Source organism: Hemiscyllium ocellatum, chromosome 26 (genome assembly GCF_020745735.1).
Source record: "Hemiscyllium ocellatum isolate sHemOce1 chromosome 26, sHemOce1.pat.X.cur, whole genome shotgun sequence".
Lineage (NCBI taxonomy): Eukaryota > Metazoa > Chordata > Chondrichthyes > Orectolobiformes > Hemiscylliidae > Hemiscyllium > Hemiscyllium ocellatum.
This window is the reverse complement of record NC_083426.1, coordinates 14,339,409-14,483,587: the sequence shown is the minus strand read 5'-3', so window position 1 is coordinate 14,483,587 and position 144,179 is coordinate 14,339,409. Positions and strand designations below refer to the sequence as shown.

Here is a 144,179-nt window from a genome sequence, read left to right as displayed (position 1 = left end):
TTATGACATTGACATACACGATACAAACTTTAAAAAGACAATATGGAAAGTGATGGGAAAAGGACAGTAAGAATTGAATATGCAAGACTCTGAAAATATTTTTTTAAAAATAGTAATATATTTTGCAAATAGGTCAGGAATAGATTAGTGGAGAGGATTATTAAAGGATTGTCTAGGATATGTAACAGTATTTTATTTAACTTTTACACAGGAAAAGGATATTGAGGCGGAAGTAAACCATCAATAGAGTAAAATGAGTAAAACTTACACCTGACACTTCCAAAGAAGAAATAATGCCTGTGCTCCAAGTTATATTCAAAGCTTTAGTAAGACTGAGTGTGTGCCAGAGAACTGAAGGCTGATCAATGTAACACCTGCTTTCATGACAGATAATTACAGGCCAGTCAGTTTAATAACTGGGGGAGTAGACCTTTTGGAATCTTTATTTGAAATTACTAAATATCGGGAGAAAGGGGAAATAATCTGAAGCAGCTAATAAGGTTTTCTGAAAGGCACATTGTATTTGCTAAATCAACTAGATTTTCTGAGGAGGTTTTGAAGTGAATGATATTTATTCTTTGGAGTTACAGGTCTGGTAGATAGAGGAAACGTAACGGATACTGTGTACGTGGACATGAAGCAATGTCAAAGCTCGAGGACCAGGAGAATGAAGGGGAATAGGGCTGAGCAGGAGGCTAGAAAATTTGATTAGAAACTACATAAGATCAAGAAAGGAATTAAGAGTAGAGAGTAGTTGGAAGTGGTTAATAAAGTCCATGAAGTTATTTTTTTTCTGAGAATATCAGCTTGCTTTGATTTACAAAATGAGTCAAACCAATTAGTTTAAATCTGAATCACAGTTTGAATACCTTAAGTGTTATTATGTGAAACATCATAAAATCTGCAAGTGATGTGTGGCAATGCCAAAGGCAAGTGTACTGAAAAAATATTGACATATTTACTTTAACATACAACAACAGTTGAATGTTTTAAAGCAGTTTATGTAACAATAAATACAGCTGTAGTAAAGGGCACAATGAAAACAGAAGGTTAACCACTCCCATTGAGAAAAGGGCAAACCAAATTCTCAGTCATGGCTCTTTCAAAATTTCACTTAAGGAAAATATTCCTGCCTGAGACTTTAAAATTTCCAACTATTCCACATTGTCATAGAAGCAAATAATATGACAATTAATATATAAGTAATTGAGGGAAGAGCATAAAAACGACAATTCCAACTTACCTCTATATGGTCTGTTGGATCTGTAACATACACCTGGTTGGCAATTGTGTATTACCTCTGGCCTAGAGAATTAAGTCAATCGAGCATTTAGCAATTGGCTCTGTATCCACAGCATCCCACTTAGTCAGGTCCAAGAAGCAACAGAAATAAAATCACAAAAATTAATTATTAATCAAATAACAGCATGCATAGATGTTTATAGGTACTCACACTCCAACCATTTATAGCACAGTGCCAAAGGTTTTGATATAAAAGCAATCACTCAATAAAGGGGCTTAAGATGTGGCAATTTTACACACATCTCCATTGGGGTGGAGCTGAGTCATAAACACAGTAGACCTGACTGAATAGAGTTGCCAACTCTGTTCAAACTTAATTTTAGTGTCCGAGAATATTCATTGGCGTGGTATGTTCAAAATTTAATGCTCCAGTGCCAATGTAACTGCTGTGAAATATGCCATGTCATTGTGTTTCAATGATGGCCACCTTAATGTGAACAGGAAGTAATGAAGAAATTCTTAAGTCCTGCAACATCAGTTAAGAAAAAAATACAGTTCATGTTTCAAGAGCAATTGTTTGAGCTAGTAAAATAATTACATAGCTTACTTGGAAGGACTACTTAATTTGCGACTCAATGAAACTCTGTAAATACTTTAAATGTTTTTAGTAACGACTGTGCTTGCCAGTTTTCGTATCATCCATGTTTTACTCACATAACTTTGAATTTCATGTATTCTACAGATGGGTCAATCATGATGTAACTGTCGTGATTGTAATGAGGTCAGCCAGATGGCCCTCATAGAGTCATACAGCATGGAAATAGACCCTTCAGTCCACCCAGTCTATGCTGAACGTTATCCCAGACTAAACTAGTCCCACCCGCCTGCTGCTGGGCCCATATCCCTACAAACCATTCCTATTCAGGTACTTAGCAAAGTGACTTTTAAAACTTGTAATTGTGCCCACAACTACCGCTTCCAGACGTGAACTACTCCATATATTATTCTTGTCTTTTTAAAGTGTCTCTCTTCTCACCTTAAAAATGTGCTCCTTTGCCTTCAAATCCCCCATCCTAGGGAAAAGACACCTACAATTAACCATGTCTATACCCCTCATAATTTTATAAGGTCACCTCTCAACACTTCTAGAAGTTATGGTAGTGTTAATCTGTTCCAGTCAGGGAGCCCTGGCTGACAGATATAAACAGCAGAAAGTGACATTCCTAATGAAGAGCTGATGCCCGAAATATCGATTCTCCTGCTCCTCAGATGAGAGCTAGCTGTGAGGAAGCTGGATCAGTGTCAAGGTCATTCGTATAAATAAAGGGTGACTAAGTGACAGGATACTACCTTCTGTAGAGATTTCAGAAATCAATTTACACAACAGATTCCTGCTCCTATGTGCAATGTTTCCAATTTGACTTTGCAAATTGAAGAAAATTGCAAAAAGATAACAGATAGCTTCCATAAACAGGAAACCTTGTTATACTGAAGCATGCAGAAGCACATTTTCACAAGCTGATACATAGCAACTTTTCACACATTTTTTCCACTTTGAAGTTTATTGGGGCATAAAACGATGGTAGGAAGTGGGGGTCAGGGAGTTCAAACTGGGAGATAGTGAATCAGCAGTCCCATTTCCAGGTCTGCAAATTTTCTTTTCTATTGGAGCCTTGAGTTACTGCTTAAGATAAATTCATACCCATTGCATTTTGGCTTTTTTTTCATCAAGTTTCCAGATGTCGACACCACTTATGTCTTTCAAATGAGATGTTAAACCTCTTCTAGCTCAAGTGAATGTAAACAGTTCTATAGGACTTTTTCAGAACTCTCCCTGCTGTCCCAGCCAAAATTTTTCTCTTAACTGGTTTCAGCAAGCCAAAATTGATTGGTCATCATTGGTCAAGGGAGCTTGTCATGCTAAGTGGGTTATCATATTTACAACATTAAAGTTGAAAGAGGAAAAAAGTTCATAAAAATGTTTGAACATTGGAGTATTTGCCATTCCCATATTGTATATTTTTTTCATTGTGAGACAAAGCAGCTAACCAGCAAGAAACAGAGAGTGGGGATAAATGGATAATGTTCAGACAGACCAATAGAAACTAGTGGAATGCCACAGGGACCAGTCCTAGGGTCTCGATTATCTACAGTGTACATTAATGACTTGGGCAAAGAATGTCTTGAAATATTTGGCAGATAGACTATACTATAGAAGCATGTGATGTTGTCCAATTTGCAAGGAAGAACAGAAAAGCAAATCATTATTCAAAGGAAAAGAGGTTGCAGAATGCTGCAGTCTAGAGTGATCTAAATGTCCTTTTAACACAAATTACAAAAGGTTAGCAAGCAGGTACAGCAGGTATGTAGGAAGACAAATGGGCTGTTGGCCTTTATTGCAAGGTGTCTGGGTTAAAGAAGTATTGAAGTTTTGCCTTAACTGTATAAGCTGTTGGTGAGATTTTATATAGAGTGTTTCACACAGTTGTGATCTCTTTAATAATTAAGAAAGAATATGCTGCATTTACGACATTTTATTAAAGGTTCTCTCAGCCAATCCCTGGGATGGAGAGGTTATCTTAAAGGAAAAAGTTACTAAAATTTACAAGAATGAATATGGTCTTATTGAAACATTAGATTTGGGAGACATGACATGGTAAATACTGAGCTGATGTCCCCCCTTATGGGCTTGTGTAAAACTAGGCAGTACAGTATCAGAATAAGGAAACAAGTGGCAAAAGTCTTCTCTAATTCAGGCATTCATCTTTCTAATTCCCTGGAGGCTGAATTAGGATTTCAGGATTAGGGAGCACATCTTTAAGATGAGAGCAGAAAGATTTGAAAAAGACGTAAGGGGCATAATTTTTACTCAAGAGGATAATTCGCTTCCTGAGAAAGTGGAGGATGTGGGCACAGTTAAAACATTAAAAAAAAATTTGGATAAGTACATGTAATAGGATATGTTTGGAGGGATATGAGCCAGGAGAAGGCAGGTGGGACTAATTTAGTTTGAGATTATGTTCAGCATGGTTTGACCAAAGGAGCTGTTTCCATGCTGTATGACTCTATGACTTGATATTGAAGCCTGCGTTAAACAGGTTTACAAGGGAGAGTCATTGTTGGCAGGAAGGAGTGTGGATTTAAGTCCACAATCAGATCAGCTCCGTACGTATTGAATGATAGAATGAGGAGCCGAATGGCCAATGACTGTTCTTATTTCTGATATGTTTATGAGGTAGATTCTAAGCTTTGTATATTTATATATTATAAATTTAAATGATATTTTATACATTATAAATTTATGTTTATATAATTTTGTATGAAAGAAAATAGGCTTTTCCTCTGAAGATTACAGGGGAGGCAACAGTTTTGTGATATTATTATTGGACTGCTAATCGAGAGACCCAGGTCCCAGATTTGGTATATTTTCCTTTATTGGTCAGAGTATTGAGTACAGGAGTTGGGAGGTCATGTTGCGGCTGTACAGGACATTGGTTAGGCCACTGTTGGAATATTGCATGCAATTTTGGTCTCCTTCCTATCGAAAAGATGTTGTGAAACTTGAAAGGTTCAGAAAAGATTTGCAAGGATGTTGCCAGGATTGGAGGATTTGAGCTATAGGGAGAGGCTGAACAGGCTGGAGCTATTTTCCCTGGAGCCTCAGAGGCTGAGGGGTGACCTTATAGAGGTTTACAAAATTATGAGGGGCATGGATAGGATAAATAGGCAAAGTCTTTTCCCTGGAGTCAGGGAGTCCAAAACTAGAGGGCTTGTGTTTGGGGTGAGAGGGGAAAGATATAAAAGAGACCTACGGGGCAACTTTTTCACGCAGAGGGTGATACGTGTATGGAATGAGCTGCCAGAGGAAGTGGTGGAGGCTGGTACAATTGCAACACTTAAGAGGCATTTGGATGGGTATATGAATAGGAAGGGTTTGGAGGGATATGGGCTGGGTGCTGGCAGATGGGACTACTGGGATTGGGTTGGGATATCTGGTCGGCATGGACGATTTGGACAGAAGGGTCTGTTTCCATGCTGTACATCTTTATGACTCTATGACTCTAAATCTAGAAATCTGGATTTAAGAGTCTAATGATGACCTGACATTGTGAGAAAAGCTGTAGAAATGCAAATATTATTTTTTTTTATCAACTATGAAAGTGAGTACACAGGCTGCTCACTGACCTCGCTGAATGTCACTTAAGCTGGAAACACTGAAAATTGTCTCCTGAATCTCATCCATATCTCCATGGAAAGAAAGCATTTGATGCTTGAAATTTATCTGTAGCAAAAAAATGTTGCAACCTGAGAGCTGAGTTTTCGCCATGACAGACCTTTTTTCCATTGAAGTTCACAGAATGATAGTTTAAACTCTTTTTGGAGGTTTATTTCTTTATTCCACTGCTGCTTTTACTGTGTTGAAATTAAGAACCTTGACAATATTTTCAAAGCCACTGAAGATGAAAACGGGTCTGATGAAGAATCAGCTGCTGATTTGCTACCAGCGTGTTTTGTGCAGTAGACACAAACTAACATCACTCCCAAGGTCTTTAATAAAAACACTTCTAGTTTTACCTCAGACCTTTGCTAATGGATAATGAACATTTGCATTGAACAACCAGCAAAAAGTACTTGACAAATTGGAAATGAAGGAACTTCAATAGAGTTATGGATATCGTTATCCATACGCTAAAAAAGACCATAAGCATTTTTTAAAAATTATGCATTCATAGCATGAGATCATAACTGTCTAGTCACTGCCTGGAGGGTAATTAAGAGTCAACCACTTTACTGTGGGCCCAGAGTCACCTGTAGTTCAGACCAGGTGAGGGTGTCACTTTCCTTCTCGAAAGGGGATTACTGAACGAGATGGGTTTTTCCTGACAATCAACAATGGTTTCATAGTCATCATCAGACTCTTAATTCCAGATCTTCATTGAATTCAAATTATACTATCTGTCAAAGTGGGATTCAAACCCAGGTCCCAGGAAAAGTACTTGCGTCTCTGGATTAACAGTCAAGTGACAATACCATTGAGCTGTCACCTCCCACCTCATTGTCTGTCAAAGTTAGACAAGTGCTTACTAGCTTGAGGTGGACTATCTACAGCAAGCATGGGAGAAGGTGGGAAGGCAGGCCTCCATGAATTAACAGTAACACAGCTGTCATAGGCATTGTATCCACACTGTTAACATCAGGCAGAATAATACTCCAATTATCCAGCAAACTGAGTGCGCTGACTCCCCATTCACAACGCTTGGCTCCCAAACTTCAGAGATACTGAGAAAGTGCCGGGCTGCTCAAGGTCTCCATCAGGACAAGGTACAGGAATGCTAAGAAATTTGAAGAGAACAGCAATTCATATTGCATCGGAAAAGGGTGTTGATTCATAGGTAATTTAACTCTGACTATTAACCCTGGTTATTTAAAGAAAAGCATGGAGGAGAATTGTTCCCTGTTGTGTTCTCTATGGCGATTTGTCAACTAAATTTTTCAAGAGTTTAGCAATATCCAGAAATAATAAATTTATAGAATTGCTATATTTAAAATCCTTACATTTTTAATTTTGACTTTGATCATCCTTTGATAAATCAATTTTGTCTATTTAATATCCATTTGTAACTTTACCTTTTAATGCTACAGTTGGTACAAATGTTTTAGGTATTAATAGCTGGCTTTTTGATCACAGTCATCATTGCCATGCTATTTCCTCTGGGGGTGTTTAGATATTCCAAATGATTCAGTCCATTTAACAGACAGTGGTCCTGTACATTTCATATAGCATCTCAATATGACTTCCAAAATGTGATGCATCTCTAGGCATCTGTCTGTGTTCAGATATGCATGTTAAGATTATCTTAAGTACTTGAAAATGTAATTTAAGCACCTCTACAATAACTTTGGATATTGGCAAGTAACATAATCTGACCAAGGAGAACACCAGGCTCCTGGCATATTTTATCAATTGATACTCCCACCTAGTTGTTTTGTAAATTTGTGCCAAATATCCCAGCAACAGAGCTACTTTTAAAAACGTGAAGTGCTATGAGAGAAGCAGAGTTAATGTTTCCAGTCCGATATGATGTTTTCGGAACTGAGCTTCTTCAAAACTCCACCTTTTCTCTCCAGCAGTGTTGCATGGTTATTTCACAATATATCCAATCAATTTATTGTGATTTCAGAAAATATAAAGGAGAAATTAATTGATGCCAGCAAGTTGCACCATCAGCAGACTTTGGCCTTTACTCCAGACCCACGCACATATTCAGATGAAAGAGCAACTTCTCGGCAATGACACTGCAGAATCGGGCAGACCGGTTCAGGGTCAGTAGAAAGTCAGAAGTAGTGACATTCCCGACAAGCAGCTCACATGAAGCAAGCTGTGCTTAGCGTGCACAGCAGCTGGTACTAGCAAACTGTAGTTGTGCTGCATATGATTCTATGATCTCTTGCACGGTCTAACACCTCTCTGCCTTATGCCTTCATAGGGAGGGTAATCTAGAGTGACAAAAATGGCTATGTTCCTCAATAAGACTTCCTTACATACTGCCATCACTTCTTTGCCTCTCAGGTCAATGTATTGTGTCAATTCATCTCATTAAGTTCTGTCTCAATATTCATCACCACTGAGCTTTCCCAGACTGGCTCCCAGGCAAATCAAGTTTGAAATATGCTTCAAGCATATTAGTCACTGTGAAGACTAAAGTAAATTTGTCTCCATTTGTTAATTCTCATCTTTAAATAGTCACACACTTGAAATTTACCTGACTAATTCTCTGCACTGCTGATCATTTCAGTGCTTACCATGTGAGTCTTGATAACCTTCCCAATGCTGTTCCAAACAAGTTCCATCACATCCAGAACTTCTCTTCAACTCACTTCTCAAAGCTGTCCTCTCCAAGCTTCATGGCCCTGCAACCCTTAACATATTGATTTCGAAATCCCTAAAGTTGCACACCGTTGTATCTCTTCGGCATGAGTAAAAAGTCTATCAGCTGTATGGGTCTGTATTCTGGAATTCACTTATAATGCTTTATTTCATGTCTTTTCACCTTAAATGACCCTGTAGAACATAGCTCCCTGAGCTAACCACCAGTTGTATTCACTTACTCTTCAAGGTAAAAATAAGTGGTGCTGGAAGAGCACAGCAGTTCAGGCAGCATCCAAGGAGCAGTGAAATTGACGTTTCGGGCAAAAGCCCTTCATCAGGAATAAAGGCAGTGAGCCTGAAGTGTGGAGAGATAAGCTTGGGGAGGTTGGGGGTGGGGTGAGAGTTGCATGGAGTACAATGGGTGAGTGAGGGAGGGGATGAAGGTGATAGGTCAGGGAGGACAGGATGGAGTGGATAGGTGGAAAAGGAGCTAGGCAGGTCTGACAAGTCCGGACAAGTCATGAGGACAGTGCTGAGCTGGAAGTTTGAAATTAGGATGAGGTGGGGGAAGGGGAAATGAGGAAGCTGTTGAAGTCCACATTGATGCCCTAGGGTTGAAGTGTTCTGAGGCGGAAGATGAGGCATTCTTCCTCCAGGCGTCTGGTGGTGAGGGACCGGCGGTGAAGGAGGCCCAGGACCTCCATGTCCTCGGCAGAGTGGGAGGGGGAGTTGAAATGTTGGGCCACGGGGCGGTGTGGTTGATTGGTGCGGGTGTCCCAGAGATGTTCCCTAAAGTCCTCTGCTTGGAGGCGCCCAGGCTCCCCAATGTAGAGGAGACCACATCAGGATCAACAGATACAATAAATGATATTAGTGGATGTGCAGGTAAAACTTTGATGGATGTGGAAATCTCCTTTAGGGCCTTGGATAGAGGTGAGGGAGGAGGTGTGGGCACAGGTTTTACAGTTCCTGTGGTGGCAGGGGAAAGTGCCAAGATGGGAGGGTGGGTCGTAGTGGGGCGTGGACCTGACCAAGTAGTCACGGAGGGAACGGTCTTAGCGGAAGGTGGAAAGGGGTGGGGAGGGAAATATATCCCTGGTGGTGGGGTCTTTTTGGAGGTGGCGGAAATGTCGGTGGATGATTTGGTTTATGCAAAGGTTTGTAGGGTGGAAGGTGAGCACCAGGGGCGTTCTGTTCTTGTTACGGTTGGAGGGGTGGGGTCTGAGGGCAGAGGTGCGGGATGTAGACGAGATGCGTTGGAGGGCATCTTTAACCACGTGGGAAGGGAAATTGCAGTCTCTAAAGAAGGAGGCCATCTGGTGTGTTCTATGGTGGAACTGGTCCTCCTGGGAGCAGATACGGCGGAGGCGGAGTAATTGGGAATACGGGATGGCATTTTTGCAGGAGGTAGGGTGGGAAGAGGTGTAATCCAGGTAGCTGTGGGAGTCGGTGGGTTTGTAAAAAATGTCAGTGTGGAGTCGGTTATCATTAATGGAGATGGAGAGGTCCAGGAAGGGGAGGGAAGTGTCAGAGATGATCAGGTAAATTTAAGGTCAGGGTGGAATGTGTTGGTGAAGCTGATGAATTGCTCAACCTCCTCGCGGGAGCATGAGGTGACGCCAATGCAGTCATCAATGTAGCGGAGGAAGAGGTGGGGAGTGGTGCCGGTGTAATTACGAAAGATCAACTGTTCTACGTAGCCAACAAAGAGGCAGGCATAGCTGGGGCGCGTACGTGTGCCCATGGCTACCCCTTTGGTCTGGAGGAAGTGGGAGGATTGAAATGAGAAATTGTTAAGGGTGAGGACCAGTTCGGCCAAACAAATGAGAGTGTCGGCGGAAGGGTACTATTGTGGATGTCTGGAGAGGAAAAAAAGGAGGGCTTGGAGCCCCTGGTCATGGCGGATAGAGGTGTAGAGGGATTGGACAGTGTCGAGGTAGGTAGAGATGAATTCAGTGGGGCAGGAGCATGCTGAGACAATGGGTCGGCCAGTCCGGGAACCCCCACTGCCCGGTTCTACCTCCTTCCCAAGATCCACAAGCCTGACCACCCTGGCCGACCTATTGTCTCAGCATGCTCCTGCCCCACTGAACTCATCTATACCTACCTCAATACTGTCCTATCTCCCCTAGTCCAGGAACTCCCCACATACGTTCAAGACACCACCCACACCCTCCACCTCCTCCAAGACCTGCGTTTCCCTGGCCCCCAACGCCTCATTTTCACCATGGATATCCAATTGCTGCACTTTGGATGCTGCCTGAACTGTTGTGCTCTTCCAGCACCACTGATCCAGAATCACTTATTCTTCAGCCAGTTTATTTGCAATATCTGAATTCAAAGCATGTTGTACGCAATTATTGGTGAATTTCTGACAATATGGCAATGCCATTACAAGAAAGAGTTTGGTCAGAGCACCATCACAATTCTTTTTTGTTCATTTATGGAGTGTTGACTTCATGGGATTTCCAGCTTGGAAAAGAGACACTTGAAGGGAAACCTCATCAAAGTAAAGACATGCTAAACAGTACATATAAAAATAAATTTCAGTTATTACTTCAAAATAATCTCAACGAGCGGGACAAAGATTTGAAATGAACATCAATGAAAAGTAATTTTGAAACTTGTCGCAGGAAATATGTTTTGACTCTCTGTTTGTGAAATAATCTTCAGTTGAAGTAACAAATTGAAAATTGTCAAAGTTTATAAGTTGAGCTTTTATAGGCAAATGGCTTTTTCCTTATCTACTGCCTCTGAGGAAGAACGCCTTATCTTCTGCCTCAGGACCTCTAACCCCAGGGCATCAATGTGGACTTCACCAGTTTCCTCATTTCCTCTTCCCCCCCCCACTACCTTATCCCAGTTCCAACCTACAAGCTCAGCACTGCCCTCATGACCTGTCCCATCTGTCAATTTTCCTTCTCACCTATCCGCTCCACCCTCCTCTCTGATCTATCACCTTTACCCCCACCTCCATCCAACCATTGCACTCTGAGCTACCTTTTCCCCAGCCCCACCCCTCTCCCATTTGTATCTGCACACTGGAGGCTCCAAGCTTCATTCCTGATGAAGGGTCCTGGTCAAAAACGTCAATTCTCCTGCTCCTCGGATGCTGCCTGACCTGCTGTGCTTTTCCAGCAACACACTGTCAACTCTGGTCTCCAGCATCAGCAGACTGTCTACTAGCTTTTTCCATATACTTGAGTTCTCTTTTCTTTAACTCATTTTTCTAATCAGCCTGTTTAAAGATGTTATTACACATGCCTGGAGCAGGTAGGAATTGAACCTCTCAATCCACAGGTAGGGACTCTGACTTTGTACCACAAGATCCCATTGAATTAGCCTCTTAGAATTTCACTAAGCTCAAGTGGCACTTTAGGCATTAAATGGCACGCACTTCAGTTGTTGTTTTCATAATTCAAGATGAAGGATTCTCTAATAGTTACTCCTAATTCTCCTTGACTACATTCAACAAAATCCCCTCCCAGTCGTCATTCCATGGATTCATGTACTTTTCCCAGGTACCATGAATACCAACTGGAGAGCTGTGAAGATTAATAATCCAAAGAATGATGGAGAATACAATTCAGAATTAGAATTAGAATGAAATTTATTGTAGTGTGTACTCAAGCACAGGAGCACAATGAAGAGTTTGCAATGTCGTCCCTCATGGCGCCATATTAGGTACAATGTACCTAAGTACAAATCTTAGATACAAAATAGAGAAATTTTAAAGAAGTTACATTATCTTAAATATAAGTTAGAAAATAAGAAACAAAGTTCAATGGATAAACATTACAGTCAGATAAGCAAATCAAATTTAATGCTCGATACTGGACTGGCTTCTCGTAACTTTTTTAAATATTTTCTGAAATCTTTTCACCTGTAGTCACTGTGCAATGGAAATATTGAATTATTATCATTATTTCCAACATTTTTTTATTCATTATTCAAAATAAAAGAAATGAGATTATTATTGTGGAGACTGGAATGAGATTTAAACGATTAACTTTAACCTTTAGTTTATTTGGCATTGACAACCAGGTCTGCCAAGGTAAAAAGAGAGGTTCAGTCCATTTAAATGTCAGTCAAGACACAGTAGTGTTTTGATTTGTTTTCTATTGATGTGGCATTCAAGATCAATTAAATGAAACATCCAAAACAATATGTGGCTCAGTAAAAACTTTTCAAGACTATTATGCAAAGAGAACTGCGTTCTTTCCCAAATATGTAAACAGCTAATTCAGCCACTGGCTGCTATGCGTGCTGGAAGTTGTAGGATGGACAATGAAGATGTCTACACACTAAATATTGGGGTCATGGAGTTCTATTGATGGTCAAAATATTGTCTAAAAGGAACATTCCTTGTGTCACTTTTGTCAACAGTTTAAGATGCCAAAATACTTTTGACCTCGATGCCAACATATTTTAAAATAAATAGCTATGAAGCATCAAGCATTCATTTTATCTAAATAATCCTACACTGGAATAGTCTTTGTGGAGATTTTTCTCCCCTATTACAATTTAATTAAAGACTAACCTCCGTGGCCAAACAAAAGGCTTGTGTTTTTGTAGGTAAGCCAATTGTTGTAATGTCCCTTGCTCATGCTGACAGTGCAGTTTACTACATTCCATTCCTTTTTGTATAGGGCAGTGTGGATTGCCACACGACAACAACATTATCATTTATGCTGCACTTCCAATGAGGCAAAATGCCCAAAGATGCTTTACAGGAATTTTCGTAAAACTCGACACCACGCCACGTAATGGCATATTAAAGCAGTTGACTCAGAGTTTGAACTACAATGATGGATATAATGAGTCTTTCAGAGGTGTAAAGAAAGGTAGACTGAAATGCTTCGGCTGGAATTCTAGAACTGAGCTGGGTGCTGGCAGGTGGTACTCAATTGGGTTGGGATATCAGTTCAGCATGGATGGGTTGGACCGAAGGGTCTGTTTCCGTGCTGTACATCTCTATGATTCTATGACTCTATGTTATTATACACATCTGAAGCAGGTGGGAATTGAACCTCTCAATCCAGTGGTAGGGGCTCTGACTTTGCACCGCAAGATCTCATTGAATTAGTCTCTTAGAATTTCACTAAGCTCAAGTGGCATGTTAGGCATTAAATGGCACACACTTCAGTTGTTGTTTTCCATAAATCAAGACTTAGGATTCTCTAATAGTTACTCCTAATTCTCCTGGAATGCATTCAACAAAATCCCCTCAGCAACTGAAAGCACAGCCACTAATGTTGGAGAAAATACAATCAGGAATGGACAAAAGAGTAGAATTGGATGAACACTGACACCTGAGAGAGTTGGGAAATGGTGGGGTTTGTATGATCTCAGATTAAAGGGGTGTCAGTTTAAGGCAGAAATAAGGAGGTATTTCTTCTCTCAGAGGATTCTGAGTCTCTAGAACTCCGAGCCTAGGGTGTTATGCAGGGCAGAGACCTTGTGTATACTTAAGGCTGAGATAGATAGATTCTTGATGAGAAGGGGAATCAAGGGTTAGAGGGAGAACACAAAGATGGATTTGAGGAATGATCCTACTGAGTAGCAGAGCAGGCTTGAGGAGTAGGACGGCCTACTCCAGTTCCTATTTCTAATGGTCTAATAACTTGCTGATCATCTCAGAGAGAAAATTTACCTGGAGTTATTATGACTGATTTCACTTCAGATGCTCAAGATTATCTCTGACCATCTAAGAGAGGCTGCAGCATCTATTTTGAGAGATTTTGGATATTAGATGACTGAAATTTAATTGGACAAATTGCAGGAAAATTTGTTTACCTCTAGCTTCTAGGTGAGATCATTGCACAACGCCAGGTAGGCTATAAGCTATGTGAAGGAAGTCTTCCCCCATTTCTCACCCCAACTCTTTTCAAGTCTTAATTAATAAAGCAATTAAGACCAAGCCATCAAGCCATGAAATGGGAGACAGAACTAAAGTATGGCACTAACCTTTCAGATGAGAATGCAACAGGAGACACAACTTAACAAATACCAGTCATCAAGTTGCTTGAGAACTTATGTTAGCTTTTGAAATTACCATGTGTAAAGCAATGCTTTATGTACTTGTATTTTTACAGACCAGAAGCATGTTCTGTACAAGCTGATATGGTTTCATGTGTTGGCAATGGATTTATATTTGCCTGTTTGTCAAGTTTCCATCAATTATGGGTGCATAATCTGGTGAGCACCCCACTGCAATAGCACCCCTGCTGGCCAAGGAAGAAATGGCCCAAACCACTGGCACTCGGAGACCGGACACCTGGTCAGCCTCACGCCAGAGAGGACATGTGATGTTCGCATTCAGAGAGTTCCTCCACATGCACAGAGAGGAACAACAGCACCCAACAGATAAGTGGGAACTAATCATCCCTAAGTGTCCAGAGCTTCTGGAATGCAGTTGTGTTGTGCAAACCTAGCTGCAACATGTATGCAGTGGACTGGCTGCCCATGTAAGTTGTTTGGCAGCTGCCAGGGACAGTTGGGTCTGGAGCCATCACACTCCGCTAAATATGCGCACTCGACTGCACATCATCTCCCCAGCCATCAGTACTCACGGTCTGAAGTGGGCACTGAGGTGTCTCAGTGGTTAGCAAAATAGCTCAGCAAATAAAGTAACATTTTGACTGTTTCCAGCTTCAGTCATACAAACTTACAAATCTAATAACATCACCCAGCTAATGGCAGTCCCATCAACTTATACATTGCTCAAGGTCATGGGCCTAAATTATGGGGAAGTTTGTGACAGAACTGTGCAGGAAGTCTCATGAGGGCTAGCTTGACATTGAGAGCATCTCGCAGCATCTTGTATACAACTGTCTGAGATCCTTGTTAGATAGCAAGGAGCATGAGCACCTTATTGACGGCCCAACACACCTCATTGATTTGTAGCTTCCTATCACACCAAACAAACTAGATGCAGAGAATTCTTGGCATGGAAGTCAGAGTGGGTACTGTGAAGCACTTCCATGTTGATCAGCATCAAAAAATGTCTCAAGGGCACAATTCGCAGGCACTAACTGCATGTGCCCCTTGTCCAGAGACATTGACATCCAAGATTTGTCAACACACCCCCATCCCCAGATCATCTCATCTGGGGCTGTCCAATTATCTTTCAAGGAGGGATGAGCCACAACCAGTTGTCAGATTCAGAGAAAACTAAGGAAAGGAAGACTGTTGGACAGGTGAGCAAATGGGACCACTGCTGTGAGAAGGCGATTTGGGAACTTATTCCTGGGGGATGGTGATGTAAGCTCACGGAATGAGGGAGATTCTAATTTGAGAGGGGGGATATGAAGAAACATGAATGAGAATCCCATAGAAACCTATCTAATTCTATCAGGACTATCAGTTTAGATGAAGGAAGGATGTTCCCAATGGTGGGGGAGTCCAGAACCAGGGGTCATAGATTAACGATAAGGAGTAAAACGTGTTGGATCAAGATGAGGAGAAATTTCTTCACCCACAGAGTGGTGAGGCTGTGAAATTCACAACCACAGAAAGTGATGGGAGGCCAAAACATAATGTGTTTTCCAAGATGAATGTAGTATAGCTCTTGTGGCAAAAGAGAGCAAGGCATAATGGGGGAGGGTGGGATTAAAGTATTGAGCTCAACAATCAGCCATGACCATACTGAATGATGGAGCAGGCCCAAGCGGTCGAATGGCCTACTCCTACTCCTATCCTCCATGTTTCCATGCAATGGGTTAATACAGTTCATCCATGGTCAGGAACACTCTGGCCTTTAGACACCTCTCAAGTCTGTTAATGCTACAAACTAGGATGACAAGGCTAGCGACAATGTTACTATTAACAATTTCACTTCTTGATGTGAAATAGAATGATTTGAGAAGACTCACCATCACCTTCTCAGAACAATCTGTATTAGGAAATAACGAATAACGTGATATGGCTGAGATATGACATAGGTAGGACAATAAATTGGTTGGATTGTCTTATTGACAACTTAGAAGAAGCTAACAGCTAAGCAAATCAAAAGCCCGAGATGCTTCTAAGAGGACAATTATTAATGTTAAAATAATTTGCACCCACTTTCTCGGGGCCCTGGATGCCCATCAGGCTTTTATAAATGGGACAGCTCAGATATATAGTGGAATGTCTGCGAGATAGCTTCCTGTATTAGATTAGATTAGATTGCTTACAGTGTGGAAACAGGCCCTTTGACCCAACAAGTCCACACCGACCCGCCGAATAGCAACCACCCAAACCCATTCCCCTACATTTACTCCTTCACCTGACATTATGGGCAATTTAGCATGGCCAATTCACCTAACCTGCACATTTTTGGACTGAGGGAGGAAACCAGAGCACCTGGAGGAAACCCACGCAGACACTGGGAGAATGTGCAAACTCCACACAGACAGTTGCCTGAGGTGGGAATTGAACCCAGGTTTCTGGCACTTGTGAGGCAGCAGTGCTAAGTGCCACCTTGATTGCAATTAGGATCGAAGGCAGAATGGAAGGTACTGCCAACCCATGTCTAGTTCCATCAGGTAACTCTGACACCCCTTCCTTGCATGATCTTCTTTTTTCCTTGTCTTCCATCATATTCAGTGATGCGTAATACTGAAATACATACGCATAACTTGCTGATGAATAATCACAAGTGCAGCTATAAGGAATCGGAGAATCATTTGAGGCAGATGAGAACCCAGTTAACTTCCAAAAACCATTTGAAATGGCCAAATAATATTGGTGGAATACAAATTTTACCCTGCGTTGCCAACACAACTAAAGCAGAAGCAAAATCAGAGATGAGGGGGTGGCCAAAGGTGGAGGGATTAATTGGTGGTGGTGGGGCTGAAGAGAAGGTAGCTGGGAATGCGATAGGTAGATGAAGCTGGTAGGGGCTGGGGATGATGATGATAGGTCAGAGAGGAGGTTGGAGCAGATAGGTGGGAAAGATGATTGGCAGGTAACACAGTTCAAGAGGGTGGTGCTGAGTTGGAAGGTTGGATCTGGGATAAGGTAGGGGAAGGGGAAATGAGGAAACTGTCAAAATCAACATTGATCCCGTGTGGTTGGGGAGACAGGACACCACCTTGTGGAATGTTTCAGAGAACATCTCCAGGACACCTGCACCAAACAACCCCACTGTCCTGTGGCTGAACACGTCAACTCTCCTCCCGCTCCACTAAGGGCATACAAGTCCTGGGCCAACCCCACCACCAAACTCTAGCCATCTGACACCTGAAGGAAGAATACCTCATCTTCCGCCTTGGGACCCTCCAACAACACAGCATCAATGTCGATTTCACCAGTTTCCCCATTTCCTCTTCCCCCACCTTATCCCACATCTAACCTGCCAACAAAGCACCACCCTCTTGAACTGTCCTACCAACCATCTTCCTTCCCATCTATCTGCTCCATCCATCTCTCCGATATATAACCATCAACCCCAACCTTCATCTACCTCTTGCATTGCCAGCTACCTTCCCCTCAGCCCCATATCAACTTCCTGCCCCCCCCCCCTCCCATTTATCTCTCAGCCCCCTTGGGCTACCCCTCATTGATGAAGAGCATACACTCAAACTGTCAACTCTCCTGCTCCTCAGATGCTGCCTCACCAGCTGTGCTTTTCCAGCACCACACTTTTCGACTCTAGCATCTGCAGTCCTCACTTTTCCCCAGAAGCAAAATCAGCCCAACATAACTACAGTGCAAGAATTCAAGGTTCCTCTTTAAACTATTTAATTTTGATTTGATGAATAAGTTCATCAAGCCCATGCCTCCAGCATGGTTCTCAAATGCTCCACTGAGCAGAGAATGGATCACAAAATAATCAGCTTACAAGATTCATGACAATCCTGATTTTCTGAATTACGTGAGAGAGTACCATACAAGAAGGTGACCAAGTCAGAGAATTGTCACATTTCTGTGACAATAATTTCTCAGACTTCATCTTAACTTCTTTCCACTTCTAAGATGAACATCCTCAAAGAACGAAAAACGAAAGTCCACCAGTTTATTTGAAAATACATCATCCTCTCACACTAACAGCATGGATATTTCTGCGACAAACATCATTCCACATCCCTTCTTGCAAGGAACCCTGTTATTTGTCTTCCACATGGGCTATAGTGTGCATACTGTCAAACGATTTTATCCATGACAAAATGCTATTGTGGTTGGAGAAATTTAAATTTTGAATAAGGTATATGAAAAATTTAAATTCCATAACCCTCATGAATCAAATATTGAGTATTAGGTGTTATCACCCATCTGCTTTATGTAGAAATGTGTAGTCTACACACATCTGAATGAACTTAATCAAACTTTACCATTGACAAGTCAGAGTCAAAGAGGACATACAGTGTTACATGCAGCCTTACAGCAATAGGTTAGGTTCCAGGAAGTGTCTTTACCTAGACAGTGGTAAGCCTATGGAATTCTCCACCACAGAAAGCAGTGAAGAATGGAATATTGAATGTTTGCAAGGGCTAAAGGTATCAAAGGGTATGGGGAGAAAGCAGGAAAAGATTACTAAACTAGATGATCATCCAAGATCATATTTAATGGTGGACCTGGCTTGAAGAGCTAAATGGACTATTCCTCCATCCATTTTCTATGTGACTTAATGTCAATGTGACCTAGCTCCTTCAGCACATGCTCAGTTGCTATCTTGGCATTATGCTGTGATTAATACTTTACAATGGCTTACAGGACTCCATTTATTCAATTAATAACACACATATAGCACTGCGTTATTTTCAGATATTAGTTCATCCCTCTCTAATTGGAGGGGAAACTTTCCCTCAGTTAAGAGTTTAGCGCGCTGTTGAGAATCTAAACATTTCAGTCAGAGAGACTTCTTGCTGCCATTCAATGCACCTCATTATTGTGTCAGTTGTGTGAGAATGTCAGTTGCCCCAGTGGGGAACACTTGGACCTCTGCTGTGAGATTCCCTTCTTCAAATCTCCAAGATTTAAATTGCAGTTCCTAAAGGGACAGTTATGTTATCAGTCTCTATAAGGTGGTTAGGCATATACTTGTTGATCTTTGTTCTATTCCAGCTCCTTCAGTTTTTTTAAAAATCCAATCATGGCTTGAGATGCTGACTAGGCCAGAATTCATTGCCCATCCATAATTGCCCAGACAGTGGTTCGGAGTTAACCACATTGCTGTCTGGAGTCACATGTAGGTAAAGATGACAGTTTCCTTCCCTAAAGGAGATTAGTCAGCTAGGTGGATTTTTCCAACAATTGACAATGTATTCAAGGTCATCATCAGACTCTTAATTCCAGATTTGTTACTGAATTCAAATTCCATCCTCTGCTATGACTGAATTTGAACCCAGGCCCCAGAACATTATCTAGGTCTCTGGATTAACAGTCTACTGATAACACTGTTAGGCCATCGAATTGAAGCGCTGTAAAGCAATCTTCATCTCTCAAAGTTTGATCCCTGGCTGTAAAAAGTCTCAAGTGAGCACACAGATGATCAATATTTCAGCTGCCAGTTCTACAGCTCATCTGTTTCTGAACATTAGAAAAAAAAGAGATTGAGGGGGGACCTGACTGAGGTCTACAAAATCATGAAGGGTATGAAGGAGTATCGCTCCGAAAGCTAGTGTGTTTCCAATTAAACCTGTTGGACCATAACCTGATGAAGGGTATAGACAGGATAGATAGAGATAAACATTTTCCCAGGGTGAAAGATTCAATAACGAGAGCTCACACTTTCAAGGTGAGAGGTAAAAAATTAAAGGAGGATACATGCGGCAAGTACTTTACACAAAGAGTGGTGGGTGCCTGGAATACATTGCCAACAGAGGTAGTAGAGGCAGGCACAGTAATTCATTAAAGATGCATCTGGACAGATGCATGAGTAGGTGGGGAGCAGAGGGATACAGATGCTTCGGAATTGGGTGACAAGTTTAGACAGTGGATTTGGATTAGTCCAGGCTTGGAGGGCTGAAGGGCCTGTTCCTGGTCTGTAAATTTTCTTTGTTCTTTATAACTGTTGGCCTGATCCAAGAAGACATAAGCATATTCTTTTCCTTGAATAGTTTCTCATTAACTGTATGCAGTTACTGAATTTCCTCTAGGCGATCTATTTATGAGGTTTGAAACTTTTCTTAAATTCACTAAGCTTGTGTTGATGCTCTCTCTGCGTGATTATAAAGTTACATTGCCTATTCCACCCTATCTGTATCTCCAATATGCATGTCTTTACATTGGAAATGTGAGATCATTGTCTTGCATGATTGAAGGTCCCTTTATAACTCTGTAATCTGAGATGTCACTGAAGGCATAGACACTTGATTAATAGTATAAATACTCAAAGCTCCATTAGCTTTCCTAGTTGATTAAATTAGCCTAAGATACAGTTTTTTCTGGCATTCCAAATGGGGAGGAACGTTAAATCTAACTGTGGTTGAAATGTGCTGCTGTCGTATCATTACCTCTTCTTTACCTTCTTCAGAATGGATACAAGACCTTCAGGATCAGACAATCCCTACAGTGTGGAAGGAGTCCATTTCACTCTTACCTTAATATTTCGTGTGCCCCAAAGTTGAACAGAGGACAGTCTAAAAACTCTTTTTTCTTAATCATGGTTTGGGTTCTGAAAGAATCAATACAGCCTCCCCTATATCGAATTTTAAACTCATTTTCTTATCATTTTCCATAATCTGCAAACCAAGTTTGTCCAATAGGTTTGTGCCACCAGAGGAGTCAAAGCTTTGCAGTCAGACTGCTCTAATCCATAGTTAAACAGTACCTCTTTGTCCTCAACTGCTAGGATACCTACACACTTCTGTGGTTGATGTTTAATTCCCTGTGTTGCTGCACAGCTGTGCCATGCACACACAACCCTCTATAAAATTAGTTGGGTTAGATTTCTGTCAGTGACTCTCCTTTGTGGAGTGGTCAATGCCCTGTTTCTTTGTACGGTTGCCATTTGCAGATTTTATGAATGTTCGTTTCATTCCCATTCCTTTAAGTATCTTTGGTTTTCTCATTGCAACTGTTGATTTCTTTTCTGTCTCTTGTAGATTGTATTTCTCTCTTTCTCTGTTGTGAACCTTGTTCAATCCTTTTCCGGTTTTATGTGGTCTTTGTCTAACTTGGTGCCTACATAGACCTTGAAGACCATTGTTCACTGATCCAAGCCACAGCTGAGCTTCTCATTGAGTATTCCCCCACTTCAGGGTCGTATGACTGGACTGGGCCTTGGGACTGTATTGTTGATGTGTTTTACTCTTTCCTCTTACTGCTGCTTGCCTTTGGTTCTGTGGGTCTGGTCACTATTTGCAACCATTTGTCATCTGACTGAACCTTAATAACCTTTATTATCCTAATTTTTTACTAGGTGTAATAATAGAGGAAATGACATCACAGTTTGAAGGCATGGTTTCCAGTTCCATATGATCTGATGCCACTGCAATATCCATCCTCTCACACTTGTTATGTAGCTATTCTTTCAGTAAAGATATAATTATTTAGTCCTCAATTTTAATGTTTAGATTTGATTGACTCCAAGGTAGGTACAGATTAAAATATTCGAGTAAAAAATGAGGTCTGCAGTTGCTGGAGATCACAGCTGAAAATGTGTTGCTGGTCAAAGCACAGCAGGCCAGGCAGCATCTCAGGAATAGGGAATTCGACGTTTCGAGCATAAGCCCTTCATCAGGAATAAGAGAGAGTAGCCAAGCAGGCTAAGATAAAAGGTAGGGAGGAGGGACTTGGGGGAGCAACTCCTTGCACAATTAATAGCTCAATCTTATCCAGCATAACCAGGAATCCAATACGCCAGGCGATGTGAAGGGAGAGCCTGTCAGTTGTTTATTTCCTCCCCTCACCAGTTCCACCCCTTTTAAATCTCCTCAGTATGTTATAAAGTGATATTTTAATTAGTCTAATATGGTGTTGTTTCATTTGCAATAAGTTTCTGAAGAAGAGCCATGCGCCTGCATAGTGGAAAGAGAAAAAAAAACTACATCTTTATTTATTATATTGATATTCTTTCAAAAAGAGTTTTCTGACTTCAGTCTCTGTGTGTTAGTAAACAACTATTGTTAGAACTAAATTCCTCCAAGGCGATAGGAATAATTAATAAAGCATATGCAATGCATACACCATCAAGACTATTCATGGAGTCATAATCATACAGAAAGGAAACTGACCCTTCAGTTCAACTTGACTGCGTGACCATTGGGCCATGTAACATTTCTAATTGCATTTACAATTTGTGCTGTTGTCATTTTGTGATCTGTAAAATTCTCACACAGTCAAGTTGGACTGAGGGGTCTGTTTCAGTGTTGTATGACTATGACTCCATGATGATGTGTGAAAGCTTATGTTTTGTTAATTCCTGAAATGTCACATTGCAGTCAAAGCTGACATTACTTAGATTTAGATTACTTACAGTGTGGAAACAGGCCCTTTGGCCCAACAAGTCCACACCGACCCTCCACCCACCCAGACCCCTTCCCCTATATTTACCCCTTCACCTCACACTATGGGCAATTTAGCATGGCCAATTCACCTAACCTGCACATTTTTGGATTGTGGAAGGAAACTGGAGCAAACCCATGCAGACACGGGGAGAATGTGCAAACTCCACACAGAGAGTCGCCTGAGGAGGGAATTGAATCCAGGTCTCTTGGCACTGTGAGGCAGCAGTGCTAATCACTATGCCACCGTGCTGCTCACCATGCCACCCACATCTAATGATCATTCCTGTTAACCCATGAAAAATTTTGTGATCAGCCTCCTAATTTAGTTTTATAATGGTTTTGTTTGATTGTAGGGCTTGCCAGCTGTTTCAGAGAACAATTAAGGGTTGACCACATTGACATGACCCATGTAGACCAGAGCAGAGAATACAGAATGCTTCTTTGACTTTGGAGCATTAGCAAACCCATCGGCATTCCAACAACTTCATGACTCCCAAGATTCATGGCATGATGTATCTATTCAGTCAATATATGCTTTGCCAATTGCGTACATTCATTTGAAGCCAATCAAATTTAACAGCTGAAAGTAGGTGGCTGATAGCGTCTTATTCACAATACTTGATTAATGAAGGGAATGAGATAACAGTTTTTCTTATATTTTGTTCAAAGTTCAATATTCATCCAAGCATTGCAGAATTTTTATGAGGCACCTAAAGTCAGATTAAATATAGTTTATTGATATGTTGATAGATTTCTGACCTATGAACTTGGCATTTCTCTTTAATTATTTTAATTATTTTGAATCAAGTTAGCACTCAGGTGATTTGCGTCTTTGCACAGCTGGAGACATAGGAAAGTGCAAAGTGAATTTGTCCACCTCTTACTTGAAGATCGGCAAAGTGAAGAGAAGGAAATTCCAGATGGTGGACTGGAGCCTACTTCATGACATTCTAGAGAACAACGCACTGGAGTGGAAGAGTCACTATCATCAAGGTGAATCCCTCCTTAGCAAGCCAAACAGAGTATGAATGGTTTTTGAATGGTTTTCTTAGATTTAAATAATGGGAATGTCTTTTTTGCATAACTGGCAATACCTTATAGTATAATGTGTTATGGTACCTAACCACACAGCAAATATGATGGCGTTACTGAATTAGTAATTCTTACTCAAATGGTCTTATGTGTGACACCAGTCCCTCAACAATTTGGTTGGCTCTTAATCACTCTCTGAAACTGCCTAGTAGTTACATTTAAGAACAGGCATTAAATGTTGCTTTGCCAGCAACACACAGTCTCCAAGAATGAATGATTTAAAAATGATCACAAAATAGAATACTGTAACATTCCAAAGTAGTACAATTGTTTTCCTAAAACTATATTGTCTGTAAATGTACAAGTTCCTTATTGCGATGTTCAGCATGTTTACATACTCTAAACCACTTTCTTAAACAAACTATCAAGAAAACTAAATTGTCTGAAGTAGATAATGAATACAAAGTAGGTAACATTCTTCACAATCTTAAAATAGTTTAAGATTCCCTAAAAGGTTTTTTTAGGTGCAACTATCAAAGACTTTACTGAATTCATTCCAAAGAAGGTTACTTAGAAATAAATGTGTTTCTATTTCTTTTTCCTTTCTACCTACTGGTCATGTAATTGTTTTGTCCTTTTTGTTGCAGTCCAATACAGACTGTCATTTAAATAAGATCAGCAAATCATTTTCAAACGACAGTATAAGCAACACACTGTCACTGCACTTGATGAGTCATTTCTCTATTTAAGCAGTAATCACCAGTCTGTTCAGAACTTTATGCTGAGAGGTAATGCACACAAGTTTGTAACACCTGAGGGAACAGATATAATCCAGCACCACCTGTCAGTCTGAGGTAAGCAATACCCTGTAATTTTTAAATAAATGATTGAACTTATTTTTCATTTGCTAAATGTGGATAGTTTTTACTGTATTTTATATTGTTCAGGCTTAACTTTATCAACGATTAAGACATTTTGAAGTTTGGTCAATAATTAGAGCCAACTGAAACTCATTTTAAGAACTACGTTTCACATCAATTTTGGGTTTTGGTGATAAAATATGAATAACCTTTGCAGCATTATATTTGTGTATCAGGTAATAATTATTATTATTCATAATAATTGGATACCCATGGCTTTTATTTATTGGGTATTTTGTTCATGTTGTCATTAAAATATTTGCACATATAGTATTTTAAATGTTGAATTTTTTTCACATTTAGAAATGCCTACAAGTTTAGGTAGGTGGCATGTTAGCTCTATGTGTATCATTAATGCACCAATGTGTACTGTAAATTATACCATACAATGAGTTCATGATATTGGCTGTGTTGCTGGATGGGGATGTTGAGACAATAAAATGTTCCCATTCAAGCTGAGAAACCTAAAATTAACAGTCACATTGACACAATTGCTTTCAAACAAATGAAAGAACTGCAAGTGCTGTAAATCAGAGACAAAAATTGAAATTGCTGGAAAAGCTCAGCAGGTCTGGCAGCACCTGTAGAGAGAAATCAAAGTTAAAGTTTCGGTCAAGTCATTCAATGTTAACTCTGATTTGTCTCCACACATGCTTTTCCAGCAACTTGTGTTTTTGTCTCTGCTGTCAAGTAACTCATGACATCTAGTGCAAGGACAGCAATGATACATTACTGGGGCAAAGTCACCCAGCATGACGCTTGTTCTTGAATGCAGCAAGTGACAAGTCAATCTAATGTGAACATATTTTTAAAAATTCTACAAGGATTGGAGTGGGAATTGCCCTGACGAAAGAATTTTTGAAAAGGAAGGAATCAGAAGATGACAATCTTTCACACAGTATTTGCAATTGTATGTTCCAACATAATTTATGAAGTCATATGTTGCCTTCATTTACTAATTAAGAAGGGTCAAGAAATACCTTTGTTTGGTGGTTGTTGCTTCTTTAAGCATGCAAATGGAAAGAAAGATACCCTTTGAGCTTTGAAATTTCTTTCATTCTTAAGGTTTTAGGTAGATTTTGTCCTCAAGGAAATGAGACGTTACAGCTACCACAAATTGAGGCATTTATTCGACTTTTGTCCCCCAGTATCTGCATTAACTACTCTCATGTGAAGTTAATGCAACTGGATACACTGTAAACCTGTTTCTTCTCCTTTCCCACATCATACCTTAACCCCAATTTCAGCAGAGTGCCCTCTACTGAAATTTTTCTCTCTTCAGTGTCTTACAGCCTCTCTGATGAAGATTGCCACTTATAGAAGTTTACAAGAAGCTTTAGTCCTGTCAAGTCACATCCAATTGGACCATGTGTAATACATGCCAAGTTTAGGGAATGTTGGATTCTTATGAAGAAGACACTCGCAAAAGAGTAGTGTACTTCCCCAGTGAGCCTTCAAACTTATCAGTCAGCTTCTAGGTGGGGATTTTTGAAATACCTGGAACAGTCTTGTGGTACTTCTATGCTCTTTATTGATTCAATGTTACTTAAACTTACATCCAGAATCCTGGAAATTCCTCACTTACAATAAAACAGTAACAGTGCTCTTAAACCTTACCTTCTGCTCAATCAAGTCACAATGAGAATTCTATCCCACACCTACAATTTTCTTCCTTCAGTCCTCCTCCCTTGGAGATGATAACATATATGGCAGAGTTCCTGGGTTCTTATTAATCCTTCGATGCTAGTAGCTATTCTTCATATGAGACTGAATAGTGAGTCAGCGTTTGTTAGCTATTTGTCCATAATCACGTTTGGTTACCTTCAAGAACCAATAACTCAGTAGAGGGAGAAAATTTTCATTAGAGGGCACTTTTCTGGAAATTGGGATTAAGTAGCATGTTGGAAAGGAGAAGGTACAGGTTTACAGTGTACCCAGTAATTAGTAGAGAGAATGGCCAAAATTTCTCAATCTTATTCCAGGGCTATTGAAATAGTCAAGACTCTCCATTAGAAATCTGTTGCAATTCTTTCCCCAACAACTTATATTAACCCACCCCTATTGTATTCCTAACCACTTCACTTTCCCAGTTTTCCAATGATTATCCTTTGTCCCTTTCCCTTTGAACTATCTTTAACTCAACGTCTTCCTTTCTCATTGCTCTGCTTTCACTCACTTTACATTTAACGATTAATCCATTCCTGGCTATTGGCACTTAGATAGCTCCCAAAGAACCCAAGAGTTTCCTCTCTTTATTCCTTTCTCCCATCTCCTTCTATTTAGTTTTGTTTCCCACAATTAATTTTATCTCCATTAAAAACCTATTGGGTTGGATGTCACAGTTGAACTAATGATACAACACATCTAACTGCCCATACTGCCAACTGTTGGACCAGAGGAAGAGACGGATTAGAGTTGGGCTGTGTAACCCAGGAGGTTCCCAATTCCCAAGGCGAACTGGGCAAAAGCCTGCCATCAGCTCCAGGTCCATGATCAAAACTTTAAAATATGGCTTAAACATAAAGTATCCCTCCTGATCAGCCCACACATTCCCCATCACCATCCATGCCACACTATTTCCCACTATCCATCCTAATGTTACATCATACTACCCTGCACCAATCTCAGATCCAAAGCCTGATCACTATCCTATTTCCTCTACACACACTCATAACCCCTGTGCCACAAGCCTGATTGTATTCTCAAGGATAAATAGCTAACAAATGCTGATTCACTATTTAGCCTTGTGTGATGAATAGTTCCTAGCATGAGTTCATTTGCCCATCCCCATTGCCCTTTATATTCCCTATGCCACACTATGCCCATTTACCTATTCCCCATAGCCCCTGTTATGAGAATGTATCACCCAATATCCCCATCTCTAAGCCTTTTGTAGTCCCTATGCTAGATCATACCACCCTACTTACCACTCTTTGCCCATTCATCTCTGTGCTATTGTACCAAATATCCACCATAACATTACCTTAGGAGGTGTGCCACCAGTGGCTGGTGCTTATGTCACTCTTGAAAAATAAAACCGAAATTCATAACCAAAAATGAGTCAATACATTGAAAGCCTTTGGCAAATCCCTTATGTAAACAAACCTTTAAGTGCTTAATCTCCAATGTTAACAAACATTTCCATTTGATAAGCAGTTGGAGCTTTCTATCAAAATGCTTACTGAGATGCACCCCATTGTGAAAGTTATACTTTGGGAAATCAATCATACAATAAAAATTCTGCTATGACTTTAATTTAATAGACCAGATCCAACAGATTTCCTTACTTAGAATTAGATTAGATTACTTACAGTGTGGAAACAGGCCCTTCGGCCCAACAAGTCCACACCGACCCGCCACCCACCCATAACCCCACACTTACCCCTTACCTTACACTACAGGCAATTTAGCATGGCCAATTCACCTGACCCACACATCTTTGAACTGTGGGAGGAAACCAGAGCACCCGGAGGAAACCCACGCAGACATGGGGAGAACGTGCAAACTCCACACAGTCAGTCGCCTGAGGTGGGAATTGAACCCAGGTCCCTGGCGCTGTGAGGCAGCAGTGCTAACCACTGTGCCACCGTGCCATACTTCTCCAAAAGGAAGAAATAAAAACAAAACGTTCCTCCAGCCCTCACACCCCACTCACTCCTCCTCATCCCAACACTCTCCAAATGCCTAGTAAAACACCATCTACCCTTCTTCCATGGCCCCTTTACTATGAAACCAAATTTATGCTTTCTTTCATCCATCACCATTTGATCCCTTATTTTCCATGCCAATACATGGTGTAGCCATTTGTACCCATGGACATAAGAGAAAAAATATGGTTCTATTACTTCAAGTTCCATAATGCAGACTACACTCTTTTTGACACATAAACTAATTTTGACATTTGTTGAAATTCTTGACAAGTTATGACATACCTTGAAAGATCAATGTCTGTTGACACACATTGACACTTGTTTACATTCTTGGCAAGTCAACATTTGTTGACACTTCTAGATCCTTGACAGTTTTTGACAGGTCTTGACAAGTTGGATTGTTCCAAAGGGTTTATGCATCTTTTGTACAAATCCTATTGATAATTAAGAGTGCCAGAGGGCACCTAATTATCCCAAAAGGACCCAATCCCATTCCTGAAATGTCCTGGCACCATATCTTTAGGATTATCTCAGGTCTTCAAAGGGGTACCTTGGCTATCCAAAAGAATTGCACTGAGAAAGTATCTGCTCTATGTAGTCTAATCTCCACACTCTGCATTCCAGATACCAGACACTAAAAAACTCCCCCATTTTAGTGGAGACAGCTGGTTACTTAAATGCCAACAGCGTCTGACAGCCATACCTTTGTGAACTACAGACAGTTTTCAGAAACTTGGCCTTCTTCATGTGATTAAACCAGAATGGAAAAATATACTGCCAACGTGATTATTTTGGAAATTAGGAATATCATTTGCTGCTAAAAAGATTGGGTGAAAAACATGTAGAAAAAAACTCAGGAGTGATTGTGGAATGCCAGTTTCCAGATTACACAATGAGAATGACAAGGTTAAATTGGCAAAATCTATTATAAATATGAACATAGAAATGTATAAAGATTAGGAATGACGTGAGAACAGGAAATGAAGTTATACAGAGACGTGTAATTTCAATCAAGACTGAACCATAAAGCTTCTCTGGTAATACTTCTACAGCATTCCTATTGGAGAAATCAGCCAAGCCATGATGGGTTAGAAAATAAAAGTCAATGTGCACTGACTAGCAGGTATTCTTCTGTATTATTCATTTTAACTTGTTCAGTCTTTTAATTGTCACTGACAATTCAAAATGTCTAGGCTGAGTGGGAAAATAATAAAATTTTACTTTGGTCTCAATGTGAAAATATGAGTATTTTTGATAATTGTGTATCATGATGTTTTTACACCCATGAAGAACTGCGTCAAGTGTTTGGATATTTTTCCAGTTGGATTGTGAGACTGTTGCAGCTTCAATTTTTTTAAAAATAATGTTTAGTTAAACATAGGTATTAAGGGAATATGGGTTAAGGGCAGATGTGGAGTTAGACCATAGATTGGCCGTGATCTCTCTGAATGACGGAACAAGTTCAAGGACTAAATGGCCTACTCCAGTTCCTATGTTCCTAAATGTGGATCAGGAACCCAGGAGTGGCTATGGCAGACTTCATTTGCAAACTTCCCCTGAGTAGCTAATTAAGGAGCTGCCTTCAGGACACCTGTTTGGTTAAGGAAGGCAAAGTAGACAAGCAGGAGGCTGGAAGAACACAGCAAGCCAGGCTGCATCAGGAGGTGGAGAAGTTGATGTTTTGGGTGTAACCCTTCTTCAGGACTGGGGGTGAGTCTAGGGGAAGCTGCAGATAAAGGGGGGGGTGGGGGCAGGATGGTTAAGAGGGGATAGGAGAAGGCAGGTAGAGGTTATGACCTGGTTGGTCAATAGGAGGAATGAATCTGGTTGATGGCAGGGAGCTGTAGCAGAAAGGGGGAGGGGCTGGGAAGGGAGTCAATGGATGGAGAGGGAAGTTATTGGAGAATGGAGAACTCAATGTTCAGTCCTCCAGACCAAAGGGGTACCCAGGTGGAAGATAAGGTATTGTTCCTCCAATAGGCACTGTGGTTTGTTTTGGCAATGGAGGAGGCCAAAGATGGTCATGTCGGAAAGGGAGTGATTGGGGGAATTGAAATGGACAGTGCCTTGGAGGTTTGGTAGGTTCCACTGGCTGAGGAAGGCAGGCAGACCAAGAACGTAAAAGGCTCAGGTGACATCTGGATGCCAGTCTACCAGGAGGGGTGGGGAATACTGAAAAAGGCAGAAGCCCATGAGTGCTAGACTCGCACTTGGTCCTGAGTGTAGGCCGTCTACACTCACAGAATAGCCTGTGACAGTATGGGTGGCCACTTGCAATTGTGTGATGGAAACGTGCTGTCAATAGCCCCTTGACTCATGGCAGATAGTCACTTTAAATTAAATGATCACCTTCAGCAGAGCACCCAAACACGGTCAGGAACATTCCTGAATTGACAGCATCTCTCCCCAATTGGGCTAATAATGGGCATAACTGGCTACATGCCATTGCTAGGTATGAAATGTCTGTATCACTTTTTCCTCCTCTGACAAGATTACTCCTAGGCAGAGATGTGTACGGTAAATAGCTGAGCCAAAGCAAACTTTTCTGAGTTATCTCTCAGTTTTCCACTGAATGCACCTCCACAGGACTGGGAAAACACATGCCAAAGAATGAATCACTCCAGCAATACAGATTAAGTGATTTCTCGAAGGTTTACTAGGTTCCATGAACAGGCAGATGACGTGTGCGGGTATGGAGGTTGAGTACTGAGTTCATTGAGATATTATATCTGTGCAAGTGGAATCAATGGAATAACAAGATCTTGAGCACATTGTGGCCCTCCACATAAAACAAAAGTATGCAAGAGAGTTTGCAAACATTTAAAATGTTTATAGCACAGTCTGGATTTTATGCGACTCCTTGGGGATTTTTTTTGCCAGTTGATGAGGTCTGAGGGCACCTAAAATAGAGAAACAGCCCAGCCCACACTCATTCCTGATGAAGGGCTTTTGCCCGAAACGTCAATTTTCCTGCTCCTCGGATGCTGCCTGACCTGCTGTGCTTTTCCAGCACCACTCTAATCTAGACTCTGATTTCGAGCATCTGCAATCCTCGCTTTTGCCTCACCTCCTTCCCACCCACTGTGCAGTTAGTTGGCAATAAACTGGATGGACATGTGCTAAAATCAGCAACATACCCGACAGAATCAAGGCTGACAGGGAGAAGGCAGGAAAGTGGGCATTAGAAATGTCGAATCAGCCATGATCCTATTCAATGGTGGAACAGGCTCAAAGGGGTTGTGTACTCTACTGGGTGGCATGGTGGCTTAGTGGTTAGCACTGCTGCCTCACAGTACTAGGGACCTGGGTTCAATTCTTACCTTGGGTGACTGTCTGTGTGGAGTCTGCAAATTCTCGCTGTATCTGTGTGGGTTTCTTCCCACAATCTAAAGATGTGCAGGCCAAGTGAATTGGCCATACTAAATTGTCCATCATGTTAGGTGCATTAGTCAGTGGTAAATATAGGATAGGGAAATGGGTCTGGGTATGTTAATCTTCAGAGTGTCAATATGGACTAGTTGGGCTGAAGGGCCTGTTTCCATAGTGTAGGGAATCTAATACTGCTTGCAGTCTTATTATATTTAAATAGACAATTTAATGTCAATCAGGCTTGTTAACAGATATTGACCTGAATAATACACTGTTTACTTCATGATTTGGTCAGTCTGAGCAGTTGGGCCAGAGCAGACAGTCAGTTTTTAAAAGAGCTGGAAGATGGTGACCTTCGTTCCTCCCTAACCACCTGCTCTCCAAGATCTATCCCACATCTCCATTCCTAAGGAGAACAAACCATCCATACCTAATACCCCTCAACGTACCCCTCTGGGATTCCTTTGAACATTCTTTGTGGAACTAGGCAACATCCATTACTGAGCATGCCACACTGCCAGGGTTACCCAGCAGCTCCACAGGGTGGGTCTTTCCCCCAAAGAGAGGCAGAAGGCCCCTCTTCACCAATTGCCCCACCCATCTTGTTGAAATTAGTGGGCAACTTTATGATATACTTCACAGAGGCGTTAACACAATTATTTTGAATGGATTAATGCTGGCATTAAAACAGCAGACCAGGAAGTGATTTTGAATATATCATGCATTTATTTGAGTAAAATTAAGGTCTAGCTTTGATGTTTTGAATGTCTATCCTTTAAACAGAACCATCCAAAAAAAAGCAATTAATTTATATTTTTTAACGAGCAACTCTTTAAAGAATAACAATAAACTGCAAAGAAAAAGATTGTTCCATACTGTGGCGAAAGTGAGGACTGCATTCCTGATGAAGGGCTCTTGCCAGAAATGTCGATTCTCTTGCTCCTTGGATGCTGCCTGACCTGCTGTGTTTTTCCAGCACCACACTCTCGATTCTTGTTCCATGCAGTGTATACCTTTCCACCATCATTTATAGAGACTTGCGAATATTGACTCCATTAATGAGTTCATTGATGATTGTAAGTGATTGTCAGCTTCCTTCTGGGGTCCCGAATTCACCATCATATTAACTTAAGTGAATCTGAGTCAATGTTCTTGGAAGCGTGCAACAGGAATTAAAGACAATAAATAATGCAAATATTAACAAGCAGTGCTGCCAGGGGAATTCCAAGAGCATATGTCCCTACACAGGTGTGAATTCCAGCTCTTTGATTGACCAAATACGATTATTATGTAGTTGGGTGTAACCTGTTGGCCCTAAGCTTTCCACCTTGTTTAAAATGAACTATTTCCCACCATGATGTACAAACTGTGACTCAGTTTCATGCTTACCATTGAATTGCAATCTTCTGCACTCAAGTCTCTCACAAGGGCTGCAGCATAAAAACGAATTTGTGCATTGCTGAGGGAGTGTTGGAAGTGAGTGAGAAGTTGACTTGAGGCCCAAGCTGTCTGCTTAGTGAATATAAAAGTCCCACGGCACTGCTTTGAAGAAAAGAACAAGAGACATTGCTCGCTTCCTTGCCAATATTTGTCCCTCAGTCAACAAAGAAAGGAAACAGATTATCCAGTTCTGACCACATTGCTGTTTGTGGGAGTTTGCTGTACATAGCTGCTGCATTACAATAATGATGACACTTACAAAGCATTTCATTGTAAAGCACTTTAAGATGTTCAATGGCTGTGAAAAACTCTATGTAAATGTAAGTCTCTTCTGTTCTCTTGCCAAGCATTCCTCTGCACAAGTCTGTCCATGTGACTCCTCAGGTGGGTAAGATCAATGAAGCTGAATGTTCTGGTCACATTTTTTCATCTTCCTCATATGCTGTCTTTCAGTTCTTCATTCCAATTGCTCCATGTTGCATAATTGGATTCCTCTGGTTTGGTGAGAGGTTAGAACACTTCCTTAGATGCTTATATTTCCCCAGCTCGAAGGAGACCTTAAGCACCAAAACCTTAACTATGGGGAAGGAAAACAGAGTTAACATTTCAAATGACCCAGAACTGATTTCTGAAGAAGCGTGATATTGGTTTTGGATATGTTAACTCTGTTTTCTTTCCACAGATGCTGCCAAACCTGCTGCGCTTCTCCAGCAATTTCTGATTTTGAGTGTTTCAGATCACCAGCACACCATGTTGTTTGTGTTATAAAACCTTAACTATCACTGCTGTCAGACCAAGCTTACGGCAAATGTGATATAGAAAACATCTTCATTACAAAATATATGTAGGGGTTTGGAATATAACTCCAGTGACAAATTCACCAGTTAAGCTACTGTGAATATTTTATTCTAAGTGACAGACCAGGAAGAACAAAACGTCAGCCCTGATTATTTTATTAGCTTGAAAAGATACTTGGATGCAAATACAGTTAATTTAAAAGACATTTGGATAAGTGCATGAATCGGAAGGGTTTGGAGAGATAGGGGCCAAATGCAGGCAGGTAGGACTAGTTTAGTATGGGAACGTGGTCAGTGTGGACTGGTTGAACCAAAGACACTATTCCCATGCTTTATGACTCTATGAGTTTTTGACTCTATGAAACACCTGTCAGCCTTCCTCTAGTTAGCTGCATCAAAAAACTCCCAGGTAGAATGCATACTAAATGTGTCCAATTTCAGAACCAATCACTAATAGAGATATTCTACCTCACTCAGTAAGCCATATCCAAAGCACATACAGCAAGGGGGAGAGGAAGGTAATTAATACCATGGCTTGGATTTTGCAGAAAGTGTGACATAACTGTGCTCACTTTTTATCTTGAACATCGCTGTCCACAAAGGTCTATGCAGCTGTATGGCACAGATTGCACCTTTCTAATATTAATTTCGTTTTGGTATCAACTGGTGCCCAACAATATCGATGTCTAAGTGAGAAGGGTTACGCGGGCAATTATACTGAAGATCCATCTCAGACAGCGTACCTATTTTTATTGTAAGAAAACAAAATAAAACTTGTGGCACTTATATGGGTAGAAGCTGAAATAACTTTTTTTAAATTGATTATTTTGAAATGTCTGCAGCATCTGTCTTGTGGAATAGAGAAATTTGAATTTCAAATGTATAGAAATAAATTTTCAGGGCTAGAGATACTGTTTGGGAGTAATTAAAACTTAATGTACTTTTACAAATCCAGTTACAACAAATTCAATAAGACATACTTTTATTAATTTTAGCAATGATACTACAGGGTAAAAATGTGTCAATTCAGTAATCTCTAGTTGGTTTGGATCTTTGAGAATTTCGATAATACATTCCGTGGAGGAGTAGAGAAATCCCTGACAGTAGCATTTGCAATTCCACAGCTAACTGTTTATATGCAGATGATGCTGTCAGTGTCCTGGCTAATAACAATGTGTACAGCGTCTGTGTCGTCACAACTGCATAGTTAGGAGTGATATTAATTGGAACCCTCATTGGGGAGTTTTCTGGATACTTGATTAAAAATAAGATGAAGCATTGCTGAACAAGTGTAAGTATTACCAGGAAAACTATGATTTTCAAATTGATTATTAAGGACTCATATGAATGCTCAATACCTTGACTTGCTCTAAAGATTCATTCAATGAAGGAAATTGATTTGTTTTTTAATTAGTGATGGAAGTGGAGGGGAAGGAGGAATTGAAGATTTTAAGTCTCCTTGTTTTTGCATTTACAACCAATTAAAAATGTCTCTCAATCGTAGAACATCAATAGAACTTTTCACTTTGAAGTCAGATGACAACAAACAGAGACTGGGCAGCCTATAATCTTTTAAATGTTGATTGGCATCTTCCACACCTTGTGTAAGCTCATGCCATCAGAGTGAAGCTGTGAATACTAGGCTGGAGGGGCAACAATGCATTCTTTTCCTTACACACTTTCAAAACATTCTGAATAGAAGTTATCACTAGACACCATTAAGAAAGTATTAAAAGAAGAGCATCTTAATTATGTGTTCTTGTGCAAAAAAGAGCCAAGAGTAGTAATTTTAGGTCGATCACAGGCATTTTTGAGTCTGACAATTGTGATAAATGCTTTAAGGTTTTACTTACTCAGTACTCCACTCAATTTCCCACTGACTTCAAAGGAGGTTAAAATTGGGAGAGACACATAATGGGCAGCTGAATAGTTCAAATTACCTCCATTTGAACATGTTACAGAGGTAGCCCGACGATTCCCATTAAAGATGCTGAGGGTGAATTTCTTTATTGCTATTCACCACTCAGCCCACACTAGTGTAGACATTTCAGAAACATTCAGACCACTGTCATGGCACTGCGGACAAACCCTGACCCCTCCCCCAGTATAGGATTATAAAATGGAAGGAGGCTATATGGTCTATTGTGCTCAGACTGAGAAAGCAGGATAAACATAAGTGAAGATTTTCTATAAAATGAACAGAAAGTAGTGGATAAACTCTACAGGTGTAACACCATCTATGGAGAGTGAAATAATGTCCATTATAACTTTTGTTCAGAGTTTAAGACTTCCTGTCCTGAGCAAGTCTAGAAAGTTAGGGAAGAATGGATGCGTACCATATTTCAGTATAACATTTCCCAAAAGCCTCTTAAATAATGAACTTGTCAAAACCATGCAATTTATTTTTGTTCAGATGAGAGGGATTTTTTTCTCCCACTTGCCATTGTAGAGCAGACAGGGAATTTCTCCTACTCTTCCTGCCTGCATTTGTTGGAAGGTTTTATAATTTGGTAAGCATCCTGTTTGGCCACATTACAAACACCCCTTCCATGGCCACCGAGGTTTAAGATGAGAAGGGAAAGATTGAAAAGGGACTAAAAGGGCAACTTTTTTACGCAGACAGTGGTGCGTGTATACACTGTGCTGCCAGAGGAGATGATGGGGCTGGTACAATAGTAACATTTAAAAGGCATCTGGGTGGGTATATGAATAGGAAGGATTTAGAGGAATATGGGCCAAATGCTGGTAAATGGGATTAGATTAGTTTAAGATATCATGTCGGCATGGATGAGTTGGCTTGAAGGGTATGTTACCGTGCTGTACAACTCTATGACTCTATGAGTCTAAATCCTGGTGCTTCTGGCTCTGAGGTAGGAATATTACCCATTGCTTCACAAGACCTCTGTTCACGCAACTCATTGCTGAGTAAAATAGAGGACAATTTACTTAAGGGAGAGAATTTGTGTATGGAAAGTTTATTTGTTTCTATCTACAGTTCACCTTTTTGCCAAATCTCATTGTGGATGTGATTTGTTGTAAATCTCAGTATTCATATGAGATTCATTGTAGTTTCAATGGCTTCAATAAAGAGTTTTCCCTCTGCATTTATGTCTTTGTTGAGATAGCAGACAACATTAGTTCATATAAGCACATGAATGGATTCATTCCTAATATCGCACAGCATAATACCACCAGTCCTACTTATTAAAACAGGATAAATGAGCAGACGGAGTAAACTCTAGCTGTGGCACGGCCTGGATAAGTAGGTGCTTAGGGGAGGGATGTGGAGAGATAAAAACAAGAATGCCCCCAAACCTGTTTTCTAGCTGTTCAGGGTGCAAATGAAAACTGGGGGAGAATTAAGCTCTGAAAGCCCAAGTACTTCCTAACCATAATTTTGCAAGAGAAAATTGGTAGCAATTCAACATTTGTGTAAAGATTGTGGAATTTATAAAGATAGTATTAGACTGATAATAGTCTACTAGTAATAGCAGTTTCACCTCTGACAGTCCTCTAATGTTTCTGCTGCAGATAATACAGTTTCAAAGCTCTCGACTAATATTTACCTCCGCAAAGGTGCTTCAGGTAATTAGGTAGTTGAGTGCTACGTCATCTCTGGCTTGCTGCTACCTTAATGCCTGTGTTTATAAAATAGAGTGCAGACAGATATCCAGCCTCAGTAAAGGTGGGACTGCTTACAATTCAGACAGCAGCCCACTGAAGGGATAAGTGGGGTTTGGAAGTCCATGGAAATATTACCACCTCATCCTAAACTATAAACCAGGTAGGACCCTTTTGCTAATTGCTTTCCTTTGCCTCAATTGTCCACTCCTCTTCTTTTTCTCATTCTTCAACCTGCTCCTTTTTTTTGCTTCTTGGTGAGAATGTGGATTGCTGTACACCCCACTTTAAACAAGTGAAGATGTTTTCCAACTTTAACTCTATGCTTTCAGGAGTCTGGTTGAACCTCTGCTTGTTTTAGGATTTGTGGACTACTTTTGGCATGCCTTCTCCCCCACAGAGTGTGTAGCTGTGCTGATTAATGCAAGGGGCGATTAACAGGCTCTGTTGTTTTGTTCGCTTTGACACAGCAAAGGCTACATTCCCACTTTGTCCAGGAGTGTTTGAAAGATCGGGGGAGGGGATGGTGGAGGGGGAAGGCAATTCATCAGAGCTGTGTTTCAGAGTCGCAAAAAGCTCGCAATGCAGACCACTAAAATACACCAATCTGTAGGCGTAAAGCACAGATTCTCCCCACCCTTAAGGATACCAGCTGTATACTTTAAATTCCACACACAGTAAGATCTGCATGTTAGAAAACTCAGAAACATGATTCACTTGTTACCTTGTTGATTCACAAAATGTTTCTGCAATTAAACTACACCGATTTTGTTCGTTCTTTTGAGAATGATGAAAACATATTCCATTTTTCTCCTGGTTACTGACTAGAGCGCAATGTTAACTAAATCTTAGGATAGTCTTGGAGACATTTTAATCAGTAGTTGAAGTAGGCGGACAACTTATTAAATGAGACAAAAACTAGCATAGTATTTTACTCTTTGTGACTGAGAGTTTTATTTTGTACTAATATATATTTGTCTTTTTATTGATTGAATGTTGATATAGCAAATTATTTTTCTGTTGTAATTGTGAATAGCATGTCAAAGTATATGAGAAGGCCATTTGGCCCATTTTGCTTATGCTGGCTGTCTCAATCATCTCGTGTCCTTGCTTTCAGCCGTTGGCCCTGATAACATTTCCTTTTAAATTATTTATTTGATTCGCTTTTGAAAATTAACATTGAATCTGTTTCCATCACCATGTCAGATACTGCATTTGTTATTCAGATGATTTCCTGGCAGCAAACATTACTATTTGAATTGTATATTCAGAACATTTGTTCACCAAGGTTAATGTACATTTTAATCTGAATATCCCTATGCTGTAGTAGTTCAAGGTTGTTGTGTTGTTCAGACATTTGCTGCAGTTCTCCTTCATTCTTTCCTTATGAAATTGACATTTTACAGACTGATTTTGTTTGAAATGTTAATAAATGTATAACCTACCCACTTTTAAAGAAGCATTTCACCCATTGGCCATTAAATCAAAGGGCGTAAGATCATCATCAACAAAGTTAAAAATCACACAACACCAGGTTATAGTCCAACAGGTTAATTTGGAAGCACTAGCTAGTACATCCAAATAAACCTGTTGGACTATAACCTGGTGTTGTGTGATTTTTAACTTAGCCCACCCCAATCCAACACCTCCTCCACATCATGATCATCAACAAAAGATATGCTAGGTGGCTTGTCTCATAGACAGATATTGGTAAGGATGTGAAACAATATTGAAAGTAGAATCCACCATTTCCCAAGTCAATAAATGCTAAATGAAAAAGGATGGATCATTCAAACAGTTTTTGGGAAGGATGGTAACAGGCAGAATGTCACACAGTGAGTGGCTCTTTCTTAAAAAAGTCTTTATACAACACCAATTGGTCAAGTGGCTTCTCTCTGTGTGGCAAAATTATAAGGTGTTTTTTGATCTGGCGGTTTTAGTGGGTGGCTGGAACAGCTGGATATTCACTGGATAGTGCCATCTTGTTGGCATTCAGGCAATGGGCAGTTACTGGAACACAGACTTGTTAGCATAATGGCATCAGGCACAACAGCAAAGAAAATTATATTCCTATAAAGGGTCTTTAATGCAATAACACATCTCAAAGTGTTTCACCGTAGCCTTAAAAACAAATAGAGTCACAGAGTCATATGGACCCTTTGGTCCAACTTGTCCATGCTGACCAAGTTTCCCAAACTAAACTAGTTCTATTTGCCCCTATCCTTCCAAACCTTTCCTCTTCTTCTGGCAGCCCATTCCACATAGAAACCACTGATAGTGATTTAAATCCTGGTCAAACAGTTAGAATCCTTACAGTGCAGAGAAAGGCCATTCAGCCCATTGAGTCTATACTGACAGCCCAAAGAGTAACCTCCCACCACCTACTCTATCCAGGGAACACTGCATTTCTAACAGCCAATTCACTTAACCTGCATATCTTTGGAGTGTGGAAGGAAACTGAAGCACCTGGAGGAATGTCCAAGCTCCACACAGATGGTTGCCCAAGGGTGGAATCAAACCCTGACCCCCCCCCCCTTCCTGCCCCCCGCGGTATGAGGCAGCATTGCTAGCTGCTGAGCCACTGTGCTGTACTTAGATCTTAAAGGAGGAAATTGAGGAAGAGCGACAGAGAGATGTGGGGAGGAGAGTTCATAATTTAAGGCTTTGACATCTGAAGGTGCCCCCACCAATCTAATCAGTCACCAATTATGCTAACTCTTTAACATAGAAAATTAGCTAAGATTGATGGGTTGTGCAAACTTCTTAGCATTGAGTTGATGAGCAGTAGCCACAAAACCAGTGCCCCTGGACTGCTCGTCAGCTCTATTATACTGAGGCTTCTCAAGAAGACAACAGCAAAAGGAGAGCTCCTGTTCCCTGCATTCTCGGCATACTACTGTTCTATTTCAGTTAGACTGAAGCCACCTCAGCATCTCCCTGCTCTGATTCCACATTGTCCTATGCCATATCCTTCTTCTTTATTGATTCAAGGGCAATTAAGTTGTTTCTGAGTTCTTACCTGCTCCCTCAAGTCTGCAGTCAAGGATTGAGTGAATTGGTGCTCCCAATAATTACCTATGCTCAGTGTCACTCTCCCGATGGCATGGGTAAAAGTGGATAATGTTGTGCCTCAAATCTGTCTGTAAGAGGTATTAATGGCAGAATAACAGTTGTACAAACACCAAGTAGCAGAATAAGTAGAAACAAGAGAAAAACTAATGAACCAGCAAAGAAAAATTGAATTAAATTGGGGCAGCAGTTGTTAAACCCAATACTGAGTCCCAGGAGACTGGAGGATGTGAAGTGCCTTAATATATTTATCTTTTATAACAACACATATGTGTATGATTTACATATGCATGTGCACAGTGTGGTGCACTTGCATTTACTGGAAGCTGCATATATTAGTCCACTAGTCTCTTGTTCTTTGCAGAGAAAGGAACATGAGCCTTCTTCAGCTGAACGAAATAGGTGACAGCCATTCGCTGGTTCATTACTCATGGCAATACCTTGACTAATCAGAGTCAACCTATCTGGTTTAACTTAAACAAACCAAACAATTAACTGATTTGGAGATGCCGGTGTTGGACTGGGGTGTACAAAGTTAAAAATCGCACAACACCAGGTCATAGTCCAACAGGTTTAATTGGAAGCACACTAGCTTTCGGAGCGACGCTCCTTCATCAGGTGATTGAAGTTACATCACACTGCAAATTCTTGCTATAAATTCTGTGTTACGATCAAACCCTCCACAATCACCTGATGAAGGAGCGTCGCTCCGAAAGCTAGTGTGCTTCCAATTAAACCTGTTGGACTATAACCTGGTGTTGTGTGATTTTTAACCAAGCAATTAACTGGCACTCATAAAAATGTAGCTACTCCTTACATTGGCTTGCTGGTGAATTTTCCAGATATTACAAGATGAAAAACTGGAAGAACTATGGATGCTGGAAATCAGAAACATACACAGAAAGTATACAGTCATTTGGTAGTACAAAACAGACTACCTGGAAAATTCACCAGCAAGCCAATGTAAGGAGTAGCTACATTTTTATGCTGCATCAGAAGGGAATACTCACTGGTTAGCATCTTTGGAGAGAAAGGGGTGTTAATATTTCAGGTTGAGTGATCCTTCTTCTGAAGAGTAATTCTGAAAGGTTCCTGCATCTAAAGTATTAACTCTGATTTCTCTTACAGATGCTGCCAGAATCTGCTGAGCTTTTCCAGAATTGTCTGTTTTTGGTTCAACAAAATGTGCTTTTTCTTCTCAGCAGTGGTCTGTTTTGTACGACCAAATGACTATATATGTTTATACATTAATATGAATATTAACATTAATAAAATAGCTCAATTCACAGGTGCAATACAAAGAAAGAAATTGCCACTGAGCAAGTTAAGAGACCATAGAATAATTACAACAGGCCATTTGGTCCACTGAGTTCATGTCTGCAAGAGCAATTTAGCTCATCCCATTCCTCACCATTTCCCTGCAACCCTCCAAATATTCAGGTTCTTATCCAATTCCCATTTGAAAACCATAATGAATTACTTCCATCACCCTTTCAGGCAGCATATTCCACATTATAATCAATAATGACATCAGAACTGTTTTCTCTTGGTCTCTTTAGTTCTTTTGCCCATCAGTTTCGAACCTCTACTTCTTAACTCTTCTGTCAATGGGAAACGATTTTCTGCTGACATGTGGTAGATGCTTTATGACATTGCACATGCCTTAAATCTCTCTCAAACTTTTCTTAAAAGAGGACCACCCCAGCTTAATTTTCTCAGTTTATCCATACAGCTCATGTCTGTGTTCTTGATGAATCTTGCCTGATCTTACCTAATGCCTCCATGTCTTTTGTAAAGTGCCTAGAATAGGACAGAAGTTTGCAGTTGAGAATATGTTTTATAAAGGAGGTTTTAAGTTTGATAATCAAAAGATTGGTCAGAGTGTTAAATTTACAGAATGTCTTACAGTAAGAAGGAGAGGCAGACAGATGGCGAGTTTTACAACCTGAACTCCAAAGATTAGGATTTGGGCAAATGAATGTATAACTGCTGATGAGTCCACCATTAAGATCAAGAATGCTCAGGCCAAATGCAAAGGTTGTGTGGCTGAAGGAGATCGCAGAGATAGGGAGAGAGTGAGGCCATGGGAGGGATTGGTGTAAACAATGAGCACTTTAAATTGGAGGCAGGTGAATGAGGTAATGTATCCTCTCTGATCCTCCAACAATGCTTAAAACCAAAAAACTCTGGCAGTTATGTCAACCATCACCAGGTGATATCTGAGAGTAACCTGTGAATGGCTATTCCAGTGGTTATTCCATTTCACAGCCGCATAACTGAGAGCAGCCATTCGGTAACATGTGAGACAGATCCTGCATTGCCCCATTATTGCAATGGCATGTTGTTGATGGTGTTTCCATCAACACTTCTGCAAACAATTACAGCTAACACGGGTGCATACAAACTAAACCATCTAACGAGCTCTCATACCACCTTTATTGTCTCTCCATCTACTTCCCTTATTCTTTGTTTCGATGAGCCAATGGGCTGAGAAGTGACAGATGGAGTTTAATTCAGATAAATGTGAGGTGCTGCATTTTGGGAAAGCAAATCTTAGCAAGACTTACACACTTAATGGTAATGTCTTAGGGAGTGTTGCTGAATAAAGAGACCTTGGAGTGCAGGTTCATAGCTCCTTGAATGTGGAATCGCAGGTAGATAAGATAGTGAAGAAGGTGCTTGGTATGCTTTCCTTTATGATTAGATTAGATTAGATTCCCTACAGTGTGGAAACAGGCCCTACGACCCAATTAGTCCACACCGACCCTCCGAAGAGTAATCCACGCAGACACATTTCCCTCTGACTAGTGCACCTAACACTATGGGCAATTTAGCATGGCCAATTCACCTGACGTGCGCCATCTTTGGAATGTGGGAGGAAACCTGAGCACCTGGAGGAAACCCTCACAGATACAGGGAGAACGTCCGAACTCCACACATACAGTTGACCGAAGCTGGAATCGAACCTGGGACACTAGTGCTGTAAGGCAGCAGTGCTAACCATCGAGCCACTGGGCTGCCCCGGCACAGAGTATTGGTCAGAGTATTGAGAACAGGACTTGGGAGGCCAGTTGCGGCTGTACAAGACATTGGTTAGGCCACTGTTGGAATATTGCATGCAATTCTGATTTCCTTCCTATCTGAAAGATGTTGTGAAACTTGAAATGATTCAGAAAAGATTTACAAGGATTTTGCCAGGGTTGGAAATTTGAGCTCTAGGGAGAGGCTGAACAGGCTGGGGCTGTTTTCCCTGCAGTATCGGAGGCTGAGGGATGATCTTATAGAGGTTTATAAAATCATGAGGGGCATGGATAGGATAAATAGACAAAGTACTTTCCTTGGGGAGGGGGAGTCCAGAACTAGAGGGCATAGGTTTAGGGTGAGAGGGGAAAAATATAAAAGAGACTTAAGGGGCAAATCTTTCACACAGAGGGTGGTACGTGTATGGAATGAGCTGCTAGAGGATGTGGTGGAGACTGGTGCAATTGCAACATTTAAAAGGTATCAGGATGGGTATATGAATAGGAAGGGTTTGAAGGGATATGGGCCAGGTGCTGGCAGGTGGGACTAGATTGGGTTGGGCTATCTGGTCAGCATGGACGGGTTGGACTGAAGGGTCTGTTTCCATGCTGTACATCTCTATGACTCTATGGCTTTATGCCACTGTTTCTTTAGTCGCTGTCTGAGTCCTTTAACCCTATACTAAAATATTTAAATTTTATTTCTGTCTCTCCATTATTTGGTTCTATTTTAGTTTGCTGTACATTTTTTTTCTGTCTGTCTACCTCACCCTTGGTCAGTATTTCTCTCTATGTTCTCCAGTTTTTGAGTTGTCAAAATCGGTTTCTCTACTCTGTCTGTCCCCGCTACTTTTCCAGTGTTTGTGAGCTAATGCAAATTCAGTGGAATATGGTGATTCCATTATACGTTAATTTCCCTAACCATAGCTGGGAGCTCATTCCTGCAATAATTATTTCTGGAATGCTTTCCCTTTGCCATATATCTCATTTATAAGAGTAGAAAATCACTGAACCAAATAAGGAGGGGTCCTTCCAGAAAAAAGAAATACTTTTGGCTCAAAGCATTGGGGTTTAGAAGAATGAGAGGCAACTCCATTGAAACCTAGATTGTCTTGGGGGCTTGATAGGGTAGATATGGAGAGGTTGTTTCCCCTTCTGGGAAAGTCTAGGACCAGAGAACATAATTTCAAAGTAAGGGTTCACTTAAGACGGAGATGCAGAGGAATTTCTTCTCTCAGTGTATGATGTACCTGTTGGATTTTTCACCACAGACAGCTGTAGAGGCTGGCCATTAAGTGGATACAAGGCTGAGATAGATTTTTCAATCATAAGGGAACCAAAGCTTAAGGGAAAAGGTAGGAAAGTGGAGTCGAGGGTGATTAGCTTAGCCAAGATTGCATTGAATAGCAGAGTAAACTCAATGGCTAGAATGACTGACTCCTGCTCTTACATTGTCACAGAGTTGTAGCATACAGCATGGAACAGACTCCTCAAGCTGACCATGTTCCCAAATGAAACTAGTCCCACCTGCCTGCATTTGGGCCATATCCCTCTGAACTTTTCCCATTCATGCATCTATCTAAATGTCTTTTAAATGTTGTAACTGTACCTGCATCCATCACTTTCTCTGGCAGTTAATTCCAAACACGAACCACTCTCTGTGTAAAAAAGTTGCTCCTTTTTAAATCTTTCTCCTATCAACTTAAAAATATACATCCCAGTTAAGAGATCCTTGTAATTCACCCTAGCTTTGCCCCTAATTTTATAAACCTCAATAAGGTCACCCTTCAATCTCCTACACTCCGGTGAAAAATGTCCAAGCTTTCCAGTCCATTTTGGCATCTCAAACCCTCCATTCCTGGCAACACCATGGTAAATCTTTTCTAAACCCTCTCCAGTTTAATAATATCCTTCCTTTAATGGGGCAACCAGAACTGCACACAGTATTCCAGAAGAAATCTCACCAATGTCTTCTACATCATATGGCCATTTGATAATTGGCCCTATCAGTTATGCTCAGCTTTCTGAAAAATATCCTTAACCATACCTGTGATTTTCTGGCAACTTCTAACACAGGGCACTCACTAGTGCCCAGAGTTGAAAAAATGTAAGCGACCCTTATAATTCTTACCATCATTAATTTCATTATCATCACGGAAAATAATACTGCAGTAGCTGTCAAGGCAAGAGATTAATTCAATATGATTTCTTAACATGGCATGTCCCACAAGATGTCAAACATGAAGAGACTTAATGCTGTTTTTATAAAACAGCAGCTAGTAAGTGCTGCTGTCCCAGAAAAGTATTATTCAAATTAACTTTATTGGGATGCAAGGAACTTTGTTTTTGTAAAAATGTTTTGGTAAGGTAAAGAAAGGTTGTTGATAAGATTTCTATGAAGGAAAGAAAACATAAGAGAGAGTTCGAGTAAAAAGTGAGGTCTGCAGATGCTGAAGATCAGAGCTGAAAATGTGTTGCTGGTTAAAACGCAGCAGGTCAGGCAGCATCCAAGGAACAGGAAATTCGACGTTTCGGGCAAAAGTCCTTCATTCCTGTTCCATAAGAGAGAGTTCCTCTGGCCAGCTGTCCCAGCGTCGCTGCATGCGCAGAAATGATCGAGCAAAGGAACAAGGGAGCTCACCTTACCTGGATCATCAATGTTGAGTAAATGTCATATCCACTCTCCATGTTTTCCCTAAGTATAAGTAGTACTGTGGCTCAATTTGAATGGCAAATTAGCAGATTTTAAAGGGTCACCGTTCTATATGCATAGTTGCAACGTGATCTGAAAACAAGGATGTTCAATTTTAAAAGTGAGGTGCTGCTGTTCCAGGGTACAGAGCTTCTTTTGCAAAAATGTCAGGCACAGATATGTCAGTTTGACTCTTCCTGGCTCTGGATTAGAGTGGTGCTGGAAAAGCACAGCAGGTCAGGCAGCATCTGAGGAGCAAGAAGACCGATGTTTCGGGCAAAAGCCCTTCATCAGGAGTAGAGGCAGGGAGCCTCCATGTTGGAGAGATAAATGAGAGGAGCATGGGGGTGGGGAGAAAGTAGCATAGAGTACAATGGGTGAATGGGGGTGGGAATGGAGGTGATAGGTCAGAGAGGAGGGTGGGGGGAAGGTAGCAAAGAGTACAATGGGGGTGGGGATGAAGGTGATAGATCAGAGAGGAGGGTGGAGTGGATAGGTGGAAAAGAAGATAGGCAGGTAGGACAGGTCATGGGGACGGCGCTGAGCTAGAAGCTTGGAACTGGGGTAAGGTGGGGGAGGGGAAATGAGGAAACTGGTGAAGTCCACATTGATGCCCTGGTGTTGAGGTGTTCCGAGGTGGAAGATGAGGCGTTCTTCCTCCAGGCATCAGGTGGTGAGGGAGCAGCAGTGGAGGAGGCCCAGGACCTGCATGACCTTGGCAGAGTGGGAGGGGGAGTTGAAATGTTGGTCCACAGGGTGATGGGGTTGATTCTTCCTGGTTCTGCGCTCAATAGGCATTGAGTACCTGAGGTATTTTTCTTCCCTATCCCTGAATTATCCCTCCTTTGCACGCAGCAGCTCCAATATGATGTCTAATGATGTCTAATAAGCACAGCCTCCAAAAGAAGCCATGATGTAGAGATACTGTTGTAGGACTAGGATAGGCAAAATCAGAAGTCACATGATTCCAGGTTATAGCCCAACAGGTTAATTTGAACTCACAAGCGTTCAGAGTGCTGCTCCTTCATCAGGTAAAATGATCTCACCTAACAAGGAAGCAGCGCTCCAAAAGTTTCTGATTTCAAATAAATCTGTTGGGCTATAACCTGGGGTCATGAGATTTCTGTTTGTCCTAAAGAAGCAACAGTACTCTGATAAAAAATAGAGTTTTTCAATTTAACAGTGTAGCATAAAATAACAGAAAATAATAATACTGATGCAGAAACTGCTGCGTGAGGAATCACAAGGTAGTTAAAACTTTCAACTTGCCATTCCCATCCTAGCAAAGCTCTGTTCTCAAGTCAGAGAGGAGAATCGCAGAAAAACTGGTTTTAAGAAGTTGGAAATACAAAAGGAGCATAAAGGACAATAAAATAACAATAACTTAAAATTTGGTTTGGAATCAGCATGCCATTGATTGACTGCAGTGAAGGTCTTTAAATAGGGGTTTTAGAATTAGTAAAATTTGTTGGATGACTGAATCTGGGCCATCACAAATTTGATGTTTGTGCTGACTTTAGTGAGGCGCACTCATGGAATACATCATCACCACGTCATCACAGAGCCACCCCTCCAATGTCCAGGCCAAACACCATAATGGTCCTCCTATCATCAGTTAAAGCTGCCCGAAGGTGTGCCATGCAAAAATGTGCTACAATGCATTCTTCATTCCATATCTAGAATATCTTTAATATTTCAGTGCTTGCAAAAGACAGCAATTCATGATAAATAAGAAAGGCATATCTGAAGCTGTTGAATGTAAAGTTTGCCCATCCAAGCTATATGGTTGAATAATACCCTTGTGCCATTTAGCCCACTTTATGAGTAAACACAACATTCAGTGGAGCACCAAAGCACTTAGGTTTCCATCTGATTGATGTTGTTTTGAAAATGAATTTTTCAATGTTTTTTATTTAGCAAAAAGACATATTCACATCGGAAGAAAGCGTTCTGTTTATATACCACTTTCCTGACGTGTTGCAACTTAAGAAGTACAACAACCAATTTGCACACGGTAAAATTCTACGAATAACGTTAGGCTTGTGACTAGATAATTGGATTAACAGTTGATTCTTTGCCAGGATAGACTGAAAAATGCTCCTGCTCTTTCACAAAATAGTCCTTTAGAGGGACTATTCACCTGAGAGGGTTGAAGCAGTCTCAGATAAAAATTTCAACTGAAAGATATCACCTCTGATTATGTAGAATTGCCCCAATACTGCAGCATGTGAATTTCTCGAGTGGGTTACAAAGCAACAACTTTTGTATTGACAGGCAAGGTCATTACCAATAAAAGTATGGTACACACATAGAAAACCACAACATCTGCAATATGTTGATGACATGGGCATTTACAAGAGTAAAAACTACAGTCAATGTTATCAAATGAATGGTTAATGACCTTATTATGTTAAACCCATATAAAATGCTGGTTCAGCATCGACTGGAGTATTTGTTCGCCACTCATTAGGAAGGATGGAAATACATTAGATATTTTCACAAAATGGTTCCAAGGCTGAGGAATTTCAGTATTTAGAAGGGTTGTATAATTTGGTCAGGATCTGGAGGTGTTGTTGTTGGTGTTGGACTGGAGTGGACAAAGTTAGAAATCACACAACACCATGTTATAATCCATACATTTATTTGGAAGGACTAGCTTTCGGAAAGCTGCTCCCTCATCTGTTAGTAACTACCCAATGAAGGAGCAGCGCTCCAAAAGCTAGTACTTCCAAATAAACCTATTGGACTATAACCTGGTGTTGTGTGAATTTTAAATTTATATAATCTGTTGATATTCATATGGACAATAACGTTGACAGGAGATTTGACAGAAATGTTAAAAATCATGAGGGATCTGGGCAGAGTGGTGAGAGTATAGCAAAATTGTTCCCCTTAGTGCAAGGATCAACAAGAAAGCACAGATTTAAGACAATTAGCCAAAGAAGCAATGGTGACACGTGGAAATTATCTTTCACATAGAAGGTGGTTAGAATCAGGATGGCACATGCTAGGGATGTGGTGGAGGCAGATCCAGTTGCGGTTTCCAAAAGGGAATTGGAACATTGTCTGGAAATTGCAAGGCTACAGGGAAAAGGGAGGGTAGTGGCACTATGCAAATTGCTGCTGCAGAGGGCTAGAGCAGACACAATGGGCCCTGATTAGTGCTCCAATCAAATTACCAATCAGATCAAAGCACTCCCCACCACAATTTGGTGCTAAAACATTTCTTCTAAAATCCGTATTTTGTGTATCTGATACTCACTTTTAAGCTTGTGATTTCTTGTCTGCCAATGGAAATTATCTATGTTTACATTGCCAGTGATTTTATTGTTCTGAGACCTCTGTTCAAAGCCCACTCTTTTCATTCCAGTCTAAGAAAATGCAGCCGTATTATTCTACCTTTAGTTCACCGTTCCCAGCTCTGACCTGGATTAAAATTAATTGGTGCACTGTAATTGGATCATTTTTTTCTGTCACTACTGCTGATAGTGCTGTTCTCCAACACCAAAAATGTAACAGAGAGCAGCACCTATTTTAACTCACACTTGTTCATCAGGTCGAACAACTGGTTAATTCTAAGTGAAATTGTACTCTGTTTGGGAGAGGTGTTAAAAACTGCTGACTTGCTGTCAACCAGCATTATTTCACAACATGTGGAAGGTTAACCACAGTCAGACAGGACTTGACATCACTCTCCTTCCTTTGGTCAGTGAGAGTAGAGTTCTTCCTACAGGACGATGGAAATAAAATTAAAGCCACTGTGGTCTTATCACAGAGCTGCTCTCTCAGTAGAGAGAGAGAGAGAGAGTCAACTGATAGTGGTTTAACCTGAGGGTCACCACGCCTCAGGTGAAGGGAGAGGTTGAGAAGGAGAATCCTTTATGGTATCTTAGTTGGTGCAGGAATTTAACCCATCAGGGTAATAGGACAGAATGCAGAATATTGTGTTACAGCCATAGGGAAGGTGCAGAGGAATATCCACTCTAGTATATATCAGATCTACTCATAAGTCTAATAACAGCAGGGAGGAAGTTGTTCTTGAATCTGTTGGGATGCGTTTTCAAACTTTTGTATATTCTGCCTGACAGAAGCCGGTAGAAAGGATTATAAACAACTGGGAGGGGTCTTTGAATATGTTGTAAGATATCATTTGCCTGGTTAATAAGCAGAAAATAATTTTCACATGTATTGTCTCAGTACATGTGACAATAGTAAATCAAATCACTCTGTATTGCAAACTAGCCAGGTGAAAGTGAGTACTGCAGATGCTAGAGATTAGAGTCAAGAGTGTGGTTCTGACTGACATTCCTGATGAAGGACTTTTGCCCAAAACCTCAATTTTTCTGCTCCTCAGATGCTGCCTGACCTACAGTGCTGTTGCAGCACCACACTCTTGACTGCAAACGAGCCAAACTAAACCAACACCCTGGGGTTGTTCACTATAAATTAGCAGGACCAAAACCAAACGTAGATAATGTGGTTTGTTCCATGAGCTTTGATAAAGGACAAGTGTCACCTTCAGAAACAAAAGGAAGGTCTGTGATAACCTTTAAATAGGGGAAAAACAAACCTTTTGGCACTTATATCTTTCTTAAACATGTCTATATGCAAAATTAAATCATGAAGGCTTACTGCTAATTAAGGCAAGGTTTATATTCCCTTGAGTGATGAAGGAGTGAATCAAATTGAAATGTTTATGCTGCTTAAAGGAAAGAAAGGGCTGGATCGGAGCTATTACCTCTGCTGAGAGAAGTCACAAAGGGGACAATCTCTCGAGTTGAGCTATTCAGAACATTCTCCACAAAAAACAGTAGTGAACATTTGGAATTCTTCCACCTGAAACAATGAAAATTGAAAACTTCTAAACTTTAATTGATAACTTTTCATTAAATCAAGGAGTGATATGGTGGCTCAGTGGTTAGCACTATTGCCTCACAATAGCAGGGACCCGGGCTCAATTCCACCCTCGGGTAACAGCGTGGAGTTTGCACATTCTCCCTGTGTCTGCGTGGGTTTCCTTCAGGTGCTCCGGTTTCCTCCACAATCTAAAGATGTGCAAGTTAGGCAGATTGGCCATGCAAAATTACCCATCAAGTCAAGGGATATGCAGTCTAGGTGGATTAGCCATGGAAAATGCAGGGCTACATGGATAGGGTAGGGAGGGGTGGAGCTGAGTGGGATGCTCTTCGATGGGTTGGTGTGGACTCAATGGACTGAATGGCCTGCTTCCACATGGTAGATATCCCATTCTATGGGATTTCAAAAGTATTTTGAGTTAAGATATTGCCAGTGGAGGAGCTTAGAGCCAGGACTCCAGCGACCGATGGCCAGCGACAGTGTCTGGAGGAACATTGGATGGGAAACAGGAGGTATGAGACCAAGCCCATGGTTGCAGCTTGGTTGCGGTAGTAACAGCAACAATGGAGGCAAACCCATAACTGAGACCTTGCCAATGGCAAACAGCTTCTGGAGGTGCAGTGGAGGAGGAGCAGGAAGAAGAGAGAAAGATTAACTCTGTTACTGTAAAATCTTATATTCAAAGTTTCAAAATGGTGCTGGAATATAGCAACACTTCAGGATTAATATGCAAAAAGCACGTTTCATTGTATTTTTATGTTCATATGTCAATAAATCTAAATCTAAATCAGCCTTCATCTCAGTGAATGCCGGGACGGGTTTGAGGGGCTGAATTGCCTACTGACATCCTATACTCCGATAATCTAATGTATCTGGGAAGGTTAGTGCAACAGGCAACATTCTGGCCTCTCTCTAAAAATTAGGGATCACAATGATACCATTTTATAATTACTTGCAGCCACAAGTCAGGCAAAGCATGCAAATCAAAACCAATTTTGTGTTTTGGGCGTGACGAAATTGGTGTTTACAAGAGTTTCAGGAAAAAAAGAATCAGATACAGATTAGTTGTTTCACATTCTTTTTTAAACTCCCAGTAGTAAAGCATCCCATTCAGGAAATATGTGAAAAAATAAACAGTAATAAAATCCATCACTTTGTTAGGTTTGAAACCGGTTCAATGACAATGGATATGAGCCGTGCTAACTCATAGTTGCTCTTAAAAGGCAATAGTGGGTCATTTTCGAGACATGGGAATTGTGTTAATGGTGCTTCCACAAGGCTATTGGACAGGGACCAGGATTTTGACCCAGTGGAAATGAAGAAACTGAGAACAAAAGGAAGCAAATGATAGTGCTCCCACAATATTTCTGCCCTTGTCTTGCTATGAATTTACATGATGGTTTCATCTATTTCATGTAGCCACAGTCGGAGAGAAACAGAACAAATAAAGACCCTTCAGCCCATCCCATCCTTGCCAGTCTCAAACAACCATCCATCTCTTCCAATCCCATTTTCCTGCACTTGGTCTGTAGCCTTGTAGGCCCCAAAGGGCGGCACGGTGGCACGGTGGTTAGCACTGCTGCCTCACAGCGCCAGGGACCTGGGTTCAATTCCCGCCTCAGGCGACTGACTGTGTGGAGTTTGCACGTTCTCTCTGCGTGGGTTTCCTCCGCAGGGGGTATATGTAGGGGTATGGGTGGGTTGCGCTTCGGCGGGTCGGTGTGGACTTGTTGGGCCGAAGGGCCTGTTTCCACACTGTAAGTAATCTAATCTAAAAAAACACTGCTTAAACATAATTATTCTATTATGTTGAGGGAATATTCAATATTCCAAGGAATCCATGACTTCAATGACATTTGAATAGTTACCATGTGCTAGTGACTTCATCAAGCAGGCCAAGCAACACCACAGCACACTTAGCTATGTATATCCACAAATAGTTCATGCTTTTTTCACTGCTAATCAGAATAGATTAAACTAGATTCCCTACAGTGTGGAAACGGGCCCTTTGGCCCAACAAGTCCACACCAACCCTCTGAAGAGTTACCCACCCAGACCCATTTCCCTCCAACTAATGCACCTAACACTATGGGCAATTTAGTATGGCCAATCCACCTGACCTGCACCTCTTTGTGACAGTGGGAGGAAACCCACACAGAAACAGGGAGAATATGCAAACACCACACGTCACCCAAGGCTGGAATCGAACTTGGGACCCTGGCGCTGTGAGGCAGCAGTGCTAACCACTGAGCCACTGTACCACCCTAAATACATTATATTGCTATGGTAAATCTTAAAAAAAATTCTGCACAAGTAACCACATAGAAAGCACAAATAACATTGAGACCTATTGTGGCACCACATTCCCATTGATATAACTGACAGCAAGAATTGGCCCCGTGCTTCTGGTGAGAGTCAGACCCAAAAAAAGTGCCTGTGTTTATGCAAAAAATCTTCCAATTGAAGGTATAAGGGTTCAACCTGAGAGGTCAGTGTGGGCTCATGTTTAGAATGTTTTCGGCTGTTTGAAGTATGGTCACGGGCTTTTGAGACTGATAAGGTGAGAACACGTGCAGGCTGGGAGATGTAGAGCACCATGTGAAATTCTGCGCAATCTGTAAATGGACACCAGGAAAAGACAAAATAGTTGTCAACAGCTTAAGTCACAATCAAGACAACAGTTTTGGGTGTGTGATGTAGAATGTTAAGTTAGTCACGGATTCTAATACTTTGCTTTATTTATCTTTAGGGAAGGGCCCAGAGAAACGTTACAGAACTTTCCCTCGGGTTATAAGCTGGGTTGGGTAAAGTTAAAGATTGTTGAAGTTGGTTTTAATTTGGCAATTTAAAAGGACAAGTTTCTCAGGGTGGATTGGCTGCAGTGATAAGCCCCCAAAACTGAGTGCAACCAGCAGAGAGTCTAAGACCTCGCCATCAGAGTTACATCAAAGTGTCTACTCAGCCCATCAGAAGTCATCACTGGTCTGGGAGGAAAGGACGGGGCATTTGGAATTGTGATGTAGATTTGTAGTGTGTTATTGTTATTTGTGAACATAGATTTGAGAAAAAATCAATTTTAGTTTTCTGTTCTGTGAAGGTGACCTTTTTTTTAAGCAAAGGCCAGAAAGTAATTTTGGTCAGTGGCCTCAAGCTAGATTTTTCATGAAGGCATGTGATTTCAGGTAAAGGACAAGATCAGCTATCTCGGGAGTTAATTGCTGCACATTTACAAAGTTGGTTTTATGATTCAGAAATGGATGGATCATTGATAAGTTGAATTCAGAAAAAGAGAAGTCATTCCAACACAAAGACAATGTTGTAGTTTGCGGATGTCACCAAACAGCGAGAGTTTAGTTTGTAGTAGCCTCCAGCATGTCAGAGTTGCTGGAAATTTCCAGGCTGTCAGAACTTGAAAGGAGTATCCAAACAATCCGAGCTGAACAGAAGTCTTAAGCTGCCTCTGCAATTGAAGAAGAAAGGCTGGAAAGAATCATTTGAGTAAGAAATTAATGAGTTAAGATGGGAGTGATACCTTTCTAGGACTGAGTGGCTACAGAGGATATTGCTGAGAAGAGATGGACCTTAATTTTTATTGTTTATGTAAAGATCTTTCAATGCTGTGTCATGTATTGGTAACTTTTTTCACTTTTTCCTTTGCGTATTAAACAAACATTAGCAGGCTGCTGATGATATGTTCAGAGGCTGGTCATCATGGCAATCAAACTGCAAAAACTTTACCAATCTATCAAGCCAGGTTTCACACTTAGAACTGAATTGTCCAGTATTACCGTCAGCCGGGCTCATAGCAAAAGCAAGGTGAATATGATGGTTACAGTCTTAATGTGGAGACTCTCCTACGTATTCTGGCTCCATAAGCAGACAAGTTAAAACAGACCTCCATAGCCTTAATAACCACTTAGGTAGCTGTAGTACTTTAAGCACTGGGTAGCATCAATTTATTTGAAGCAAGTTTACAAACCAGTTAACATCAAAATAAGACCTTTTCTCAAAAATTCTTTCACTCGATGTGGAATTATGTGGAACAATCCCCCTTCCTAATGGCTACACATCAGCTGCACAAGCTAGCCTGTGTAATGTACACTGTTCTATAAGGAGTTTGGGTTAATGCTGAGAAGTGTATTAAGAACCATTCAACAGAATGATGCCTTGTCGGCTTGGGCAGATTAACAGCTCTGGATCTCAAAAGAGAAAAGCCCATCCTTCAGTCTCCTCATAGCCTTTGTAACAATGTATATTGTACCAAAGTAATGTGTCCCTGCTTACTACCATGCAATAAACTGCATCCTGTTTAAGACATGAGCCTCTCTAGTTAGACAACCTGAATATTCCATACAATACGGGACAAAACAGGCCTGAGAGATGCCAACCTAAAAAGAGGATGTTAGCAGTATTATTGTGACTGAGAGTGCAGGTAACTCAGGCAAAGTTCAGTGAATGGGTGTGAATCTATCATACATGGTGAGCTGTGGTGCATTTGATTTACACCAAACAGAAAAATGTGCAGATTCTACTGAGCTCAGGATGTAGAATTAAGAAAGCAACTTCTACTGACAACCAGTAGTTGAAAGAGCTGAACAGTCCAGAAGCCGGAAGAAAATCAATTTGTGGCAAGAATTAACAAGGCAGATTCAAAAGTTGATGCTGAAAGCATTTAGAGCTGGTAAGAGAAGTGTGTAAGTAAATGGGAGCTTTCAGCTACATGGCACTGGAACACTGGTCACACTTGGCAATTATAGTTTTCATTGGGTGTTGATGAACACATGACAACGAAAAGACATTGAAGGCAACTTGAGTAAAATTGTTATCTCTGGTGGGCAAGAGGAAAGCTTTAAAATATGGAGCACATTAATAGGCTGAGAAATGGAGAAGTAAACAAAATGCTTGAAGCTCAGAAACAAATGTTGTTGCTGCAGGAGGCATACCTATAGGAAGCAAAGCCAAGGACCAGAGAAGTAAGTTAATAACCAGTTGGCAACACAGAGCAGAACATGAAACCAGAATTAAAGAACTGAAGGAATGAATTTGAAGGCTAAGCAGAAAAAAGCCTCACAGAAGAAAATAATTAAGAGACTATTGAGGCCACAGAAGAAATTGGGAGATCAATTATTATCCATTATTGTAAAGTCAGGAAGAATTTATTAAGATTGCAGATAGTGGGACTCATCCAGAAAAAAGGATATAAGACAATGCGAATTATTTGTAATGCAAGAGACAGTGCAGGTCATTGAGGGAATCTGTTAAAAAGAATTGTATTCATCTTATAAAGCAGCAGATGACGAGGTTCACACAGTAAGGCCATTGAGAAACAGGATTGTCTTTAAAGCTGCAGGCAGTTGGGTATCTTCGAAGGAAGGGTCACTCGGATTTCCCTTCACAGATGCTGCCAGACTTACTGAGCTTTTCCAGCAATTTCTGTTTTAGCTTATGATTTGCAGCATCTGCAGTTCTTTCAGTTTTTATGAAACAAAATTGTTGTTGGAATTGCTGATGAGTCATTATCAGATTCATTACCACCCAAAGAGACTTTGACTTTGGAGAATGCCATTCAGTTCTTGATGGAATTAGACATTAGAAAGAACGATAGAGAAATCCTGAGAGGAAAAGGACCAAACTTATCACAGAAGAGCAACAGAATCCATTCAGATTGTAAAGTCCAAAAAGCCAGACAAACATGAGAAGTCATTAGGTCAGACAACAGGCATTCAGAAATAGAAACAATGGAGAAACTCAACAGATCGAGCTGCATCTGTGGAGACAGAAACAGTTAACATTTCAAGAACTTCATTGTGAATTATGCATCTATTCTTTACTCTCTTACACTCTTTGTGTTACAGAGTTGCTTGATGCATACGTTTAATCATACCTCTTGAACCATGTAGTTTCACTGATGTAAACTGTAATCTCCCACGTGATCTCTACCTCCCAACCTCCCTTTTTTTTTTATTCATTGAAGGGACGAGGGTGTCACTAGACCAGCATTTAATGCCTATCCCTAACTGCCCAGAGGGCAGTTAAGAGTCAACCACATTGCTGCGGCTCTGGAGTCACATGTAGGCTAGACCAGGCAAGTTAGCAGTTTCCTTCCCTAAAGAAAATTAGTGAACCAGAAGGGTTTTTCAAGCAATTGACAATGAATTCATGGTCATCATTAGACTCAATTCCACACTTTTTAAAAAAATTCAAATCCCACCCTTGCTGTGACAGAATTTGAATTCAGGTCCTTAGAACATTATCTGGATCGACAGCCATATTACCATTCAGCCACTCCTTTCCCCTGTAGGAAACCATTAGGATGGTAGAATCTGTAGTCTCCTATTTGTGTGGACAATACTTTGAAGCTGCCTAGAGTTATCCCATACTAGCCCAGGCACGAAAACATTTGATATTACTGATCGCTAACATTAACACATCCCTCAATAACAATTCAGCCTCATCCCTTGCATATATGGACTCCAGATAAAAGTAAAACAGAAATTTCTTTACCCAGAAAATGAGTAAAGGTGGATCTTGTGACAACAAGATGTAGTTGAGTAGAATAGTGAATTGTATTATTTAAGGAGGCATGACTTGGAGGCAAGAGGGAATTAAAGTTCTCTTTATAGAGTTAGCTGCAGAAGTGAGCAAGAAAAATAATCACTATCATGGACTAGTTGGGCCAAGTTAAATGAATAAAGAGTTGTATTGATATAGTGCCTTGGTGACCGTAGAAGATCTCTAAAAGCTTTACAGCCAATTAAATATTATTTTGAAGTGGAATACACATAGTGAAGTGAGAATGCTAACAACTGAGTCAAAAACAGACTGGATGTTTTAATGTGCACTCATTATTGAGATGAAATTTGGCAGAATAGAAGAAAGAATCAGGCACAGCCTAAAGCAGGAATTCAACCTTTCATTGCTACCTGGGATGGATGTCACAGATTCTCAACGAATCCAGTCAATCCATCATTTAGATAGTCACTTGGTGAGAGGGAAACTTGATAATTAGAATCAAAAACAAAGGTTGTTGGAAAAGCTCAGCAAGTCTGGCAGCATTTGTGAAGAAAAATCAGAGTTAACGTTTCGGGTCCAGCGATCCATTCTCAGACCTGAGCAAGGGTCACCAGCTACTTCTATTTTTGTTTCTGATTTACAGCATCTGCAGTTCTTTTGGGGCTTTTTCTATTATCTTGATAATTAGTTTTCATTATCTGCAATTTGCTTTCTCTGCAGAGTTTTGGGCAAGATGCACGTCCGCCCACGTTATATTGTTGACCGCTCAGCTTATTCAATTCCGGATTTTGATGAAGAATACCAGAAAAAAATCAGGAGCTACCCCCATGCACAAAAAGCAAAGAAATTCTTCAGGTAAATGGGAATCATTTAAAATAACCTTCTCATTTTAAACTTTCACAACTAACCAAAATGAATACCGTTTTTCTGCATCTGGTGTTATTGCCAGGTTGCCTCCTGGTTACTTTAGTTTGTTGACCAATCTCAATGCTTCCACCATGGTTCCATTGACTCTCAGTAACTCTAAGCATAAAGGAAAACAAAGAAGGTCTCATGCTTGAAACGTTTGAGAGGTATATTCCAGTTATTATGGCTCAGGCCAGAACCTACTGGACCTTGGAAAACTACCAAATGGATGAGATGTGGTCTGCAGTGACATTATGATTGGCGATTATATCCCTGTGCTGGAGAGAGGGGCAAGTAATCAGCTATCACCCATCTAATGATGCCAACTGACTACCAATTCTCACTGTTGCAATTTGCTGTGTGTGATGACACAGTGGTCCCTATGTCTGGGCCAAAAGGCCTGTGTTCAGGTCACTCCTGCCCCAGAGGTGCATCATAACATGTCCAACAAGTTGATTAAAATAATTATAGGACGAGATTACAAGAGAGTTCAGTCTCGCTTCACTACTTTGTGGAATATTCTCTGGTGTGGTCAAGGATTATACTAAATAGCAAGCTTGAGGGGCTGAATGGCCTCATCCAGCTTCTAGCTTTTATGAAACACTTCTCAGCACCAGAAATCTTTTTTGTAAAATAATCTGCATACAATTTCAAAAGTTCTAAAGTCTGTGTTTTTTTAAGTCCGTAAACATGGATCGATTGCTTCCAAGCATATATATGGACAATGTATTTTAATGCTATCCAATCTGACAAAAGGATCTGAACATTTTTTTTCCTATTCCCTAGCTGCTCAACAGCCAGACTCAAAGCCCTGCTCATTCAGTTCTTCCCAATAATTGCATGGCTGCCGAAATACAATATTAAGAGGAGTTTAATTTTCGATATCATATCAGGTATCAGTGCTGGGACTATCCAGGTCCCTCAAGGTAAGAAAGCTTCTTCTTTAGACTGAACTCTGGCAATATTTTCATGCCAATGGACTGACATGGAAAAAAATGAAGAACGTAGTTAATACTTCAATCCAGTAATAACAAACTCACAGCATCTAGTACACTTTATTGAGCCGCCACATCTTTCCTTTTCATTATGTAATGGTTTCCCTACGGCTAATCACTTAGAGTCACTATGTTGGGATGCCATTGAATTCCACATTTGCGTCCTTCAGATCCATATCAGCAGCATTGGAACAGACACACACGAGCAGGTCATTCAACACTTTTGGGATTGTTTTACATTCATTCCCCATTCTGTATCCTACCCCATTGCTTGCCTTAACTCCATAGCCTCTAGTTTTGTTCATTGGCTGAAATCTTTTGATCTTAGACTTAATTAAGTTGGGATTTAAGCTGTTCTTTGTGGGAGAGACTGTTACACTTTCCTTTATGTGAAGAACTGGTTTCTGGCCTCTCTCCTGTGTGGTCCAGTTCTGCTTTTAAGGTAATGTCCCTTGTCCTTAAACAGTGAAAAGTATTTCTCTATATCCAACCTTTCAACATCTTAAAAACCTCAATTAAGTCATTCCTTAATTATTCGTATATATTCCAGAGAATATGAGTCTAGTTCACATGATCTCTCTCCATTACCAAAGCCTTGGAGTTAAACATGGTAATCTCATCATGGTAGCATTCGAGAAAAGCAGCAATGAACAGTTTCCAAGACTTTTATTGCCTCTTTAAAGTGTGGTGACTAGAACTGTACACAGTTCTCTCATCATGACTTAACCAGGCCTTGCTACAAAATGTCCTTCCATTTATATTCTAGACTCCCAGTTTAAAAGGCTGAACATTTCATTACCCTTTTTGATTTTTTTATTTTGGCTGACCACAACATTTTAGGGATCTGTGTAGACAGACCAGGATATCACTTTGTATCTATGTTCTACTGTAGCTTTTCACCATTTAGAAAATACTTGGGTCTACACTTTATTGTCTTCAATATAAATGATGCACTAAGGGGAAGTTCCATGTCTGACCAGATGAGGACTCAAGAGTCAGCTTCTCTCCCCCTTGATTAAGTCTGGGTGGGAAGGGCTCAAGACTGTCTCCCTGCCCAGATGCCATTTTAGGTCTTCATCTCAGCTAATAAGCAACACTTAGGGCCATCTTGTGTTAATATTCACTGGTAACAGACAGGGGATTCACTGGAGTTGAACCCTGTTCAGCTTCTTTGCGACGTCAGAGGGGAGGCTCCTCATTCAATAGGTGCCTGATCAAGAGAAGGAGGACCTTCTGAGAGTCAATAGAACAAAAGAATAAAAACAGAAGAGAAGTACAGTACAGGAACATGCCCATTCGGCCCTTCAAGCCTGTAGAAATCATCATGCCCTAACTAAACTAAAAGGCAAACTTTCTACCCTTATTTGGTCCATATCCCTCTATTCCTTCCCTATTCATGTAACTGTCCAGTTGCCTCTTAAATGTCACCAATGTGTCTGCTTCCATCACTTCTCCTGGCAGTGTGTTCCAGTCCCCTACCACTCTCTGTGTGAAAATCTTCCCTCGCACATCTCCCTTAAACTTGCCCCCCTCTCACCTTGAACCTGTGTCCCCTTGTATTTGAAACTTCAACCCTGGGAGAAAGCTTCTGACTATCCACTCTATTTATGTCTCTCATAATGTTGTAGATCATTATCAGGTCTCTTTGCAGCTGCCATCCTTCCAGTGAAAACAATCCTAGTGTTTTTAACCTCTCTTCACACCCAATGCCCTCAAGACCACACAACATCCTGTTGAACCTTCTCTGCACTCTCTCCGAGAACTGCACACAATACTCCAAATGCGGCCTAATAAGGGCTTTACATAGCTGCAACATGGTTTGCCAAGTGTTGTACTCCATGCCCCAGTCAATGAAGGCAAGCATGGAGTGCAATAGATAGATATAGGACAGATGTCAGAGGTAATTTCTTTACTCAGAGACTAGTAGAGGCGTGGAACGCACTACCTGCAGCAGTAGTAGACTCGCCAACTTTAAGGGCATTTAAACAGTTATTGGATAAACATACAGATGAAAGTTGAATAGTGTAGGTTAGATGGGCTTCAGATTAGTTTCACAGGTGGGCGCAACATCGAAGGCCAAAGGACCTGTGCTGTAATGTTCTAGGTTCTATGTTTTATGTTCCATATGTCTTCTTTTTCATCTTGGCCACCTCTGTACCCCTACCCTTTTGTCCGATTCCCCTCTTGCTCCCAGCCAGAGTCCTCCCGTAATTTCCATCCCATCCTAACTTACCTTTATCCAGGATTCAATAATGCTGTCTGGCAAAAACTTTAGTGGTACAAATGGTAGCAGCCATTATCTCCAATGAAGAGCTTCTAACTGACCAGCAGGTCTCATGGGTGAAATTGCAGCCCTAGTCATTTTGGAGGTGGGGGAGGAAGTGGGGGAAAGTATCCTGGAATGAAATGTCCCCTGCAGGCCCAGGAGCCCCAGCAGCAGAGTTCCCATTGTCAGCTATTGACTTCCATCAGGATTCCCAAACGTCTGGTTAATTGGGTTGCCATCAGACTTGTTGGTACGCCCCCCCCAACACCAAACTAAATTCTGTCTCATTATTGTGTAATTGGAAAAATTACACAATGTTAAGTGGATAATTAACACCGTGAATACTTGAGGCCAGATATCCTTATGGAACACCTCTAGTCATGTGTTTTCAATTTTCGCAGAGCTGTTCTCTCTGAAACTCAACCAGGTCATAATTCTTTAATTTTATCTTTTTTCAATGTGGGACCTTATTTAATACCTTCTGAAAGCTCATACAAACAACATCTGTAGACATTCCCCTGTCTTCTAAAAATGACTCAATTAGGTTTGTTTGACATGACCTAATTTTTATAAATCCAGGTTGGCTCTATCTCATCGGCTCAAATTTCTTTTGGAACTTGATCACTCCATTCTTAATTATAACATCCCCACAACAGATGCTAGATTGACAGGTCTATAATTTTTTGGTTTCTCTCTTCTACCCATTTTAAATGATGGAATTACATTTTCACTTGTCCAATCTAAATGGAGGAAACTTTGGAAGATTAAACCCTGAAGATTTGCAATTTCCTCATGACTTTCTTTGAAACCCTGGGGTGGAGACAGTCAGGTACTGTAGATATAGTGCCACCACTTGTTCTGACACTACTTCGATCTATTTACAGCATTTCAAAGTTTTGTCTGGATAAATATTCAAAAACAGACTCTTCTTTAATTTCTCCATGTGCTGAAGCAAAATCATAAATCTTACAGACCAAAAGGTAGCATTTCATCCTGAGCCCCTAATCTGAAATCGTTGTCCGATCCAAAATTTGGATATGGTTCCAACTCAGATTTCCACTGTAATTAGCAACAGACATTCTGCTAACTTTTTCCCTTGTTTACCTGTTCATTGCAATGAATTCCTATTGCCAGTAACATATAACATATAAACTGATTTATCCTATATTAACATTGTTTGCTTAAATGTATTGATAAGAACCTTACGTTCCCATATGTCTTTATGTGGTCTGACCAGTGTACTGAATTCATTGTAAAGCTAGTTTATACGCCATTTAATTGAACTATTTCCAAAGCATTTCAGACCTAAGTGATTGGATGCCAAAAAAATCATACATCGTGTGGTGTTGAGATATGATAAGGTAGTATATAAATTAAAGTGTTATTATAAGCTATCTTATTTTTTGACTATATGATTATCCTAGAGTTCCATTGTGAATATTACAAACGTTCCAACATTCTTAAGCGAACATAGAGATCCAAGTAAAACAGTTTGTAAAAGAAAACGATTTAAACTTAAGAAAGGGGCTGGTCCTTGGCAAGCTGAATATTAATCTGGGTTTGCAAACGTTCTGGTGCAACTTGTAATTTTGCTAAATCATCCAACAGCACAAATCGTTCATTGATTACACAGGAAAGGAGACTCCAACATTACGGAATTGCTATAAAATCTGAATTCCTTTGAATGCCTTAAGTCATTTAATTATAGAGAACTTGTTTACTTTCACAAAAATATATTTATTCATCAAAGAAATCTTTATCTTAATACTGTTACTAAAGCGATTCAGACCCATGGGCTTTTTGTGTCCAGTGAAGAAAAGAAATGCTGGGGTTTGACTTTCACAATAGTTACAGCTAATCTAAAAGCATTTCTCAATTATGCTCAGTATGAGGAACAATTTACGTATATCAGAGGCATCGGGAGAGTCCAATAACTGAGTACAGCCCCATTGTACTTTGGCAGAAAGACCTTATGTGATGGTTGGTCCCCAGTTATAGAGAACTAGTTATTAAAAGAATATGCTATCTTTTGGTTTTGTACCTAAGATAGCATGTAAGTGGCCACTTGTAAACTTTTCACTGTACTCGTGCGAGTACATATAACAATAGTGCTAATTCAAATTCATGCAATGTGGGCATCGTGGGAAGACTAGCATTTTCTGCCCATTCCTAACTGACCCTAAACCAAGAGGATGCCTTGGTCATTTCAGAGGCCAGATAAAATCAATACAAACACATTAGTGTGGGTCTGGTCTCATGATAGGCTAGCTCATGTTTCATTCCCTGAAGGACGTTAGTCGACCAGGTTGTGATATGATTGTTGATGTGACTAACTTTATAATCCAAATTTATGAATGAAATCCAAATTCCTTCACATGTCCTTGGGCAGAGGGGTGAGTGGCAGTGATGGTGGAGTGGGGAGGATTTGAATCTCATTTCCAAATTATTCTGTACTTGTGCCATCTAATGGTATTCCCGCTCTGTCATCTCAACATCATATTGTGTAGTTTAGAATTAGGGAGAAGATGATGAGAAATTGTAACATTTATTACAAGGACATTCAGCCATATTGTCAATGATGTCAAAGAAGAAAATATGCTTTTGTTGTTAAATGCAGTGATGTAAACTCTAGATTTAGACCGTAAGATGTTGTTTGAATTAAGATGTGTTTTCTTTAATAGGAATGGCATTTGCCTTACTGGCCAGTCTCCCCCCGGTCAACGGACTGTATGCCTCATTCTACCCTCTTCTTATCTACTTCTTTCTTGGAAGCATACATCACATGGTCCCAGGTTTGTCTATCCTGCTGATTTTTTTTATTCTTAGCTGAAAACAGTTTGCGTTTTTAAACACTTGATTGCAAGATGATGCAATCCAAAGCGAATACCAATCTTTTATTGCAAAAGACACTTTTGGAACAAAGGCAAAATACTGCCATTGTTGGAAATAAAAGCAGAATATCCTGGAATTATGCAACAGGCCTGGCAGCATCTGTGGAGAGGTATACAGAGTTAATGTTTCACATCAATGACAATTCCTTTGAATGCTTCACAGGATCAGATCCTATCTGTAATAACTGAGTTATTTGTTTTTTTTAAATTATGATCTTATTTCTGTTGCCTTCATTTTGACAATGGGTTTCATTCTCACTTCCTTTTATGCTTCAGTCAACAAACCAGTTAAACGCAAAAACAAAGTGACTCTCTGTTCATGCTATTCTTGAATCAACAGGGGAGGTATGTAATCAGAAGATGAATTACAATGAGCTAGTCAGTGCCAAAATGTAAGGTTAAGCTAATGTTTCAGGTGCAGCTTTTAGAAGAAAAACAATTCTGGTGAAGTATGGCATTTGAAGGATGTCCTCTTTCAGGCAATAGCTGAGGTATTGTGCGTTTCTAGCAATTCTGACAAAATCAGAATGTATTTCCCTAGAAGTCACCACCATCCTGACTTGGATCTATGTCACCAATCCTTCAATGTCATTGTACAGTAAGCCTGGAATTCTCTCACTAATAGCATTGTTGTGCATACCTACACCATTAGGATTACAACAGTTCAAGAACACTGCCACCATTTTCTCCAGGGCAATTAGGGATCAGCACCAAATGTTAGCCCGCTTAAGGATGCTTAAAACTCATGATTGAATTTTTTAAAAAGCTCACATTTCCAACAGACGTATCAGGTGTTTCTCTTTCTCAGGGGGTGGTCTTGCCTGTTAACTTTTCCCCTCAGCAAATTTCTTCATAAAATTCTTCCTGGCGCAACCGGAATTAGTTTGTGTCAGAAATGCAAATGGGAACCAGTGGGGAATAGATTTTCATCACAAATATGAACTGCTGATTGATGCATAATCACAACATAATCACAACTAAGAATACACATCATGTGTGGCAAATTTCTAAAAAAAACTACAAGAGTGTTAAAGTAAATATAGTTCCAACGCGAAGGATTCATCAACAAAAACAATGTGTACAGCACCATTAATGTAGTCAAATTAAGATGCTTTTTAAGGAATGTTTGCCCAACAAATTTGACAGATGTACCACCTCATTAAGACAAGTGACTCATTCTGGTCTGGGGATTTCAAGGAGCATCTTAAAGATTTGGACAGAGAAAAAGAGGTGGAGAGATTTAGTGTGGTGATTCCAGAGTTTAGGACCTCAGCAGCTGAAGAAACGGCAGTCAATGGAGAAGGATGTTGTGAAACTTGAAAGGGATCAGAAAAGATTTACAAGGATGTTGCTAGGGTTGGAGGGTTTGAACTGTAGAGAGATGCTAAATAGGCTGGGGCTATTTTCCCTGGAGTGTCAGAGGTTGAGGAGGTTTATAGAAGTTTATAAAACCATGAAGGACACGGATAGGATGAATAGCCAAAGTCTTTTCCCCAGGTTGGGGGAGTCCAGAATTAGGTTTAAGGTGAGGGAGAAAGATTTAAAAGGGACCCAGGGATAACTTTTTCACACAGAAAGTGGTGCGTGCATGGAATGAGCTGCCAAGGAAGTGGTGAAGCTGGTACAATTGCAACAGATAAAAAGGCATCAGGATGGGTACATAAATAGGAAAAGTCTGCAGGTATAGGGGCCAAATGCTGGCAAATGTGACTAGATTAATTTAGGATGTGGTTGGCATAGACGCGTTGGACTGAAGGACCTGTTTCCATGCTATACAACTCCATGACTGTAAGTAATGAAAATCAATACATAAGCGGCCAGAGCTGGAGGTGCGCAGAAACCTCCGAAGGATGTCAGGGTTATAGAGTTAACAGAAACCAAAAGTAATCACTTTGATCACATGAGTGACATGACCTCTAATAAGCTCTGAGCCATTGCTCAGCAAGTTGAGTGCAGTTGCTTCAGCACATTGGGTTTGGTTTTTGGAAAGTCATAGAATTATGTTTTAGATCCAAATGCACTCTAGGTGGCAAAATGACCTCAAGTGGTGATATGGGCAGGATGTAAAGAAAAAAATCATTGGTTTCTAATGCACGCATGTGAAAACATAGCCATCAAGCAAGTCCCAGATTCATGAGAGAAAAATAGAGAAAGCATCTGAAGAAGAGTCATATCAGACTCAAAATTTAAATCTATGTCTCTCACCACAGATTCTGCCAGATGTGCTGAGTTTTTCCAGCATTCTCTGTTTTATTTCAGATCTGCAGTATCTACAGTATATTGCTTTTCTTTGAGTCCAATATTCGTGATACAGATTTGTGGAACCTGTATTCCTTCTAAATTCTCCAGCCTCTGGGTAGACATCTGATGTCCACATGGGGTGGTGGCTGGAGATTATGGAAGTGAATGTGATGACAGTTCAATGGATGCCCCTCAGAGCAGCTTATCTGGAACATTAGGAGTAGACATTATCTATCCTCTCCTGAAGAGTCCAACCTTGCAGGAGGGGCAAAAGTACAGAATTTTCAAGTGTTAATAAGAGAAACATCATCTGTAAGGTTCATCTTTGAATTTCTGAGATATTCCAAACCAATCCAGACGTCTGCCATTGGGCCTGTTTGCATGCATGAAATGGGCACAATGGTGACCATTCTTACAGAGTGCAGGTTTATGTTGGAAAAAGCCCGCAGGCTGCTTTTAAATTGGTTGTGACTATTTTGTCCTTGTCACCCACCTGAAATGAGACTTTTGTATCCATTTTCAACCTGAATGCCAAATTTTCTTCAGACTGGTCAAAGATCTCTGTCAGTATGAAATTACTTTGGAGGTGGTTTAGAGAAAGATCACTGGATTGATTTACAGAGATGAGGAATTTGTCTTATGGAGAGAGATTGAGATGTTTAGGACTAACCTATCTAGAACTTAGAGAGGTGAGGAGATCTAGTTGAGGTATACAAGATGCCAAAGGAGATTGACAGATTAAGTGTACAGTGGATGTTTTCTTGAATTGTAGAGTTATCTCGAATGGCAGATCACAGTTTTCGTCTAAAGGGGTGGCAGATTTAAAACAGAGGTGAGGAGAAACTATTTTTCTCAAAGGGTTATGAATCTGTTGAGCTCACTACCCCAGTGTGCAGTGGATGCAGGGATCATTGAACCAGTGAGAACCTCACATCACCTCATTTCGAGTTCCACTGTCAACATTACATGTACCATAGAGAAGGACATAAAATTCGGCATATGTGGGAAAGCTCTAAAGGGGGTGGATAAATGCAGCACCAGTCAGGACAATGCGATGAATCAAAATATCATCTTGCAGGTTCCTCACGCTCATCACTCTTCATGTTTCTAACAGGTACCTTTGCTGTGTTAAGTATTATAGTTGGGACCGTAGTCCAAGCTGAGGCTCCCATTGAAAAATTCCAACACTTCAACGAAACTCTGAATGAAACCGTCACAGATGTCGGAGCTATGAATGAGTATCGCATGAGAATTGCAGGAACTGTAACCTGCTTAACAGCTGTAATACAGGTAAACAATTCAGAAATAGCACCAGCAGATGGAAGCCATTAAGATAAATCAGATTGAAAGCATATTTCATCTCCAAGGGGAGTCATAGTTTTAATTCCTCTTTTATTCGATGTTTGCTTTTTTTTAAACAAAATATGGGTAAGAGGAACAAAAGCAAGTTGCTCCATATGCTGGAATTTTGAAATGAGTGCAGAGTGCTGGAGAAACTTAGCAGGTCTGGCAGCATCTGTGGAAGAAGAAACAGAGTCACATTTTGTATCCAAAATGACTCTATTTCAGAATCCTGATGAATAAGAGTCACACCAAATGTTAACTCTGTTTCTCTCTCGGTAGAAAAAGTGAACAAAATGCAAAAAGTAAGACGTAGTCACTCTGGCAGCTTCTGTGGAGAGAAAAGTAGACTTACTGGGCTGATTTTATGATAGACGTTGGGATCCCAATGTGCCGGGGGGGTCCTCATCCCAATGGTGCTTGAGCCTCCTCTTTCCTTCTTCCCCACACTCCCCACAATATGCCGCCTGCAGGATTTGGCCAGAGGGTGATAAGATACTGGCTGTCCTTGGGAGAGCAGACTGGATAGGTAGGAGGAACAATTGGCTGTGGGCAGCCAGCATTACAATTAAGACAGTGGGCACCATCAATGAAGCTGGAGGACCACGTTGGTGGCACACTTTGTTAAAAGTAAGTCTGGCTACAACACTATGAAGGAATGCCATGCGGCTACAATTACGGTCTACTGCAGTTGGTGATGGGGGGAGGCTGGGAGCAATGGTTGGGTGGTAGATTTAAAGGAGGTATCAATGGTCACCATGAGTCAATCTCTCACAGGTGGCAAGATCCACATACAGCAGTGAGATAGTGGTGGGGGAGGGACATTAATAGACGGAATACTCCATCTCCATTGAAAATGGTCATTAACTGGACCCTCAGCTCAAATCATTGCCATTCCATTTTATTTCAGCAAGATGCTGAGTTTTTGTCCCCACTCACGCTGGTTACATCCCCCAAACCAGTCAATTCTCCCAGCAACCCAAACCTCCAATCCAATATCCACAGCAACAGGCCATTGGCCTCACATCAGAGATGGAGAAAGTTAGAGATGTAGTCATTTTTTAAGCAATTACTGTGGTAAGGGAAGGGGAGTGAAGAATGCAAGGCAAGGTCTGTGATAGGGTGTGAGGTAGGAATGACTAAACATCACATGAAGGATGGCCCAAGGCCATAGGATACAGTAATTGGACATGAAACAAGAGATAAGCCTACAGCAGTTGTCAATGGAAATGAAGAATCATAACTAACAGGTGCCAGCCATAACAAAACAAAACTAATTAAAAATCTGTTCTAAAAAACATTTTAAAAATCTAAAGGCTCTTACAGGTCAGTGTTAGTGTCCCTAACCTCAGAACTAGGGGGCCCATATTCAAGTCTCAGCTGTCAGCACATCTCTGAACAGATTGATTAGAGAATGCCTTGATCAGGATATAAGGGCTCTTGTGGTGTAGTGGGAATGTGCTTCCTCAAAGGCCTGAGTTCAAGTCCCACCTGCTCCAGAGGAAATTACAAACATCTTTTAAAAAAACCTAGAAGATACTACAAGCAACCAGGGGAAATGCTATCAGACAACTTTCCATTTCCTCTTGAACATGTATGTTTATTAACTTCAAAATTAATTTGAATGAGGAAAAGGTTAATTGAATAATAGTGAGGCAGCTGGTGGTAAGGAAACCTTCAGGAATACATCTAACTAGAACTGGTTAGAACCAGAACTTCACACAGTAACCCATTTCAATAAACAAAGAACAACCAAAATTTGTGGCTGTCCATCTGTAATTTCATGTGAGCTGTGTGATTTGATTGGCTATTGCAGAGCAGTAGATAAGATCAACCGCATTGCTGTAAATCAGGAGTCATGTGTAGACCAAATGGCACATTTCTTTCCCTAAAGGACATTTTTTTGAATCTGATGAGTATTTACGAAGCAGCTGGATGATGATTAACCATTGCTGAAACTAGCATTTAATTCCAATATTATTAAACTGAATTTAGATTCTACCAGCTGCCATTGTCCCAGGCCATTGACCTAACCTCCAATGACATTACCACTATGTCACCTACTTCCCATAATGCATTGAATGATAATCTTCCTTTTGTTACTTGACAGATTTGCTTAGGCTTTGTTCAGTTTGGTTTTATCTCCATCTATCTCTCTGAGTCCTTCATCCGAGGATTCATGACAGCAGCTGGGATACAAATCTTAATCTCAATATTGAAATACATCTTCGGGCTGAACATTCACGCATACAGTGGTCCACTGGCGATAATATATGTAAGTAGTTGATAATCAGCCATTAACAAAATATTTTCATTTCTAAGTTTTGAATTGCAGCCTAAGTGATCTTGTTACTTTTCTTCTAACCAGACATTCATTGACATCTGTAAACACCTTCCCAAGACCAATGTAGCATCACTGATTTTTGCTATAATTACGGGTGTGCTCCTGTACATTGTCAAGGAGATTAACGTCAGATTTAAACACAAGCTTCCTTTCGCCATTCCGATGGAAACTATTGTGGTAAGTAAAGTTTTAGAGCTCATTTTTCTTTTAGTGGATTCACATTATAACTAGTCACCACACTTGAGAGCTTCTAAAGTTATAAGTGGTTTACACTTGAGGTCTGAACTGCTCTTCCAACAGTCATTGATTGATATGTTTTCGCATGAATCAATGAATAAACTTATCACTGAATTTGATTTTGGAAGTTCAGACCAGGAAGGTCCCCATCCTTCTTTGCCCTGTGCTGATGTTAGTGGGCTGGTGGTGGAGGAAGAGCAAATTGAACTTGTTGGCACAATTTTGACTGAGTGACTGTGAACGATATCTGTTCTGCTATCAATTACGTAGCTTTCTCAGCAAAGTCAATGGGATCAGTTGCTCGATAGGACAGCACTGGTGCATTAGGCAAAAGAGAGGACTGCAGATGCTGGAAACCAGAGTTTAGATCAGAGCGGTGCTGGAAAAGTACAGCAGGTCAGGCAGCATCCGAGCAGCAGGAAAATCGTTGTTTTGGGGCAAAAGCCCTTCATCAGGAATAGAGGCAGGAAGCCTCCAGGGTGGAGAGATAAATCCCTGCTCCTTTTCCAGCCCCACTCTGATCTAAGCACAGGTGCATTGCTGAAAACAGTGGCCTGTTGCTGAACCTTTTTGCCTTGGCACTCATCAAGGCAAACACAAGATTACCAAATTTCAAATGACCACGACAATTTATACTATAGGTGAAAAGGGTGTTATTTGATTGCCTTGTCAAATCTGATTTGTTGAAGTGTTGCCATGGAGAAATCACTGCAGACCCCAATGCTTTGTCATTCAAAAAATGTGCACAGCTTGAATGCCTTTTGTTCCATGATGAGTAACTTGCCTACAATAACAAACCAAACATCATGGGAACTTGGATGAAAGTAACAAAGAGTTGCTGGTGCCCTTGCATTTTTGCAAAACTCATTACCTCTAGCAGAAAAAAGAGGAGGGAAATAAGTTTATTGCATTTCTTTAAAATAATGGAATAATGTTCTGTTTTTACTTCTAGGTCATCGTTACTACAGCAATCTCAGGAGGTGCAAGATTACCACAAAAATATGGTATAGATGTTGTCGGAGAGGTTCCTCTGGGGTTAGTATTAAAGAATATAAATTACTTTCTTTTAGTTTCCTGTTGTCAAATTCTAACAGATATGTAGCACAATGCAACTGAGTCAAACACAACACCAATGCCCAGACCTGATCTGGAGATTAAAATCTGAATTAAACTCTGAATTTAGCTACTGGGAGGGAGTTGGGGAACTAGCCTCACAATTGGCAAATTCTATGCATAGGTTTTCATCTAATACTTTAAATTGTGTGATAGTTACACTGTTTGCAACTGATTTTCTAATATTCAGAGGTAGAAAATGATTCAACTTGTATTCAACCAATGCCTTTAACATAACAAAATATCTAAGGCCTTTCATGGGAGCACTATGAAGCAAAATATGACTCCAAGCCATATATTATGGCAGATAACTGAAAACTTGTTCGAAGAGATAGTTTTCAATGAGTGCCTCAAAAGAAGGAAGAAAGTTGGAGACAATGGAAGATTCAGAAGCACAGCAGTATACCAGCAGGAAGGAGGAACTTGGCCCTCCATGCCTGCATTGCTTCTTCAAACAAGTATCGTTACCAAGTACCAATCTCCTGCTTTTTGCCCCATTCTCTTGCACAATACGTCTATCCAAAAGGTTTACAGAAAGAATTTCAGAGGCTAGGGCTTAAATAGTTGAATGTCTACAGGCCAGAGTTGGATGAGTCCAGATAGCTTGAAGTAAGGTGGCCTGGAGGAGGTTAGAGAAAGAGGAAGGAGTAAAACCATAGATGGATTTGGGAACAATGGTGAGGATTTTAAGATGAAGGTTTTGCTTGTTTGGGAGCAAACTTAGGTCAGCAAGCACAAGAAAATGAGATTGGTTGCAATAAGGATGGTAGAGTTTTGGATGACCTCAGATTTGTGAAGGTTACCAATTGACTTGAACTTCATGATTTTACAATGAGTATTTAGCATGCCCATGTCGTAGATTTGATAAGATAGTATTTTTGGCTTGATACAGCAGTTTAGGAGAGAGTGAACATTGGCTAGACCTAAATGACCTGTGTAATTAACCGAGTACTATGAAGGGCACTGGGACATATTCCTGATTTACATGTCGCAGTTAATTTATGACATCAAAACCCTTAACTAGAATACAAAGGGAGTTGTAATATTGCTATCACGTTACAAAATGGTTTGCCTGGAATCTAATCTCTTTATGGTAATACTTGCTTGATTACATTAAGAATTTCCATTGGTAAGATTGAAAATATGTCCTTTGGATGCAGGATCAGATTGTAATCAACGCCAGCAGTATCTAAGAAATCCAAAACCACCCATCTGGTATTGCCAACATACTGGGAATTTTTTGGGAAAACTCAGTAAGCTGTTCAAAAGAAAATGAATCTGAGAATGTTTATGCTGAAACTCAAACCTGATCGACATCTGGGCACAAGCGCTGGGAGGTGGTGAAAATCTCCTCAGCCTGCTGTGACTGCGTGATGTTTTATTGTCCTTACTTAAGTACGGATGAAAATGCATTGAAGACAGTTCAGAAGAAGTTTACAAGACTTATACCTAGAACGAGCGGCTGGTCCTACAAGAAGGAATTGGACAGGCTGGGCCTGTTTTCACAGGAGTTTAAAAGAGTAAGGGTGATTCAGTTGGAGTTTACAAAATTCTCAATGGTGTCAACAAGGTGACCAGAGAAAGGAAGCCTCCTCTTCTGGGTGAGTCCAGAATTAGGGACACAGTATTAGAATTATGATCTTCCTGCATTTGTACCCAGATGTTGATCAGTTTTGAGTTTCAGCATATACATTCTCACATGTTGGGTGACAGAATTTCTTTTGAACAGCTGTCTGAGTTTTCCAGGAAATTCACCAGCATGTTGGCCTTTTAGGCCAGAGATTATTGTGCGACTCTGGAACTCTCTGCCTCAGAAGGCAGTGGAGAAGGGTAGTTGAATATTTTAAAGATAAGGGATTCAAAAGTTATCAGGAGTACTGTCATAGGAAGGATATTATTAAGCTGGAGAGGGTTCAAAAGAGATTTACCAACATGTTGCCGGAAATGGAGAGTTTGAGTTATAAGGAGAGGCTGGATAGGCTTGGACATTTTTCCAGTGATGCATAGGAGGATGAGAAGTGACCTTATAGAGGTTTATAAAATCATGAGGAGTATAGATAAGATGAATGGCAGGAGTCTTTAGAATGGTTTGTATGTGGGACCTTCCAGAGGAAGTGTTGGATGCAGGTATAATTACAACGTTTAAAAGACAATTAGATAAGTGCATGATAAGACATATGGACTAAGTGCAGGAAGGTCAGACTAGTATGACTTGGGATTATAGTCGGCATGGACTGGTTGGACTGAGGGTCTCTTTACGTGCTGTAAACTCTATGATATGTGGCAATACGGAATTCGGAACATAAGCAGGTTATCTCATTGTAGATCAGGGGAGGCGTGAAGGACGAAATGACCTAATTATGCCCTAATTCATGTGTTCACATGCTCTGCCTACAAAGACCCTCACTGCCAGAAACAAGTTCAGGAAATGTCAATGAAGGTCTTAGTGATAAGTAACAGCGATGTTCCTACAATTCTATTCTAATTTTAATAAAAATGGTAACCATTTTCTGTGAGAAGGTACAATGTGGTCCAAATAATAACAAGAATAAATCCTTACTTATGCAACAATTTTTCTAAGACTTTAATTCACTAATCAATGCACCAAGTAACACTACGTCAGGTTTGAACTACATGGGACAATACAATGGGGCCTGAATTTGAGGCTGTACAAGTGAGTAAATTTTGTGTGACTCAAAATTGAGCCCATTATGCTGAAAGTATGATCTGTTTTGTTCCTACCCTCTGAGGGCCCTCACCTGAAGGTATTAAATCTCTAAGGAAAATGAATTTATCAAGAATTTTCCCATTCAAAAGAGAAGCATAAAGTGAGAGATTGCAATACAAAAGATAATTTCTAGAATCTTTACAGTGTGGAATCAGGCATTCAGCCCATCAAGTCTACATTGACCCTCTGAAGATCTTTCTACTCAGACCCACCCCATCCCTGGATGGCCAGTCCACCTAACCTGCACATCTTTGTACTGTGGAGGGAAAGCAACACAGACACAGAGAGAACGTATAAGCTCCACACAGTTACCTAAGGCTGGCATTGAACGTGGGTCCCTAGCACTGTGAAGCAGCAGTGCTAACCACTGAGTCACTGTGTTATCCTTCCAGCATTATGTCTTTCCAATGTGCAACTTTATCTACTGGGTACGTGTTTTTTGGGATTCATGAAAGAATTCCCTGCAATTTAGAGTCCATCCGTTTTAATGAACAGAAGATCTGTGTGAAAACATTTCCGAATTACCACTATGCACCCATAATTTGATAATGGAATCATGATAGGCAAAAGTTGTGCATCATGCACAAAATACTCTGAGTCAGTGAAGCATCTTAAGGAAAGGGAGATTTACAGCACAGAAAAAGGCCCTTCAGTCCATCATGTCAGAGAGTCAGAGAGATATACAGCATGGAACCAGACCCTTTGGTCCAACTCGTCCATGCCGACCACATATTCCAACCTAATCCAGTCCCACTCTATTCATATACCCATCCAGATACCTTTCCACACACTCACCATCTTCTATGTGAAATATTTGCCCCTTAGGTCTCTCTTAGATCTTTCCCCTCTCACCCTAAACCTATGCCTCTAGTTCTGAACTCTCCCACCCCAGGGAAAAGACCTTGTCTATTTACCTTATCCATGCCAGTCATGATTTTATAAATCTCTATAACGTCATCCAACTGCTTCCAATGCTCCAAGGAAAACAGCCCTAGCTTATCAACCTCTCCCTATGGCTGAAATCCTCCAACCCTGGCAACATGCTTGTAAATCCTTTCTGAACCCTTTCAAATTTCACAACATTCTTCCGTCCTGTACAGCTGCAACATGACCTCTCAACTCCTGTACTCAATACTCTGACCAATTAAAGGAAAGCATACCAAACGCCTTCTTCACTATCCTATCTACCTGCAACTCCACTTTCAAGGAGCTATGAACCTGCACTCCAAGGTCTCTTTGTTTTGCAACACTCCCTCGGACTTTACCATTATGTGTATAAGTCCTGCTAAGATTTGTTTTCCCAAAATGCAACACCTCACATTTATCTAAATTAAACTCCATCTGCCACTCCTCAGGTTAGGGGCCCATCTGATCAAGATCCCGTTCTAATCTGAGGTGACCTTCTTTGCTGTCCACTACTGTGCCAGTCAAAAACAACCTTATAGGTTCTTATTCTTTTTATAAAGTACTCCCAGTCTGTGCAATGCTAAATGCAACTTCAATAACAGAAAAACATTCTGTTTTTGCATCGAAGTGAATTTGGCCTAAAAAAATCTTTAGCTCCAGGAAGGATAACTCGTTTTCAGTTATATTCTAGCAGTAATCTGGAATGAGCTAGTCCATTAGCCCTGGTTTTCAGTCACAGGTCTCTTTATTTTTGAGATCTAACCTGCATCTCAACTCCAACTGATGATAACGAGGCTTCATTGGTTTTATTAGCTGGAGCGTATCCAGAGTACAAATGTATTTTATCTTGAAAGGAATCCTGTCACATATCCTGGCAAGTCTGAGGGCAGATGGAACCATACCTTGCCTAAACGAGAAGTACTAAGTGTGGCACAGTCTGGCCTCTTAGAGTGGTGAGGTGGCTCAGTGGTTAGCACTGTTGCCTCACAGTGCCAAGAACCTGGGTTTGGTTTAAGCCTCGGGCAACTGTTTGTGTGGAGTTTGCACGTTCTCCCTTTGTTTGTGTGTCTTTCCTCTCACAGTTGAAAGCTGGACAGGTTCGGTGGATTAGCCATGGGAAATGCAGGGGTGGAGATGGGTCTGGATGTGGACTGAATAGCCTGCTTCCTAATTGTAGGAATTCTGTGATTCCTTGCCTTGTGCCCTGCACTGCAACTTGGCAATAATGACAGCCCTGACAACATTCTGTTGACTGCTTTATCTCCCAACTGATACACAAAGCTCCTGTTTATATTTTAGTTCAAATATAAAACCCAGGACCTAAGATAAGAGGAGCAGTGACATTGTTGTATTGCTATTAAACCAATGTTCTGAAGGCATGGGTTCACATCTCTCCAGGAGAGTTAGTGATCTTTAAATTGATTAAACTAGAATTGTTTTAGCTGGTCTCAGTAATTGTGACCAGGAAGCTACTGGAATTGTGCAAAAACTCTGCTTGAGGACAGAAGTCAGTTGTCCTTACTTGATCAGGTCTGCATGTGCCTCATTCCTGATGAAGGACTCTTGTCCAAAACGTAGATTCCCCTGCTCCTCAGATGCTGCCTTATCTGCTGTGCTGTTCCAGCACCACACTCTCAGCTCTGATGTCTAGCAGCTGTAGTTCTCACCTCCTCCAATATGTCTCTAGACATACAGCAATGTGGTTCACTGTTAACTACCCTGAAATGGCCCTAGTAAACCACTCAGTCAGGCTAATGCCCAAAATGTTGACTCTCCTGCCCCTTGGATGCTGCCTGACTAGCTGTGCTTTTCCAGCACCACATTTTACGATTCCAACTCTCCAGCATCTGCAGTCCTCACATTCTCCTGGTTGTATCAATTGCAGAACAAGGACTGCATTAATTCAAGAAAGGTGACTCACCATCACCTTCTCAAGAGCAAGGGAGGGGAAAACAAATCTTTCAAATGACACTTTGAGACAACGTTCAACTTTCCACATTGCTGGCCAAATGAAGAAAGTTCAGATTTTTAATGTGATTTTATTGGGATTTCTCCGAGTAATCCACTATTTCCCAATGGAATGTCTTCCCAAGTCATTCAGGCAACATTAGTAAATATTGGCATATTTTTGTCTCCAAGGCTGCCTCCTCCAGAAGCTCCTCTGGTCAATCTGTGGGGTGATATGGTTGGACCTGCGTTCTCTCTTGCCATTGTTGGATATGTCATTAATCTAGCTGTGGGAAGGACAATCTCCTCCAGACATACCTACACTGTCAATGCAAACCAGGTATGAAACTTGTCACATGTACATCAAGGATGGCCTTTGAAATATCTCCTGTAATGTTCTAACTGCAGCATTAGTAAACTATTTTATTTCAGACTATTGTCAATCACTACTGCCAATCTGTTAAGTCTTCCAGAAAATGAACATTTTGTGGCTGTGGATTTTGTAATGATAAAATCAGGGTGTATAATCTGGTATTAATCTCAAGAGCTTTCTATCATGAATGACCTCAAATACCTTCAAGAGCAACTAACCAACAATCCAAATAACCCAGTAATTCAGCTAACTGGCCAACCTTATCCCACCTCATCAGCTTGATAGATTGCCTGTTGGAGCTAGAAAATAATACATGATTGAAGAAAATATTAACCATTGTTTTCATGCTCTCATGCCAAGTGCATGATTCCTTAGCCAAGCCTGTGTCTCAGACCTTTAATTAGTCCACTTTTCCATTACACTTCCACCTTGGTACTATCATTAAATAAAGGTTCATCCTTTTACCCTTGCATTTCTTCTCCAGCTGAATAAAGTTGGAAAGGTATCTTCCTCTATTCCTTGATCCTAATTACTGAAACTATGGGCAGAACATTCAGGTCCCACTAAGGTCAGGAACAGAGGTAGACAGGGATCCATAAATACCAGCATTGGAAGGGTTGCCATTTTCCAGAAACCATACCCAGTGCTAACTATTTTGGGGTCAGTGGGCAGAGATCCAGCAAGGTTGCCTGATCTCATGAGGAAATCAGCCAGTTAGGCTGGTTAAAAGCCTTGTTAATCGTGGGTAAAGGAGACCATTTCTGAATGTCCTCAATTTCCACTACAGTGGGGGAATGGGGATGAACATTGGCCTAGACTTACCATTATTCTCTCTCACTAATGAGAGAGCAGCCAGCCCTACAGTCCTCCTTTACTTGTATGAGAACTGGATAACCAATCTCTCCTGTCAAAGGAAGGCCCAATTACAAAGGAATTTTGAACAACTTCCATCCAGTAACAACATCCAGTAAGATCTTATGGTTGGGCAGATGTCAATAGTTCTGAGACGCTCTCTGATTACAGCAGCATCTGTAATTCTATCAATATTCTATTATAGTAACATAAACTTTCATGATTCCAATCTTTCTTGCTGCTGCCATAATTTCTGCTTTTCTGTATTCCAGGAAATGTTGGCACTAGGTTTTGGTAACTTTTTTGGATCATTCTTCCGTATCCATGTTATCTGTTGTGCATTGTCGGTGACTTTGGCCATAGAAGGAGGTGGTGGAAGCTCACAGGTAAATTTACTAATTCCGTTGCTGCTATTGCTACTGAAGGTATGAATCTAACTGGCAAAGTAAAGACTGAAGAGTCTCTTGCACATATAAGCAAATCACTTCAGTTTAAATTGTGAAAACTTAACAGTTTACTTACATTGATACGTCCCTGTAGCTTATCCATTTATCACATCTGTTCCACAATGTGGGATTTCATGGTCATTTATATAATTCATGATGACAAACAAAAGTCCTTCATGGTATATGTTTCTCACCTCCTGCAGATTCAAATAGATGCTTATCCATGTCTGATAGCCAATTAGGACTACTCTCCGGACAAAATACTCCCTGAGACACAATGTGGTTTTAGACCTTCTGCAGCAATCTCCAACATGGTATTTGCTACGAGAAATATCCAATAAAAATGTCTAGAACAACACTAGGAACTCTTCACTGCAATCATCAATCTGACCAAAGTATTTGATGATGAAGCTTTGTAGAAGTCTTTCCCACTGGTTAGATATGTATCAATGACACATACGAACATCAAAGAAATTTCATTAGTAATGATTCTGAAGCACCATCTGGATTCAATGGGAGGACCATCAAACAAATCTTTGTGTCCTTCCTGAAGTCAGCCTCACAAACCTTCAGCCAAATCCACTGCAAAATCAATGTCAATGGATTGGGTCACTGAGTCAAAATGGTCAAAACTCTTCTTTGCCACCTCTGTCAGGTTTGTTTTCTCAACTCTTAAATGACTAAAGTTTCAAGGAAGGTCAAACAAGATGCATCTAAGACCCCCTGAAATTTTCCTTGAAATATGGCAGCATTGACAATAATGACTGGGAGGAACTGGCTGCCTTTCTTGCCAAATGGTGATAACTTGCCCATCAAGCTGCATCCCAGTTTGAGTCACCATATTGGATTGAAGAGGCAGAGCAGTCGCACAGAAGGAAAGAAGAGGAAGTAAATTCTGCACTCCAGATCCCAATGCTCCACAGGATGTTCTGTACCATGCACTCAAAGATCCACAGGTTGAAAATTGCCCTGTTGACTCTTTAAGAAAGACCCAGGGCAGAACAACCATGGTCCTGAGTAAATGCTATCCACAAATCAAGGAACAGTCCATGATGACCCTCATGGGGGTGAAGGGAGTGCAGAACTGAACTGGCCTCAAGACAAATCATCTAGTGAAGGAAATTTAGAATCAAGAACAGGGGTAGGTCATTCAGCACCTGTAGTTCAACTCTTTGTCCCTTTCTTTGGACATATCATATTTTTTGTTTCCTTACCTATCAAAAATCAATTGATTTCCATCTTGAAAGTTTCATTTGACAAAGGTCCACCTAGGCGCAGGTGTAACAATTTAATACTTGAACTAAACCAGTGCATCACATTTCAGTGCACTGAGTGTACTTCGCAAGCAGTTTGGCTTAGTGTTGGGACCCGGAGGAATAGGCCTGTCATTGAAGATGGAGTCTTTCCCATTCAACGTCCAGCTATCTATTGATTGCAGTACCCTGATAGGAAAGATAGATGTGTATGGATAAACAACAGGAACTATTCAATAAAAACCGTGTGGTCTTTGCCAGTTGAACGTGAAATGGATCTGCGGAGCCTGGTATCCTGTCATCAAGTCACCCTTTATTTACACATGCACAGTTCTTGACTCTAGTGCTGCCTCTTCAGAATCAGCTATCAATGTGCGGAATGTCTGACACTCCTCTTTTTATTTCTTTTAATTTTATTAAACAGTACAAACAAACAGTTAACAATGAACAGCAGTTTACAAGAAACAGCAATTTACAGGGGAAAGGAACGGCAAAGCCAGACCCAAACCACACCATACAACCAATTCACAGCGAAAAGAGGACAAACCTCAAATTCCACCTTATCATATCATAAAGGAAACAGTAGACACAATCACGTACAAACAGTCTGATAAACTGAACAATAGAGCGGTGCATATATCACACCCCAGGCAACCCAGCAAACCACCCATCCGTCACTCATCTTTTTATCTGGTAGCCCAAGGCTCCTGATTGGACAGATTAACAGCCCCAATCAGAGAACTCAGATTCTATGAGGTCCACCTGGCTGATCTCATTACAAACACAACAGAATGGCACAGTGTTATTATCCATACATAGAGGCATTTTACCCTCTCCTTTGTCAGTTTATAGCTCAGCTTGTTGGTTGTGTAGGGGTTTACAGGAAGTGAATGCTCTCTCCAAATCATGTGACAGAAACAGCTATGGGAATGTTCATATCGTGTTCATGTTAGTGGTCTAATTATTTAGACAAGTGAAAAAAGGCATAAGTTCAAATACCACTGTGGCAGCCAGACAATTTATATTTGATGATTTTTTTTTTCCAAAAAATATGAATCTCAATAATGCTGATCATGAATTGTTGCTAAAAAAAACCCACCCAGTTCATTAATGTCCTTCACTGGAGGAAATATATGCTCCATACAATGGCTGGCCTATATGTAACTCTAGACCCATGGTAACGTCTAGTTGCCTTCTGAAAAGTTCTATTAAGCCATTTGATTTCAACAAACTAGTAAAAATTCCTTCTCTAGCACCACTATAATTTTGGGATCTCCAGCTGTCCAAGAAAGCAGCTCATCATCATCTTCTCCTGAGTAATTGGGGATTGGCAATAAATGCTGGCATTACCAGCAATGTCAACATTCCATGGAAGAATAATAATGAAAGCTTGCTCAGTGTGAGTTTCTTGCTAGCTTGTTTGAAGAATCATGAACAGTGTTTCCATGTTTCTTGACAGAATACAGTTTGTCCGTTTAATTAGTTCTTATGATTTTGTTTTAATGTGATACCAGGTACTACTAGTTCAATACCTGGAGAGAACTGTATAAAATCCTCTTCAGTCACGCTCTCAGGATTGGAACACAGTTCAGTTTCTTCGTAAATTCATGTGGATTAATAGCTTTACAGCAAAACACATTAATCACTTAAGGGACACATAGGGACTTAGCCCTTACCTGATTCACAACTTTCCCAATGTTCAGATCATTAAAAGGAATCAGTGAAAAGTCAGGATTCCTGGCAAGTGGGTATGTGCCCATTTTTCCAATTGGTCATGCCTGCCTTGCAAAGTTCCTCAGCAAAAGCCAAAACCACAGACTTTTATGGAGCTTTGCCAGTGTAACACACGCAGGAATGTTTGCAAACTCAGACCAGAACACTCCAGATACTGAGTCCTGACCTGTGGTCTGAGTTGCCTATAGCACCTTGTAGGGTTAGATTCCCATTCACTCCTAAAGTCAACAAGCACAATGAGCTGTGCGTCAGAGGTGAGTACTCCCAAGTGTGTGACTTTTAGTCACAGTCATAGAGATGTACATCATGGAAACAGACCCTTCGGTCCAACCCATCCATTTCGACCAGATATCCCAACCCAATCTAGTCCCACCTGCCAGCACCCATATCCCTCCAAACCCTTCCTATTCATATATGTAATCAAATGCCCCTTAAATGTTGCAATTGTACCAGCCTCCACAACTTCCTCTGGCAGCTCATTCCATACCCGTACCACCCTCTGTGTGAAAAGGTTACCCCTTAGGTCTCTTTTATATCTTTCCCCTCTCACCCTAAACCTATGCCCTCTAGTTCTGGACTCCCCGACCCCAGGGAAAAGACTTTGCCTATTTATCCTATACATGCCCCTCATAATTTTGTAAACCTCTATAAGGTCACCCCTCAGCCTCTGATGCTTCAGGGAAAACAGCCCCAGCCTGTTCAGCCTCTCCCTCTAGCTTAAATTCTCCAACCCTGGCAACATCCTTGTAAATCTTTTCTGAACACTTTCAAGTTTCACAGCTTCTTTCCGTTAGGAAGGAGACCAGAATTGCACGCAATATTCCAACAGTGGCCTAACCAATGTCCTGTACAGCTGCAACATGACCTCCCAACTCCTATACTCAATACTCTGACCAATTAAGGAAAGCAACTTGCCTCAGAAGAAGCTGTCATATAGAAGCAAGGCTCATCAGGTGGTCAAGCTCAGAGCTTAGACCCCCAGAGGTCAGCATAGTACAGTGTAAGTGACCACCCACACCTTGATAACGGGAGCCATCGCATTGTGAGAGGAATAGAGGACTCATTGTTATTTTATTAGGGAGGAACTCTGTCCCCTCCATGCAGTAGCCCAGAATGATTTAGCTGGAGTATTCATATATTTCATTGAGGCAGCACCACTGGTGTGCTCACAAGCCACTAAATACTTGCTCACTCCTCTCTCTGATTCTCAGGATAAGCTTTTGAGTTCTTTCTGACACTTACAGCACCCCCAAATCCATTTTTATGATTTATACTGCTTTGGTATTTTTTGTCGTTAACTTCTCTCTGTTGCTGTTTCTTATGAACACATTGGTCCATTTGTTCAATGCACTGATTAAGACCTGAATTAAGTCAGTGTGTGTGTGTGTGTGTTTGCAGAAACATACTATTTCCTTTTGTGTATTCTTGGAGCTCAGATCTAATTGAGCAGTCACTCATGCCAATTTTAAAACTTGAATGTAAAAGAGACCAATTGCTGGCTTTAAGGTCATCTGTACACTGCCTGGATTTTTGGATGTCTGCTGCTGTCTGGAGCAACCCTTTGACGTAGAAATTTATTGAAATCATCACTGTTAATGAGAACATATTGCAAATATTTATCCTTGGCTGGAGGCTTTCAGATTAGACATTGTGATATGATGTGTCATCTCTTCATTCCAGTTTGCAAGTCTATGCGTAGCGATTGTGGTCTTAGTGGTACTCCTGGCTTTAGGAACATACTTGGAGCCACTTCCGAAGGTAAGAGGCTTTTCACGGAATGACACATAGCAAGAACTAACTTGCATTTCTGTGACGTATTTTATGTCTTTCCAAACTCCAAAGTGCCTCACTGCAAATTTATTACTTTTAAGGTGAAGATCACAATTGTAACATAAGGAGCTATGACTAATGTACCACAAATTTCAATGTGATACCTAATAGATCACTTGTTTTACTGGTCAAGTTGAGGAATAACCAATAAACAGGACATTGGAAAAGGTGCATTATCATCTTTCAAATAAATCCATGTCACCCTTTACTGTAACCAAAGGGGAAAACATCAATTTAGCATCTCATACAAAAGATGGCATTTCTGACACTGTAGTACTCCCTTACTGTTTGCCTCAGTTATGTATTTATGCAGAAAGAGGGCATACCTGTAACATGACATAAGTCAGGCTGTATTTTCAGGGGTACAAATATTCCACAGTGAGGCTTCCACTTACACCTTCCTGAGCTCATAGGTGAATGTGCTGCCAGTGAAATAAAACTGAAAAGACAGGTCGCCACCATCGTCTCAAGGGCAATCAGGGACACACAAAAAATGCTAGCTTTGCCAGCAGTGTCCACATCGCATGGACAAATGAAGAAAGGATAATCCTGAGCACAAGTTCAAGTTAATACTTGACATTACTGGAGGATAATTATCAGAGTGCAGATGACCCAGGTGCTAACTTGACAAGAAAAACTCAGGGTTTATTTGTACCTATGTGTGAACGGGATTTGATTATAAAAAGCTTTTTAAAAAATTCTGCAGTCACCAGCTCCGAACCTGAATTTGGTTTCTCTCTTTTTTCTGTAAACTACACCCAATAGGCTTATCTAACAGCACATAGCACTAGAACTGTCAACAATTACCAAATACTGAACAACTGAGCAGCACAGTGGCTTGGTAGTTAGCACTGCTGCCTCAAAGCACCAGCGACCCGGGCTCGATTCCTGCCTTGGGCGACTGTCTATGTGGAGTTTGCATGTTCTCCCTGTGTCTGTGTGGGTTTCCTCTGGGTGCTCTGGTTTTCTCCCACAATCCAAAGATGTGCAGGTTAGATGAATTGGCCATGCTAAATTGCCTTTAGTGTTCAGGGATGTGCATTAGTCAGGGGTAAATGTAGAGTTATAGGGTAGGGGGATGGGTTACTCTTCAGAGGGTCTGTGTGGACTTGTTGGTCCAAAGGGCCTGTTTCCACACTGTAGGGATTCTATGAACATATCTGTTATAGAGTCATACAGCATGGAAACACATACTACTACCTGCGCTTGGCACATACCCCGCTAAACCCTTCCTTTCATGAACTTATCCAATGCCTTTTAAACTGTACCTGCAACCACAACTTCCTCTGGCAGTTCATTCCATACACGAATCACTCTCTATGTAAGAAAGTTGCCCCTCATGTCTTTTTTAAATGTTTCTCCCCTCACCTTAAAAATATGTCCCCTATTTTTGAACTCCCCCACCCTAGGGAAAATACTCTTGTCAGCCATCTTATCTGTGTCCCCCATGATTTTATAACCCTCAATAAAGTCACATCTCAAAATGCTACACCGCAGTGAAAGAGTCCCAGCCTTTACAGTCTTTTTTCATATCTCTAACCCTGCATTCCCAGCATCATCCTGGTAAATCTTTTCGGAACCCTGTCCAGTTTAATAATATTCTTCCTTTAACAGGGCGACCAGAACTGGACACAGTAGTCCAGAAGGGGCCTCACCAAAGCCCTGGACAACCTCAACTTGACATCCCAACTCCTATACTTAAAGATCTGAGTAATGAAGGCAAGCGTGTTAATGCCTTCTGCCTTAGAAAAAAACCTAATTTGAAATTTAACCATTCCAAACAACATACATTTGTATATTCATTGAGGCATTGTTTGGGTTCATTGTCTTTGTTTTCTCAAGAACGGAAATAGTCTTTGAGCTACGCATGTCGCTGATGGCAGTACTGAGATCCACAAACCCTAAGGTTGTGGTTCTGCATGAGCATCTTGATGAAGCGATGATCACACTGACTCATTGGGATCACCGTGATCATTAATTTCAAAGTACCCTGGTCTGCTTTTACTATAGTGTCTCACAATCAACATCTCAAATCACTTTGCTATCATGCATACCGTGTGTGGTAGCAGTACATCTAAGCCTGCTGCCAGACTTGCTGAGTCTCTCCAACGTTCATTGTGTTTGTGTTCAAATTTCCGCGCATCTACAGTATCTTGTCTTCATTATGGCAACTATGTGAATCCGCAAGATACTCATCTTCAAACTTTGGCTGATAAAGATGATCTAGCCATCCATAGATGCACGGGGTCAATGATCAGGTCTTGATAGAGTGAGCAATGTAGTCACTGTTTGATGATCGATGAGGAGAGTGAAAGTTCAACCATTGTTGTATCAATGTTCACAAGAGTAGAGGCAGCTTTGGAATTTCCTGCTTTCCAGCAGAGTAGTTGTATTCAGTTCCTGCGGCTGATATGATGCAAAACAATAGGTCACTCATTTTCTTCAATGTAAAGTGAGAGTACAGTTCCAATTGCATTTCCTCATGTTCCTGTTGTGACACATTCCCCAGGTAGCTTTAAGTGGGTGACTGATGGAGATGCTATCTTCATCTTAGTGTGTCAAGCACTATTTGTGGAAACATTATCCATTGCCACTGTGCTTCTTTACCCAATCGCTTTTGAAAAGGCTCCATGATCTCTGCCTATTTAGGAATGAACTTATGATAAATATTGACAGCACACAGGGTCAATATTTGAAGTGTGACAGGGTCTGAAGCACTTGAACGGCTTGATATTGCTGTGCGTGTGTTTCAGTCCGGTTGTCGTCACCCAGAAAAGTCAATCTCAGATGCCACAAATGTGCATCTTTCCTCATTGAACATGTAATGTGCGAGTGAAGTGAGCACTGCTAATAACCACTGATTACTGTGTTTTGCCTTAAGCCTTCCACGGACAATAGCATCACTGAGCAGGTTAGGAATCCCCTCAGTACTGACAAAGGGAAAAATGACCTTGTGGATAGTATGAGGCGTTGAGTTTGGCGATCTGGTTAACAGCACAGAGAACAGGCAACAGATACAAAAACACCAAACAACAGTGACTAATACCTAGATTAGCCTCTGGGTAGAAGATAACATTCACAAACTCTGGAGCAATCAACCTCTTGCAGCAGGATGAACCAGATGAACCAAATGGCCTCCTTCTTCCATGTGTATCTACAGAATTTAAAGTGGATCAAAGTTTACACAAGGAAACCAGGACATAAAATAATTGGAATATTTTAAATAGACATCAGTAGCATGCAGAAAACAAGGGGTTACTCCAGTATACAGTTCAATTACCCATATTGCATTATCCATTTGGTTTTAAAAAACAGCAGCTTTTGTCATCATTCAAATGTATGAAATGTGCTTTGCTTTATTTCTAGGCTGTGCTGGGTGCATTGATAGCTGTGAACCTGAAAAACACTTTATTGCAGGTCACAGACCCCTATTACCTGTGGAAGAAAAGCAAATTGGACTGTGTAAGTGAGATTTGTTTAGTATGAGCATCAAAAATACATCATGTGTTGGTTGCAGTGTGTCAAGACATATATGGACAACATATGCTTGAATATGCAGCTCCCAGTACCCTCTTTCTAACAAGTGATTTAGAAATTCAGGTCTTTTTACATGCATTTTGAAAACTGCAACAACTGAGATACATCAAGTTCTAAAGATATCTAATTATAGTGTTCACTTACTAAGTGCACCAACAATACCCCCATCTGCATCCACTATTGCCTTCCCAGCTACCTTCCCCCCAGCCTCATCCCCCATTTATCTCTCAGCCCCTTTTCCCACCACACATTCCTAATGAAGGACTTATGCTGGAAACATCAACTCTCCTGCTCCTCGAATGCTGTCTGACCTGCTGTGCTTTTCCAGCGCCACACTTTTCAACTCCTCCCACACTGACAATACAGTACTGAACAATTCATTCCACAACCCAGGTTTGAATCCAGACCTACACAAAGTTACCTGATTATCACAACAACAACATAATGAATTGAGATCGTTTTACTAACATTGTAAAATACTCCAAGGTGTTTCAAGTTACCAGACAAAATTTGGAACGGATTTGAACAAGGGATCAATTGGGACAGGTTATCAAAGAGTTTGGTCACAGAGACAGCCTTGAAGGAAGTGAGAGAAATGGAGAGGTGGAGACAAGTAGGAAGATCTGCAGCCTGGACAGTTGAAGACACATCCATCAGGGGCGAAGCAATTAAAATTGGAGACGCAAAAGAGACCAAAATTGGAAGAGTGTGGGATTCTTGAATTGAATAATGGTGCAGAGATATGGAAACAATAAATCAGTTGTGTTATTGATTGTTACACAGCGACTCATGCGAGGAAGGTATAGACACTGGTTAGGAATATTATCAGCCTGAACAGTGGTGCCTTTCAAAGCTGAATAGCTAACTGTCAGCAGCTACCATAAGTGAAAAAGAGAAACACGGTGAGGTGGACAAGGGCAGCTACAACTCGTTGAACTGAACACGAAGCATGAGTAAGCAGCTTCTCAAGGGAAAGTTGGACAGGAGCACAGAAAAACAATGTGGGAGAGGCAAATAGTTGTGGTAAGGCAACTGTGGTAGGGATAAAGCTTTGGAAAACTCAGAAGCCCACATGAAAGTGCAGGAGGTATGTAACTGCATCAAAAATTCTAAGCAGTTGCTTAGGTCACTCTCACTGGTTTCCAGATTCTTCATTTCAAAGTGCTGTTAAGCAACAGGAAACAGGAGCAGGAGAAGGTCATCTGGTCCTTCAAACCTGCTCTGCCATTCAGTATGATTATGGTGATCATCTAATTCAGGACCTTGTTGCAGCTTTCTCCCCATATTCTTCGATCCCTTCAACCCAACAAACTAAATCTAACTCTTTGCTGAAAATATTCAATCACTTTCTGTGGCACGGACTTCCACAAGCTCACCACTCTCTAAGTGAAGAAACTTGTCAACTACCCCACCCTCCTCATCCCCGTTCTAACTACCCCACCCTCCTCATCCCCGTTCTAACTACCCCAGCCTCCTCATCCCCGTTCTAACTACCCCACCCTCCTCATCCCCATTCTAACTACCCCAGCCTCCTCATCCCCGTTCTAACCACCTCACCCTCCTCATCCCTGTTCTAACTACCCCTCCTCCTCATCCCTGTTCTAACTACTTCAACCTCCTCATCCCCATTCTAACCACTTCACCCTCCTCATCCCCGTTCTAACCACCTCACCCTCCTCATCCCTGTTCTAACTACCCCACCCTCTTCATCCCTGTTCTAACTACCCCATCCTCCTCATCCCCGTTCTAACTACCCCATCCTCCTCATCCCTGTTCTAACTACCCTCCTCATCCCCGTTCTAACCACCTCACCCTCCTCATCCCCGTTCTAACTACCCCATCCTCTTCATCCCTGTTCTAACTACCCACCCCCCTCATCCCCATTCTAACTACCTCACGCTCCTCATCCCAGTTCTAACTACCTCACCCTCCTCATCCCCAATCCAACCACTCCACCCTCCACATCCCTGTTCTAACTACCCCACCCAACTCATCCCCATTCTAACTACTCCACCCTCTACATCTCTTTTCTAACCTCCTCATCCTCCTCATCCCCATTCTATCTATTGCACCCTCCTCATCCCCATTCGAACTACCCAGGCTTTCCCTGTATTCTTAGGGATGTGTTCCCTAGTTCTGTTGACAGAGTTAAAATATTCATTTTTTTTCTGTGGTGACCATTTGCTTCTTTCCTCATCACATGATCTCTCTTTACCCCCTCAGTGTGTGTGGATAGTGAGTTTCCTGTCAGCATTTCTGCTCGGTTTGCCCTATGGAGTGGCTGTTGGAGTTGGATTCTCAGCATTGGTTGTCGTCTTCCAGACACAGTTGTAAGTACCTTCCCTTCAGCGCTGCTGTACAATGCAATCAGGAAAGCACACTCTGGTCTGAATCTCACAATGAAAGTCTTGGACATCTGAAGCAAATACATGTACAAATGTAAGATGTGTAGTTGCTGTGGGAGCCAAATGTTGTTGCGCTCTTTTAAACACTTTGATTGTTTTGGGGTGGCATGGTGATCCAATGGTTGGTACTGCTGCCTCACCTGGGTTCAATTCCAGCCTCGGGTGACTGTCTGTGTCTCCCTGAGACTGTATGGGGTTTCTTCCACGTGCTCCAGTTTCCTCCCACAGTCCAAAGATATGCAGGTTAGATCGATTGGCCGTGGAAAATGCAGGGTAACGGGGATGGGGTGGGTCTGGATGGAATGCTCTTTGGAGGAGTGGTGTGGACTTGATGGGCTGAATGGCCTCCTTCCACATTGCAGGGATTCTATTCTATCATGAAATGGGAATTTTGAAGTATTCAAGTTATTCATACCACATTCGTCATTTTTCCTGAGTGCCTACTCTTATTTTTTATGTTCTTAACCAGAAATGACTGCTGGAAACATCTGGCTTTACTGCTTGGTAATTAGCCATGGTGTATGAGGGATCATTTGCCCTAGTAGAGAGAAAGAGAGAGGTGGTTACGCAATTTGAGGGACACTACTTCATATCAAACAGGGCCCAAAGCTAGACAGCAGCTCTTCAAAAGCTGCTACAGCTAATAACGATTGATCCTACACCATTCTGTTATTCTATATTGCACGCTGTCAATATCCTAGGGATTGCCATTTATCAGGAACTGAACTGGCTCAGCCATACAAATGCTAAGCTACAAGTGCAGGTCAAAGTCTAGGGATTTAGCTCCTGCCTTTCCATCATCTACAAGGCACAAGTCAGGAGTGTGATAGAACACAGGACAAAACAGCTGACCTCTCGGGCATATCGTTCACTATCTTTAATATTCCCTTCATCACTGGCACACAGCAGTGTGTATCATCAACAAGATGCACTGCGGAAATCTACCAAGACTCCTCCAATTGAACCTTCTAAACCCAAATCTCTACCATCTAGAAGGACAAGGGCAGTGGATACATGGGAACAGCTCAATCTGCAAGTTTCTCTTCGAGCCACACAGCATCTATCGTCATTCCATCACTGTTGCTGGATCAAATTCCTAAATCCCTTCCTGATAGCACTGTGAGTGTCCCTACACTCAAAGGACTGCAAAGGTCCAAGAAGGCAGCTCACCACCTCCTTTTCCCGGGCAATTGGGAATGGGAAACACATATTGGACCAGCCAGCGACACTCAAATTCGATAACCAGCCGAACTATCTCGTCATCTCAAGTTCATCCCTCCATAGGTAGTAAAACACATGGAGAAAGAGCTGGAAAGTTAGCTGGATATTTGAAAGGACTTGGTTCTCTAGTCAAATACTGTTTAGATGGCTAATGCAAGAGGACCCCTTTTAGGTTTAGCCTGTCAGTGAAATTATCAGCAGGCCCCTTTAGTTCATCCTGAGAAAGAGAATTGAGCACAAAGCAGATAGGATCATCAATGAGAAATTATTTCCTCTGGTTACTGAATCCAGACAAACAGCAGCAACAATTATGCTCATAGCGTCAATAACTTTAATATTAAATGTCCCAGAGTGCTACACAGGAAACGTTAGAAAACAAAATACCACACTGGGCCACTTAAGGAGAGATTAGATCAAATAATCAAAAGTTTTTTTCAAAGATATGGGCTTTGAAGAGTGCATAAATGGAGGAAAGTGACATAGAACGTGGAAGAGATGTAGGGAAGGAATTCCAGAGTTTGTAGCTGTGACACTTAAGGCATGGTTGACAATACTGAAACAATAAGGTCAGGAAATCAGGAATGGCAGAGTCAAAATCAGAGGTCAGAATGTTGGATGGGAAGAAATGACATTGATAGAGAACGGCAAGCTCACGGAGGGCATTCAAAAGAACGATGAGAGTCTCATGTAACTGAGCAAGCGCAGGGCTGATGATAGGCTCGAGTACAAGAGTTTTGGATGGCCTCCAGTGAGAGAATAGAGACCAGGCAGGAGAAGATTGGAATAGTCAAGGCCTGAGGTAACAAAGGCATGAATGAGGATTTCATCAGCAGATGAGATGGGACAGGTGTGTTCCTGAGATAGAAACTGGAAATCTGAGTGATGGCGCTGATGTGAGATTGGAAGCTCATTCCAGAGGCCTTCAGGGGCAACCTTAACATTAAAGACCATTCAGGGGTAAGATCAAGAAGCACTTTCTCAGATAAGAGGTAGTGAGAACTTGGAAGACACTCCTTTAAAACATATTTTTGAGGCTGGGAGTTGAATTGTAAATCTCAAAGCCATGATTCTTTTCTTTTAATAAAACCAAGTTGAATTATTTGCTGCCGATGTTTCCAATTAAAAGAGTAGTTAACAAGCACTGCCCATGAAAGGCAGTGTAACAAGAACTGAAAGGAAACATCGGGGAAGAGGAAGGGGATTAAATTAGAAGGGGGAAATAATACACTCCAACCTCTGCAGTGCCAACACCTATTGTCTAACAAAACTATTTAAATGGGAGCTAAGAGGCAACTTTTTCACATAAAGAGTGGCGTGTGTATGGAATGAGCTGCCCAGGAGATCATTTATTGTATCTGTTGCTCCTGATGCAGTCTCCTCTACATTAGGGAGACTGGACACCTTCTTGTAGAGCGCTTTAGGGAACATCTCTAGGACACACGCACCAATCAACCCCACCACCTTGAATCCCAACATTTCAACTCCCCCTCCCACTCTGCCAAGGACATGCAGGTCCTGGGCCTCCTCCACCCCCACTCTCTCACCATCCAACGACTGGAGGAAGAACGCCTCATCTTCTGCCTCAGAACACTTCAACCCCAGGGCATTAATGTGGACTTCACCAGTTTCCATATTTCCCCTCCCCCACCTTACCCCTGTTCCAACCTTCCAGCTCCACACCATCCTCATTACCTGTCCTACCTGCCAATCTTCCTTCCCACCTATCCACTCTACCCTCCCCCAACCTATCACTTTCATCCCAACCCCCCTCCCATTTATCTCTCCACCCTGGAGGCTCTCTGTCTTCATTCCTGATTAACAGTTTTTGCCCAAAACGTCGATTCTCCTGCTCCTCAGATGCTGCCTCACCTGCTGTGCTTTTCCAGTACCACTCTAATCTAGACTCTGGTTTCCAATATTTTCAGTACTCACTTTTGCCTAGGGAAGGTGGTGGAGGCTGGTAAAATTGCAATATTTAAAAGGCATCTGGATGGGTATATGAATAGGAAGGATTTAGAGGGATATGGACCAAGTGCTGGCAAATGGGACTAGATTAAGTTACGATATCTGGTCGGCATGGACAAGTTGGACCGAAGGGTCTGTTTCCGTGCTGTACATCTCTATGACTCTATGACTTTTGACATGGAGCCAAACTAGGTACTTAAATGAAGATACACAGCAGCCGTAAGCTGGTTGAATTGAAGATCAGTTCTGAAGCCTGTATAATCATCCAGCCCCTATGTTCTTAATTACCCATGCATCACCATGGTCAAATGAAAATAAACACAACTACTCCACTCATATCCTTAAGCAAATGACCTCGGGCAACATTACACACAACCTTCCACCTCCAATTTCAACTCCACACCAGCACCAACATCGTTGTCCTTTAACTGCCCTTCTGGCAACCTATTCAGTTGTCCCAAATCGCCAATGCAGCACCTAAAGAAGGGAACCCACCACTGGCTTCTCTGAGCAACTAGCAACACCAGTCTTTCCTGGAATTCTCAAGGAAGAACAATGGTCAACTTTAAAGTTAGTGGAGGATAATCATACAGATGACCCCCACTGGGAATCAACCAAATGTCCTGAGTTTGCACTATGACCTCAATTGGGTTGGGATATATTGGAAACTGAAGACAGATTCTTCTATATTCATCAACGTGCTTAAAAACTGAATAATCTGTGCTGGAATCAAGTACTATGAAAAGAAATGAAATTAGATTACTTACAGCATGGATACAGGCCCTTCGGCCCAACAAGTCCACACTGACCCACCCCCATTCCCCCACACTACGGGCAATTTAGCATGGCCAATTCACCTAACCTGCACATTTTTGGATTGTGGGAGGAAACCGGAGCACCCGGAGGAAACCCACACTGACATGGAGCGAATGTGCAAACTCCACACAGTCAGTCACCTGAGACAGGAATTGAACCCTGGTCTCTAGCACTGTGAGGCAGCAGTGCTAACCACTGTGCCTCCGTGCCATCCACTTAGGTAATGCCCTACAGAAGCAAACACCACACAAGGTTTACATTTGAATCAGTTCCCTCTGGATCTGGGTTCTTCTGAATTTTCCTTCATTCTTTTCAATAGCTGATCTGGTGATTTTTCTTAACTTCACAAAAATAAAGCTTTTCATAACTTCTGTTTTTGCATGAAATGAATACTTCAGAAATCAAAGTAAAATGAAGAGTGTAAAACAGGTGCTTTTATTTTTAAAGCAGTCTCAAAGGCAATATCAGAATAATTAAACGTTTGTCTCAGTTCCCTGACCTCATCTGAAGTTTTAAAACTTCCTCTTTGTTTACTTAATCCTTCTGGTGACCTGTGGGATCAAGAAACTATTTCTTCAAAAGTTTGCATCTTTAAAATAAAATACAAAGTAATGGCAACCAGGCAACAAGCTGAAAAAATATCAGCTTGATCCGAGAACTCATACATTTTGTTTTCATTGGCTTTGGAAAGCAACCTCAGCTAACTTGTTGGTCTCAGAAAACTACTAAACAGCCAGACTATTCCACACCATCCTAAGATTTGTTGAGACTTGGTAAGAAAGGATATTTTGGCAAACAACAGATAATTAGCAAAGAAACCAGAAGGAAAGTTAGAAGATTTGTTTGCTCCCTTAACCCAGAGAGGTGTCACTTTCCTAAATGGGAGTTGGTTTGCTCAATGGCTGCAATGCAGGGTGATGCTAACAGTGTGGGTTCAATTCCCGCCCCAGGTGAGGATACCAAGAAGGTTTCTCCTTCTCAACCTCTCCCCTCCCCTGAGGTGGGGTGATCCACTAACAATTATCTATCACACACACACACACACACCACAGTGGTTAGCTCTGCTGCCTCACAGCCCCAGAGACCCGGGTTCAATTCCCATCTCAGGCGACTGTCTGTGTGGTGTTTGCACGTTCTCCTCGTGTCTTTGTGGGTTTCCTCCGGGTGCTCTGGTTTCCTCCCACAGTCCAAAGATGTGCAGGTTAGGTGAATTGGCCATGCTAAATTGCCCATAGTGTGAGGTAAGGGGGTAAATGTAGGGGTATAGGTGGATTGCGCTTCGGTGGATTGGTGTGGACTTGTTGGGCCGAAGGGCCTGTTTCCACACTGTAAGTAATCTAATCACACACACACACACACACACACACACACACACACACACACACACAATGGTAGGTCTGATAGAACTAAAGGAGGTGATTGAGATTCCATAGTAATTTCAAAAGGATATTGGAAATGTATCTGAAATAAAATTGCAGGACTATGGAGAGAGTGGGACTAATTTGAGATCTCTTCCAAAGAGCTGACAGACATAATTGGGCCAAGTGGCTTCAGGATGATTTTGAAATGAGAATCTGGTGACTTTTGTTTTGTGTGGAATTCTAATGTCCTTTTATCTTTAGAATTCTTCTGCTAGAGAGGAAAACAATGTTCAACGTGAAGAAACAAAAGGAAATAGCAAAGGGACCGTGTGGCCAGGATCTGGGCTCTTATTTCTTTCTAATCAGACTCCTAACTGCTTCCCTCATGATTCCACAGATGCAACTAATTCCTTCATGCAACCCTCCAATGGTGTTACAGGCAGTGAAAAGTAACTTACTGGTTGAAAGCTATTTTGCTGCATTATAAAATCTCAGCAGGAAGATTACATTGCTTGCAACCTTAACCTCGTTTCTTTTAACTTTGCTCCAGTTTTGTTTCCCTGCAGAAGTACTTGAAGGAATGTGTCATGCATAGCAGGGTGGGGAACTGTGTGGTATATGGCAAAAACAATGTACTTAACCTTACCTGCGGAAAAATACTGGAGGGAGCTGGACCATGTGAAGAAAAAATGTTGGGGGGAGTTGTGGCACACAGTGAAAACAAATTCTGGGGGGAGCTGTACCACATGGCATCACAAATGCAGGGGGATGCTGTACCATGTATCGGAAAAGTTCTGGGGGTGTACTGTACCATACACAGGGAACATACTAGGGAGAACTGTGCTATAGATAGAGGAAAAGTGCTGGGGAGCTTCTGTACTGAGAGGAACAGCACAATGTAGTAGAAAAATACAATGGGGAGTGGTACCATAAATAGGAAAAGTACTGAGGGGAACTGTGTTATATTGTAGAAAAATAGCGGAGGGAACTGTACCATGTTAACGGGAAACGTTCCAAGGGCAACCGTACCATATAAATATTAGGGAATGCTGTGTGACAAATACAAAAATATATTTCAGAGAAATACAGGGGGATCTGTACCATGTGGGGTAAATCTGTGATGGACAGGTAAAACACTGGCGAGAATTGCACCGTCCATAGGAATCTTCTGAGTGAATGGTGTCATGTGCAGCAAAAGCAGTGACTGGGAAAAGCATGTTCCTGCGGAAACATTATTGGGAGATCTGTGTCATTTCGAGTAGCAGTGATGGAGCCTGCTGCCGTGGAATGGATGAGTCAGGAATATTGACTGGCATCATAGAGGAACCTGCTCAATTAACTTTTCCACCGGAGACAGGAACAGTTGCTGTGTTTACTCTTGAACAAGGTGTCCACCCTTCCCCTCCCCCCCCAGCTCCCTGTTTACAGGACTGGTTAAATCATTGGACCAATATTCCATATCTGAGCTTTTTTTTCATTCAGGGAATGTGGGCTTCACTGGCTCAGCTGGTAGTTATTACCCAGCCCTAATTACCCTTGAGCAATACAGATAATTCAGGGAACATGAGTTCATATCCTACTGTGCAGCTTAAGATTTTTTACATTCATTTTCCATGGACCAGTTGAATTTTTTAAAAATTCAGTAGTTTTACAACCACACGAATGAACCACAGCTATTTTATTCCTATAATGTCTTTAAATTTAAAGAAAACTCCTGAATGAGTAGGGGCCAGACATTCTTATCCAGTCTGGTCTACACATGACTTCAGTCTCAATCCAACCCAATGGAGTCTTTGCTCTAATATAGCCTTGCAGTCCACTAAATTACATCAAACAATGCACGGACTGCAGTAGCTCAAAACGATGGCTCACCATCACCAGCCTTGCTATGACGCCTGCACCATGCAAAATCAATTTAAACTCACATAGACTGAAATTCAATAGGAATTTTCAACAGCCTATATCCTATATCATTTGATCAGGGTGAAATCTGAACTTTTCACAGCCAATAAAATACCTTTTGAACGTGGTGACTGCTGCACTTAGGAATCGTGACAACAAATTTGCATACCAGAAGTTTCTACTGACAGCAATGTGATAACAGCCAGATGATCTTTATTTGTGATATTGGTTGAGGAATAAATATTGACCTGAAAAACTCTCCTGCTCTTCATTGACATAGTGCCATGGGATCATTTACATCTTCCTGATCAGGCAGATGGAAACTCAGTTTAAATTATCAACCAAAAGACAGCACATTCAACAGAAGCGAATTCCCTCAATACTGCACTGTTCACCTTAACACATGCATCCTAACCCGAGAGTGAGACTTGCACCAGAACCTTGTGACTCAGAGGCTAGAGTGGACAAAACAGTACAGACATTAGCTGCTATGTTGCCTATGTTACAGTAATAGTTATGTTTTAAAAGTACTTTATTGGTTGTAAAGTACATTGGAAATGTTCCCTAAAGTTGTTTAAACATAAGCCCTTTTGACTTACAAGCATGAGACTTATTATAGAGAAACATGATTGATGTATTTGGGCCTGGGACAAGAATGTTGTTCCTGTTAATGTAAATGTTACAGAAGTTGAAACACTCTCCTGCTAATGCATTTCTCTCTGTTCCTCTCTCCCCAGTCGGAATGGCCATCTCGTGGCACAGATAGGAGCCAGTGACATTTACAGAAATCCCAAGGTCTATGACAAGGTAAGGATGTTAATCAAAGCAACAGGCAAGAATTATTTACTTAGAACAAGCATAAAGTTGGAAATACTCAGTAGGTTCTGCAGCAGCTGCAGACGCAAAGGGACAGTAAAGATTTCACGCATTTTTGGTATTTTTAGTTTTTATTTCAGTTTTCCAGCAACCACTGTACTTTGCAGTTACACATGTTATTTAGTTACATCAGTATTGTGCTCTAACTAGCATGTTTGACCAGTATGTTATGCACTCCCAGCCTGGGAATTATAGTTGAAGAAATGTGCAGTTGAAAGCTGCAAGTTGATATTGTGTTTGTTGCTGCTCTAATCCTATGAACTTGTCTGGATCTGTGGATATATTTGATTCACAGTTGTAGAAGATCAACCACTAGAGAATCCTAACAATAAGAACTCTTGTCTGAACAAGATATAATTACTTGAATTAGGTTTAAATTAGATTAACTGTCCGGACATTGGTACTAAAGCTATTGGGAGAGACAGATGATAAATCCAGAGTGATTCCCCTGATTTCCTGCTTAAAACTGTATGACATTGTCAATACTAGCATACTTAGAAGAATTGTCTTCGACAATGTCTCCCTCCAAATTTTCTTTCCCACCTAATCCCACAGGCCCCTAACTTCATAAATTCAAGCAGTCTCTAGGTTTCTATAGAAAATTAGTAGGTCTTCAATTTGGGACCTGCTGTCCTTGATTCTGATCTTGACCTTGTGTGGTCTGCAGATCGTCATCAGCATGACATTCCTCATCGGAATCCCTGAGTCAACCATTAATAGACGGTTGTTCTTCAATGATGTAAAGTTCAAGCAGTCCCTCTCTATAACTCCCTGAGCTGCACAGGGAAAAGACTTTGTCGATTTATCCTATCCATGCTCCTCATAATTTTGTAAACCTCTATAAGGTCACCCCTCAGCCTCCGACGCTCCAGGGAAAACAGCCCCAGCCTGTTCAGCCTCTCCCTGTAGCTCAGATCCTCCAACCCTGGCAACATCCTTGTGAATCTTTTCTGAACCCTTTCAAGTTTCACAACATCTTTCCGATAGGAAGGAGACCAGAATTGCACGCAATATTCCAACAGTGGCCCAACCAATGTCCTGTACAGCCACAACATGACCTCCCAACTCCTGTACTGAATACTCTGACCAATAAAGGAAAGCATACCAAATGCCTTCTTCAATATCCTATCTATCTGAGATTCCACTTTCAAGGAGCTATGAACCTGCACGCCAAGGTCTCTTTGTTCAGCCACACTCCCGAGGACCTTACCATTAAGTGTATAAGTCCTGCCAAGATTTGCTTTCCCAAAATGCAGCACCTCACATTTATCTGAATTAAACTCCATCTGCTACTTCTCAGCCCATTGGCCCATCTGGTCAAGATCCTGTTGTAATCTGAGGTAACCCTCTTCGCTGAACACTACACCTCCAATTTTGGTGTCATCTGCAAACTTACTAACAGTACCTCTTATGCTCACATCCAAATCATTTATATAAATGACAAAAAGTAGAGGGCCCAGCACCAACCCTTGTGGCACTCCACTGGTCACAGGCCTCCAGTCTGAAAAACAACTCTCCATCACCACCCTCTGGCTTCTACCTTTGAGCCAGTTCTGTATCCAAATGGCTAGTTCTCCCTGTATTTCATGAGATCTAACCTTGCTAATCAGTCTCCCATGGGGAACCTTGTTGAACGCCTTATTGAAGTTCATATAGATCACATTTACTGCTCTGCCCTCATCATCTTAGTATTTAAGTTTGAAGCAATTCTTTATCTTTTAGGATCATTTTCTCCAAGATGTTCTATTTGTCTCTTCCCTGATATAAGTCTCATAATTTGCTTAAGTCCTCCTGCCATGTCTTTCTTTTCTGATTATTAAAAGGTTCTTATTTCTGCAGAATCTAAATATTGTTGTAATCTTCTTCCCGAAAGACTTAAACTTCTGTAAATAACAATGCTGTTTTATTTTACTTGTCTTCAAGCTTTTAAACTATACTACAGCAATGCTGTATTGTTTCATTTCTTTTAAACTTTTTAATTCCATTAAGTCATGGGTTTAACTGTAGAACTATACTACTTACTGGAATTTTCCCACATTTTTGTGATCTAAATGGAGATTTCCCACATTTTCCTTGCAAATTAAAGATGATTTCCTGCCTTTCTCAGCCAATTACACAATACACACCTTTTCCCACAACATGCCCAAATAAACAAAACAGAAGTTGCTGGAAAAGTTCAGCATGTCTGGTAGCATCTGTAAAGAGAAATCAGTTAATGTTTCAGATCCGGTGACCCTTCTCCAGAACCCAAATAAAGTCTTGTGTTACATAATGTCCACCAGAACCATGGTTTAAATTATGGATCGCCTGCTTTTATCAGAACCTCAAAAATCTTCTAATTATCTTCTTTTTGGATTCTGTCTGCTTAAACCTTTAAATTGCACTTTGTACTAATTCTAACTTTGTGGTGTTCCCAATGCTGCAACCTAAATACGAAGCATTTCTATGGGCCTTGATTTCCTGCAGTAGCTGTGTCCTACAGTGTCTGCTTGCTTTATCTCCAACACTCTGTGTGCTGTAAGTATTATCTTTTGATACTTCCAAGCTTCCTCATCCAGTTTTAGTTTACAATTTGTGATTGAATATTCCCCCTTGCCCAACTGAGATTTCACATTTTATTCACACAACTGTATCAGAGGTGACGACTCTTATTGCTTTCTCTAGCCCCCACTGATTCTTCAACACTTCTTATTAGGTCTGTAGTAAAGGCTTTAGTCTGGGGCACTGTTGCTCACTTGGTCATTTTCCCTTAAGTTCTGGTTGATTGCCTGTTTTTTTCAAGTAGTTGCAGCCATGGACTGTGAGTGCAGTAAAGTTTCCGCTACCTGGATCCCAGAATGCTCAGGTAATCAGCATCTGAGATTCAAAAGGGGAATTCCAAATTCTTCTGGTCCAGGTAGCTGACACTTTAATGGTATTAGCAATTGGAAGGGAATAACATATCAGACACTTTATTAAAGCTAGTTCAATACTTGCTTTATTGATAAAAACAAAATCACCTATTATGATAATTATGAGTGGTCCTGACAACTCATTTTTAAAACACATCGTTCATCGTATAGTAGCTATGAGTCGTGTTCTCCTAGCAACCACTGTTATTTCTCATGGAACCAGCAGATTCAACTAATTCCTTCCCCATCCCTCCCCCAATTCCTTTCGTGTACTGACTACTGGAAAGACTACTGCAGTTCTGACAGCAATAAAGTCTTTAAATCTGTGAACTTGTTCTTCTGAATTTATCTTCCCCCTCACACGTTCAATGAATTTTGCATTGTCTTATCTTGTGGTTTTAGATATTTTTCCATCTACCTGTTCAGAGATGATGATTTGGAGATGCGGGTGTTGGACTGGGGTGTACAAAGTTAAAAATCACACAACACCAGGTTATAGTACAACGGGTTTAATTGGAAGCACACTAGCTTTCGGAGTGTCGCTCCTTCATCAGGTGATAGTGGAGGACATAATTCTAAGGCACAGAATTTATAGCAAAAATTTACAGTGTGATGTAACTGAAATTATACATTGACAAACACCTTAATTGTCTGATGAGTTTTTCATCTGTTTGAATACCATGATAGTTTCACTTCTTTCATGTGTAAATCACAAAACCTTTTCTTTAAAAGCTGAGAATGCAACTTTTAAAAAAAGGTTTTGTGATTTACACATGAAAGAAATGAAACTATCATGGTATTCGAACAGATGAAAGACTCAACAGACAATCAAGGTATTTTTCAACGTATAATTTCAGTTACATCACACTGTAAATTTTTGCTATAAATTCTGTGCCTTAGAATTAAGTCCTCCACTATCACCTGATGAAGGAACGACACTCCGAAAGCTAGTATGCTTCCAATTAAACCTGTTGGACTACAACCTGGTGTTGTGTGATTTTTAACTTTGTTCAGAGATGGTATTTCACATCTCTGCAACAGCTGGGAGTTGAACCTTGGTCACCTAGCTCAGAGATAGGTCACTACCACTGCACCACAAGAGCCCTTTTCTTTTGGTGTTTGATATTTTCAATCAACCTGTCCAGAGGTGTAATGACACTCTTCTGGAACAGGTGGGACTTGAACCTGGATCTCCTGGCTGAGAGGTAATGATTCTACAACTGCAGTATAAGAGCCTTATTGTGTGGGATTGAGCAACTATTCCCAATACTGAATGCCATGTGGTATTTCAGGGTGAAAGGATGCTATAGCTTTTATTGGCTGAGTCTAAGGTCCTGTTTAATTAATATTGGTACAGGAATAATCACTAGAGCACTTTAACATGGAAAGCTGTTATCTCAACAAGATACAGTTTAATATGATAGCAATTAAGAATAATCATATTAGTGAGTTAGATACTGTCACTAGGACCATTGGGTGGCCCTCTCCTTCTCTCCCTACATCTCCCTCACCTTTGGTGGTCTGCATTGTCCTTAATGGACTCTCCATGTAAGTTAAACAATGAGACAACACAGGTTAACAGCTGGAAAAATACCTTAGGTGATTTGGTGATGAGAAGAAAAATCCTTACTTGCAGGGTGAGCAGTAGTTCCCACATACAAGATTCTTAACACCGTCCAGGACAAAGCTGGATGGTGTTAAGAATCTTGTATGTGGGAACTACTGCTCACCCATGCAAGTAAGGATTTTCTTCTCATCACCAAATCACCTAAGGTATTTTTCCAGCTGACACCACATCTTCAGCATTCTCTCCGTTCACACTGACCCACAGTGGCGTTAGTGTGTATCATCCATAAGACAGACTGCAGTAACTCATCAAGTCTCCTTTGACATCAACTTCCAAATTTGTGACCTCTATCACCGGGAAGGGCAAGGGCAGCAGATGTAAAGCACCTGCAAGACCCCCTAGAATTGCATGCTATCCTGACGTGGAAAGCTATTGTCATTTCTCTACTGTCACTGGGTCGAAATCCCACAATCCCTTTCTAATGGCATGTTGGGAGTCCTAACACCCAAAGTACTTGAACTGTTGCAGAAGGCAGCTCCCCACCACCTTCTCAAAAGCACTGGGGGATGGATAATAAACTCTAGCCTAGTCAGCAATGTCCACATCTGATAAATGAAAAAAATAATTTTTTGAATGTAATTTAATATTGTCAATGTTGACGCTGAACTACTGGATCATTATGCAATTCTAATTGTTTGCTAAAATCCTTCAGAGAAGGATGTCCGCCATCTTTAGCTGGTCTCGCCGACAAGTGATTCCAGACCTCAACTTTATAATTGATATGTAACTGGACTCTGAAAAAGCCTAGCAAGCACTCATTTGTTATAAGCAGCCACAAAAAATGCCTCATATTAGCCTTTACCATTTAAGCAGACAGTTCATGACCACTTTCTCAAGTGTAATTGGGGTACACAATAAATGGGCTAGTTACACCTGCATCCATGGACAAATTATAAATATAACAAAAGAGGGATAATTCTTGGAGTACTGTGTATCTGTTTTTAGGGGTTGTTCACCAATGTAATTCACCTTCACAAGTATATTACATTGCTAATCATTTTATTCATGTATAATTTTTCATTAATAAAGTTATGAATGAATCATTGAACTACTTGTTATCTAATTAGAATCATCCTTAATCAGTAACCGATTAACTCATTCCTCCTGCAGGCAAAGGAAATCAGTGGAATAAAAATCATAACCTACTGCTCCCCGTTGTATTTTGCTAATGTGGAGTTTTTCAGGAAAAAAGTGATTAAAAAGGTAAAATGGCTCTATTTGGTTTAATCCTGAATTTGTAAAACAGATCTAAGTTACAACAATTTCATACTTAGATACATAAGCATTCTAATGCCCAAAGGAACCGCAAACATCACATAAATTGTTTGTGATTCTGAGCTCAACATGTTAATATCTGTTGCATGTTCTTAGCCTTCTTGTGAATTCTCCCAATGTCTTTGATCTGTGTGCAGGACTGTATGTTCCTTCAGGCACCTCTGGCGGTGAGCAAAGCAAAACTACAAAATTCCAAACCGATCATATAGCTAAAGTGATGTTCCCTTTCCTTACCAACACATGTTGCTCCAGCCCAATTGGAAATGACTCCAAACTCCTTTAGCTTTTGCCTAGAGGTTCTGCCTATGCATTATGACCGGATATCCTACCTATTTACCAAAACCCACATTGTTCTGAACTTGTCCTTTCGAAGTCACAGTTTGACAATTGCACTAACAGGATCTGAATAGTGTTTGCAAGCTTCACATCATAAATAAACAAAATGCTTTTCCCAAAACACTTGTAAAATTCCCTGAATACCAAATATCAAAAAACAATTTGACTTATTCCCTCTCCATATTGCAATTGGCCCGATGTAATTACAAGAATGACATAAACATTGTAATGTTGTGTAAGCATAACTGCTTATCTCCTTCAGTCACAGCTGATAAAAAGGTTAAGGTGATCATAAAATGGTTTTTCCTTGTTTATTACTAAATAGCAGCACCACTAATCCAGAAACAAAAACTAGCTGCATGATTCATTGACAAAGTAACAATCAGAGTGTGTCACGCAAATACAAGAATGACTTGTGATTATGTTGTGCCTTTCCCAAACACAAAACGTCCCAAAACACTTTACAGTCAATTGAATACTTTTGAAGTTTAGCATTCATTGCAATATAAGAAAAGTGCCAACCAATTTGCAAACAGCAAACTCTCATAATATGCTTTAATGGCATTTGTTGAGGATAAATATTGTTCAGGACACTCTCCAGTTCTTCATCAAAAATGGTAGATCTTTTCTGCCCACCTGAGGTGTCAGTGCAACCTGAGCAAATGATCATGGAATCAAAAGTACAGGACAAAACCATGTATCCCAATGCACTTTAACTTTTCAAACTGCAATTTTCTCTCTCTGTTCTTTGCTGTGTCTTTCACTCGATAGACTTTTATTGTCACTTTTTAAATAACTCCTAATTCCTTCTTAAATAACATTATAATATCATTAAGCACAATTTATTAACACCTTCTGTGATTAAAATTCCTGTTCTTCTCTCTGTGGTCCTATGTCAAGTCTATAACTTTCCTGTTACCAGTGCCTTAAACACTGTAAACAATATCCCATTATTTGAACTTTTTCAAAATAATTATTGATTTCAAAGAAAATGTCTATTAGATTTGTACTTCTACTCCAAGGGAAGAATGCATCATGTTTAGCATCTACAGTGAAATCTTGATCTATCCTAAACCACTTTATGAGATGAGATTTCAATTATCTTGTTTGATTTGCATTCATTCACACTCTCAGAGAAAAACTGATTACATTCCTTTGGATTAAACTGAAAGCCTGCTATAATAAACTCTGTGTGTGCATGTGTATGTGTGTGCATGCGTGTACGTGTGTGTGCTTTTGTGGTTGTCTGTTTATTTATGCATGTATCTCCAAGAAGTAATAAGCATTAATAACATGAGTTCTGCAATAAAGCACAGGATGTATCTTCTTGGCAAGTTAAGATGTTTCTTTCTCTTTTATAGTCAGGATTTGATCCGGTGAAAGTTTTGTTAGCCAAGAAGAAATATCTCAAAGCTGTCAAAAAGGAGGAACAGGAAATAGATGCAAGGAGACCAAGTAATCTCTGCACTAAGGTATGAATCGGTTTGATGGCACCAATAGACCACAGGATTGCAAACTGGTAAATGCTCACATCCCTGCAAATGCCAGAGTGACCAACCTTTCCCATTTTAAAACAAAAGATAACCACAAGTGGGCCAAATTTACAGCAAACTTATTCTCAACTCAGCAGAAGAAACATGTGATTTGAAGTTGCTGAAGTTTTAAAATTTATTCTCAAAAATGGGAGGGGCACGGGAATATGTTGAGTGGTCTCTCTACCTAGTGATTATGACTTATTCATTTCTTACAGATGGATCCTTAGTCAGAATATAATTCAGTGAGACACTCCTTGCCCCGGGCTTCCCCTTTTATAAACCCTCTCCCAAACCCTTATCCAATTACCTGGCGACTGTCTCTTTGGCATGAATGCCTCTGACTGCAACAGTCCAGGCACTGGGTCCACATAGTCAGTGGGGAAGGTATGTTTGGGGATTGATGGGGGTCAGAAGTTAACTAAGCATGTTTCCCAGACCTAGTTGAGGACTGCTTCAGCCCCCTTCCCCTGCAAACACTACTACCCCGCCCCCTTCCCCGCCAATCCAGGACTTAATATTACAAACACACCGTCCTCAATCATAACTCTCTTCTTGGATCCTGACCTGATCTGCTGCGTTTCTGTCAATTGCTGCTTATGCTTATGGATGATGACCATTACTAAAGCATGGAAGTTAAAGCAGACTTTTATATATATACCACTTGACCTCAGATGAAGTATTGCAACCAGTTCTGAGCACTTTACTTTAAGAAGGTTGGAATGAGGAATTGTGCAGGACATCCATTCTACTGATACATCCTAGAATGAGGTCTTCATTTTACCATTCCTGTCCTCTGTTCAATTCTATTAAAGCATTTGTTCGTCCTTCACTTGTTCAGTTCTGTTGAAAGCCTGAAATGTTTGTCTTTCCGTTCCTTCAACTGTTGTTGATTGGTCTGTTTTTCTTTCGTTTCATTAGATTCTTCCTTTTTTGTCTTTATACAGCAAGTGTCTCTACAGGAGCTGGTGAAAGAGGTAGAAGCTGAAACAGCTATGGACTGTAATAATAACTCAGTAGATGAAGCACCCAGAATATCCTACATTACAGTCAACACTCCCAACGGGGTACACGAGGGAACACCAAAACCCCCAACAGATCCGGAAAATGTTGAAGATCCCATCAAACTTGCACACCCCATAATTGACATTCACACTCTTGTCTTGGACATGAGTGGAGTCTGTTTTGTGGACCTTATGGGAATTAAAGTGTTAGGAAAGGTAAGTATTACTTTCACCAATTGAAATGCCAGAAATGCATATTTATATCAGTGCTCTTCTATGTCTGCAAGAATCTTTGTGTTTCACAGACAAATCATCGGGAGGTTAGTGAAAACAGAGCATCCAACAAGGACCTCAGATAGAGTTAGTGAGATTGAAAGAGAGAAAATTGAAGATGTAAATGAGAGGGCTAATTCCGTGATAACTTAGGAACTCATGGCGATAATATAATAGATGCATCTCTGTCCCTGATTCCATGTTGTTCGCAATTGTATTGCACTATATTCACCAGTGGGAAAACATTAATGCACTGAGATGTTTAGATTAGATTACCTACAGTGTGGAAACAGGCCCTTCGGCCCAACAAGTCCACACCGACCCGCTGAAGCGCAACCCACCCATACCCCTACACTTACCCCTTCACCTAACACTACGGGCAATTTAGCATGGCCAATTCACCTAACCTGCACATCTTTGGACTGTGGGAGGAAACCAGAGCACCCGGAGGAAACCCACGCAGACACGGGGAGAATGTGCAAACTCCACACAGTCAGTCGCCTGAGGTGGGAATTGAACCCAGGTCTCTGGCGCTGTGAGGCATCAGTGCTAACCACTGTGCCACCGTGCCGCCCTCTTTAAAACAGTGTAGATGTCTGCTCCATTACTGCAAGAATAAAATCTCCCAACTTTAAAATCTATTTACAAGGTTGAGTCATTTGCAAGCCTAGAGCAAATGGAATGCAAGGGGCACAAGCCTTGTTACCTTTGATTTAGATAGAAAAGTGTTCATGGCCACTTTGCTTTCAGTGCCCAAAAGTCATTGATGAATTGAAGTTAAAATTTAAATAAACATTCTTCAGCTATGAGTGCAGCATCTTGCCTTCAAGCCAAAGTTGATTGCCTCCTAGTTATTTGCCACATTATAGGCTCAATGGGACTCACATAATGAGCATGAGTTGCATAAGATGGCTGACAGTGAGGAAAATTCCTAGAACAACCCTTTTGATCTGATCATCTCACTGAAAGGTACAAATATCTTAAAGGCTTCAGTTGGTAGATGTTGAGAGGTGTTTTCTTCTTACCATACAGCACAGAACTAGAAGTCTTAGTCATTTAGGACTGAGATGAGGGGAAAGTTCCTTCAAAGGATTAGTTCAACGGGTAATGGAGAAGGCAAATGAAATGGTAACCTTTACTTCAAGCGAATGAAGGTAGGGAGATCTTGCTAAAACTATACAAGGCAACTGTAAGGCCATAGATGGAATAGTGTGTATAGTTTTGGGCCTCTAATCTGAGAAAAAGATATATTGGCATTGGAGACAGTCCAGAGAAAATTCACAAGGTTGATATCACTTATGGATGGCCTGTCTTATAAAGAGAGGTTGAGTAGTTGGGCCTGTACTTGTTTGAATTTGGAAGAATGAGAGGCACTATCTAGAAACTCAGGGCCTTGACATGGAAAATGCAGAATGGTTTTTTATCCTTATGTGAAAGTCTAGGACCAGAGGGCATATTCTCAGAATAATGGTCAAATATTTTAGGCAGAGATGAGGAGGAACATCTTTGCACAAAGTGTAGCGAATCTGTGGAATTCTTTACAACTGGGTCGTTAAGTAAATTCAAGGACAAGATAAATAGATTTTCAATCCTTAAGGAAACCAAGGGTTATGGGGAAAAGGCAGAGAAGTGGAGTTGAATCAGATCATCACATTGAATGTATAATAGACTCAATGGGCTGCAAGGACTACTTCTGCTCCATTGTTGTATGGTCTTAATCTTGGAATACTCTGCCTCAGAGGACTGAATATTCAGCCAATGAATATATTGAAAACTGCAATTAGAATTATTTTGGACACTAAAGTCAAGATTTTCTCTTCCCTATGATAATGGTGGTGGGGAGGACAAATCATTGAGCCAGTGTGCTATTTCCCCCACTTCCTGCCACCTCAATAATTGAATCCAGGATAAGAAAGTCCATGGGTGACTCAAATGACCACGTGCCTAGTTCTTCTTTCCTCACAAGGCAGCCACCATTCTGATTGGAGGTGGCTCCATTTGCTTTGAATATAGGAACAGTCAGGGCAAGAGACGCTGGTGAAAGTATTCGGCAAATATATGAAGGAAATGCAGGAAATATCAGCAAAAGCACAGAGGACAAGAACTCTTTTGTTTTATTTATCAAATGTCAACATTTATTGCCCATCCCTCATTGCCAGGAGGACAGTCTGGAGTTACATGTAGGCCAGACCTGGTGAGGAAGACAAATCTCCTTCCTAAAGGATTTTATTGAAATAGATGGGATTTAATGACAAAAGACGGCAGTTACATAGTCACTATTCAACTGGCTTTTAATTGAAAATTTTTAATTAAAGCTTTTCCATATGCCATCATGAAATTTGAGCCCCTATTCCCAGGATACTAGCAGGTTTAGGTTATTTGTTTAGTGACATTACCACTACACCACAATCACCCTCACCAGTAGGCCAATGAAAAATGTTGCAGGTCTGGCAGCATCCAAGGAGTAGGAGAATTGATGCTTCGGGCACAAGACCTTCTTCAGGAATGCCCGAAGCGTCGATTCTCCTGCTCCTTGGATGCTGCCTGAACTGCTGCGCTTTTCCAGCAACACATGGGTGGCACGGTGGCACAGTGGTTAGCACTGCTGCCTCACAGCGCCAGAGACCTGGGTTCAATTCCCGACTCAGGTGATTGACTGTGTGGAGTTTGCACATTCTCCCCGTGTCAGTGTGGATTTGCTCCGGTTTCCTCCCACAGTCCAAAGATGTGCAGGTCAGGTGAGTTGGCCATGCTAAACTGCCTGTAGTGTTAGGTAAAGGGGTAAATGTAGGGAAATGGGTGGGTTGCGCTTCAGCGGGTCGGTGTGGACTTGTTGGGCCGAAGGGCCTGTTTCCACACTGTAAGTAATCTAATCTAAACACATTTTTCAGCTCTGATCTCCAGCATCTGCAGTCCTCACTTTCTCCTAGTGAAAAATGTCTCCTGTTATGCTGCTTACTAACATCTTTCACCAGTGATTATTGACCAAAGTTAATGTTTAACAAAAAAAATTTCTCTAAGAAGACTTTGACATTGTGAATCGCATTTTGCTGATCCCTTCCCAACTGAAAACGCTCTGAAAAACTTTTCAATTAATGCACTGAGTTATTCAAAACTACGCAAGTTTAGAATTTTGAATATAGTAAGTTAGGGGACTATATGATCATTCATGTTGTCCTTTATCACATCAAAAATCACTTCCATAGAATTACAAATATACAATGTATAAATACAATGAGTTATTTTAATACCGAGTGACTGGTGTTATTTCAGCAAGTTCAGCAGCCATTATATGCACAATAAGGTTCAGCAAAGAGGAACAGTGAATGATCAGTTAATGTTTTTAATTTGGAATTTATAGAGGAGAGAATATAAAATGATGATTGAAAATACAAATGAAGCTGGATGGCAAAATGAAGTCGCTTCACCTTGCTCGTCCATTTTAGATTGTTTGCTAACTTTGCTCAGAATTCCTTCTTCTTATTTTTGGAACTTCTTTTGATGCACAGATGTGTTCAAGTTACAAGAAGATTGGGGTAGCGATTTACCTGGCTGGTATACGAGGTAAGACCATCCACATCTGAAATGCCATCAGTTAAATTGTTAACGAGGACGTAGTTTTGGTTAGCATCTTTGTAGATCTGGTTGGCCCATCCAGGTGAGGACTTCAATACTGGGGGAATATTACATATTCATTCTGAGCATCCAGTATTGTTATCAACTGCGGAAGTTGCTGGAAAAGCTCAGCATCTGTGAAGAGAAATCAGAGTTAACGTTTCAGGTCCAGTGACCCTTCCTCAGAATGTTAACTCTGATTTTTCTACACAGATGCTGCCAGACCTGTTGAGCTTTTCCAGCAACTTCTGTTTTTGTTTCTGAGTTACAGCATCCACAGTTCTTTCGGCTTGTGCTGTTACCGACTGCTCCCAATTGAGGTTAGATGTTCCTTCTTGGCTGACAATTTGAACAAATCCAAGCTCAGTACAGCACTCTTATCTGCAACCGTGTGACAATTTCCAAATCCCACAATAATCTCTAGGCTCTCTAAGTTTATTTGATATCTATCAGCACTGAATTATATATGTAAAAAAAAAGAAGCTTCTGGATTTAATATTGAATCCAACATCTTCAGATTATGAACTCAATCCCATTCCTTCCCTTTCTTTTAGCTTTACTCATTACATCCTCTGTCACCATGTCCTCTCTCCCCTCCCCCAACTCCAGTGGGACTGTCTATTCTTTCTAGTTTGGCAGTTAGACACATCATTGTTTTGCCATTCTCACATTCCGGTCACTTAATCTGCATTATCTTTCTTCCTCAGCACTTCCCCACCCCCACTATTGCATAAATACTGTCCCTCCACACTTCACATCATCTAGACTCGAAATGTTAACTCGTGCTCTCTCTCCACAGATACTGGCTGACCTTTTGTGATCTCCAGCATTTTTTGTTTTCAGTACATATTCCAGCATCTTCAGTAACTTGCCTCTCCAAAAAAATGCTAAAAATCTGAAATAAGAACAGAAAATACTAGGAACATTCAACAAGACTAGCACCATCTGTGGGGAGCGAAAGAGAGTTAATATTGCAGGACAATGACAGGTGCTGCCAGACCCCAGTTGCACATTTCCAACATTTACTGAATTGGAGAGAGTTTTGTGGAATGGGTATACATTCAAGAGGAAGATATCCAGATAAATTATAAATACAATTATAACATTGTCCAACATGATGTAGCATCAAAGTTCTGTACAGTGGAGTGATAGAATGTAGATCCAGAGTGACCATCCCCTTCTCAAAGAACTTCCTGACCTTGTTAAAAATGTTGTGGTTCTGTTCGCTGAGCTGGGAATTTGTGTTGCAGACATTTTGTCCCCTGTCTAGGTGACATCCTCAGTGCTTGGGAGCCTCCTGTGAAGCGCTTCTGTGATGTTTCCTCTGGCATTTATAGTGATTTGTACCTGCCGCTTCCGGTTGTCAGTTCCAGCTGTCCGCTGCAGTGACCAGTATATTGGGTCCAGGTCGATGTGCTTATTGATTGAATCTGTGGATGAGTGCCATGCCTCTAGGAATTCCCTGGCTGTTCTCTGTTTGGCTTGTCCTATAATAGTAGTGTTGTCCCAGTCAAACTCATGTTGCTTGTCATCTGAGTGTGTGGCTACTAAGGATAGCTGATCATGTCGTTTCGTGGCTAGTTGGTGTTCATGGATGCGGACCGTTAGCTGTCTTCCTGTTTGTCCTATGTAGTGTTTTGTGCAGTCCTTGCATGGGATTTTGTATACTACATTAGTTTTGCTCATGCTGGGTATCGGGTCCTTAGTCCTGGTGAGTTGTTGTCTGAGCGTGGCTGTTGCTTTGTGTGCTGTTATGAGTCCTAGTGGTCACAGTAGTCTGGCTGTCAGTTCGGAAATGTTTTTGATGTATGGTAGTGTGGCTAGTCCTTTGGGTTGCGCCATGTCTTCGTTCCGTTGTCTTTCCCTTAGGCATCTGTTAATGAAATTGTGGGGGTATCCGTTTTTGGCGAATACATTGTATAGGTGTTCTTCATCCTCTTTTTGCAGTTCTGGTGTACTGCAGTGTGTTGTGGCCCTTTTGAACAGTGTCTTGATGCAACTTCTTTTGTGTGTGTTGGGGTGGTCACTTTCGTAGTTTAGGACTTGGTCGGTGTGTGTGGCTTTCCTGTATACCTTTGTGGTGAATTCTCCGTTCGGTGTTCTCTGTCCCATCACATCTAGGAATGGGAGTTGGGTGTCCTTTTCTTCCTCTCTAGTGAATCGGATTCCTGTGAGTGTGGCATTGATGATCCGGTGTGTGTTCTCTATTTCTGTGTTTTTAATGATTACAAAGGTGTCATCTACATATCTGACCCAGAGTTTGGGTTGAATTTGTGGTAAGACTGTTTGTTCCAACCTTTGCATTATCGCTTCTGCTATGAGTCCAGAGATGGGTGAGCCCATGGGTGTGCCATTGATTTGTTCATATACTTGGTTATTGAATGTGAAGTGTGTTATGAGGCGCAGGTCCAGTAGTTTGAGTATGCAGTCTTTGTTAATAGGTTCCCGTCTTGTTGTCTGTTCTGTATGTCCAGCAAGTTGGCTATTGTTTCTCTGGCTAGGGTTTTGTCGATAGAGGTGATCAGTGCCGTTACATCGAATGAGACCATAGTTTCTTCCTTGTCTATGTGTATATTTCTGATGATGTCCAAGAATTCCTGTGTTGACTCTATTAAGTGTCTGGATCCGCTGATCAGGTGTTTCAGTTTCTGCTGTAGTTCTTTAGCCAGTTTGTGTGATGGTGTCCCTGGTAGTGATACTATGGGTCTGAGTGGGATGTTTGGTTTGTGCACTTTAGGTAGTCCATAGAATTTTGGGGTGTTGTTGCTTTCAGGTTTCATTCTCTGTAGGTCAAATGTGGTCATTTGTCTTTTCTTTGTAGGTTTCTCAGTGTGTTGTTTATCCTATTGGTGAGCTGTGGGGTGGGGTCAAACTCCCTCTTTTAGTAGGTGTTGATATCTTCAAGTAGTTGTTGTGCTTTTTGGATGTACTCTGCTTTGTCCAGGATTACCGTCATTCTGCCTTTGTCTGCTGGTAGTATGATTATGTTCTTATCATTTCTTAGTGATCTTAGTGCTTCCCTCTCCTTGGTGTTGAGGTTATGTGTTTGTCTTTTCCTTGTGATCAGGGGTACGATACTTAGTCTCACTGTTTGTTGTGTCTCTTCTGTCAGTCCATTGTTTCTGAGTGTGCATTCTAGTGCTGCTAGGAAGTCTGCTGTCTTGGCATCCCTGTGGTTATAGTTGAGTCCCTTGGCCAGTATTGTTCTTTCCGTGTCTGTGAGCTGTCTGTGGGAGAGGTTTCTTATCCAGGAGTGTGTTGTGGTGTCCTCTCTCTTGTGTGTTAGTTTGCCATTTTTCTTTTAGTGCCGTTTTTTTGCGGTGTATGGTCCTGTTCTGTACTATGGTGATGGCCTATTCTATGGTCCGGGTCCATTCCTGATTGGTGGTTTTTGAAATTGACGATTTTTGGCGCGGAATTTCTTGTCTGTATTTCTGTAGTCTATAATCATTACCTGGATCATCCTGAATCCATTCTTCTGGCTGTGTCCCTGGCTTGTGGATTGTTGACTGGTGGTCTGTATCTGACACATGGTGGAAAGATTCGATTCTTTCAGCATTCGTGCAGGAACCGGAGTTGTTCTTATGTGGCACTTAGGCGGTTGGCACAGGATTCCCATTTCTTGGCTTGTCTTAGCATCACTCGCCCGTTGGTGTTCAAAGTTTGTGAGAAGATTTGTAGCTCGGGTGCTCGTTGTTGTGGTTCTGTTCGCCGAGCTGGGAATTTGTGTTGCAGACGTTTCGTCCCCTGTCTAGGTGACATCTTCAAGGACTGCACAAAACACTACATTGGACAAACAGGAAGACAGCTAACGGTCCACATCCATGAACACCAACTAGCCACGAAACAACATGACCAGCTATCCTTAGTAGCCACACACTCAGCAACATGAGTTTGACTGGGACAACACTACTATTATAGGACAAGCCAAACAGAGAACAGCCAGGGAATTCCTAGAGGCATGGCACTCATCCATAGATTCAATCAATAAGCACATCGACCTGGACCCAATATACTGGCCACTGCAGCGGACAGCTGGAACTGACAACCGGAAGCGGCAGATACAAATCACTATAAATGCTGGAGGAAACATCACAGAAGCGCTTCACAGGAGGCTCCCAAGCACTGAGGATGTCACCTAGACAGGAGATGAAACGTCTGCAAAACAAATTCCCAGCTCAGCGTACAGAGCACCAGAGCTACAAATCTTCTCCCAAACCTTGTTAAAAATAAATCACCCAGCACCAGGTTATAGTCTAAAAGGTTTATTTGGAAGCACTAGTTTTTGAAGTGTTGCTCCTTCTTCAGGTAGTTGTGGAGCAGGACCAAAAGACACAGCATTTATAGCAACAGATTACAGTGTCATGCTACTGAAATGATATATTGAACAAACCTAGATTGTTGTTAAGTCTTTCATCGCTTAGAAAGGGTTGCAGGTTTAGGTTCATTAATATGTAAATCCCAGAACTTCTTTTAAGTCCTGCTCCACAACTACCCAATGAAGGAGCAGCATTCCAAAAGCCAATGCTTCCAAATAAACCTGGCGTGGTGTGAGGTTTAACTTTGTCCACCCCAGTGCAACACCGGCTCCTCCACATCATGGCTTCCAGACCTTGGCTTTTTGTATGGAAGCCAACCACTTCTCCACATGGAAGGATAGACAACAATAAGGATGATGCCTTATACTTGCTAGTCATCTGGACCAACAGCATTTATAAAAGCTTAGTCACAGCTAATCAAAAGCAGAAACCACATCATGGAAGCGGAACGCCCCAGAAGTTTCTCTTCTTCACTGTGGAGAAGCAGCTGGTCTCTTCACCCATGGCTAAGTTCAGGGATTTGCCACATAGGCAGTATGGCCATATCTTGGCTTGATGGAAAACTGGTTATGATATAGGTCCAGAAACACATAAATTGAAATGTGAATTTGTGAAATTGAATTATCTAAACTCATTCATCAGTGAGCTGGCACTGATAAACAAACAAATACAAGACATGAATGCTACAGATGGTCAAGAAACCCCAACTTCATAAGTGTTCTTTGGTCAAAAGATCTGGGCACTCATATGTGATGCTTTGCAGCTGACTGGTAATGCCAAAACAGGTGCAATTCAAGAAAAGGTACCACTACTAGTGCAAGGATGGGAAATAAATGTCACCCTGCCAACACTACATCTATCCTGAAAACAAATATACAGAAGACACAAGCATTAATTGGCAGATAATCAAAGTAGCAATCTGTTCTAATAATCGCACAACACCAAGTTTAGTCCAACAGGTTTAATTGGAAGCATACTAGCTTTCGGACGGACACTCCTTCATCAGGTGATAGTGGAGGGCTCGATCGTAATACAGAATTTATAGCAAAAATTTGCAGTGTGATGTAACTGAAATTATACATTGAAAAATTGATTGTCTGTTAAGCCTTTCATCTGTTAGAACACAGTGATAGTTTCACTTCTTTCATGTGTAAATCACAAAACCTTTCTTTAAAGTTTCATTCTCGGGTTAGCTGTTAACAATGGTGATAGCTAGACAATATGTTGAAGGTGTTAGCCCCCTGTGTTCTCTGTCTATGACCTGATGTTTAGATTGATTCTAATCTAAAAAGTGAGACAACAGAGTTTTACATAAATTCATGCAGTTTTTGAGCTCAGAGTTCTACATGAATGTATGCAGTTTTTGAGCAAAGTGCAATGTAACTCTGCAAGTACAAATTCACCCCACAAAATATATGTGTGCATGTGGGTCTTTGTCTGTCTGTGTGTGTGTGTGTCTGTCTGTCTGGGGTGGGGGTTGAGAATGTGTATGTGCAGTGAGTGCAGAGTGTCTTAAGTCTGTGAGGGGGAGCATGTGTGAATGTGAGAGTGTGTGTGTCTATACGGGTGTGTGTGGGTGTCTGTGTGCGCGTCTGTATGTAGCTGTGTCCGTGTGTATGTGAGAGTATGTGTGTGTGTAGTGCGATGGTGATCACCTGTAATGTGACATGAACCCAAGGTCTCGGTTGAGGCCCTCCCTATGGGTACCGAACTTAGCTATCAGCCGCTGCTCGGCCACTTTCCTCTGCTGCCTGTCCCAAAGTCCACCTTGGAGGATGGTCACCCGAAGGTCCGAGGCTGAATGTCCTGGACCACTGAAGTGTTTCCCAACTGAGCAGAGGCTGATAGCTAAGTTCGGTAGATTAGATTAGATTGCTTACAATGTGGAAACAGGCCCTTCGGCCCAACAAGTCCACACCGACCCGCCGAAGCGCAACCCACCCATACCCCTACATTTACCCCTTACCTAACACTAGGGGCAATTTAGCATGGCCAATTCACCTGACCCGCACATCTTTGGACTGTGGGAGGAAACCGGAGCACCCGGAGGAAACCCACGCAGACACAGGGAGAACGTGCAAACTCCACACAGTCAGTCACCTGAGTCGGGAATTGAACCTGGGTCTCAGGCGCTGTGAGGCAGCAGTGCTAACCACTGTGCCACCGTGCCGCCCACAAGGGAGGGCCTCAACCGGGACCTGGGTTCATGTCACATTACAGGTGATCACCATTGCACTACACACACACACAGATATTCCTACACACACAAACTCTCACATACACACGGACACAGGTACACACAGATGCGCACACAGACACCCACACACACCCGTATAGATACACACACTCCCACACTCACACATGCACCCCCTCACAGACTTAAGAGACTCTGCACTCACTACACACACATACTTTCTCACACTCACAACCCCCACCCCAGACAGACAGACAGACACGCACACAGACAGACAAAGACCCACATGCACACATATATTTTGTGGGGTGAATTTGTACTTGCAGAGTTACATTGCACTTTGCTCAAAAACTGCATACATTCATGTAGAACTCTGCGCTCAAAAACTGCATGAATTTATGTAAAACTCTGTTGTCTCACTTTTTAGATTAGAATCAATCTAAACATCAGGTCATAGACAGAGAACACAGGGGGCTAACATCTTCAACATATTGTCTAGCTATCACCATTGTTAACAGCTAACCCGAGAATGAAACTTTAAAGAAAGGTTTTGTGATTTACACATGAAAGAAGTGAAACTATCACTGTGTTCTAACAGATGAAAGGCTTAACAGACAATCAATTTTTCAATGTATAATTTCAGTTACATCACACTGCAAATTTTTGCTATAAATTCTGTGCTACGATTGAGCCCTCCACTATCACCTGATGAAGGAGCGTCGCTCCGAAAGCTAGTATGCTTCCAATTAAACCTGCTGGACTATAACCTGGTGTTGTGTGATTTTTAACTTTGTACACCCCAGTCCAACACCGGCATCTGCAAATCATGTTCTAATAATAATATTCATCAGAGCTTGCTAGGGAGATCGCTAATTTGTCTTTGTCACTGGCAGTCTGGAGCGCATCAGGTCAATTTTACAAAATTACAAGAGCGAACATCAGGATATAGTGATTATATCACCTTTTAATAAAAACACAGGTGTTGGGTTCTGAATTATGTTGTGGGACTTAATTGTGGGTCAACCACCACATCAGAACCTAGTTATATGGCCATTAAGTTAATTAGCAGCAAGGTATTTGTACTGTCAGGCTAATGGATTTATGACACATTAATGGGTTTCAGTTTAAACTTTTTCTATTATAATAGCAATAGCTCCTCTTTATCAGAAAATTCTTCAGCAATAAATTGTACTGCACATTGATTTAATCTTTGACCACAGCATGAGCATGGGTACATTTTAATGACTTATTTATACCTGATATTATTAAAGTATGGATGTAAAATAGTTACTGCCCATCCCTAACAGCTCCTTAAACTGCTAAGTCAGTTAAGAGTCAACCACAATTCTCCAGTATTTCAGCAATGAAAGTACAGTAGCAAAAGAAGTTGACTAGATAAGAGCCATAAAACCCTATAAATTACCATTCAGTGAACTTAGGCCTACCCATCTGTCTGATGCCTGTTCTGGGGTTATTTATCTGCGTTAAAGTCAATTTATTTAAACACAATCTATTTTCCTGTAGAAGAAGCTAAACTTGTCTGCACTTCAAAATTCAAATCAGTCAAGTTGAAACTTTCGTGATTTAAACAAGAGTTTAGCTCCATTCCTCTCCATCATAACTGAGCCCGCAACAGAGAGTCATCAAATGACACTATACATGCCTGTCCCAGCTCTAATTATTCCCACCACCCGATACTTTCTCCACAGCTCTGTGAACTCGCGCCCTTAAATAGATCATCCAGATTCACATCCAGATTACAGAAAATCGTCCTGCAGGTCCATGGCCAAGGTCTGATAGAAACACGCCTCATCAATCCTTGACCAATTGGCATTAAGAGGTCTGGAGACGTTGTTGATTATTTGTGGAGTTGTGCCTGCTTTTGAAAAGAGAACAGTTTCACCAAAGTGCTACAGGAGCGCATTAAGAAGGAAAAGGCAAAAACAGAAGTGGGTTTTGTCAAGGCAGGAGACAGTAAAAGAGCAATGTTCATTACTGCTTTTGAAAATTGACATTAGGTCCATTTCCTTGTGCATTTTTCTTATTCTTGTACAACAGATCAGGTGTATGAAGATATTGAATCTGGTGGAATGTTTGATGAGGGTGGGCTGGAGCGAAGTTGTCTCTTCCTCTCAGTGCACGATGCTGTCCTGTACGCATTGGCCAGGACGAGTGAAAACAGACAGGATGCAGCCAAAGAGAAAGTAAGTAATTTTCTTTTAAGAATCCTTATGTAATTAAAAGATGAAAGAATGCTTTACTCCTAGTGCCTGGATAGAACAGTTATTCAGAACAAAATCATAATTAATTCAACCCAGCAGATCATACATTGAGTTGATTCTATTGACGTGCATCATGCTGTGGGGCTGACCATCTGTCCATCCTCCTATGTCATTTTTCCAAGGGCTGGTCCTTGGACTTCTATTAGATTGGTCCACTCTTTCTGACAAAATACCAAGTGGCTTGACATTGTTTCTTGCAGGAATACTGATCAGGAAGTTTTCCTGCCCTTACTGCCTGCCTTCAGGTGCATTGGAAAGATTTACAGAGTGATAATTAACCTGTTTTGCCACATTCTGAACATGCTTTCCGTGGGCAACAAATCTTGGTAGGGGACCCTGAGCATGGAGCTTATGACCCAGAGTTAGAGACACTATCATTACACAATGGGACCTCTTACCTTGTTAGGTTACTCTCTTAAATTCACCACGTGTTTTCACTTATCTCTATCAAATAATTCCAATTGTGCACCTTGGTAATTTTATTGTATGAAGCATTTATTTTGAAACTTAGCACCTAGTAATACAAAATAAAGAATATAGTAATTTGGGTATCCCTGAAAAATCGCACATTTGGTGAAGCTTTTAATCTTGCACTCATCAAGACAATTGGCAAGAAATTGTCTATTTGCCAAAGAAAATGGAAAACAATATTTATGTTGTGCCAGAGGAGAGTACTGATTACTTGGCAAGTGGACTCTGATTGGTAGAGGTATTGAAAAGATGGCTGCCGAGCTTTGTTTAAATTCTAACAGAGGCAGATTGACTCTGATTAGTCAAGACATTGACCTGAGAAATGAATCAGATAATGGCTTTCACATATTTTCTGCTTTTGTGTTTAAACAATCGCAATCTGTTTATTAAATTTTTGTTTTCATCTTCAAAGAACTCCCAGGGCCCTGCACTTTAAATATCTAGCTTCTAGCACTAGCAAGAGTGCCATACTGTGAGCCTGACTGATAATCCTAATTTATATCCACCTAATTCTTCGCACATTCAGAACTATGCAACAAATGTTGTCCAAATGCCAGGTGGAAATGATTGAATTAGTTTAAGGTTAAGATCAAACATGATCTAATACTAGACCATACTTGAGAGGGCTGACTGGCCTAATTCCGTGTCAATGACCTGTGTTTCCTAGCTGATGGAAGAAATATGAGAAACAGAAATCCAATAGAAAAAATGTTTATTAAAATACTCAATAAATTGACCAAATAACTCTAAAACTAACGTAGAAAGACATATGTTAGAAATTTTCCAAAAATATGTTTGCTTTTTAATTAAAATATAACACTACGTATTGAACAACCATATTAAGTAGGAATCCTAACCTAAAAATTCAATGTACTGAGTACTGTCTGAAATTAATAGCAACAGACGCCAAGAGGAATAAATAAACTTTATTGTGGTGTAAATGGAATTTGACACATTATTCTGGAGTGTGTAGTACTCAAAGTCATTGAAGCTGTCTCACTTAATGACACTGAACAAATATTACACAGCTGTGTACCTCACACAGTGTGACAGTGCAGAGCAAACATTACAAGTGGTAGGTGGTTGGAAATCTAGCCCTTAGATTACATCAATAACCTGAACTCAAGCACTCATTGTAAAGTGGTGGAGCATTTCTGGACAACTGAACACAAGGGTGGAGAGGGAGCAAATTAAGTTCAAATCAAACAAGGGAGGCAGGGATCTACAAATGGAATTTGATAAAATGAGTAAGTGGGCAGAACAACTTTAACACAAGATATGAGCAAAAGGTGTTAAAAGTGTTAAAATATTGTTAAAAATATTGTTAAAAATAACTCAGATAACCTAGATACCCTCTTAGCAGTGTGGTAGTAGCTAACAGTAGACTTAAAAGTGTTGGTAAATTTGATAATTAACATGTGGAGCAACATCAGGTTGATGTACCAACAAATGAATACAGCACTAATTAGGATAGGTTTTGTGGAAATGGAGCGGGTGAAATTGAGTACTGCAGATGCTGGAAAAACAAAGCAGGTCAAGCAGCATCCGAGGAGCAGGAAAATCGACATTTCGGGCAAAAACCCTTCATCAGGAATGAGGGCCCTGGTCAAAGTCATCCTCCTTGTAGTGCATCTAGATATTAGTAGCTCATAGGTTGCCCAATGGAGAAGACTACCCAACAGCGTATGCTTCCAGGACCTTGGCTAGTACAGCCTGTAAATATGACCAGATAGAAAAGGAAAGTTTGGCAGTCATATTCGGACTCAACAACTTCCACCAATACCTTTATAGATATAAATTTGTTTTAATAATGGACTATAAATCCCTGCTAGGTCTATTTAAAGAGGACAAGGCAGTACCACCTATTGCTTCAGGTCGAACTCAGAGGTGGGCTCTAACACTAAGCGCGTATAGTTACAAGTTGGAACTCTGTGCAGAAGGCCAAGTAGCAATTGCAGATGCATTGAGCTGCCCCCTGATGGCAGATACACCACCGGTGAGACTGCGACGGGGAAGAGTTTGTAATGGTTTTACATTTTCTGGATACACTTCGATTCACAGCTGACAATATCAGACTTTGGATGCTGCAAGATGTAGCCCTAGCATAACTGAAATAGCTGGTGGTGATGGGGGAAACCAAAGGGCCGTTACAATCAGCACTGAAATCTTTTTTGACCCGGAGTGACAAGACCACAGCAGTGGATGGCTTATTATTGTTGGGAGCAAGATTGATTTTCCCAAGCAAATGTCGCCAACAGATACTGGTTGAAATCCACCGGGGTCATCCAGAGGTTTCTAAAATGAAGATGTTGGTGAGAAGTTTATGTCTGGTGGCCAGGATTGGATGCAGACACAACCATGTTGATTGGGCAGTTCCCGGAGAGCCATCTAGATCCACTATCAGCTCCCCCATATTCGGGGGGAAAGCTGGGTAAACACCAGACTCGATAACACATCGACTATGGAGGTCCTTTCATGGTTCCATGTCCCTAGTCATGTGGGTGCCCACTCAGTGTGCCTGGACTGAGCATATGGAGTTAATTCGTCGAACACAGGATTGAAGATAGAAAAACTCTGTTCATATTTCACAATACATGGACTCCCAGAAGTGTTGGTCACAGATAATGGACCATCATTGACCAATGGGAATTTGAGTATTTCCTGAAGTCAGAACCATGGGAATGGCACTGTGTGGATGAGACGCATAGTTGATGTGAGGTCAGGTCCAACAGCGTATAAGGTTCGGGTAGGTGCGATAGTCCTGAAAAGCATGTGAATCATTTGAAAGCTGCAAATGGTGTGAGAGCAAAAGTTTCCTGGCTCCTTGATAACATTTCCAGTTCCCAGAACCTGTGAGTTCCCTCTCTCTCCATTAAACGTTAAAGTTACCTCAGGATCGGAGATGGATACAGCAAATGTTGCCTGGAGAAGAGAATAAATTTCTTCTGAGACACTCCCAGTGCAAGAGGTCAGCTACTGTGCATTACGTTCTGCCCATGTCAGAGGGAGAGTTGGAGAAACCTGACCCCGTGCTAAAATACCTGAGGAAGCGCGACAAAAACAAAGAATCAGCCTATGTCCTCGGACTCAGAAGGGGGAGGGATGTAGTGATTGTAACAAGGCAGGAGAATATACCTACTTTTCTTTACAGTGATAATTTCTGATCTTTTATATTCACTGGAAGTGGTCTTGATTTTTCATCGGCCCTTACCTCAACCTATCACTTGAGGTAAGGGCACTGTAATTCCTCACAAAATAACGCCCTGTCTCTCTGGAATGTTGCTCCTTCTGTTTGATGTTTGAAGTGCTAAACTGTGTACACTTGTATATTTCTGATAATTTATACCTCACGCCTGGCCCAACGACTCCTTTTATCTGGGAACTGAAATGATATTTGCCAGATTGTGGTGTCAAGGTTAACTCAATATAAAAGTTTAAAAGAAAGTCTAGGGGAGGGTAAATGTAGGTCAGAGTACTGTATGAAGGTGCTTGTAATATGTTTTATAGAATGAATGTAATATTCTCTGTGTAGCCATTGAATTAGGGTTCAAGGGCTCTGCTAAATAATGCCTTCCTACTGGTCCTGCTCCCACTCCACAGAACCAGACTAATTGTGGCTTCACTCAGTCAAAAAAGCAAGACAGCAACACAATACATTGCATCTATATAGCACCATTAGAATGGTACTCAAGGCATCTCAAAGGCATGTGGAGTTGAGGTCACAGTCACATGAGCCATGTTCCTTATGGATGAAAGCAGACTAAAGGGGCCAAGTGGCCTATTTCTGCCCTTAAGTGGTCTGTTTGGGAGTGCAGTTACTGCAGTGATCACAGGGCCGTCATCTCTCTACTGCAAGGCAATTGGAAATTATTCCATCGCACCAGTGCTTATTAAAATAACTCCACAGAGGCAGGTATCCCATCATCAAATCATTTTTATTTACATGGGCATTATACTGGTCCAGCTTTCCCAGAGCCAGCTCTCAGAGAGAACAGAACGTCTCATTTTCCTATTTATATCTGTCAGCCAGGGCTCTCTGATTCAACCAGATTAGCAACCTCAATCAGGAATTCATATCCTACGAGGTCCACCTGGCTGACCTCAATACAATCACAACAGTTATTATGGGGAAACGATGGCAAAATGTTAACACCACAGAACTAGTAATCTTGAAGCCCCAGGCTAATGCTCTGGGAGAGTGGGTTCAAATCCCATTGTTGCAACTGGTTAAAAAATTAAATTCAATTAGTCTAATTTATTGTTAGGAAAAACCCAATTGGTTCAGTAATTCCCCTTAGGAAAGGAAAACTGCCAGGTCCAGTCTACATGTGACTCCAGACCAGCAACAATATGAATGACTCCTATTTGTTCTCTGAAATAGCCAAGCAAGGGTAGTTAGGATGGGCACCAAATGCTGGTTCTACTAAGGACACACACACTCAATCAAAGAATAAAGGAAAGATGCTGCAGTATTGTGTCAAACAGGAGTTGTTTTACTATATAGTCCAGCTCCTCTGCTGCAGCGGCTGTAACTGCTTTAACTAAATGGTTAATAGTTTTGACAAAGGGTCACTGCACTCAAAATGTTAACTAGGTTTTCTGTCCGTAGATGCTGTCAGATATGCTGAGTTTCTCCAGCAATTTTTGTTTTTATTTCAGTATCGGCAGTTCTGTGTTCTACTTTAACTAAATGATTAGTCTTAGTGTTTCACTAGTAATCTTCAAAAATTATTCCCATTGGTTATTATTTAGGTTTCTGGTGCAGCAGCTGTCTATATTAATGAAGACATGTCAAGTGATGAAAATGATAACGATCAGGATTTAGAACAGGTAAGCAAACAGCTTTGCCAATCAAACATTGTCAATGTTTTCTTACCCTATGAAGCTGATCTAATCTTCACCAGTCGGGTATCCAAAAAAAAATGACTTGTTGAGAAACTTACCATTTAAAATATTGTTACATGGCATCTTCAGGAAAGGTCAGATGCCCTTTGACAGAGATGGGGGTCCCCTTTTTGAAATGTAATATGGGTTGTTAAAGTTAGACATTATTATGAATAACAAGGAGATAAACTCATTGTCACTGTGAAGCACATTGTTATTGTCAAAGGGAATGGTGTTTAAATCTCCTGTCCTTCAAATATTTAAAACAAAACCTTTTGCAGTGTTAAAGAAAGAATCAGTACTCTTACTTATTCTGTCTATTGATGTATACCTGAGAGTTATCCTTACAAGATTAATGCTGCAAAAGTTATTTTATTCTCAGTTTGGGTCCCAAGTAATTAATTGCTGAATAGGTATGTAAATGCAAGTCAATGTGTTGGCATGATATGGTCTAAGGGCTCTAAAGAGACTGTATGAGTTTGATGGAACCATCAGTACTAAGTTGGCATAGGGGGTTATAAAAGATCATGTTGAATGAGTGGTACATAGGTTGGCATGAAAAGTCATCAGATGCCGTGGGTTAGCATGGATAAGAATGAATGGAGTGTGCAATTGATGATGGTTGACTGTACTTTACATGTTGGACCACTGAATCTGTTTTTTCACCTGGTCCACCTCCACAGCTGGTGGCCTCTGAACTCTTTTCAGGGGTGGTAGCGATATCTCTCATAAAACTTAGTGCCCTCCCTGAACCCAAAATTCAAACTTGCAAAGCACTGTTTCATGGATCAGGTCTCCAGAGGCAAGAATTGTCTGGAATTTCTACTCTGACAGAGAAAATTCTGCCTTTGTTGCTTGCAACTCTCACTGGAGATAAATTGGTCCATCAGGAAGTCATCTTCAGTATTACCACAGCCCTGACCTCAACTTTCATTGCAAAAAGCAGAACATTTCGCGATGAACACATCAGTTGCATATTGGCAGGACTACACAAAGAAACAGGCCATTAATTACATGCAATTGCATTGTGCATAAGCTAATTAAATTGCATACATTGATTTTTGCCACCTCTTTCTTGATTTTCTCTCATCATTTCATTAATTAGAAAAATTATGCTTGTTATATTTAATGCCTTGGAGATATGTAGAAATGACACAGCAGTTTTTATGTCTCAACAAGAACGTTATTTACATGTTGTAAAAATATTCCCTTTATCATGATTGTTTAAGTTTCTATTTTCCTGTAACCCACACCCAGGCTTGAGTAATAGCACACAGAACAGGGAAGAGTCAACAGACACACACAATCAAACACCAAACAATAGAACAGTGTAATGGTCACACGCCCTCAAAGCTGGCCCTTCCCTTCTCGCACTTGCATACAACTTCACAAATCTCCTAGCATGTTCTCAGGTGTTTGTTATCCCTGGCGTGAGGTCAACTAGTGTTTCTGATACAATGGTGTTTTGTTTGCTATGAGAGTGCCACCCCATCCTACCATTGTGACACATAACTAATCATCATAAACACATATGGAGTGTAAAATAGATGTTACATCATTTATAAACACTGCAGCATTGAGCCGTTCTGTGTTCGAATGTGTCAGTCTGTTTAAAACTGATGCTTACAGTACTCGATTGGTTAAATCTTGGAAGAGACTCTGAGTAAAGTCCACAAAGCTGTAGGAATATTTGGAATCTAAAGCTGAAACTTCCAGTAAACATTTTAAACTAAAGCACTCTGAATAAAACCTGCTACACATTTAGAAGCTGACGTATCACCTCTGCATAGACAGTAACCATAAAATAGACAATAGGTGAGAAATATATCTTGACCAAGAGCATGAACTGAGCAGTATCTGATTAGTTTGATATTCCATGTGATACCAGATATTCAGACCAATTGCAGCCACTAATGAAGATGAGTCCCTCCTACGAAGTAGCTAAGCACACTATTTTAATTCCAAATGTTTAATAAAGATGTTTGAATTCTTCTTTTAGAAACACCTAGTATCCTGTGAAGTACTACACAAACTTCAGCATGTGATCATTTTCACTGTGGCTGGGAGAAGTCATAGGCAGTAGCCTCGGGCTGAATCTTAGATTTTAATTTGGACACAAAGTACAATTTGTTGAGCTTTGAGCAAGGTGGGCTGACTATCAAACAGGCAAATCTCAAACCCGAGCCTAGGTCCTGAGGAAGAAATTAATTCTCTTTGGTCTTTCCAGCTCAGGTATCAAAACCTGAGCCAAAGTCAGAGTGAGAGAAACTTGTTCAAATAGCACGGCTCCTAGCAATGAAAAATAGCACTAAGGTTACAACAAACAACATTGCTGACCCCCCAGGAAATCAATGAAACCCTGTACAGTATTAAACAGATGCATTTTTCCCACAATATCTTGAAGAGATCAGGTCCTATTCATATCAACAGATGTGTTTTTTAGATTAAGCACCAATAACTAGGCTTTCCCTATCAGCCACATCCAATGGGAGGAAACATTAACCCCTGAGTCTTCAATATCATTGGCTCCATACTATAAAATGTGGTGATTTGTTTTCCAATTTTCTAAGTTAGAATTTCTTTATACATGCCAGCACTTGCTGTGAATTTTAAAAGGTTACATTTGCTGCCACCACAACCTGTATTTACTGCACATACAGGGGGTCACAAAACCTGTGGCATCACTGCAAGCAATTCTGTTTGTATCGAAGAACCAGGACCATCTGTCATATTGAGCAATGAGTATATAACAACAGTTTTGTGCTGGATGACTCCTTGAGACCACTGATCTCACTTTTCACAGTTTTCCATTGGAATCCATTGTTAACAGAAATCTGTCTGGAATGATTAGAGCACAGAAGGCAGCTATTCTGCCTATGTGTACATGTCAGTTCTCTGTAAGAATTACTCAGTTAGATCCACCTCCCCCAATGTTTCTTCACAGCCCTGTAAAATTGCTTTCTATTCTGATAGTCATCCAATTCTATTTTTAAAGAAAGCCGCAATTGACTAGTTTGACCAGACTGTCAGATAGTTCAATTGAAAACATTAATGCAATTTGTTCTAGTTGCCTGCTCCAAGTCTTCCCACCTTAATAATATAAAAAAAGTGTGCAATTCTCACTTTCATTTGTCTGCCTGGGGAGCATAGCACTAAGTTCTATGTTTAAAAATAAGGATTTAAACAGAAAGCATCCTTCCTGCTCTCACTTCCTTAATCCCGTCACCCTACATGCCCCATTATGTCAATCTATGTCCCTGTACCCACTCCCATGACAATCTAGTTATCTCCCATTACCCATAATACTTTACACACCCACAATCATCCCCCTCGCCTCCATTTCACCTCATACACCCAATCCATCTTCCTTTGCCCTTCTCTCTTCATGCCCATGTACCTGGTATCAAGCATGGACATAAATCAGGAGGCATCCTATGAGAAAGTAAATTGATTGGCCTACTGATGATGTTACTACTGAGGAAAAAAAACATACTCTCATTGAAATTAAACAACCTAATATGTAGAAATTGCCTCAACTAATCTCTTGTGAAAATAAAATATAATTCACTTATGTGTAAAATAGCTTACATAACCTAAAGTTCCGTTCTGCAAACAGTTAGAGGAGCTTATGCAGCACAGTGGTAGTGTCCCTACCTGGAGGTCTAGATTCGCATCTCACCTGCTCCAGATGTCTGTAATAACATCTCTGACCAGGTGGATTAGAACAGTAGACTTTTTTTGTTTAAACTATTAATAGTTGGAGCATGGAGCATCCAGCAAAATGTTCATTTGATAGCCATTGGGAAATGATAATTTGGGAAATACATCGTGCAGCACAAATCCTAGAATGGTTTATGTAAACAGTCACTCTAGAATACCCAGCTCTAGGTTTTGTATTTTCTTTAAAAGTGAGAAAACAATCAGGCTGTCAGTCTTTTCTCATTGAAAATTCTTCAATAAATCAAGTACCCTTCTCTGTATCTACTCCAAGCATGGAATATCCTTTTAGATGCAGGATGTAAGTATGACTCTCTGGTAGAGTAGCTGGCATCAGCACATACACAATCAGCAGAGTATATTTATTGAGTATGAAAACGTACGATGGAAATTTTTGGGATGGGTCTTGGCTATGCACAAGTCATGATTGTCAAGAGGAATGAGAATGGAACATTAGAGAGAAAATGGAAGGTGAGAATCTAATTTGGAGAATTCTTGTTTTAAGATCAATTTTTATGTGGAAGATCTTACAACAAATTCCATCAAAGTCAATATTAGAAATTAATATAAAACAATGATATAAAGCCTATCCTAAGTCTGCCCAACGTATTAACAGCTTAAAATGTTTAATGTAGAGCCGTTTTCAAATGAGTTGAGATCTTTGTAGTTTAATTGCTTGACTGCACATTGGTTGTGCAATGATTATAAATGCTGCAGTAACCTACTACATGATTTTCATTAGTTAAACACTTAAGCCCACTAATGGCGACTATGAAGTTATTTAGGGATTTCTCTCTGATTTGCTGCTAGCCTCTAATTTTTATTCAACATACCACTATTCTTACTGATTATTCTGAAACTGTGGGACCATCTAGTGGCAGTAGTAAGCACATTGTTTAATGTTCCTATGTAGCCCTTTTTAAGTTAAAACCTAAAGACCGTAAGAAATAGGAACTGGAATAGACCATTCAGGCTCCACCATTGACCAGGATCATGGCTGATTTCACACTTCTCACATCCATTTTTCTGCCTTAACCCGATAACCCTTGATTCCCCAACTGATCAAGAGTCTATCTGCCTCAGCCTTAAATATACACAAGGACTCTCCCCCACAGCTCTCTGTGACAAGGAGTTCAAAAGACTTAAAACCCTCTGAGAAAATAAATTCCTCCTCATCTCAGTCTTAAACTATTGTCTCTTTATTCTGAGACTATGCCCTCTGGCCCTAAACTTTTGCATGATGGGCAACATCCTCTCAGCACATAACCTCTCCACAGAATGTAGAACCCAAAATATTTCACATCCAACAAATGAAATACCTTAGAATGTGAACATATTTGGTACACATGAAAGTGCATAAACCTTGCTTAATAGCTCAACTGAAGGATAACACCCCACAGAACCTTGATGTGTCAATCATTGTGGATTTGAAACTTTAAGCTATTGGATCAGAGGAAAGATAAGGTGATGTTTGAAAATGGTGCCAGGCTTATCATTAATATGTGAAAGTTATTTTATTTCCCTTGTGGTGCTTGCTGTTTTTTTTCCCCCTCTGAAGACGAAGGAAGTACTTTCTCCTTCATAAGGTGGTATCAATGTGAGTGATTTTCACATCAGGTTTGGAATAGTTAAGTCAAACCATTATATATCACAGAGCAAATGTCTGTGTGTGCTCACTCTTTAAGAGAGTCATTCAGTCATTCCCATTGTGCTGTCTTTTTCCAAGACATTCCTGAGTTTTTAAAAATGTGTAGCTCAGTTATTGAAAAGCAATATGGAAGCAACGTCATTCCACCTCTGCTTCTAATGACTTACCACCCTCTGTAAAAGAAAATTCTCTTCCCTTCTTATTATTTTGGTAGTAATCATAAATTTCTAGTTAACAGTTGTTGTTTCACTGACTAATGGAAGTATTTTTATCCTATTAGAACTACCTGTCAGATCTCCTTCTAGATGTCTCTGCTGACAGGTCTCATTTTTCTGCTCTTTTGTCATAACTAAAGCTGTCCCATTCGTGAAATTAATCTGGTAAATCTCTGTCTCCAGTAATTTCTTCCAAGTGGATACAGCATTCTAATTGACTCACTGATTTGCACAGATTTATTATAGCTCTTTATTTCATAGAATCCACACAGTGTAGAAGCAGACCATTTGGCCCATCGACTCCACATCAACCCTCCAAAGAGCATCCCATCCAGTCCCACATCCTACACTATCCCTGTAACCCTGCATTTTCCATGTCTAATCCACCTAACCTGCACATCTTTGGAATGTGGGAGGAAACCAGAGCGCCCAGAGGAAATCCACACAGTCACGGGGAGAATGTGCAAACTCCACAGAGATAGTCGCCCAGACCCCTTGCACTGTGAGGCAGTAGTGCTTACCACTGAGCCACTGTGATGGCCTTTTACGAACTCTATTATTTATGAAATTCATGATTCTGTGTGTATTAAAAATATTTACGCAGCCAGTAAAACAGTATATTATTAGATAGTGGAGCATTTAAGCAGATAACTGGTAGATATCATTATCACTGGAACAATTATACATTAATAAACAATAAGTTTGGAAAACAGATTACCAATTTGACTTTTATCTTCTCGTTTATAAAGAAGGGAGTGTAACACAACGTATTTTGTGCTGTAGCTAAAAAAAAAGGGCTATATTATAAACGCATACAGTACTTGAAATTTTCACTCCCCTTTGTTCTCCCTACAGGTCATGTTTGGAACAATGTTTGATCATAGTGTTGGGGACCATACCATTCTGTGAAAAAATTCTGAAGTACTGAAGATCAAATGCAAGTGATTTGCACTCAAAGCCTCAAGAGCTTTCAGAACAAATAACTTGGCAAATGTGTATTGTAGAGTGCTTTGCACTGGCGTCTGATACACTAAGTAATGTTGAAAAAGGCATAACCATGCAGGCACCAGTTATTATTAAACTGTGCATCTTTTTCTCGGTTGTAGTATGCTATTGCTTATCTAAAACAATGATACTCGCGTGGAATATCTTGATTTGGCACATGTAAAAGTATGTACTGTTGTACTTTGTTAACCATGTTTTAGCTCCAGTTCAGACAGTGTCTCGCCACTTGGTGACGAAATGCTGAAAGTAGGGGCTCCCACTTTTAATGCTTTTTTTTCGGACATGTTCAGAAAGGTGGGAAAAACCCCAGCCTGAGGTCACTTGCAACATGAACTCTTACCCGAAGTGTGCAAGGTGTCAGATAAAGCGCTGTGCTGCTTATGGATCAAATGAGATGTAATGCCATCGTAAGAGATAGAAAACAGCAGAATCTTAAACGCACTTTCTTATTGCAGTAGCAGTCAGTGCGTAACGATAAGGACCCAGTAACCTTGGCTGATATTTTTTCCTCCTTAACCCCAGCACTGAAACCAGAAGCAGTGCTCCATCTGTAACCAGATGACTTAGTACAACTGGGAATTAAATCTAGAGCCTTCCTGGTTTGTAAGGATCAACAACATGAATAGAACCAAAGATTGCATTCATTTTATGTGTCTCTTTGAAGACCATTTAAGGAGGATTGCAGTGAAGCAGCTTAAATACTTTTTCTTCCACGTTAACCTCAACACACAGAAGTAACACAGGGCAATTTATATTTCATGAAGTCATTTAAGTGGTTGGGTTCAATGAAGCACTTTGCATTTTGGAGAATGGAATATGGTTGAACTAAGGTTCATTCTGTGTTCCTTGAACATTATGTGATGGTGACCTTCATTAAGCCCCAGTGTCACTGTCTAATGGTCAAGCAAACTGCTGCCTCTTATTCAGAAAAGCAAAACCCACTCCTGTGCCATTCCCCCACCTTTTATTGACAGAAGTGCATTCAATGCATGGCTGTGACATCTCAATGTAAGTTATCTTGACAATACAGGAATAGGGTAGGGTTTTTCATCTGCATAATTATGAAGTATATCATTCTCAAAGTAATAAATTAATGTTTTGTTGCACTCCACTGTGAAATACAAGCAATTGTTATTTAAATGATGAACACTAGTGTATGCTAATGATATATGAATAAATGTAATATATTACCAGTATTCAATTTGTTGTTCTTTTCACAGAAGTGCCCTGAAATAATACTTGGAGGTGGGCGGCATGGTGGCACAGTGCCTCACAGCGCCAGAGACCCGGATTCAATTCCCGCCTCAGGCGACTGTCTGTGTGGAGTTTGCACATTCTCCCCATGTCTGCATGGGTTTCCTCTGGGTGCTCTGGTTTCCTCCCACAGTCCAAAGATGTGCAGGTCAGGTGAATTGGTCATGCTAAATTGCCTGTAGTGTTAGGTGAAGGGGTAAATGTAGGGGAATGGATTTGGATGGTTGCGCTTCGGAGGGTCGGTGTGGACTTGTTGAGCCGAAGGGCCTGTTTCCACACTGTAAGTAATCTAATCTAATCTAATCTTGGAGGTACCTATCTTTCTGTCCACAATTTTGGCATGAATGGTTTGAGTCCTTAAGTGTTTGCTTAGATACGAAATTGTTGAATACAAGTTGTACATATCCAGCATAGTTTTGGCAGCTAATCTATTTATGCAGTATTTTCAAAAATTTGGAAATAGACCGGGGCTGTTTTCCCTGGAGCATTAGAGGCTGATGGGTGACCTTATAGAGGCTTATAAAATCATGAGGGGCATGCATAGGGTAAATAGGCACGATTTGTTTCCCTGGGTTGTGGGAGTCCAGAACTAGAGAGCATAAGTTTAGAGTGAGAGGGGGAAAACCTAAAAGGGACCTTAGGGGCAACTTTTTCACGCAGAAAGTGATGCATGTATTGAATGAGCTGCCAGAGGAAGTGGTGGAGGCTGGAACAATTACAACATTTAAAACGCATCTGAATGGGTATATGACTAGAAAGGGTTTAGAGGGCTAAGTGCTGGCAAATGGAACTAGATTGGCTTGAGGTATCTGGTCGGCATGGATGAATTGGACCAAAGGGTCTGTTTCCATGCTACATATCTCCATGACTCTATCACTCTAACAACTAAATTTCTAAGAGAAAGTATACAATGGTAGTCTGGGCTACCTCTTTGTTAAAGCATCTAAACTCATCCATGCAGTATCTGTGAAGAAATATCAGAGTTAACATTTCAATTCAAGTGACCCTTTCTCAGAAGAAAGTGTTAACTGATTTCTCTCCACAGATCCTGCCAGCCCTGCTGAGCTTTTCCAGCAATTTCTGGTTTTGTTTCTGATTTACAGCATGTGTAGTTCTAAGTTTTAAAGTATCAGTCTATGTTTTTTTTTCCCTCCTTCTGTCTTTGTTACCCCTCTCTCTCTCTCACACACACACACACACACACACACACACACACACACACACACACACACACACACACACACACACACACACGTCAATTATTATCTGATCATAGAATCCCCACAGTGTGGAAACAGGCTATTTGGGCCAACAAGTTCACACTGACTCTCCAAAGAGCATCTCACCCAAACCCATTCCCCTACCCTATTACTCTACATTTACCCCTGACTAATGCAGCGAAACTACACATCCTCTCATTTATCTCTCCACCCTTCAGGCACTCTGCCTGTATTCCTGATGAAGGGCTTTTGCCCGAAACGTCGATCTTACTGCTCCTCGGATGCTGCGTAGAACTGCTGTGCTTTTCCAGCACCACTAATCCAGAATTATGGACAGTTTAGCATGGCCAATTCACCTAACCTGCACATCTCTGGATTGTGGGAGGAAACTCATGCAGACACGGGGAGAATTGCAAACTCCACAGTCACCTGATTCAAAGAGTTATTGAGTGTTCCTTTAATGATGCAATGCCTCGAGGCAAATTATTATTCGACAATGCCTGATAAAAATAAACTTCTCATCACCCTTCCTTTCATTCTTTTATTGGCTATTTTAAAATTAATAATCATTTTTCAGGAACTATCCGACAAGAAGTAGTAGTCTTTACCAATTCACATCATTAGACCACTTTCTCATTTAAAAGTAATGCTGGAATTAGTCACAGTATCTGAATTTTTACTTCCATGTGATAGCCTCTCACTATTTACATTATCTTGATGATCCTTACAATACTCATACAGAAAGGTTATCCCACTATTCAACATGATCAGAGCTAATCCTTTGTCTCAATACCATACTTCAGCTCTCACCCCAAACCCCTTGATACCTTTAGCTTCTTGAAACCTATCTACTTATTTCTTAAATACATCAGTGATTTTGATGCCCAGCCTTTTCTGCCAGAGAACTCCACAAGTGCAGCACCATCGGAGTGAAGACATTTCTCCTTATCACAGTCTGAAAATTCTACCCTGTATTCTGGGACAGTGACTCTTCATTCTGAATGCCCAGATCAAGGGAAGCATTATCTTTGCATCCAGTCTGTCCAGTCAGAACTTTTTGCATCTCAGTGAGGTTCCCTCTCAATGTTCTGAACTCAGTGAGTATATGTGATTAATGATGTAACCATGCAAAAACAATTACTGGCTGAAGCCCAACTGAACTTCAAACAGGCACTGCAACTGGCTTTATCATTGGAAAATGCAACAAGTATAGCGTATGAATTTCAGGGTATTCTGATGGAAATAGTCACCCTCGCCAGTTTGACAGAGCTTGGGGAACACCACTTGAGTGCAGACAATTACATAGCCTCACTCGGGACATATTCTGATCAGAGGGACTCTAGGTGGTCCCCTTACAAAACACAGGGACAATGATAGGAAAACCACACGGATTTCTTTTCAATACTTGGAGTCCGGAGGTGTTGATCACAGATAAAGCAGGTCATTGTTTACCAGCAGGGAATTTAGGTATTTTCTAAAGTTGAATGGGGTTCATCATGTAACAACAGGTCCATGTCACCCATCAGCCACTGGCCTGGCAGAAAGAGTAGTCCACAGTTTGAAAGCTTACTTAAAGAAACAGCTGAATGCTTTGCTAGATATGAAGCTGTGACAGAGGGTTCTTATTTGATTATAGGACAACCCCACAAGCAACTACAGGAATAGCACCAGCAGAGTTTGGGAGAGGGTGGTGAAATGTATCAGGAACACCAATGCCAGACACAAAGATGCTGCCAAGAAAGAGAGACAGTTTGGTACAGTGGACAAAGCTTGGTGTAACAATCATCGAAATGGCCCCCGCATGGATATAGAGGTGTCGTTGTTGAGCGGTCAGGACCAGTAACATATAAAGTTGGTTAGGCCTAAACAAGCAGATGGGCCATCTGACAGCAGTGAATTTGCAACAGTGCAGCGGCAAAACAGAACAGTCAGTAAGGCTGCCAGAACCTGTGGGTTCACCCTGTCCAACAAGCTACAACTTGTCCTCAGTACCAGAGATGGATGTAACTGTCTTGGCCTTTGCTGCCAGAAGATTACAGTGAAATTTTACCAAGATTATTCTGGCACAAAAGGAGAGCTCTCATGCGTTACATGCTACCCATATCGGACCCTGAGTCAGAGGAACCTGACCATGGCTAAAACACCTCAAAGGACTGTCCAAGGGAATGGGCTGGCATATATCCTCAAACTCAGATAGGGAGGAATGTAGGGATTACCATGAGGTCAGCCAACTGGACCTCACAGAATATCAATTCCCTGATTAGGGTGTTAACCTGGTCCAATCAGGGAGTCCTGGCAGACAGATAAAAAGAGGAGTGTCAGAGATGCTGACACTCCAATAGCTGACTGTTAAGAAGCAGTACAAAAGTCAAGGACTGTTCATGGATAAATAAGGGGTGACTTGGTGATGGATGCTGGCCTCTGTGGAATTATTTCAAAAGTGTGTGCTTGAGACCAAGAGTAGATTTTGGACCTATAGCCTGGCAAAAAAGAGATAAATGTGACCCATGTTGATATTTCAATTATACTCTATCAATGCCTTTTGCAGCAGTTTTGAACTATCCCATCCAAAGGGCAATTGATAGTATCAAGTATCTAATTCACACCCTGCTTAATTTTATTCATTAGACAATAGACAATAGGTGCAGGAATAGGCCATTCAGCCCTTCGAGCCTGCACCGCCATTCAATATGATCATGGCTGATCATTCCTAATTAGTATCCTCTTCCTGCCTTATCTCCATAACCCTTGATTCCACCATCTTTGAGAGCTCTGTCCAACTCTTCCTTAAATGAATCCAGAGACTGGGCCTCCACTGCCCTCTGGGGCAGAGCATTCCACACAGCCACCACTCTCTGGGTGAAGATGTTTCTCCTCATCTCTGTCCTAAATGGTCTACCCTGTATTTTTAAGCTGTGTCCTCTGGTTCGGCACTCACCCATCAGCGGAAACATGTTTCCTGCCTCCACAGTGTCCAATCCTTTAATAATCTTATATGTCTTAATCAGATCCCCTCTCAGTCTTCTAACCTCAAGGGTATACATGCCCAGTCGCTTCAGTCTTTCAGCGTAAGGTAATCCCGCCATTCCAGGAATTGACCTCGTGAACCTATGCTGCACTCCCTCAATAGCCAGAATGTCTTTCCTCAAATTTGGAGACCAGAACTGCACACAGTACTCCAAGTGTGGTCTCACCAGGGCCCTGTACAGCTGCAGAAGCACCTCTTTGCTTTTATATTCAATTCTTCTTGTTATGAAGGCCAGCATGCTATTAGCCTTCTTCACTACCTGCTGTACCTGCATGCTGGCCTTCATTGACTAGTGTACAAGAACACCCAGATCTCTCTGTACTGCTCCTTTACCTAAATTGATTCCATTGAGGTAGTAATCTGCCTTCCTGTTCTTGCCACCAAAGTGGATAACCATACATTTATCCACATTAAACTACATCTGCCATGCATCTGCCCACTCACCTAACTTGTCCAGGTCATCCTGTAATCTCCTAACATCCTCATCACATTTCACCCTGCCACAGCTTTGTATCATCAGCAAATTTGCTAATGTTATTGCTAATACCATCTTCTATATCATTAACATATATTGTAAAAAGCTGCAGTCCCAGCACGGATCCCTGCAGTACCCCACTGGTCACTGCCTGCCATTCCGAAATGGAGCTGTTTATCACTACCCTTTGTTTCTGATCAGCCAACCAATTTTCAATCCAAGTTAGTACTTTGTCCCCAATACCATGTGTCCTAAGTTTACTCACTAACCTCCTGTGTAGGACTTTATCAAAAGTTTTCTGAAAGTCCAGGTACACTACATCTACTGGATCTTCCTTGTCCATCTTCAGAGTTACATCCTCAAAAAATTCAAGAAGATTGGTCAAGCATGATTTCCCCTTCATAAATCCATGCTGATTCTGTCCTATCCTGTTACTACTATCCAGATGTGCCGTAATTTCATCCTTTATAATAGACTCCAGCATCTTTCCCACCATTGAGGTCAGACTAACTGGTCTATAATTTCCTGCTTTCTCTCTCCCACCTTTCTTAAAAAGTGGTATAACATTAGCCACCCTCCAAAACTCAGGAACCGACCCCAAATCTATCGAACTCTGGAAAATAATCACCAACCCATCCACGATTTCCCGAGCTACCTCTTTCAGTACCCTGGGATGTAGACCATCAGGCCCCGGGGACTTATCAACCTTCAGACCTAACAATCTCTCCAACACCAAATCCTGGCAAATATAAATTCCCTTCAGTTCATGTCCTTCAGCCACTGTTACCTCAGGGAAATTGCTTGTGTCTTCCCCAGTGAACACAGATCTGAAGTACCCATTTAATTCTGCCATTTTTTGTTCCCCGTAATATATTCCCCTGTTTCTGTCTTCAAGGGCCTAATTTTAGTCCTAACCATTTTTTTGCCTTGCACATACATAAAAGACCTTTTACTATCCTCCTTTATATTATTGGCCAGTTTACCTTCGTACCTTATTTTTCCTCTGCGTATTTCTTTCTTATAATCCTCTGTTGCTCTTTAAAAGCTTCCCAGTCCTCAGTTTTCCCATTTATCTTTGCTATGTTATACGTTTTCTCTTTTAACTTTATATGTTTCTTAACTTCCCTCGTCAGCCACGGCCGCCCATGCCTCCTCCTGGGATCTTTCTTCCTTTTAGGAATGAACTGATCCTGCAACTTCTGCATAATACACAAAAATATCTGCCATTGTTCCTCCGCCGTCATCCCTGCTAAGGTATTGCACCATTGAACTTTGGCCAGCTCCTCCCTCATAGCTCCATAGTTCCCTTTATTCAACAGAAGTACTGTTACTTCCGACTGTACCCTCTCCCTCTCAAATTGTAGATTGAAGTTTAATGTATTATGGTCACTACTTCCCAATGGCTCCTTCACTTCGAGGTCTCTGACCAATTCTGGTTCGTTACACAATATCAGATCCAGAATTGCCTTCTCCCTGGTTGGCTCCAGCACCAGCTGCTCTAAGAATCCATCTCTGAGGCACTCCACAAAGTCTCTTTCTTGAGATCCAATACCATCCTGATTCTCCCAGTCTACCTGCATGTTAAAATCCCCCATAACAACTGTAGTAACATCTTTGTGACAGGCCAATTTCAGCTCTTGATTCATCTTCCATCTGACATCCAAACTAATGTTTGGGGGCCTGTAGATGATTCCCAAGAGGGTCTTTTCACCCTTAGTATTTTGCAGCTCGATCCACACTGACTCTACATCCCCTGACTCTAAGTCCCCCCGCGCAAGGGACTGAATATCCTCCCTTACCAACAAAGCCACCCCACCCTCTCTGCCCGTCAGTCTATCCTTACGATAGCAGGTGTAGCCTTGAATATTCATTTCCCAGGCCCTGTCCACTTTAAGCCACGTCTCAGTTATCCCCACAATATCATATCTGCCAATTTCCAAAAGAGCCTCAAGCTCATCCATCTTATGTCTAATGCTTCGTGCAAAGCCAATTCTTCACCAAAGCCAATATTTGATGTACTGGCAAAAGCAAACTACTGCTGAAATAACTCTGCAGAAGTCGGTATCCCGTCACCAAGTCAGCCTTTATTTACACGCGGAGAGTCCTCAAACCAGCTCTCAGAGTGAACAGGATGTCTGACACACCTGTTCCTATCTGTCAGCCAGGGCTCCTGACTGGACCAGACTAACAGCCCCCCATCAGAGAACTCCTATTCTATGCGGTCCACCTGGCTAACCGCATCAGAATCTTGTATAATTTCCATTATACAACCGCAAATAATGGAAATCTGCAATAAAAACAGAAGGTCAGCAGATCTGGCAGCAACTGCAGAGAGAGAAAGAGAGTTTACATTTTGAGTCCAAGTTGAAGAGTCATGTCAGACTCAAGACACAAACTCTGTTTTACATTCCACAGAAGCTGCCAGACCTGATGAATTTCTTCAGAACGTTCTGTTTTTATTTGGTCTATTGGTCACGAAACTTAGCCTTCATTTGCTTCCTGAAGGGAGGTATTAACATTACCTGCAATAGTTCAGTACAAAAATCCAAGTTTATTGTTGTTTTTGGAAGCCCCAGTAGAAAATGGGGTTACTGTGGACAACATTTAGGTCGGCATGGTCCCGTTTGGGCCAAAGAGCCTGTCTCAATGCTGTAGGTCCAACTTGTCCATGCCGACCGGATATCCTAAATAAATCTAGTCTCATATACCAGCATTTGGCCCATAACCCTTGATGGGGAGTTTTTCAACAGAAAGTTGACTCACCAATTCATTGATAAATTTGGGTCTCAAAATTTCATTGTTGATAATATGCAAATATCTGTACAATTACTGAACCAATATCCAAAGGAAACTCTGCTCGCTTGTTACTCGGCAACTCACATACATTACACATCAGTTTTGCTGTTTAAACCTGCTGTATGCAGATGGATTCTCTACACAAGTAAAAATATTCAAAACCCAGAAAGAATGTGAATTAAATGCCAAACTTCCTTGAATATATTCACAGAGTCTTCGATTCCATGAGGTTTCTGGGAATGAGTCCTAAAAGGCCATTTCCACCTCTAAAACAAGTTTTCTTCTTTTTAGTTGGGAGTTTACAATTAAAGTTGATTAATTTGAGCATGACATATGACTTAAAGCTTGAATGCATTTTTAAGATGAAAGTAAAGCTAAAATTCAACCATGAAGAATGTTGAACTATGATGACAAATCTAGGGGACAGCATTTTTTTTCTTCTGCCCAACATTCTTAAGGGTATACTCCTGAAATGGAATTAGACATTTCCTGTAAACCATTGCCTTTCCTATATGTCCCTCATGTTTTCCATAATTTTCTAACATTTACAAGCATCAAAATGTGATTTTTCCAGACATTTTGCTTCTTATGTCTCTCAACTCATGGTTGAGACTGGTAGATCCGATTATCCCCACAATTGCCATATCATGGTGGGAACCAAATATTGAAAGCAACTTCTCATTTCAGTGATCTTGTCCTACACTGTCTATTACTCCCTCGCCACTAATAAACTGAGCCCTGATTGTCAGTCACTCCCAGCTTTAGATTCAGCTGAACCGTCTTGCAAATTATTGACATTTCTGTCACTAGAATCAAATAATGAAACTGCACAGAAAGAGGCCAAGCACCTGATATGTTATTGAGCTACACGATCTAGTTAGTCCAAGCATGTTATGTATATTTGTCATTGCATTTGCCAGGTTACATAGTTTATTTATTTGATTTGTTGCACAGCAAAGCAAAAATGAGTCCAGTTCTGTTACAGAACTTTAATATCTCTACATGATTTTCAACACATATGGCCCTTGCAAAGAACCCAGATCATTCTAGAATCTTCTCTCTGTCATTTGGAGTCAGCTACTTGACTCTACCCATGGGTTTAAGGAACCTCAGCACAAAAACTTAGGTCAATGAACAAATTGGCAAAATCAAACATGGATCAGTCACCATCAACAATACAATCAACATTATTCAACTGTCCATTTTAGGATGAGTTTCCTCCAATGTCAACATATTTTTCAAAAAAACATAGACGATCCTCAACTAAGAGCCCAAGGCTGTCCAGAAAAACTAGGTTTTAAACTAGAGAAGGTTGGGCATTTAAGATTTGAAAATAGTACAGGCAGTTCCCAAGTTGTGAACAAGCTGAAACATTTTTACAGTGGACCTTTAAAGTGATTATTCATACACCCCTGAATGAGATCACGTTTGTAAATATGAGCGTCCGTAAGGCAGGGACCCCTCTACACCAAAGAATCACCAGCCCCTATATACGAGTATCTAAAGATAGATAGGATACATCCCTCAAGCTTGGTGACTTTAGCCAGTGATGCAGCATAATGCAAAAGCTGTGTTTCATGTGAGATGAGCATAAGTGGGGCAGCACAGTGGCTCAGTACTGCTGCCTCATAGTGCCAGGGATCTGGGTTTGATTCCACCCTCGGGTGACTGTCCGTGTGGAGTTTCCACAGTATCCCTGTGTCTGTGTGGGTTTCCTCCGGGTGCTCTGGTTTCCTCTCACAGTCCAAAAATGTGTAGGTCAGGTGGACTGGCCACGTTAAATTGCCCATAATGTTCAGGGTTGTGCAAGCTAGGTAGGTTAGCCATGCAAAATGTAGGATCATGAGGTGGGTCTGGGTAGGATGCTCTTTGGAGGTTTGCTGTGGACTCATTGGCCTGAATGGCCTGCTTCCACACTGTAGGGATTCTATGCAGTATTTATTTTTCAAAAATCAGGATATTTTCCACCATGACATGAGACATTCTGCTATTTTGTATTTTGTGACTAATGTAGTATAAGATGAGGTAGTAGAACAGAAAGCCTGCCCACCTCTCTTATCTTTGCTGTCAGACAGACTGGAGTCTCCTACCTTGTGATTAATTAGGCACAAACTCCCATAATATAAAATACTGAGGTAGTGGAGCATGAAACAATGCAGGACACTTAAAGACGAAAAAAAAACTGGAGGAGGTATCAAGTAAATAAATAAATCTTGATTAGTCCTGTCAACTTGAGTTTCAAAAGCCTATAGATTACAGGAGAAAAATAACTCTGAAGGTAGAAATGAATCTCCCCAGTAGACTGTTAATTATTAATAACAAGCCAAGGCATAGCTCGATTGTGGTCTCTACAAACAGGGCAAGTGCACAGATAATGGAAAATTTCATTTATGTCTGACTTTTTCTCTGTTACCTTCCATCAAAAAGCAATAGATTTGCTGCAACTGTGTCATGAAAGATGTGAATATCTGAAACAGGAAAGACATGTTTTCTGGCAGGTTTTAGGAAAATGATACAAAATTAACTATATTAATTGTTAGCAATAAACTTTATAAAATAGCAAAGTCCAATTTCCCGCCTCTGTTTACCCACACTGTTAAAAACTGCATCACTTGAAGGTATGATGTTCGGAGGTGATTACCCATGAAATAGAGTCATTAGGAATAGAATGGTCACAGGATAGCATTATGAGAAAGCATATGTGAATGGCATGGTAATTATCAAATGCTGGAACATTGGCTTCGCTCCCGAGACCGTGAGAGGGGAAGATGAAATACAGAGAGCTACATTACAAAGATCAGTCTCAAGTAGAATATAATAAAAAAAACATTCATCGGAATATCCGAGAGTTAAACAATAGTCAGTCTTGGTGAGGCAGAGACTTAGAGACAACATACTAAGAACAGAGACAGTGCACTATAAGGGAGTCCTCTCTCCACAGTGTAAGACCAAACCCCAAGTCTCAAACCACATGGCAGCCTACCCCAAGAGGACAGACCAACTAAGACCTGGTCAGCAAAAACACATGGAGTAGAGCTTGTACATTTTGTACCTAAAGTTCACAACCGTGTGAGATTGCTACCTTTGAAGTTCACCATGAATTATGTTCATTATTCGACATTCAGAAAAACCTTAATCCCAACATTAGGAAAACAATACAAGTTTTATTGTTGTTAAAGAAGGTAATGTGAAATCTGTGGTCAGTTAGAGTTTTTGTGCCACAATGGTGAGAACCTGGCTTCAGCTGCATTCAGGCCTGGAGACTCAAGCAGGAACTAAGTGTTCAATGATGAAAAAAGGGAGCTTAAGTTGAAATCTTAAAAGGGTTGGAGTCCACATTAAAAAAAAGCATGCAAATTTGGCAAAACTTTTATTGTTTCTATTCTCCTGGACAAGAATCTACAATTTCCACAAGTGTTACAGTTGGTGGTCTATATGTTAGCTGCGCAGTCGCTACCCAAAATATTTATTGAAGAATCTGGCTCATTTCCAGTTGTGCAGACTTGAACATGTTATTTTGGATGAACCTGTGAATGGACACAAAGACCACATTGTCCAACGAAAACAATGGTCTTTGAGGATGGGAGAGCAGCAAGAGTGACTACTTCAGCAGAAAGTAAAACTAATGATAGCTCATGGATGTGCTTAGAGTAAAAAGTGAGGTCTGCAGATGCTGGAGATCAGAGCTGGAAATGTCTTGCTGGTTAAAGCACAGTGATGTACTTACCCAAGGAAAGGGCAATAAGCAATGTGCAAGCTAGCACAATGCAAAAACAAGCGGTTGGACGTGCATATAGGAACATGGAGAACTGTGAATGCCTGTAAATTAAAACCAGGAGGATTTGCAGAATGAAGAGTGAGCAGATCACAAAGTGAAATTCTCACGACAGTTTAGGAGACAAATGTAACTTCAGGCATGCACGTGTGAAGTGGTAATTGCAGGAGCAAAAACAAGAACAAAGCAAATACTAAAAATAGTATTGCATTCGGCAACTAAAAAGAGCCAGATTATAGAAAGGCAATGAAAATGTCTTTCACAGAAGTTGATCCAGATGGCAAATATGTGCTAGGAGTAACTGGGAAAATAGGAATTTGAGCAACTTT

General features: G+C 40.9%; 1 protein-coding gene across 1 annotated transcript; it reads left to right on the top strand.

Moving 5' to 3' along the window:
* The first annotated feature begins 24,291 nt into the window (after positions 1–24,291).
* LOC132828351 (solute carrier family 26 member 9-like) lies at positions 24,292–132,498 on the top strand. The gene is made up of 21 exons (XM_060845379.1): positions 24,292–24,434; positions 58,249–58,383; positions 59,221–59,360; positions 64,377–64,487; positions 67,942–68,117; positions 70,279–70,443; positions 70,537–70,689; positions 71,702–71,784; positions 77,636–77,783; positions 78,941–79,054; positions 83,782–83,859; positions 87,298–87,393; positions 89,692–89,798; positions 97,876–97,945; positions 103,643–103,735; positions 105,505–105,615; positions 106,623–106,895; positions 110,462–110,516; positions 119,139–119,284; positions 124,586–124,663; positions 131,153–132,498. The coding sequence occupies exons 2-21, from the start codon at positions 58,262–58,264 to the stop codon at positions 131,204–131,206; spliced, it is 2,373 nt and encodes a 790-aa protein (XP_060701362.1). The 5' UTR covers positions 24,292–24,434; positions 58,249–58,261; the 3' UTR covers positions 131,207–132,498.
* The last annotated feature ends 11,681 nt before the right edge of the window (positions 132,499–144,179 follow it).

What these genes read in the sequence shown, in the direction of transcription:
- LOC132828351 (XM_060845379.1), top strand. Translation starts at nt 58,262, where the DNA reads ATGCACGTCCGCCCACGTTATATTGTTGACCGCTCAGCTTATTCAATT. An exon ending in GCTTAACAGCTGTAATACAG is followed by an intron (nt 68,118 to 70,278) that starts GTAAACAATTCA and finishes GTTACTTGACAG; the next exon opens with ATTTGCTTAGGCTTTGTTCA. An exon ending in GTCGGAGAGGTTCCTCTGGG is followed by an intron (nt 71,785 to 77,635) that starts GTTAGTATTAAA and finishes TTTGTCTCCAAG; the next exon opens with GCTGCCTCCTCCAGAAGCTC.